The sequence below is a fragment of the Rhamphochromis longiceps genome, linkage group LG2 (assembly GCF_057381845.1).
Source record: "Rhamphochromis longiceps isolate RC_006_pf linkage group LG2, R_longiceps_female_GT1.1, whole genome shotgun sequence".
In the NCBI taxonomy this organism is placed as follows: Eukaryota; Metazoa; Chordata; class Actinopteri; order Cichliformes; family Cichlidae; genus Rhamphochromis; species Rhamphochromis longiceps.
Window position 1 is genome coordinate 26,131,485 of NC_140558.1, and position 141,569 is coordinate 26,273,053.

At 42.1% G+C, this 141,569-nt stretch overlaps 9 protein-coding genes and 2 long non-coding RNA genes across 14 annotated transcripts; 7 read left to right on the forward strand and 4 right to left on the reverse strand.

Annotated features, from left to right (window-relative positions):
* Window positions 1-8,484: 8,484 nt before the first annotated feature.
* On the forward strand, window positions 8,485-15,726 carry tbx22 (T-box transcription factor 22). The gene is made up of 8 exons (XM_085381634.1): window positions 8,485-8,892; window positions 9,328-9,586; window positions 10,738-10,839; window positions 10,915-11,089; window positions 13,141-13,305; window positions 14,105-14,169; window positions 14,481-14,566; window positions 14,660-15,726. The coding sequence occupies exons 1-8, from the start codon at window positions 8,757-8,759 to the stop codon at window positions 15,184-15,186; spliced, it is 1,515 nt and encodes a 504-aa protein (XP_085237760.1). The 5' UTR covers window positions 8,485-8,756; the 3' UTR covers window positions 15,187-15,726.
* A 10,814-nt stretch (window positions 15,727-26,540) lies between these two features.
* Window positions 26,541-32,559, reverse strand: LOC146677300 (charged multivesicular body protein 1B1-like). The gene is made up of 8 exons (XM_085420386.1): window positions 32,235-32,559; window positions 31,828-31,925; window positions 31,588-31,734; window positions 30,508-30,576; window positions 30,308-30,415; window positions 30,116-30,159; window positions 29,851-29,923; window positions 26,541-26,726 (listed from the first exon to the last, which is right to left on the reverse strand). The coding sequence occupies exons 1-8, from the start codon at window positions 32,248-32,250 to the stop codon at window positions 26,679-26,681; spliced, it is 603 nt and encodes a 200-aa protein (XP_085276512.1). The 5' UTR covers window positions 32,251-32,559; the 3' UTR covers window positions 26,541-26,678.
* Window positions 32,560-33,766: 1,207 nt separating this feature from the next.
* On the forward strand, window positions 33,767-41,855 carry LOC146677301 (uncharacterized). Its single transcript, XM_085420399.1, has 3 exons — window positions 33,767-34,301; window positions 36,633-36,947; window positions 37,207-41,855. The coding sequence occupies exons 1-3, from the start codon at window positions 34,287-34,289 to the stop codon at window positions 40,495-40,497; spliced, it is 3,621 nt and encodes a 1,206-aa protein (XP_085276525.1). The 5' UTR covers window positions 33,767-34,286; the 3' UTR covers window positions 40,498-41,855.
* A 7,138-nt stretch (window positions 41,856-48,993) lies between these two features.
* LOC146677302 (uncharacterized) lies at window positions 48,994-52,483 on the reverse strand. Its single transcript, XR_014913536.1, has 6 exons — window positions 52,331-52,483; window positions 51,342-51,374; window positions 51,135-51,164; window positions 50,435-50,482; window positions 50,224-50,343; window positions 48,994-50,107 (listed from the first exon to the last, which is right to left on the reverse strand). It is a non-coding gene; the product is annotated as an uncharacterized LOC146677302 (long non-coding RNA).
* A 965-nt stretch (window positions 52,484-53,448) lies between these two features.
* On the forward strand, window positions 53,449-66,282 carry sh3bgrl (SH3 domain binding glutamate-rich protein like). The gene is made up of 4 exons (XM_085420421.1): window positions 53,449-53,729; window positions 61,936-62,121; window positions 64,918-64,998; window positions 65,379-66,282. Exons 1-4 carry the CDS (start codon window positions 53,685-53,687, stop codon window positions 65,415-65,417), a joined length of 351 nt encoding a protein of 116 aa, XP_085276547.1. The 5' UTR covers window positions 53,449-53,684; the 3' UTR covers window positions 65,418-66,282.
* Window positions 66,283-67,507: 1,225 nt separating this feature from the next.
* LOC146677304 (uncharacterized) lies at window positions 67,508-69,648 on the forward strand. Its single transcript, XM_085381645.1, has 2 exons — window positions 67,508-67,755; window positions 68,707-69,648. The coding sequence occupies exons 1-2, from the start codon at window positions 67,587-67,589 to the stop codon at window positions 69,375-69,377; spliced, it is 840 nt and encodes a 279-aa protein (XP_085237771.1). The 5' UTR covers window positions 67,508-67,586; the 3' UTR covers window positions 69,378-69,648.
* A 5,728-nt stretch (window positions 69,649-75,376) lies between these two features.
* On the forward strand, window positions 75,377-82,332 carry LOC146677305 (sodium/hydrogen exchanger 2-like). Of its 3 annotated transcripts, none has more exons than XM_085420434.1 (13): window positions 75,377-75,676; window positions 75,966-76,188; window positions 77,787-78,027; window positions 78,103-78,353; window positions 78,453-78,670; window positions 78,756-78,952; window positions 79,038-79,127; window positions 79,441-79,511; window positions 79,686-79,823; window positions 79,926-80,022; window positions 80,142-80,267; window positions 80,702-80,765; window positions 81,891-82,332. In XM_085420434.1, exons 1-13 carry the CDS (start codon window positions 75,430-75,432, stop codon window positions 82,073-82,075), a joined length of 2,148 nt encoding a protein of 715 aa, XP_085276560.1. In that variant the 5' UTR covers window positions 75,377-75,429; the 3' UTR covers window positions 82,076-82,332. The 3 variants fall into 3 exon arrangements, with proteins under 3 accessions (XP_085276560.1, XP_085276568.1, XP_085276576.1); XM_085420442.1 differs by having other exon boundaries at window positions 80,145-80,267; XM_085420450.1 differs by lacking the exon at window positions 80,702-80,765 and having other exon boundaries at window positions 81,891-82,033.
* A 192-nt stretch (window positions 82,333-82,524) lies between these two features.
* LOC146677306 (transmembrane protein 182-like) lies at window positions 82,525-95,053 on the forward strand. 2 transcript variants are annotated; one of them, XM_085420463.1, is made up of 5 exons: window positions 82,533-82,945; window positions 89,433-89,556; window positions 90,080-90,178; window positions 92,386-92,523; window positions 92,840-95,053. In XM_085420463.1, exons 1-5 carry the CDS (start codon window positions 82,772-82,774, stop codon window positions 93,058-93,060), a joined length of 756 nt encoding a protein of 251 aa, XP_085276589.1. In that variant the 5' UTR covers window positions 82,533-82,771; the 3' UTR covers window positions 93,061-95,053. The 2 variants fall into 2 exon arrangements, with proteins under 2 accessions (XP_085276598.1, XP_085276589.1); XM_085420472.1 differs by lacking the exon at window positions 92,386-92,523 and having other exon boundaries at window positions 82,525-82,945.
* Window positions 95,054-106,685: 11,632 nt separating this feature from the next.
* LOC146677307 (uncharacterized) lies at window positions 106,686-109,690 on the forward strand. The gene is made up of 5 exons (XM_085379520.1): window positions 106,686-106,813; window positions 108,210-108,284; window positions 108,544-108,699; window positions 108,963-109,278; window positions 109,464-109,690. Exons 1-5 carry the CDS (start codon window positions 106,781-106,783, stop codon window positions 109,688-109,690), a joined length of 807 nt encoding a protein of 268 aa, XP_085235646.1. The 5' UTR covers window positions 106,686-106,780.
* A 4-nt stretch (window positions 109,691-109,694) lies between these two features.
* On the reverse strand, window positions 109,695-113,095 carry LOC146677308 (uncharacterized). The gene is made up of 10 exons (XM_085379530.1): window positions 112,978-113,095; window positions 112,158-112,214; window positions 111,908-111,981; window positions 111,489-111,589; window positions 111,141-111,344; window positions 110,891-110,977; window positions 110,441-110,694; window positions 110,156-110,284; window positions 109,933-110,073; window positions 109,695-109,709 (listed from the first exon to the last, which is right to left on the reverse strand). Exons 1-10 carry the CDS (start codon window positions 113,056-113,058, stop codon window positions 109,695-109,697), a joined length of 1,143 nt encoding a protein of 380 aa, XP_085235656.1. The 5' UTR covers window positions 113,059-113,095.
* Window positions 113,096-113,976: 881 nt separating this feature from the next.
* LOC146677309 (uncharacterized) lies at window positions 113,977-115,726 on the reverse strand. Its single transcript, XR_014907547.1, has 3 exons — window positions 115,624-115,726; window positions 114,736-114,890; window positions 113,977-114,182 (listed from the first exon to the last, which is right to left on the reverse strand). It is a non-coding gene; the product is annotated as an uncharacterized LOC146677309 (long non-coding RNA).
* Between the last annotated feature and the right edge of the window lie 25,843 nt (window positions 115,727-141,569).

Consider the following 141,569-nt stretch of genomic DNA (forward strand, 5'->3'; position numbering starts at 1 on the left):
ACAGTTGGCCTCATGAAAGCATTGTGGACAGATGAAGATCTATATGTTTTTAATGGGAAGAGGGTGAGTAGTAAGGGATAAGTAAAAGCTTAGGGAGAGAAAAGAGGGAGGGAGAGGGAGGACATAATTCACAACACACTTGTGGTGAGAGGAGGAGGAGGCCTGCATCTTGGCAGAGGCGCTCCTCTCCTCTCCTGCTTTCCTCTTGCCCTCGCTCCTTTGTTACCGGGCTGAGACAGAAGGAGCCAGTGAAGGCTGGATGCCGTGACACATGAGCCATTAAATCTTCCTGCACTGCGGGCAAAGGGGGAGGCGGGGGCAGCAGTACCAGGCCCTGTGCCCAAGATCCCCACATGCTGCCAGGCTAGAGACCCAGAGAGCAGACAGCAAGAGGGGATCCACAGAGGGAGACAGAGTTTCACCACGTCTATAACTATTGTAATAACTCATAACAACCCCCCCAAGACTAAATGATCTGTAGTTGATTTAGAAATGTGCTGCTGAGGAGCAGAGACAGGCTGAGCTTTCTATCTAAACTAATCTCAAACTAATTTTTTCTGTCATATGCATTTTGGTACAAATTTAACACCAACCGGATACCTTTTTCTTTTTTTTAAACAACACAATGTTTATAATACAGTGTTCCCAATTTCCACTATGGGAACTGTTATGACTAACATTATTAATGGGTGTGTTTAGCCGCTCACGGCACATAGTTGACATTGTGGTCTTGATTAAATATTGGAAAAGTCAACATAGCTTGAAGCACAAGACACAGCGCCATTACTACAAGTTAACTTCATATCAACATAACTTCCAGGAGACGGTTTGTTTATTGTTCATTCCCTTAAATGTGTCAAGCTGAAAAGCCTCAGATCCTCCGCTTCTCATAATGCAACCAGGTCCTTTTCAGGCGTCTCTCTTGGCTCAGAAACGGCCTTTCTTGGGTGATTTCATATGTGAGTGTACGGTAATTTCTCCATGTCAAGTAAAGGCTAATGAGTCTGTGCTGTTTGTTTGTGGGTCGTTCTGCAGAGCAGCTTCAGTTTTGTATTTAATAACTGAAGCTGCTCTGTTGAGTTGAGATCAGATGACTGGCCATTGGCCATCGAAGATGATCCATTTCTTGGAAACTCTTGTGGTTCTTTTGCAGTGTGTTTTGGGCCATTATCCATTTGCACTGCTAAAGGCTGTCTAATCTGTTTTACACCATCTGAGCAAAGAGTACAGGCGTGTACACTTTATAGTTCATCTGCTTCTATCAGCAGTCACATCATCAATAAACACTAGTGCAGGAGTGGGCACCTCCAGGCCTCGAGGGCCGTATCCTGCAGGTTTGAGATCTCACCCTGGGTCAACACACCTGAATCACATGATTAGTTCATTACCAGGCTTCTGGGGAATGACACGACTTATTGAGGAGGTTATTTAGCCATTTAAATCAGCTGTGATGGATCAAGGACACATCTAAAACCTGCAGGACACTGGCCGACACAGGCCTGGAGTTGCCCCCCCCCCCCCCCCCTGCATTTGAGTCCCACTTCTACTGCAAGCCACACATGCCCATGCAATAACACTACCTGCACCATGTTAGGCAGGTAATGTGGTATGTTTCAGTTACTTTTCTCTTCCCAAAAAGTTCATTTTGGGTTCATCTTAGAACTGTTCAGGCTCTTTAAGATATTTTCTGACAAAGTCTCATGTGGCCTTCCTGTTCTTACAGTTTTTCCTCAGTTGCTTTGGTGCATTTCTCACAACAGAATTGATCTCTGCACCACTACTAAGGCTCTTCTCAAAACAATTAGTGCAAACTGCAAAACATGGTGGATAACTTGCAAGAGTGAGTCACTTCATCAAAAAGAAAAGTCAGTTGCTCAAAATAAGTAGTCAATGCTTCAAAAGCAAGTCCCTTAATCAAAACAGATTATTTTCATCAAAAGCAAGTACTTATATCAAAGTGTCAGGGCTGTCACAATTACAAGTCATTACACCAGCACCTTTGGTCACAAAATCAAATGGTTTGAACATGTTCTCATTGTGACGGATTTCTTTGTAGGTGCTTCCCAATGACATGTCAAGTCTGGACAGCATGCATGGCATGTTGAAAACCATAACTTGTAAAGGAAAATCAAGACACTTCATATGCACTCTTGATAATATTTAATTGAAACTGTTCACAGCATTGTGCAACTGGGGAAATACAGTAAATCAAACATTTTACAGCAAACAAACCCACTTAGACAGTAAACCTTACTGCAGTAGTTATGAAACAAAAAAAAAAGAAGAAAAGAAAGAAAAACACCAAAAAACTGAAAAACAGACACTGTTGCATATCAATCAATGATATCTAGATGCTCCCGTCTGTCTGCCCACATATTTGCATCAACATCACAGCAAATGTCAGCTCTATCGATGCATCGGGGAAAGCATCTTCTGGAGTATCGAATCCACCCTCTGCAAGACTCTGCTGTGATGTCATCACAAGCTGCATCCATAGCTGCTAGCAGGGTCATTTGGGTATGTGGATGCCTGTCATATACCTTCCACCTCCAGGAAGAGAAAAACTCCTCAATTGGATTTAGGAATGGAGTGTAAGGAGGAAGAAATTCCATAAGTATCCTGTCGTGTGCTGCAAACTACTGCCTGACTACAGCAGAGTGATGGAAGCCAACATTATCCCAAACCACTACATGCATTGTCCGATTGTCACCAGGATCATCCCTTTCATTTTGTGGGATTAGGTCCCTATAAAGAGCGTCCAGAAAAGCCAACAGGTGTTGTGTATTGTATGCACCAACACGAGGAATATGGGTGTGAACGCCATTTTCTGAGATTGCTGCACACATTGTAATATTTCCTCCTCGTTGGCCTGGGACATCAACGGTGGCTCTTTCTCCAATGTGATTACGTCCACGCCGTCTGCCTTTTGCGAGATTGAATCCCGCTTCGTCAAGATATACAAACGTGTGCAGGTGTTCCCTGGCTTCCAATTCCAGGATACGCTATACAAAGGATGAGAATGAAAAATTCTGTAATGGTGCATTTGGCACAACAGATTGTACAGTTTGAATTGTAAATAGGATTACAGTAACATGCATAAATGTAAGTGCAGTGCATGGCCTAAACTTTTACAGTAAACAGAGGTACATATGCAAACATGTTTTACCTGTACATACTGGTGACGGCGCTCCTTCACTCGATCACTGTTCCGTTCAAATGGTACTTTGGTACTTATGAGAGCATGAGGGTGGGAATGGATGTTTGTGTCTGTGTGTGCCTGCATGTCTGTGTCTATATGTCAGGTTGGGTATCAGACGCCACCTCTCTGGGGACATCTCGGGCCCTCCAAGGTTTGGAGGCCTATCTCCACCCACCACCACTTCCCCTGCCGGTGGCGGACTCCCTCAGGTATCGGTGCGTTGGTGGTTCTTTGTATCTGGGGGTGGGCGTCCGGGTACACACCGGCTCACTCCTTGGCGGCCGCTTATTGGGGCTCGCTCGGGCCACTTTGGAGGTGGGGTGCCCCCGGCCTCTCGGCCTGGGGCTCGGTCACTCAGGCACAGCTGGCTGCCGGCGGAGCTCACGGGCGCGTCACTGCAACTCCCCCTGGCTTCTGCTCCGCGGCTGCTGAATGAGCTCTCATCTGGGACTCTCCTCAGCTCTTACTGGGACAGTGGCGCGGCTGCCCCTCTGTGGGTCTTCCTTGGTCTCTTGTGTTCTGGGGGCCTCTGGATGTCTGGAGTTTTGATCTCCTCCATACCTGCTTGATACCATAGAGGACAGGGCTGTGGCTCCCCACACTCTCTAGCAGATCATTACATGGAGAAACCTTTGGAATGCAAGCATGCTGATCCACACAGGTATGCACACATGGGTATTCACAGATGCGGACTACAGCTTTCTTGGCTGCTGCCTCAAAGCACACTGTGCGCTGTCTATCTTGCGTGCTGCACAATATCGTTTACTATTTAGTAACTATTGATATCTATGACTAGCTAGTTTATTGTGATGGTGCTTTTTTTTTTTTTTTTTATTATTATGTTGCTCTTTGTTGTTTGCTGTCTCCCCTGTTTTTTTTGTTTTTCTTTCTCTCCATACAGGTGACCCAGGAGTTTTTTTTTTTTGTTTTTTTTTTCTCTCTTCCCCCCCTTCTCACCGTCTCTTCTCCCCTTTGGTTTTTTTTCTTCCTCTCCCCCTCTTTCTTTCATTCTTTCCCCCTGTCCTATTAAAAAAAAAAAAAAGGATGACAAAGGATGAACTGAAGCTCCGCCATCACGTGATGTCACATGCTGCTGTTTCTGATGTCACTTCCAAAAAAAAAACAAAAAAAACAAAAAAAAAAAACAAATGGTACTTTGTACAATCGCTTCATGGACATTTCATTCCGTCTGAGGACTCTGTCTATGGTGCAAATTGATATTGACTGAATATTTCCGAAGATGGTGTCATCTTCTACGACAGTTCTTTGTATTTCTCTCAGTCTCAAAGCGTTGTTTGCAGCCACCATTGCACAAATTCTTTCCTCTTGCTGCGGAGTCAAAAGTGGACCTCTTCCACCTCTTCCAGGTTGTCTGGCAGTCCTTTTTGAGATGCAGATGAAAAAAACAAACAAAAAAAACACAAACATAAATAAGCGCAAACATGCTTACAGTAATTGTTACAGGACTATCATTCAAAACTCCTTTCTTTACAGCATTACTGTATTGTACCACAGCACACTATGCCACACCTGGGCCTAGTCTGCGCTTCAGTTACAGTACGTCTATATGTAAAGATAAGGTCATGTCCTAATGCAAGTCTCCTGTAGGACTATGAAAGTGCAGAGCAAATTAGTTTGTGCTGAATAACTACATTACAGTATGCTCACCCGTTTTCCCGACGAAATGTCTGAATAATAGAACTTACAGTAGTTCTCCCAACATTTGGCTGCGCCCTTCGACCAGCCTCGGCCATTGTGAGGCCATGGTTTATCACATGATCCACAAGTGTTGCCCTGATTTCGTCAGGAACGTGTCTATGTGGTTGGCCTCTTCTTACCCGGTTTTGTCCTCGTCCTCCACCGATTCTCACCCCTCTTCCACAAGGCTGACGTTCCATGTTCTGCAGTTTTGTAGATTCAGTATGCACCTCATGCCTGTCTGTTGGTTTACACATTATATATATACTTGTAGAGTAGGGGATACTATAACGCGATTCACCTGTGACTGGGTAGAAGAGGCTTTTCATTGGTTGCAAGTAAGAGTAACACACACCAATTTTCATTAGTGTGAGATAAGGTTCACCTGAGAAAAGTAATTTATGGAGATTTTCATGGAAACTCCTTAAAAATAGGGTTTTCAAAATGGGTGTACAAATTGTTTGACAAGATGTTCAAAAATTTTGAGTGCACTGACACAAGCAATGAAATGAAGACTATTAGTTGTAAGGACAATGACTATTCAGCCGGTACAAGTATAAATAATTGTGACATTCATGATAAAAGCAAGGAGATAGTGATGAATAGCAAGTCAAAAGTGACCATTCTTTAGATATTTGTACTTACTCAACTGCTTCATGTCCAAAGGCATTTGGACCTGTTCATTACCTGCACCATGTTAGGCAGGTAATGTGGTATGTTTCAGTTACTTTTCTCTTCCCAAAAAGTTCATTTTGGTTTCATCTATCTTAGAACTGTTCAGGCTCTTTAAGATATTTTCTGACAAAGTCTCATGTGGCCAGCAAATCAAGAACCACGATGTGCTGGCACACAGAGTTAATTAATTACAAGTAGAAGAGGATGTGATCAGTCCCAGTGACTCTCACATGAGTGCTGCTGCAGATGCAGAGGCAGTGAATGTGAATGAAGGCTTCATTCCTGCAGGGATATGAAAGTCTGAGAGACACTGCTGTACCTCCAAGAAGAGGGACAAGGCAGAGGTTATGAGTAGCAGATGTGACATTACACAGATGCACATCCCTGGACATGATGACATGAGGATGAATAGCTTCTGTTTGGGCTTCCTTATGCGTCCTTTTCCACATCTGCTTCGAATGGAAAACAGGAGCAGACGATGACGATAACAGCAAACAACACAAAAATGAGCACATCATTGTCATAGCAGTCATAGTACTCCAGGTGAGCTGTCATCCATGTACCAGCACAGAGCAGAGAGGTCACATCCCATTAGAGCCACCGTCCTACATTTAATCACTCTGCAAACGTCACAGGAGACAGGCAGTGGAAGTTTGACGTTTGGCAAGAGAGCTGGCATCCCGTGCCCAGAATAAGCCTCTCACACACACACACACACACACACACACACACACACACACACACACACACACACACACACACACACACACACACACACACACACACACACACACACACACACACATGACCCAACTTAAAACAAACCATAAGGGAGCCCCGTCACATCCATTCAGCAGTGAGCCACAGACAGCCAGGCCTGTTTATAAACACACACGTTGCGAGCTGTGAGCCTGTGCGCACATACAGCACATGGGTGTGTGGCTGGTGGTGATTATTCTTTGGGCCCTGGCCTTCAGCTCCAAATAGGCACAAACTTGGAAAAAACAAATAGCTGTGAATAAACAACGCGAAAACTGAAGTGCAGATAATAGAAAAACACTTCTTATGGACAAATAAAGGTCCTTTAGTTTAAGGCCAATTATTTGCTATTAATTAAGGCCCTGTATACAAATCAACAGCATGGCAGCGAGAAGCCGGAAGGCGAAAAAAAATGAATGGGAAACCTAATTGCAGCTGGTCATCGAACTTCCGCTTTAATGGAAACCCGAGGCCTCCCTCTTAATTGGATTTGAATCCCTTGTTTCCGCCAAGCGCGTGCACGCATATTGTGTTTAATAAGAGGAAACATGTGTGCCAGCCATCCCTGAACGGCCGCAGGTTTGCGCCAAATCAGAAAGCAACAAGAAGGTGCCGGGCCGTTTAGCAGAAAGCCAGGCGAGGCGATCGCTCGTCATCACTCTCCTGACATCCCATAATCCCATGAGAAAGATTTATGAGCTGACTGGCGAAGACAGCACGGAAAGCAATCTCTCAAACATGCGAGGAAAGAGACTGCGCAGGCTATTTCTATCAGTTTTGAGCGTCTTTTTCCAATAAAAGCCAGCAGGAACAGCAGCAGCAGGCCGCAGCCAGATCCGATCTGCTACACCCTCCTCCCCCCCAGCCTGAAACCACGGCGGGTGTTTGAGATGCTTTGCAAGAAAACGACAAGTTAGGAAAGAATAAACACGAAGGCCGGGGTCCGACAGCAGGTTATATGATGACAGGGAACATGTGATTCCGGTTGGTCATAGTTCTCCATTTCCCGGCTGTTGTCAGAGATTTCCATCAGCAACCAAACCAACCGTGCTGTAAACACAGCCCTCATTTGTTTTCTCCTCAGAGCAATTACACCATGTGATTAAAAAACATTTTAAATAGAGCCTTTGCTGACTTTTATTTGTGTAAAGCGGATCTATTTCATGTCGAGCAGTAATGTAATAATCCCGAGCTGTCATTACAGACCCTTTTTCTTCCCCCTGTGCGCCAAACTCCATCTGATCCACGCATTTATGAGAACCAGACTATTGCGCACAACCTCACCGGGTACCACGAATAAGAACCCCACTTCTGTACCAAGGAAACGGGAGACGTGAGCGCGCTTTACGGAAAGCCTTCAAATTAATATAGGAAATGTTAGCTTCAGCAGACATGCAGAGTTTCACGGTGATATTTTACCTTCCAGATGGTCCGAGTTAACAGATCTAAATATTTGTGCCTTTCGCCTCCTTACAATATTTGACAGAATAAGTGTATTAACCTATGGGCCGTCTAAATAGGAGAGCATCTTAGAATGCAAATGAACGGCTTATTTGTTTTAAAAAAAATGTCCTTTACATTACAACATTTACATTTGACGAAGATACAGGATAAATTCAAGCCATCAAATTTATTTTTGTCTTAAACGTTTAATTTTATTATTTAATATGAGTCGAAGATTACTGCCCAAATTTATGAACTGACCTAAGAATTTTGAATTTCTGAGGACAGTGAGGCGCGCAAACATGCTCCTACAGGCTGTTCCGAGACCAAAGTAACACACAGCAAAAAATATCCAACATCTATCGAGTCCTTTTACTTTTCTCTCAACGTTAAGAAACAAAAAGATATTTCAGATAAGCTTAATTCAGGTGCGTATTGAGCCAAATGGCTGCTTGTTTTGGTTCCAAAGTTCCAACGTCGAGCGCAAAAATACTGATTATGAAATGAATGTCATTATTTCACTCTTTATTATTTCACTTTATTCTCATTCGTTTCAGTTAATATGAATTTCAGGTTACATTAGAGTTTAGGTGGATGTCTACTACGGCGCGGGGCCGCACGTGAAGGAATGCGCGCTCTCCCCTCCTTCTCTATGACGCGCAGAGCGGAACCGGAGGAACGAGCTCTCTGTGAGAGAGGGAAGGCGAGAAGTTGATCCGGTTAAAGGGGGGAAATGTTGTAGTGAGAAGAGGCGTGCCAATAATCAGGGAGGTGTTTTTGATGCGGGCGCGCGTCTCGGAGAACACATGGGAACGCAGCGGTTTAATTACGCAGCGTCACGCGGAGCTCCCTGAGGTGCTGCGGCTGCTGGTGTTTGCTCTGCCTGTCCTCTTCTGAGCGAGCTAGGAGGCTGAACTTTGTGCGGGACGAAGTTAAAGTTCGGGGGAATACAGGAGCCGTACAGACGGTGTTTCCCACCAGGATGCAGGGACTGAGCTCCCGGGCTCACGCCTTTTCGGTGGAGGCGCTGGTCGGGAAGCCCTGCAAGAGGATTAAAGTGTCGGAGGAGCACGAGCCGAGCAGCGCTGACACCAGCGGCGATAGGAGCATCTTTCCCGGTGAGGACACTTTTGCTTAACCGCCGAGAGCACCCTGCTGCTTTTTATTTGAAGGACTTTTACGCACAATTTTGGGGGAAAAAACAGAAAACGCACAACTTTCTAGTTGCAAGGTTCAGTTGATTTTTCATCTTTAGGCCACATTTAAAGTTCTCAAAAATTAAAATTCTCATGATTTAGAATATATTCAATCAGTTAAAACTCAAGAGTTATCACGTGAACTTGCTTTTGAGGAATAGGGCTAAAATTAGCTCGCTCTAGGAACTTTAACATTCATGAAGTAAAATAAGATTTATAATATTACCAATTTTTAAAATTTCCCCAAATTAAAAGAGCTTCCAAAGTTCTGGCTTTCCATTAAATATAAAAAAAAAATAGACACATTTCTGTGTTTTTTCTCATTTCTCTTTTTTCACTCCTTTCCCCACTTTTCAGACCAGAATAAATATCCCATCAACCAGCTACAGAAAGCATGTCCGACACCGAGGAGGGGAGAGGACCCCTCAGCCTGTGACCCGCAGGGACAGACTGACAGATCACAGACTGAAGACTCTGACCCGAGCAGCGAGGAGAAGAAGCCGAAGGAGAGCGACTGTCGGCCGGACAGAGAGGTCCGAGTAGAGCTGCAGGGCTCCGAGCTGTGGAGGAGATTCTACGAGATCGGCACCGAGATGATCATCACTAAAGCCGGAAGGTAAAACATCTGCGCAAGAAAGACTAAATTCAAAGAAGTTCGTGTGAAGTCTTAGCCCCGCACAAGCCGTCTTCCTGCTGATTTTACCAACTTTAACCAGCTTTTTTATTTAAAACGTTTAAACTCCAACTGTATTTGCCTCCACGTTAACAAGCAAAGAGCTACAGCCGTTTTTCTGTAGATCACCAGATACAGTGCAGTCTGGCCGTTATGTTTTTAGTGCCACAGTTTGAGATTTTAGTTAAAACGACAGTTTAATCAGATACTTTATCTTAGTGCAATTTAAACCCGTCGGTTTAGTTTTCAGTCCGGGCCTCTGAAGGGGATTACCCCCGCAAATAAATTTAAAAAAGACTTGTCTACATTTTAATGATAACTGAAGGTGTGCTTCCTCATTAAAGCGTCTGTTGCAAATAAAATCCAATGTGGAGCGGGCTTATCAGGCTATGATAATTACATTAACTGTTCTGCGGTCACAGGTGCGGCTTTATCGAGGATTTTAAAACGCTCTATCAAGATACAACCAATCGGAGGCGAGCAGAAGAACAACAGTGTACAATAAGATCACTCCCTAAACTAACGAAAACAAATTATGAGGTTCAGAACAAAAACTGAAAGTGGCTTTTCATCACGTGGAAATATGTCACTTACTTTTGCTTTTGTGAATTAACTCATATTCATGAACTAAACCGTTTTCTAAATCATTCTTAGCTTAGTATTTTACCCATATTTGCCGATCTGTAAGATCTCTTTTATGTGACGCATCGTTTGCACAGAGAAAACTTGTTGTTGGGAGTGTAATTAAGCTTCTATCTCAGGTTCGCAGAAATCGGGTTCTTGCTCAGATAAATGAGTTATTCAGATAAATGACTGCGCGCGGAAATCTAAGTTCCGTTTACTCAATCACCGACAACACGCGCTGTAAATCTCGGACAGTGACGACGCCCTCAGGGCCCCTGGAGGTCCCTGAACTTTCCTGTGAACCTGGCCGGCAGAAGCAGAAGCGTCTCGGCCTCTTCTTGTCTTTAAGACGTCGCTATAAACTGAAATCCGTGATGGCCAAATACGCATTTAACAGTTTTATTAAGCAGCTTTCATTAAAGAGATCAAACACGACTTCTCTCTTGTTATTTTTCCTCTCCTCTCATCAGGAGAATGTTTCCTTCTGTGCGCGTCAAGGTGCGCAATCTGGACCCTTGCCAGCAGTATTATATCGCGATGGACGTCATGCCCGTGGACTCCAAACGTTACAGGTGAGCGCCGATTTTTTTTTTATTCTTGTTGTTGTTGTTTTTTCCTTTTACTTACACGCGCTTTCCTCCACGCAGGTATGTGTACCACAGCTCGCAGTGGATGGTGGCTGGAAACACGGATCACTCCTGCATCTCGCCGCGGATCTACGTGCACCCGGACTCCCCGTGCGCAGGAGAGACGTGGATGCGTCAGGTCATCAGCTTTGACCGAGTCAAGCTCACCAACAACGAGATGGACGATAAGGGACATGTAGGTAACCCACACGCTGCCTCCTGTTGCTCTTCTTGCTTTGGATAAGGATCAGATGCACTAAGATTAAAAGGGAGTTCGTTTTTAAAGCGTATGTGCTGAAGATCATTCTTTAATTTTTGTGTATTAGATCATGATATTAACAAATCTTTTTAATCATTTTTATGTGTTTCTGCGTGTTGCTTTTGCTTTTCTGACTGCGTTGAGAGTTTCAGTCCTTAAACTGCTCTCCTACACATTTGTAACATCGAGGGGAAACCTGGATATCTTAGAGGGAGGAAGGAAGCGGAAATACTTCTCAGCTCCAAAGTTTACCGCGAAAGATTTAGCAATCTGCAAATGTTGTGACCAGGGAGGCATCTGGAGGCTTTTCGACTCGATCCTGCTGTTTATACGTCCACGCTGGAACTTGTGTGTTTATGAAATTAATTTCATGTTTAAAAAAAAAGAAAGAAAAGAAAAAAGACAAGAATAACTTTCTCGAAATCCACATCTCTCGTGGTCAGTGTAAAATCTCAAATGGACATTTTACGCATTTTTAATTAACTTTATTGTCTTCACTTTTTTTTTCTTAACATATTGCTGTTTGTCAGTAAGTGCTGAGTTTATTTTAGAAAGCGTTTCCCTCCACTGTGAAACCTCATATATCACATTACCGTTTTTTTATTGGGCTTTTCTCCTGTGAAAAGAAATAGTCTAGATCAGAGGTGTCAAACATAAGGCCTGGGGGGCAGAATCAGCCCGCTGAAGACTCTAAGCCGGCCCATTGGGCAGCTATAGAAAATGGGAAGGAGTGGATAGAGTTTAAATTTCTATCTTTAATTTCATAAATTTTACAGCTTTTCCTATTAATAAAACCTCTCCACCTCCATCGCCTTTCATCATACAACATCACAGTAATTTACTAACAGATAAAGAGCTAAATTTACAGGAAAGTTACTGTTTCAAATATTAAATATCAAATAATATGAAAATTTTAATGAGTCCACAATAATTTAAAAAACAAAAACGTTTGTAATTACAGGATAGTCTGTTTATATTAAACTGTATTAAGAAGAGATTTAGGCTTTATAATTACAGAACAGTGAACTATTATAGCCTTTTCTATGATTTTACACATTTATCATGTTGTTTCACCGACCCGGCCCATTTCAGATCACTTAACATCAAAGTGGACTGTATGTGGCCCACGACGCAAAATGAGTTTAACACAGCTGCTCGAGATGTTAGGACCACAAATTTTTACAGTTGTGCTGTTACATTTACATGTTTATTTGTTTTGACTCTTTTCAGTGTTTTTAATCTACTTTCCCAAATATATATTAAAAAAATGATCATATTAATATTCCACCTCAAAAAATTGTGCTATAAAACCCCCAAACAACCTTCTAGGAGACCAGTTTTACTCCATAACAATATATGAGGAACAAAATAATTGTTTCATATATTTTGTTTTGTTCGCAAAGAGGTCACATGTAACCCATAGTGTATTACTAATAATTTGTCAGACCTTTGTTAGTAATATGACATATTTAACCATATTTGATGTTTTATTAGGTTTATTTGATGAAAGGCACATTTGTGCTAAATACTTTTATAAAACGTAGAGCTCTTCATAATTGTATTTTAAAGACTTGGATATTTCCTTTCATTATCCTGTTAATCATGTAACCTACTGTCGTGCACCAGAAGAAGATTTATATCTAAAACAGCCTGAAATCCACTTTTTTAATTTCCTTTTTTTAAGAATGAAATTTATTTTAAAATCTGTTTTACATTTTAAAAAAAACTACAAAGTACAGCAAAATTTAGTTTTTGCCAGAACTTTCTTTATTTTTTTGGATTGTTAGCACAAAAAATGGAAATGACAGATTTACAAAATTGCATTTTTTTTTATTTTAAAGGGGTTTTTTTTATATAAAAAACAAAAAAGAACATGCAGCTGTAATACTTGACATGTCCGTTTCTGATCTGAAAGATGATTCCAAATTGATGTCCACCTTAAAAAATAAATAAATAAAAAGCCTTTCATTCTTCGTCTCATGATGCAGATCATTCTTCAGTCGATGCATAAATACAAGCCACGTGTGCACATCATCAAACACAACCCTCGCATGGACTTGTCTCAGATCCAGTCGCTGCCTGCTGACGGAGTGCACAGCTTCTCCTTCCCAGAAACAGAGTTCACCACAGTCACAGCCTACCAGAACCAGCAGGTAACACTCAGCAGCAGTGCTGAAATACTTCTCAATACTTCTCACAAACAGAAGGTTTGAGCTCAGAAACTAAGCGCACTAATGTTGGATTGTTTCTTTAATAAACATCTGACTTTTTCATGAATTGGAACATTAACAAAATGAAGTGATGTTTAATAAAGAAAAATCAGTCAGTGACTCTGTGTTACTACTGTTTGCCAGATTTGATCAAAAAACAGATGTTTAGCCTTTTCTTCCTTGGCACGGTTGTTATGATGATGTTCCAGTGAACAGCTCAGGCTGCTTGACCTCATAAAATGTCCACATTGTGAAGCCAGTGAGGCCCGGTTCCATGTGCTCGCAGCCAAATCATAAATTTGCAGTGTTCTGATTTTCTGCTGGTCCAATTGCTCAGAGAGGGTGTGTGTGTGTTCCCGTCGAGGGGACCTGACCCTGCTGTTGGCTACCATTCCTCCAGTAACAGAGCCCTCCGCAGGGACTGCCAGCTCTTTTCATCAGGGCTCATTTTACTATCAGTGAACGTGTTATTACAGAAACGCAGTAACGAGCTGTGACTGCGCCGACTGCAGCCGTCCACGGCCTATTAAAGCACAGGATAAAACTGAACGACCCTGAACCCCTTCTGCAAGAACCCCTGTTTGACATGGCTGATCGCCTTGGGTGCTGCTGGGAGATGCAGTCCCGCGGGGGTGCTCTGCCACTCTACTCTATTGTAAAAGCTGAGCTCATTGTTAGCTTAAGCACGTCAACCGTTGACAAATCCACTCTAACCCGTGTCTGTTCCTCTCCTCTGGGCCAGATTACAAAACTGAAGATCGACAGGAACCCCTTCGCCAAAGGCTTCCGAGATCCAGGAAGGAATAGGTATAGCAAACTCTCACTGAACGCTGAACATAAACACTTTTTATTTAGCTGAAAGTGCTCCACTAAAGGACCCAAGAGGGATTTAAAGTTCAACCACTGAAATCTGAAGCCACATAAAACCTACAAATAAAGCTGAGCTGAGTAGTGCAGAATTTCACACCTCTCAGTACCAAAATTTAAATACCTGGAATAACGTTTTTCATTGCTTTTACAGTATGTATAAATAAGTGTGTGTGTGTGTGTGTGTGTGTGTGTGTGTGTGTGTGTGTGTGTGTGTGTGTGTGTGTGTGTGTGTGTGTGTGTGTGTGCAGGGGAGTGTTGGATGGCCTGCTCGAGTCATATCCCTGGAGAGGCCCTTTCAGCCTGGACTTCAAGCCTTTCACCATACAGCTCCAAGGTAAAGTGCTCCAGCTCTATTTACTTCTGAGATTTGACTTTTTTACCGTGTTGATTCAGTGTCTTATTTTTTTCCTGTCCTGTCCGCTGACAGGGAGCTCAGGGTCGCCCACCAGCAGTGTGAAGAGCCTCCTTCCCATCTCTTCATCTTCATCCCTTCACCCGCTGTCCTGCCAGGACGCCGCTGTCCACGCTTTCACTCTCCCCCTCTACAGCAAGACCTCCACCACCTCACCCAGCATTTCCCCTCTGCCCAGCAGAGCCTTCTCCTCCCTGGGAGCAGACAGACTGAGAGGCTTCTCCCCTCTGCCTCCTCTCACAGACCTCCCGCTGTTCTCTGCGCTGCAGGGGAAGAAACCGCCCCACTGCAGGGACCCGTGTCCTCACGAGTCCCCGGGGTCTCCTTGCCTACTCCCCTTACACTGCCCTCTCAGCCCTCAGAGCTCTCCTCTCCCCCCACATCTCTCAGACACTGTAAGCCCGTATTGCCTCTACCGCTACAGCTTCCCTCTGAACCCCCAGCTTGCAGCCATTTCCCGGCACCCCAAACTAGCCGAAGACACTACAGACTGTCTGCTGCGCCAGCCTCCCTGGCTCCCGACCACCAACCACTGCCTCTGACGGCTGGACGGCACTTGCGGGCTCCGGCCCATTGAGCATAACAATCCCAAAACTGAACACACAAAACAGAAAGGGCTGATCCTCCTTGATCCGACTGAGAGGAGAAATGTGGCTGTGGGGACTTCTTTGTATTTATAAACTCTTTTACACAAACGTGTTGGAGTTACCAGCACAAACAAGCGATCCCGAGGCAGATTGCGAGCAGCTCCTTTTCATTCTGCAATCTCGTCTAGAGCCAGAGAAGCCAAAAACGGAGTAAACAGAAACATTCCTGTTCAGGCAGGATGCAGATTTTTATTCGGGACAGATTGCTTTTGACAGTTCAGTCCACAGTTTTACTGCATCAAGGGCTGTAACAGTGTTACCAAAGAGCATCAGCAATGAGGTATGTAACAGAACTATTATAATGAACGTGTTTGTTAAACTGACCATAAGTGCCCATTAAAGTTTTTTCGTGCTTTTTGTTGAGCTCCACAACTTCCAAATGGTCTTTTTATACACTTTCAAACACGGCAGTGCACACATAGCACACGCATAATGACAGTTCTGCTTGAACATAAATGCCAAATGTATTTCAGAGTAAAGCACACATGCAGTATTGAGCAACAGGAAGCGAGTTTGAAGGAGACATGATGAAAGGGTGCACATTATGTTCCAATTATCTGCCGCTGTCCATTTAAAGTGAACAAAAGCATGTTTTGTGTTTTTGAATCTCTGCGTCAGGCCTGGCCACCCCTGACTAATAACATGAGCTCATCAGGTTTCTGTGTGATTTTTAGGGGAAGAACCACAGCTGCCAGAATCCAGGCAGCCAGTTTCCATTCCTGCATTTTATTACCAATAATAAGGCTAATCAGAGATGCATGGAGGTGAAATGGTTATTCAGTAGAGCCCTTTATTCGGAACAAGAGCTTTGCTCCCTGAAACAGTTTAAATCAGCTCTTTTCTTGATTGTTGTGTTGTTCAGAGTCAAATGAAAAGCTATCACTACCGTTGGCCAACACAACACAGTTGTTTTGGTTTTTTTTTTTGCGTTCATACCAAATGGGGCACACCCGTTCAGCCACTGATGTGATAATTCCTGCCTTCAGCTCAGTCAGAAACCAGCACCCGTTCATCCCTGTCTCTCTCCTCCCTCTCAGCAGAGCTAGGAACAGCAGTTTAGGAAAAGTGGGGAGGGAGGGAGAGGGAAATGGCCTGTTTCCCGACAAACGGTCATAACCAAACAGCAATTTACTTGTCACAGCCGAGCATGGCGGTGAGCTAATGTGAGCTGGACGTGGAAATAGCAGGAAGAAGTTAATTGAGGATCTCGGTAAGGGGATGGCCCGTGTTTTGGTGAATGGTCAGGTGCGCCGCTATCAAACAGCCTGCTCTTTGTCTGCAGACCAACATAATCTGGACAGGTTATTTGATACTGTCTGTCATTTCCATTTGGCCTGCATAGGACAATCATTTTAAACTCCCTTCTAATTCCTGATCTTTCAATTAGACAAATTGCTTTCATACCAGGAGGGCTGAACATTGCACCTGTCACTCTTCAGTGAAGCAGGCACACGCTTGTGGTAGATATTAGAAGGAAAAAGATAACATGAGCATGTGGGCCTAAATATGAGTGTGCTAAATTGAAAAAGATAAACAAGAGGTTTGACGCACATTCATAGAGTCTGAAATAGCTAAAACTGTGTTTGATAAAATTCGGTTAAATTCAGTGTTGCTTACATAGCACCAAATCATAACAACAGTCGCCTCAATGGGCTTTATATTGTAAGGTAAAGACCCTACAATAATAGAGAGAAACCCCAACAATTAAACAACCCCCTTTGCTGTGAGCACTTGGTGACAGTGGGAAGAAAAAACTCCCTTTTAACAGGAAGAAACCTCTGGCAAAACCAGGCCCAAGCTGGGGGCAGCCATCTACCATGACTGCACATTGTGAATTAATACATGAAGGAGCACACTTACACTGTAGGCTTATACTTGTTGGTTTCAGCATATAGCAGTGTTCATAGTATCATGTCTTACTACGTAAAGTCCACGATGAATGGTGTACCTGTAATGGTCAAAAAGCTGAACAGCTGTACCTCATCAATGTCCATCAAACAATTTTTCTGCCAATAGAAGGAGAAATATGCCGCTAGTCTATGTTCCACCTAGAAAAGGTGGATTTCAGAACTCGTTACAGCAGTAAAGTCAGAAAAGCAAGAAAAAACAGGATTTGTTTCGCTTCTCAGGAGGTAGAGCCAGTCATATGTCACTAGCAAAGCAGTGCAATACTTGTTTTCTTATGGTTAAAAACACCCCTGCAGCACGCTTATGGATAGATCCTGATCAGTACTCCGTGAATGGCTTATTTAGCAAGTCACAAATACGTGATAGTGGCAGTAAAGATTCAATTTAATTGTTTTTAAAGGTTTTACACTTTTACTGCCATTCGCTCATGCCATCTTGGATTGTTAATTTGGGGTTTGCGGGACTGCTCCGATTTTCCAAATTGGAATTTTTTTGTTTTATTGTTTTTAATTTCGTTTGATTTAAATTGTTCAAGATGAAAATTCTAACTGGGAATTGTAAATTCTGTCTTCCAATTTCATCTGGAAAGCAGAATTCATATAACAAATAAAAAAAATAAAAAATAAAAAAAAAGCTACCTGGCTAACTGCAAAAGTATCCGGTCTTTAAGTCTGACGTTATCAACTGTTTCCGGGTCCAAACTCCACTTCAGGTCCCAAAGTCAAACTAACACTGCAGCATCACTGAGAGCTAAAAACTGTTTAAATTCTTTCATCTTTAATAAAATGATCAGTGTGGCTGCTCTACCAGGTGTAACAATTAAGTTTAACATCCAGGCATCCATGAAAACAGAATTTATTAAATTTAATGGCGTTAGAAGTTAACAGGAAGTTAGCTCGCTAGTTTCCACTTAACATAATATACCATGTTCTGACTGAGAGACTTCTGAAAAAATTAAGACATACAGCTCTGCTTCCGACATAAATAAGGACAGGAAACTAAACAGCAGTGACGTTTGCTGGGATACTGAATTTGGGCTAGCTGTCTACACAGCTATGGTTAGCATAATATAAACACATTAGCACAGTGAAGCTGGAGGATGAACGTTAACTTTTTTCCACTCGATAAGTTAACGCGGGTGTTCCCGATGGTTAGGGACAAATGCGATCGCATGGCAGGATGCTGTAAACGGACCAAACTTCAGTCAGAAGAACAACAGAGATAATCCATTCACAATAAGGGGTTAGTCATTAATATACTGCCGTGTGAGCTGGGCTGTAGTTACATTGTAAGGTTTTTAAAACGAAGCTTTAAAATAAACAGTGGTAATAAAAACCGAGATAGGCCGACAGTTATCAATACCTTTTTTAGGGGCTTGTTCAGATTAAATAGAACCTTAATAAACATAGAGTAGTTTGGACCCGGAAGCAGGGTTCTTACATGATTAGCTTAGGTTATCTTAGCTTCGTTTAGCTTAGCATAAAATTGGAAACTTGGAAGAATATAAAAGCAACAATAGTTCCTTCGACTCTCAGTAATGAGAGTTACATGTATTTACAGATTATAATTTAGCAGGATATTACTTGGCTAGTTAAAGAAACCGTGTTTTAAAACCACTTAAAAGATGGATGTGTATTGTATGTAGGCTAAGTCTATAAGAAAATGGCCCTTAGCTCCCTCGTTAAACACTTTCCTGGTGACTTCATGGGCTGAGTCGCTAGTTTTATATACAGAAAAAATATGAAATTCACTTTGTGAAATCTGATTATAATTTAAGACAGAAAGGACAAATTAGTTTGCTCATTGACTTGTAAATCTTAAGTCGTTGACAATTTGTTAGCTCTTAGGCTAAGAACTTGTCAACAAGTTCTAACAACTTGTCAATCACAAGTCATTAGCCAAAGACTGTGTGGTGTCCCGTGCTCTCCCGTTATATCCGCTTTCAATATGGCGATGTGAAAAAGTTGAGCTCAAGGCTTTATAAATTTACTAACCAGTGGGTGACATCACAGGATCTACTATCCATCTTTTTGCTGTGTTGGTTAGACCCCATAGCGTGTTGAAGGTAACAGCTGGGTTAACCTTTCATCAACTTGTGGAAGAATATCCATATCTGCCCATTCATCCGCTCTATGAATTTGCCTTATACTGAGTCAGCATAATCCTCTGGTTGAAATAACATGGAGGCTGCGCTTATGAAACAACAGAAAGGGTGGCTTGTGTTTTTTTTGTGTGTTGATTTTTTCTGGACTGTTCCACTGTGATTGACAGGCAGTAAAGGGAAAGAAATGTGACCCCGAAGTCATTTGTTTCCAATCATGTGAAATGGCATCCTGAAACAGGAGAGAGGCTCAGCAGAGAGTCGGAACGTGTAAGTATACTCTGCCTTCATTAGATTAAAAAACATGAAACACACACACCACTAACACGTGTATGCCAGTTAATAATAGTTGCCATACACCCACTTACACACACACATATGCTCATTCAGCTTAAACGCCCTGCAGCCAAACTCGTGTTCACCTCTGCGTGTCTCTCGTGAAGGTTTATACTGGACCCTATTTTCTCTGCAAATTCAATAAAAGCTGGTTATTTATCAGGTCAGATTATGGGACATGACTGAGCTCAGCTGTAAAGTTAAAAGTGAAACCAGCTGTGGCTGAAATTGAATTACACTCTGTGAGTAATGTGAAAAGCAAGAGCAGTTTAACAGTTATTAAGCACTCCTCTACCGCCCCATCGACCGGGCGTACGCTGCACAGTTACAGTGAAAGTGCTCCTCTCCTCCTCTCTGTGATCGTTATCTCCCTCCTAGTTACAGATATAGTCCAAAACCTCTTCTCTGACGCAGCGCAAGAAGTCTCAATGAGTTAGATTTCTATTTATATGCACGTGTATACCTTTCAGTACGGCCACACGTGTGCGTAGACGGGGGTCATGGGGGCTTCACTTTGGCATGTGCTCCCTGACAAGCCTCTGTCTTACAGGAGCAGAGGTTAGATGAGTGGAGGACAAACTATTTTAACATGTGGTCTGGCAGCTGGCCTCCATGTTTGTGTGTGTGAGTTTTGGGGTTTCCTCTGCATGTTCCATCTGGGCCTCAGACTCATGCCATTCTTCAGAAAAAGTGTTAATCACCCAACCAGTTCTTGCATTCTCCCTCATTTCCCAAATTTATACTTAAGATCATTTCTCCCAGTCCATGTATCATGCTTTATCTTTGGATCTCCTAATTTAAGAAGCCCCCCAAAAAAGGGATTCAACATAATTAACACACTTGCAGCTATGTGACAGTGCATTCATTTAGCTAAAGCACTTTCTGCACAAAGATTGTCCAAAAAACACGTTCTACCCTTTATTATATGCAGCTCCACTCCTCCTGGGAGAAAGTGTGTGTGTTTGCTAATTCCTCCCCTTGTCTGTTAGGCTAAAGTGTGATTCTACAGGTGTGTGTGTGTGAGAGAGAAAGAGTCTCTGGCATTGGTTTTATTTAATACAAGCCATCAACCCCTTTGGAACAAGAGATGTGAGATATTCTTTTTCTCTTTGCCCCTATCTCTGGCAGAGGGATAGATCGTTCTTACCTCTTTTTGCTTCCTGTGTATGACAGGTTATCACTCCTGGGACAGATACAGAGGGGGGAGAGGGGGAAATAGGAATAGAGGCAGAGAGTGATTGAGTGAGAATGATGCTCCGTGGCTGATGTATCGGATGGCAGATGAGAGGATGAGGCGAGGGTGTGGGGTGGAGAGAAAAAAGTGATTTAGCACCAGGCTGTACTCTCCTCTCCTCTTATCCAAGCCTCTGCTTCTTTCATGTCTCAACCAAGGGTTGACCCGCCTGCTGCCCCAGATGGTGCTGTCTGTCTGGGCTGCCTTCTACAGGATGTGCCCCTCTCACCCCCACATCCACAGACCTATACTTGTATAATTGATTTCAGGGGGGAAAGGCCGTCTTTCTCTTGTGTTTCACACACACACACACACACACACACACACGTGGACAGCTTGCCAACAGCTAGTGCCCCCGGTGCACACACACACATACACGCGGCCGGCGCTGTGCGCTGTCAACGCTAATTCAATTTGAGACGCGGAAGTGTGACTAACAGCAGACCTGCAGAGTATTTTACCATATGCACCACACACACACACACACACACACACACACACACACACACACACACACACACACACACACACACACACACACACACACACACATACACACACGCAATCCTCACACACAAAGCTCTGCCACATCCACTGCTATAACAACGTTATTCCAGAAGCAGAAATCCTCGGTAGATCTCTCTTCCTGTTTCCCTCGTTGTCAAGAATACAACCTTCTTGTCAACAACTATCGACAAACACCTTATTAACCGATTCATCCTCACTGCCTACGCCAGAATCACCTTACCAGCAAAGCGATACGTGGCTAATACACAAGAGACGACAAATAACGAGTGAGGAACAAATCAGGAGCAACCCGAGAGTCAGGGAGTCATTCATCAGTGCTTCCCTAATAATTATTAAATGTACTTAGTGACCCGTGCAGTTCATAATAATCAATAAAAAGCATGTTTTAAGACTCAACTTGAAGGCAACGACTGACTTCACTGACCCAGTTTCCTTGGGCAGGTTGTTGCAGAGCCCCCAGGCCCTGACTTCAAATGCTCTCTTTTCATTTTCAGCCAGGCCCCTAAAAACTCTGCCCATGGCTCTCAGGATACATACTGGTTCATATGGTAGTAAGAGGTGAGACGTGTAGGCGGGAGGAAGACCATGAAGGTCCTTGATACTATAAGCTCTTACAATCAGTTCTAAAACAAACAGGGAGGCAGCGTAAAAATGCCAGTGATGTCATCCTGTTTCTTTGTTCTAGTTAAAAGTTAAAAATCTAGCAGATAAATTCTGTATAATCTGCAGTTTTCCGTAGGATGGTTGGGGGTGGAGTTATGGCTTGACCACTGACTAATCAACAGTTATTAGATAATTTATTAATCACTATCTAGGATAACATTATGGAGTTTTTTTCAGTGTCCTTTTTGTAAAGTGTTAGCAAAGGATGCTTTAGATGCCAAATGCAATAAAGATTTCTCATATTTGATTGTATTTCAGTGTGCCCAACCCTTTACAGGAAAATAAAGCATTTAGTTCAGTTTTAAGGCTTTAATATGGTAAGGCATTACAGAGAAAACGCAAACAATCAGATGATCCCTGCAAGTAATCACGTGGTGACAGCGGGAAGGAAAAACTCTTTAACATGAAGACACCTCTGGCACAGCTGGACTCAGCTGGGGTGGGATTAGGCTAGCATGATGTAAGCACTCGATACATTAAGAAGCTATAAAGTAACAATAGTAGCACAGCAGATAAATTAAATAGTGCACAAGTATCAGGACTCAACATAAAGCACATAAAGTGAATTTGATGTGACTGACAGGAGTTTAGCGGGTATGTGGTGCAAAATGAAATTGTTGGGGTGACCTAACTTCTATAGAGGTGCAGTGGTGTAGTGGTTAGTAGTGTCACCGCACAGCCCGGGGCCTTTTTGCATGGAGTTTGTATTTAGTATTTAGTATTTATTTATTTATTGTCATTGTCAGAGAACAATGAAATTGCATTTGGGGCTTCCGTACAACCCGTAAATAAAATAATGAAGAAAATAATAAATACCCCTTAAAACCCAAGTGTAAATATTTAACCCAGTGTGACTCCAGTGCAATAAGACAATCCTTAGCAACAACATGAGAACATGACAAGTAAACATGAGAACCTGACAAGTAAGTTCAGTGCTATTAAGAAGTTGGATATGGTTATTGTCCGTGAGAGGGGGTCAGAGAGTTCAGGAGCCTCACAGCCTGTGGATACAGGCTGTTGGCCAGTCTGGATGTTCTGGCCTGTATAGACCTGTACCTTCTCCCTGAGGGCAGCAGGTGGAAAAGGTGGCGCGCAGGGTGATGTTGGTCCCGCAGAATACTGTGCACCCGTCTCAGACATTGTATGCTAACCCTGTGTCTGTGGGGGTTCTTTGCAACTTCCTCCCACAGTCCAAAGACATGTACGGAGTCAGGCTAACTGATGATTCTAAATTGGCTGTAGGTGTAAATGTGAGTTTGAATGGTTTTCTGTCTCTCGCTGTGTTAGCCCTGTGACAGATCAGCGAGCTGTCCAGGTTCCACCAAGCTTCTCTTGCTCTGTGACAGCTCTGCTAGGCTCAAACAACCTTGGATAAGTGAAAGAAGATGAATGGACCAGATTCTGGTCCACCAGATTCTCCACTAAGGAAAATCGCATCCATATTTCTAACATATTCTTCCCAAAAGTGTCGAGTTTATTACTTTAATGTGTTAAATTCTGCAGTTTGGCTAACAGAGCAAATCAGAAAAAGAAAAAAAGTATGATGAATTATGGTTATTATTTTTTAACACATGGTCTTCCAATTTGTTTGATTTTTATCAATTATAACGTCAAACGCAGATTTGGAAGCTTAGCACATACAGTCAAGGATGCATGTCTGAGCTGAAGAGCTGTTTCAGTGTAAGAGATATCAGGGTGGATGATGGGGTGAGGTGAGGGTTAAGTTGGGGGGGTTAACAGCGCTGGTAGGATCAGGTGTGTGCCTGACAGAGGTTGTGAGAGGGGTGTGTGAGCAGGAGATCAGTTAAATCTTAATGAAGCGTGCTTTACAGAGCAGGGATGGACAGGGTCAGCTGCATTGGGTGTATGTGTGTGTGTGAGACGGTAAAACTGATTAAAAGCAGCGTTTACACGTCTGACAGGATACAGTGGTCAAGAGGTGAGTGGAAACCCAGGGAAACCGTGGTCTGGAACGATTAGACACACACACACACACACACACACACACAGAGCAGCAGCTGGGCAAAGCCCTGAGCAGCAGCGATTGGTCACACACGACCATCGATATCTGAGTAGAACCAATCAGCTCGGCTTCCTGTGTTTGACCTGACCCTTCACGCGTGGTAATTGAATATTTAAAATGGGAAGCTGAGAGGTGGAAGGAAGACAAGCAGAGGAGAGGAGGAAAAGGAGGCCGCGCTGCACTTTTCCATGTACTGTGCCACCTTAAATATCGGTCTTCTTACCATCCACACTCAAAAAAGATGAGCGTAAGACACACGTGATGGGCAAATGTGGTCTTCACTGAAAAAGTATGTGTTATATTTAAAACTGCAGATGTTACGTTTATTTACATTTCTCAGCATTTAATCACAGTACACTCTAAAAGTACAACATCAGGATTTTATAATGGTTTAAATAATAAAAACTGATCAAACAATTAAATTATTTTTTTGCATTCATGTTGCAAATCAGAGATTTCTTAAAAACAGCTTAACATTAAGTTTCCTGTAAGAAACTAGATTAATTTAATTTAATTTAAATTAAACGATAAATGATTGCTAATTATTTCATTAGGTATTAGTTCATTTTTGTTTCTTTGCGTTCGTCACCACTGTATGGTTTTTGAACAATAACAAAACTGCATTATTAAAACAATTTGTACTGAAACTTATCCTGGAACAATTAAATGATTATTAAAACATCTTTGTTTATATAAACCTGTGTTATCCAAGTACAACAAGTTTTTTTTATAATAAGTACCATATTTTTTAGCACTTTCAAGGGAACTATCAGGAAGTTATCAACTCTTTAGGGATCCATTAATTCGTTTTTTCCTTCTATTTAATTCTCCAGAAAATAATTTGGGACTTTTTGGTATTCATCTCTTCCTGCTGAATCCAGTTTATGACTCTTTAAACTCGCTGTTTCATATCCTGCACATGAATCATATGGAAGTCTAACCAATCCTCCCTGTTGCAATTAGTTTTTTTCGCTGAGCCAGCATTTGTGGCTTTGAGCAGCTTTTCATCCACCAACACAGACATGCAGACACACACCCTGTGCACAAGCAGAAGGGTCAGCCACAGGGACACAACCCACAGCCCACCAGATCCCTTCCTGTCAGCAAGTGGCACTCCTGTAGGAACCTGGACAGGGAGGTGTTGACTGGAGGGGAGAGCTGCTAGGTATCAACACCTGACACACACACATACAAACACAGGCTTCTCCCTGCGGTGTTGCTCACACAGGAGTTGTCTCCTGCACATCTGGTGAAAACATCCCTTGCACATATGTTGAGATGCACACAGTGGAGGGGGCAGGCGGTGAAAGACTCTCCCAGCTTTAATCATGTTGAAAGAAAAGAGACGGCCATTGAGGGTTAAAATTAGAATTGAAACACACACACAAAAGTATCAAATACATTTTGTGGTTCTTACCACAAAAGGAACACGGAATTTGAATTTTAGACCCCCAAAAAAACGGTGGAGAAAAAAAATGACTGACAGCTGTTGGATCACAGAGGTCAGTGGAAAATAAGAAGAACTGAGGACTTAAAGGAGCGGGTGCGTGCTCAAACGTACTGCAGACCTCAAACTCATCAAAGTGTCTGGAAGCAAGCGCAAACAAGAGACTCGTATCAGTCTGCGAGCACTGATGATGATGATTGTGGATGTAGTTAAGTTTGTGCTGATGATGATTAGGAGGGACACAAAAGAGGTCAGAGGTGACCGAGTGTCACTCCGGAGAGCTCCCCTCGCTACAGGGTTGCGAACGTGTTCATATGAAGATATATGTGTGTGTGTGTGTTAGGACGGCACCTGTAATGGCTCCCAGCTGGGATGTGCCTCCCTCCCAGAGATACACTGTGTGTGTGTGTGTGTGTGTGTGTGTGTGTGTGTGTGTGTAATGAGGTACTGGCATGCGAGTGGCAGAAGGCTGCTTCCTCTACAGGTGACACCTTTGACCTCTCATCTGTTCCCTGTTGAAGAAGAGAAAGAGGGAGGGGCACGCAGAAAAATGGAGAGACCGAGAGGAATGTGTGCTGCATACTTCATCCAAAACACAAAATGACAAGGACAACAACAACAACAAAAAAGTGACAAGGATGAGATTTTGCAATACTTTTAATGACTTTGCGTTTGTGAATAGCAGTGCGGTGTGAGCCTTTGGAGTGGTTACTGCTACATGAAGAAAATTCTATTAAATACTCAAGGAAACTATTTCACCTGGAGAATTTTGTATTACGACAGCAAAGCTGACACTGGAAGCAAAAAACAAAAGTGTCAACACCGTCAGCAGTAGCAGTAAAAGTACACCCTTACAATATCCATTCAGTTAGGAAATAAATTAGTACATAAATAAATATATTACTTTGCTTTGCATTATATACACATGCAACATAACCAGCTTAGACTGAGGTAATAGCTGTACGCACTTGCAGGACTGAAAGCCTGCTTTCTTATAAAAACATCATTTTCTGCTTTCAGGCTTTTCTCAAAAGAAAAAAAAAAAGAATATAAAGGAGGGCATGAAGCCTGCAGGCACATTGCACTTTTTGTTTTTATTGGCCCTTCCGTGTTTTTGCTCCTTCTTGTTGTTTTCCTCGCCGTGTCACTATGACACCTGGTCTCGCAGCCTGGACAGCCTCTGGGAGAGCTCATCCTGATGACGGCACGAAAGACGAGAGAGAAATCAGCAGATGGAGACAGCTAGGTCAAAGGAAACATTTATTACAGGAGCTTTGGTTTTCAATCATTCATAGTCCAGTTCGATATATTGATTTTGTGTGTTCTTAGGGCTGAAGAAAAGAACAGAGTTATTAAAACTGTAAATCTTTTATGTTCCGGCTCCTTTAAATATTTATACTTGTAGGTAGATTTAGTTTGCAGCCAGCATCATGTACACATTTTCAAAACAACAGACAGCAGGTCATCCTAGTGAGGGCTGCAGGTACTAAGATATTGTTAGCTATCTTCCCAGTCGTGCATGCCCGGAAACCAGTCAGTGACCACCTGGCGATCCAAAATCCTTGCAACTTCCAGAAACCTGCTAAATGATTGAAATTCAAATTTTCATTCGCTATCTTTTGCTATCTGGGAATACACATTTTTTCCTAGCACTTGTTCCCAGGGGGGCGCTAACCAATCTCTTGGTTTTCAAGCAATTTTCATCCAAATGTAATACAGTGAAACAGAGGGTGAGCCATTAAGTAAAATCCAACCAGCTCACTGCTGTAACTGTGTGAGGGATATAGGGTTAAGCCTGACAGACAGCAATATTCTTTAACCTCCAAGGACCTGGCGTCCACATATGTGGACATCACATTTTAGGTTATTTAGACCAAAATACTTAATTACTCTACAAGGGCCTGATATCCACTTACGAGGACATTTTACTGCTACTGTTCTATCAAAATTTTAAACAAATATCTTCACATGTGGCTCTTATTTTTCTTAAAAACAGGAAAAGGTAAGAAAAAAAATGTGGTAATTCTTTGTTTTTACATTCATCAGGCCCCAATATGCCCAAATATCAAAGAGAAATTAAAAATGCATGCAATGGAAGAGTTCGGGTCTTAGGAGGTTAAAGATGAGTAACAAAGTAATCACACTAACAAAAAGGACAAAACAAACCGAAGAAAACCTCAATAAAAGACAAGTTTCCTTAAACAGGAAAGAAAATGATGATCCTTTTTGTGGCTTCACACGTTCCACAGATCCCACTGACTGACCCTTAATGGCATGTGAAGAACGTGTATCACTCAAATAAATTAAAGGAACACTTTGAAAACACATCAGATCTCACTGGGAAAGTAAATCACATCGATATCTACACTGATTGGACGAGGTAATGCGTTAGGAGTGAAGGGATGTCACATCGTTTGATGAAAAAGAAAATGATCAACCTGCAGAATCAATGTTCGATGTCACAGGCAGCATAACATTCTCCACAGCTTCTCATGACCCTTTCACGTCTGTCACATGTGCTCACGGTGAACCTGCTCTCATCTGTGAAAAGCACAGAGCACCAGTGGTGGACCTGCCAATCCTGGTGTTCTATGGAAAATGCAAATCGGGCTCCACATGCTGGGCGGTGAGCACAGAGCTCACTAGAGGACATCGGGCCCTCAGCACACCCTCATGAAGTCTGTTTCTGATGGTTTAGTCAGGCTAAAGCGTAATTTAAGGTCCCGTAAACGTGTCCTCCAGCGTACACACTACCATTCAGACAACGAGTGTATCACGGTTTTCACCCAACACAGACTTGCTCCTCTGCAGTTTTCCAAAATTCCAACTGCATGTCACTGAAAGCGGAAGTCATATGCGTTCGCTAAATGCTGACTGGTTGACAAGTGGGCTGGAATAGAGAAAGGAGCAACAGTGGAGTTTACTGGGAACTGGAGAACCGCAAAAAAAAACCTTTAGTGACTTCAAAAATACAGCATGAAAAGCACAGACAGCGGGTCAGTGGACACTTTTCATTGATCTTTACACTCAGTTTCACACTTACACTGTTCTCCACAGCACAAGCAAGAGTAGCCCACACACTGGTCTGCAGGTAGATGGGCTATCCCCGGCTGCGCTGCCCTCACTGAACCATAAATTCGGCTTAACAATAACAGAGTGACCTGCATACTTATGGGTTTGAAGTAGGTACATTCACTTGCCCCGTGGGATCGGCACAGCGGATGGATCAGCATGCTTGATTTGGCACAGATTTTTTTTTTGTCCACCAGAGGGTCGTGCTGATGACTCGCTTCAATAAAACCCTGTCAGATATCACACATAAACGACTCACGGACTGGTAGCGGTCCGAGGCCCGGGGATTGGGGACCGCTGCTCTAAAGGATGGATGTTTAACAGCTGGTATATAGGGCTGGGCCATATCATACTGTTCACGGTAATACCGGTATAATGTTGGGCAACGATAAGAAATGAAATATCGCGATAGAATACGGGTAAAACGCGCATGCGCAGTGCCTTTGTTTTCATACACACAATGCAGAAAAAGCATGACGGCGATGGAGAATGAGAAGGGCGAAAGCGGATCGTTGAATGAAACAAATGAACCAGAATTGGTTTGTAAAAATGCTGCAACTTCAGTGGTGTGGAACTGGTTTAGCTTTCATCCATCAGATACACAACAAAGCACTATTTTTGGTAGAGCATGCTACCTGAAAATCTACAGTGCCCCTTATAATCCTGTGTGTCTTATGTATGAATTGTGGTTGTGTTTACTGACCTCTAAACGATTTTATTTGGTACACGTCGCTCAAAAATCTGTCAAACACACAATACGGTAATATTATGTTGAAGCACAGTACGTATCACTCTGCGAAGCTCCTGCCTACGAACCCGCACCACTTGATGGATTTTCGGAGCATTACGGCTATCGTAGGCAGGAGCCTCGCAGAGTGATACGTACTGTGCTTCAACATAATATTATCGTATTGTGTGTGTATAACCTCTTTTTTTTAAGTTTTGTGGATATTATACATGGTTATGCTGAGGATATGTCGGCCAATTTCCACTGGAAATGCCTTTTGGTTAAACTGTCAGCAAGGAATTTGCATTTGCACAGTTAAATTTTTTATATAACTTTAATGCACATAAAAAACAGCTGCTTGTTTAAGTGAAAATACATTGCACTAATAAAGTTGTGGAGTTGTAAAGTATTTTGTCTAGTGTCAATTATATCGTCAGTTATATCGTTATCTCAAATTTTCAAATGTATATTGTGATAAATATTTTTGCTCATATCGCCCTGCTCTACTGGGATATCTTACCTGCTCTGCTGATGCCACAGATGAAGCCAGTGAAGAGGTCTGGCCTGCAGGAAGCTCCAGATTAAGATCCAAACTGAAAAATAAAAATCTAATTAATTAATATTAATGAGCCTTTTGTGTTTCAAAGCAGCCTTGTAAACAGTGAAAGAGGTGCATCCTCGATCTTAATGAAAGTCATTTGAATAAAGCTTTTAGTACAGTTCATTTTATACACTGCAGTTGCCAATTTCTTTCCTAATGCTTTTAGACAGCGTAGAGATCTTACCCGGCTTCATCAGCCATCTCGTGCAACAGCATATCCACTTCATTCTAGGGACCCAACAAGCAAATAGTAATTTAAAAAAAAAAAGGCCTTTAGAAATGAAACAACTGAATAAGTATGCAGTGATCCTGCATGCATAAGCAGCAACAAGGGCTCAGGAATGTTTCCTTCTTGGGAGATAACAGGAAGTGTTACCTGAGGCGTCGTTAGAGTGGTGGTGCTGCTCATGGTATCCTCCATCTGAGCTGTCTGCACGTCAAGAGTTTCAAACTGCTTTTCAAACTTGTCCATCAGTGCAGAGATCTGTGCAGAAACACAGTGAGCCCAAAAAACGAATTAACGAATAGAAATTTCCTGAATAGTTTTTGTGCCATATGCTGCAAACAGCCTCTAACCTTCTCCAGGTTCATGCTTTTCAGTGTAGCATCCATAGACTTCACCACTCCAGACATGGATTTTGACACCTGGGAAAACAAAACATGAAATAAACCACTGAAGCTTGGGTGCTGTTTTCCAACGTGTCCACTAGGTGTCACTTTAACCCTTTTGACTAGACACTCTATCATGACTCTCTCACACTAGAAGCACCTCTAATAGTTCTAGGATGATGCTGATTAAAGATTAATCTAGTCAAAAACAAACCTACCATTAGGTAAACAAGCTGCGGTAAATGGGTTTATAATAAATGCGATGGCATTAGCTTTAATGAGAGGCAGCGGTATTATAGCAACACACAAGGGTGCTCAGAGGTGTTGCTCGGCTGTAACATCTCACGCACTCCTTCCATTTCTGCAGACATTATTACGCTTTACTCTGTGAAAAGGTGCCTTTCCTGTAGTGATGCTGAATTAAAGCAATTTAAAAGAGGCCGTCACTCTCACAAGAGCGAGGAGCTAATAGCACAAGGTCTAAAGCGCCTCTAATGACATTATGTTATTGGTGTCTTTTTGTTTGCATGTCTGCGAGCCCTTTTGCCTGACTCTGAAGTGGCTGCGCTTTTCACCTCTTCTGAAATAAGATGTCATTTTCAGAACATGCACAGTGAAAAAAATACATGCATAACATTTGATGTGGTGAACGAGCACACTCCTTGTAAATGTAGGACAAGAGGTTTTGATGTCATAGCACATGCAAGGCTACGATGAAATCTGGTTTACATATATAACCTTTTAAAAATGAAAAAAAAAAAAACCCCCACTATATTTACACATCTGAATGTGTGACAAATATCTGGAATAGTTGCAGTACACAACTATAATTACTTATATCATTCTTTAGAATCACTGCAATCCAAGAGAAGCAAAACTGATTTTGACTTTGAATGGAACGTAAAAAGCAAAGTACAACCAACTCAAGCCAGGGAACATTCTCTGTCTTAATGTATGCCATTAAAAGAGTTTTTCGGTGGTCATCGTTTACATTACAGTGGAAAAGCAAGAGAAGTGGCCTGCAAACCCATGACCCACAGTCCTGACCTGGTTCATAGTGACAGCTGTCTGGACCCTAGAGGCTACAGCGTCCACCCGGGCACTCATCCTCAAGAAGTTGATGGACTGGTGCTTCTGCCGGATGGCGTTCTCTGCATGGATCCTGGCTGCCTCCATATTACCCTTCTGGATAGCCTGAGAAACACAGCATACACACACAGTGTAACACGCGGTGCAGTTATACTGTGGGCCAGCTTTTCAAGACTCTAATAAGTGTAATAAACCAACCTGCTTCACTTTAGTTTTTTCTGACTTTTCCTCTTTATCACATTTCCTGGAGTTACGCTGTAGCTCCTTGGCAGCAAACTTCAGGTTGAACAAGTGTTCTTGAGCAGCTGGTCAAGGGGTTGTTTCATGTTAGCAGAGCACTGGTAATAAATCCAAATTACAATTTAATGCTATGAGGACGAGTCTGAATACATCTAGCTTATTTAACCCAAGTCAGTGGTTCTCATGATGCTAGCGAAAATTTAGCCAAATATAAAAAGAAAAACGTGAAAACAAGGTCAGGTTTTTGCTCATAACGACACAACAGAGCAGAACTTCCATGTATGAAAGAGTTAGCTTAAGCCCAGCTTATGACTAGCTACGGTTTTGCTAGGCAAATGTACGTAAGAGTACAAATGAAAGGATACTTTCCATATTCGACATGATAAAAGTCTTTTTCTGAGACAACTACTGAGTTTCGTAATGTACAAAGTAGCATCCAGACACTCGCTTTTTTTCAACCGGAGATGCTTGTTTTGATTTTTGAGGGTTGTACCATACAGCAGTGTAGCGAGGCAAGATGCATCGGTTGCAGATACTTCCGCTTTTGTTTTAATTCGGTTAAAAAAGAGTGGTAGATTTTTTTATTTGTCTTTCTGTCCCCCAAAATGCTCTTATAATCGTGAAATACTAATCCGTTGGTTAGGCAGTTACAAAAATAAATTCCATCGCTCGCAAAAAATGCTACTAAGTGTGAAAGATTAGGAATTCTCTTATCACGCATGCGCCAAAGAGCGTCTATTAGACACGACGACTATTCCCGAATGTTCCTTCTTGTTTTTGGTGGTATTTATGACCTTTTTTCTCAACATTTGCATCTATATTTTATTAATAGCCCACTATTCGGCCCATATTTACACGTACAAAATAAGCTTTGTCACTAATTAATAAATTATCTGCATTAACAATGTCGATCTATGACTAAAACCTTTATATCGGGGCAGAAGAGAGATGTGTGAACCATCTTAGTTAATCTTTATCTTTGAATACAATCGCTGATACTTCTGGCCACCTTTCACCGTCGTCACACTTGATCACGATTCTGCGTGACGTGCTCGCGCCTTCTACGTCACGACCGTTGGAAAAGTGGACTGGGTGCGCGTGTCCAAAGCAAAGCAGACAAGTTCCATCCAGGCTAAAAATAGTTTACCCGGTATCGGTAGGTTGTGGTACACGTCTAGTGACGTCATTTGTGTGTGTGTGTGTGTGTGTGTGTGTGTGTGTGTGTGTGTGTGTGTGTGTGTGTGTGTGTGTGTGTGTGTGTGTGTGTGTGTGAGAAAGAGAGAGAGCGAGAGAGAGAAGGAGTAAATTTACCTTTTCCACAGAGCCAGCCGTGTTTGACTTAACGCTTTCACGCATATCCTTCCACTTTATTGCGGATGCATTAACACGTAACTAGGTAACATCTGGAACTGCTTGTTTATAGAGTTCCGCGGAAAGAATGGCTGTGTGAGCTAACACGGCAAGGGAACACGCGCGGGGATTTGTGCAAGTAGGTTTTTAAGGGATGGAGCACGAATTTGCAGTATGAAGGGGGGAGAAGGATTATTGGCTGTAATTGTCCAGATAGAGAAAGTGTTCCAGTGTGTGCGTGCATCGGCCAGCCAAAGAAGGCTCGGGTTTGGGGAGGGGGGGGTTAAGGCTGGGTTAGGGGGAGGGAGCTGCATGGATGACTCATACTGTATCTGCTGACACTTTGTGTGGACACAGCATTAGATATAATGATGTTTTCGTGATGAGAAGCGGTTGAGAAAATGTCCCCCCAAAACCATATGTCCCGACATTTATGGCCTCAACCTCAGCCACGGTGTAATACTGAGGTGATGTGGTAGCAGTTGAGTTCAGCGCTGACACGTCAAACACACAGAAAGGCCACATAATAAAGTGAGGATTTGTTGGTACACGCACAGGTTGCACGGCTGTGATTAGTTCGTCCTGTAAACTTTTATTCTTCTTAATGCAGGCCTGGCACGAACACTCGAATTATCCCTGACACTTGTTAACGCCCTCTTTACCACCACAACTCCACCATTGTTGTGAGAAGACTGCTGCACGCGCACTCATCCGCGCGCGCGTGCACGCGCACTCCCCAGTCATAACTGAATGACGGCAGGTCGCTATGGAAACTGCGTTACGCTCCAGGCTGCCGAAGGAGAAACAAGAGCGCGAGGACTCGTTTCATTCTTCATTTCAGCACCACGCGCCTCCCGGACAGCGCCCGAATGAACTCGCGCGCAGATTCTGGCAACGCATGCCTTATAAGGGACCCAGCCGCGTCAGCATCGAGTCTAAACGGAGCGGGCAGGGACTTCAAAAGAAAAAACAAAGCCAGTAGAAAACACGAACTCTCCGGACCTGTAGCTCGGTGGATACCCGCTGTTTCATCCCGCTGACAAGTCAGGAGCCGCTCGCTCCCTCAGATGCCTCAGCAACAGGTAAGAACACTCATCTCTGTGAAGTTTTTTTTTTTTCTTTTAATCCCGTTTTTAAGTTTTTAATTCTCACGAGTGCTGCCCTTTACCCTGGCAGGCACTTCATTGCGCTTAATTGCCTCCACTTGCCACAGGACTGTGAAACTGTACAAGTGGTGAACTATAACACCCAACAGGTGTTAACTTTTATGGGAAAAATTAATAGCTGTATTTTTATTTCTTATTTATTTCTTTATTTTAGCAATGTACTGGTGAACTCAAGCACTGCATTTAAAAATACAGGCTTTCTTCTCAGTAAATATTGTGTTATAAGCTCAGTAAGTAGCCTACTGAGTTGTCTTCCACTTCAGTATTCATATGTTTATAATATTTCAAGGGGATAAAAGTAAAAATCAAGGACTTGCATGCAAATAACATATATGCATGTATGTATGTGTGTGTGTGTGTGTGTGTCTGTCTGTCTATATATAGGTATATATAAAGGACATATATTTAGAGTATTCTAACCACAGGACTAACTCTCCCTCCTGTGTGCTACTTGACAGATTTTATACACAAGACATTCACCTGAGTTTACAGAGCCTTATTGTTTGTTTGTACATGTAGCCCAGTGTGTATGAGCTTCTCAGATTTGTTGGGTTTTCAGTGGCTATAGATTATGTGTGAGCTGAGCCGATACGCCTGGATGAGTCACTCAGGCTGCAAGTTTGCAGGAGAGTGAGAAAGGGGGAGGGGGGTTGTGGGGGAAATACAAGGGGCCAGTTGGAAAAACGCTCCTGCAGTGCCTCGTCAACATATTGTGTCGCTGTGCGTGTGATAAGTGTAAACATCTGGAGGTGTTTGTATCAGCTCTGGATGTATGATCATTTTGCGATGTGAAGTTTGCCTGGTTAAAGTGGGACACGTGAGCCGATGTCTCATCCACAAAAGCTATTTAGGAGCTCTGTGCTCTAAGACTCAACTTCTTTTCATCCTGGTAAGCAGTTCTTCAAAAAACAGCAACTTCTGTACTTCTGTAGCTTTATGTACGATCTGCACTTATGCTGATTTAGTGTTTGTTGAAATGCATGCAAAGCTTTCTAAGACGCCCCCATTATAGATTTTGTTTGTGGTTGTTACAGACTATAACCCTCTGGTGTCTGACTAAATGATACCAGAAAGCATCCGATTACTGCTCATTATTATCCCACTGTTTAGCCTGCTAGTATTGACAAATCATAGCAATCAGCTGCATTCAGCTGTAGCACTGAGTGACAACTATTGATTAAAGCAAACAATAGATCATAATGGGCTGCTATGAACCACAGTTGCAAACACGAACACGAGCACTCACTCGCCGAAACACTTTGACAGGCGCTCACAATCGCACACTCAGTCACTTAACAGAGACTCTTCAGACTGACTTGGTTAGGCAAATAAAGATATTGTGCAGCTTATTGAAAATATTTTGACTCTTTAGAGATTTATTAATGGAGTCTGGATGCAGAGGCTGAGTGTGTAAGTGCCAGGAGGACTCCACATGTTAAATGCCAAACAGCATAATTAGCTCTTATTTAATTTCTCTTTGTTTCAATTTGGGTTGGAATTTTTTTTTTATACATTTAACATGCAGTCCCACAAATGGATGGAGTTATTGATTGTAATATGCACGCATCATGTGCTGCACACACGGCCACAAAAACAGATGTGTGTCTTTAATTAGTGACGTTGGTGTGATTAATGCAGTCTGCTGGTGATGACTCATTCAACTTAACCCTTTCTTGTCCGGTGAAAATAATAAACAAAGGTTGCATTTTATTATCTTTTATTATTATCTTATACAAAGGCTAAGTAAATGTTATATTTTGAGTTAAAGGAATTACATTAAATCCTGAGCCAGCAATTAATAGATGGAGTGTAAATAAAGTGACTAATTAACACGTTGTAAGTCATGAGCAGTAAATACTGTAAAGCATTTCAGACTCTTTTTGTAACTCGACCACTTCCCCATAATTTGCTGTGACCTGGGTGAACAGTTGAAGAGTATTTATGCAAAGCACATCTGCGTGGTTTGCTCCATGTGTCAGCTTGTCAACACAGCAGTTACATTAGCATTGTGGAAAAGCTGTCAGCCAAGCTGTGACTTGCAGACAGCAGACTGGCAGAGAGTGTGCATATGAGTGATACTGAGTGTGTGTGTGTGTGTGTGTGTGTGTGTGTGTGTGTGTGTGTGTGTGTGTGTGTGTGTGTGTGTGTGTGTGTGAGAGAGAGAGAGAGAGAGAGAGAGAGAGAGAAACACACAGCATATTTCATTGAGGAGCTGTAATAAACTCTCATTGTCATCCCTCCCTTCAGGGCAGCAGCATGTCTGAAAAGAAATCCAGTCAGCGATTTCACAGCCTGAACGCTGAGCAGGTGGAGGTTCTCCATCAGGTTCTTTCAGAGGTGGTTCCAATCCACGGCCGTGGGAATTTTCCCACGCTGGAGCTGCGTCCTCGTGACATCATCATTGCCGTGCGGGCCAGGCTGCAGAAGCAGGGAATCACAGTTAGAGATGTTCGTCTGAACGGCTCCACGGCCAGCCACGTCCTTGTCCGAGACAACGGAACAAGCTACAAGGACTTGGACATCATCTTTGGAGTGGAGTTGCCCACTCAAGAGGAGTTCCAGGTGAGATTACTGTAGCGTTTAGACACCAGTTACCTGCGCTGACAGCATTGAATAAGCCATGTAGGGGTTGCAAATGATTTTTACTGGGGTTCTGTTAAACATGATATTGTAATCCTAACCATAATTAATTTGTAGCTGAATCGATCATGCTTGTTTTAACTAGATTATACCAAAACCTAAACCACAGCAATGATTTTTATTTCAGTAGATCGTTGTGATTAGTTGTAGCTGTCATGCTGTTAACTTTTTGCCCTCCCAGGTGATCAAAGAGTCAGTGCTGGGCTGCTTGCTGGACTTTCTGCCTGCTGCAGTCAACAGGGAACGGATCAGCAACGCCACAATGAAAGAGGCCTATGTCCAGAAAATGGTAAAAGTCTTCAACGAACATGACCGCTGGAGCCTCATCTCCCTCTCAAACAACAGTGGCAAAAACCTGGAGCTCAAATTTGTGAGTGCGCTCAGGCGCCAATTTGAGTTCAGCGTAGACTCCTTCCAGATCATTCTGGATCGTCTTCTAGAGTCTTACATGCAGAAGGACTCGCAGCGCAAAATGAATAAGGTTGAAGTTAAGGACCAGCCCGCAGAGAATCAGAATAAATACTCTCCTTCCCTGCTGAATCAAACAGCTGCGCCAGAAACAGAAAAGCCCACAGACAGAGACATTTTCGGTGAAGAAGGTGCTCAAAACAGCCAGATAAAACAGAGAGATGAGGTGCAGGAAAACAATTCTCAGACCGAATTCTCGCAACAAACTGTACATTCAAACCAGACAAAACACACAGCACTGGAGAAAGACAGCAAAGAGAAAATACCTGAAGGGTTGAAGGAAGTGTCAGAGCACGGAGAAAACTTAAACCAGACAGGCCAGACATCTTTGTCAGAAAAGAAACAAGCCCCTGAGGAAGCTGAACCACCAGCTCAGATTGAACATGAGCCAGAGCTCTTGGAAAAGACTGAAGGCTCAACAAAGGTAGAACAGTTAAAGCAAGCGAAGCCCTGTGACGACTTACCACCAGCACATTCAAACCACGGAGAACTCTCTGTCCAGAAAGAACTTGCTAACCACACAAAACCCCCTGATGAACAGAAAGAACTAGCAGAGCAGATGGGACAGTCTGAGATGCCAAAAACCTCAAACGAAACCCAGGGAGAGTGTCTGAACCTTAGAGAAAGCCCTCGCAGTACAGAGCAATCTGATAAAACAAACGTATCTAAGTCTTTCGGAGAGTATGAAAGCAGCAGTGAGGAAGATAAAACACAACATGTGCCAGCTCTACACACTAGTACATCCTCACACAAGTTAGCAGATGAACAAAATGCAGAAACAGAGGAAGAAATAGAAGAAGAGAGGAAAACTGACACAGAAATATGTGAAATCACAGAGAACACACAGGGTATTGATTGTTCCTGCTCCTCCTCTTCCGCTCTCACACTTTGCAGCACACAGCTTCCTGACGCACAGGATTTGCTGGAGATTGACAACACACAACAAACAGAAAACTCAGAAAAAACACCTAACACACTTGATGCCGCTAACCCTCCAGATACTCAGGATATTTTACTTCCACCACCTAGCCTTTCTTCTGACAAAAAGACCTCCTCTGCTCCCCCTTGTAAGGCCTCAGAGAGACTATCTCACATGGTGGTGCTCAAACACTCATCCCCCAAACCCCCTCGGAGGATGTGCAGAAAGGTCACCCCCAGTCCTAACCCCAGCTCACTCCCCGAAAACGAGTTACTCGTTTCTGTGCCCTGCCTGGAGTCAAACCCTCACGCGAGCCCCGAGATAGCCTTTAACACAGAGCCAACTGCTTCCAGTTCAAACTCTACAGCTACCCCAACAAGCACCATTCCTTTTAAGACTAATTCTGAACCTAGTCCTTCCAGTAACCTAGCTTCAGATCTTAACTTTAGCCCAGCTCCGGATCCAGCCCTTGATATAATCTCCACCTCTACTCTGAATTCCATGTCTGCTTTACCTCAAGACCCACCGGTTTCTCAGTTAGCCACAGAAGACCCAGGTGAAACGGCTACTCAGAGCCCTACTGAAACACCAACTACACATGTGGATTTCAGTGAGCCCAGTCAGTCCTCCCCTACAGAAACTGCCAAACAAGTAGAGCCCCTTGACTCAGCAGACATGTTAGTTTCACAGTCAGATCCTTCTAGTTCCAGAACAGAACAAGAGACCAAAAAGATGGCTGTGAATCAACCAAGTGACAGCCCGCAAGGGTCCGCCTTCAGTCCAGCTTCTCCTGTCCACTGTGTTACACCTCCTGTGTCCTGTCTCACCCCTCCAGTAGTTAGTCTGTCCCCTCCTTGCCTAACTCCCCCGCCCCCCATCCTCAGCCCTCCCCCATGCCTGACCCCTCCATCTCACTGCCTCTCGTCTCCGATGCTAAGCACTGTCAGCCCTGCTACTAGCTTTAGCTCTCCAACCCTAAGCTTCAGCCCTACCTCATCCTGCCTCAGCTCGCCTCCTTACCTCACCCCTCCAATGCTCAGCTTGAGCCCTACACCGCTCTGTCTCACACCCCCTTCCCCCTGCCTGAGCCCTCCCCTCCTCTGCCTCACTCCACCGGTGGAGTCGGAGGACCTTGTACCTCAGGTATCTTCAGACATGGAGCCTTTGATACTAAACACGGACAGTGATGAACAGATTAAAGAGTCTTCCCCTCAGCCGGGAGTTCCTCTCTTACAGTTGGAGGTTAAAAAAGAACATGAATATATCTCATCTTTGCCTCAGGTTACCGAGCCTGTCTCTTTTCCAATCACTATCCCAAGTTCCACCTCACATGTTCTGCCTCACTCTCAGTCTGAATGCCCCAGGGAATCTGCCTCTCCAGAAGCCACTGAGGCAGCCAACTCTGTGCCTGAGAACAAAGAGGCCCCTGAGGTAACCACAGACACTTCTGAACAGTGTGACTCTCCTCAGGCATCTGACTCAGTCCCTGCTGTCGAGGTCCTGGCAGAGAGCATGTATGGTGACTTTGAGGCAGCCATGGACCACCTGCGCTACCGCCTGATTGCTACCAGGAACCCCGAAGAGATTCGAGGTGGTGGCTTGTTGAAATACAGCAACCTGTTGGTGCGAGACTACCGACCAGCCAGCGAGACTCAGATAAAGACACTGGAGCGCTACATGTGCTCACGCTTTTTTATTGATTTCCCTGACGTGCAGGAACAACAGCGAAAGATCCTGTCCTACTTGAAGAACCATTTTATCGGCGAGGAGAGAAGCAAGTACCAGTACTTGATGACGTTGCGTCGTGTGGTAGATGACAGCACAGTGTGTCTGATGGGACACGAAAGGCGTCAAACACTGAATATGATCACAGTGCTGGCACTGAAGGTTCTGGGAGAGCAGAACATAATACCCAACACAGACCATGTGACGTGCTTCTACCAGCCTGCCCCGTACCTTGCTGAGCACACTGCCCCCTATCTAGCAGAACCCAGCTACTGCAGCTACTACATACCCCAAGGGGGATCAGCTCTGCTGTACCAACCTTACCCTTTACACCTGCACCCGCAAACTGGACTTGTGTAAAACATGCATGGATACACATGTCATTACACAAAATACACAACTGAGCTAGGGGATGGTGCATGCTCCAAAGAAAAAGCTTGAGAATGGAAATATAATCCAGGGATAAACTGTTTGGTCTATAATAGACCTATGGGGGTGGGATTGAGTGGGTTTTTACACTAAACTCCCCAAGTACTCTGTAAGGTTCTAACATGATTATATGTAATTATTTGGGCTTTGTGGAAAATACTAATTCTTCCGATATTGTTAAAAATTCCAGAAAATGCTGTATGCACTACATGAGTCATAGGCCTTTGGTCTCCCTGGGAAACCAAATGTGCTGTGGACATTCTCTCTCTCTCTCACACACACACACACACACACACACACACACACACACACACACACACACACACACACTTCCAGGGTCTTAAATTCTTGTAAACTCTTTCCATGTTCTTACTGTGTTGTTCTTAATGGGTTTGTTCAGAATGTGGACCTTGCCTGTGGTTGATATTGTGCATGGATAAATTAGGACTGTTCACTGCCAAATACTGTGTGACTACTATGCTTCTTAAACAGTTTAATGTAACTTTGTTATTCCTTTACCGAAAGAGGTGTATTCCAAAAAAAGGAGAGAGGGATAAGTCTACTAGTGTGTACAGTATTTTTATCAAATCACTCTCATACATATAGACACACATACATGCATACATACATAAAGAGATACAAGGTAACGCATATTACTGTATACACACAAAGTTAGACAATGCATGAGTAGCTTAAAAGGTCACATCCTACAATCAAAACAAGGCTTTTAATTTATTAAAAATTGATCTATTTTTGCAAGACTTTCCAAGATTATACTCAGTGGTAAAAAGACTGATTAGTTCTTACAAAAAAGTCTAACAACATTGCCTTTGGAATAGACTGTACAGCGTATTGATTACAGTATATCGTGTGAAAATACACTGCGTTGTTTTCAGGTAAACTGTGTTAAGATGTGCTGCTTGATTCCTTTCTGTTGTGGAGTCTTTTCTGTAATCATGTGAAGTATTGTATCATCTAGTGTTAATTTAATTAATACTGCGGTTTACTCTATGGAGGCGGTCAGGTTAAAACCATCTTTGGGTCATCTCTAAACCTGGCAGATGCAGCTCTGTCTAAACCGATTTGCTTTAAAACTCATGCGACTCCTCTCAGCGTACATCGGCTTCAGCCGATTCGCAGCAGAACCCACGTGAATCGAGTTCGGATCCACCTCAAACCTGTTTGAATCTCAGTTTGAAACCGTGCAACAGCAACTATGACCAAAGATGGTTCGGTAGGGAAATCAAGTGCCTAAATGTGAGACATCATTGGCATGTCTTTATCTCACTGCACTGGGGATGTTAATGGGGTGGGCCTGGGGCTGGGTTGGGTGTTTGTTCAGTTGTTGACCCCTGTTATTGCTGCCCATTTTGATGTCTTCTTTAATGTAGTCCTGTTGTAGTTTCTGTATGTACATTTTGATAAAATAAAGGGGAGACTCGACAAACCTTCACATGTGAGTGAAACTGATTCTTTTTTCCCCTTTTTTCAAATCGGTTAATGCTTCGACTGCAAAGAGAAAAAGAATTCCACTATCGTATTTTCCTGCCTTTTTGCACGCACGTTCATAACCTCATGGCACTCCCGAAATGACATGCTGTGCAGCTTACGTATCCTTCCCCGTGATTAAGCTCTGTAATGATCCACTTAAGCGTGACCGACAAATAACGATGGTGCCCAGGAGAGCGACCCAGAGCTGTAAAATTCTGTCTGTGCGAGGCCTCTTATCACAAATCACCTGTCCTTCTGATGTGTTTGGACACAGATGACGCACGAGCTACGCAACACAGCAGGCTCAACAATGTGTAAATGTGAGGAGAGTACGGTTCATGAGGTGTGAGAGTGATCGGGGAGAAAGGAGAGGAGGGGGACGGTGTGTGTGTATGTTTGTATGGGTTGGAATTTATGATACTACGGGGTCCTAAATCTGTTTACATAGTCATATTTATGGGGACTTGTCATCTTTATGAGGACATAAAGCAATTTAAATCACTACAGAATAAGATGGGGACATATTTTAAGGTAAGGCGATAAGGTTAAGGTATGTCTCTAAGAAATGACTGTAAGTCAAGAGTCCTCTGAAGCCATGGTAACACAGCCTTGTGTGTGTTCTTCTGATGGAAATATTTGTGCAGAGGCGGCATCAGGTGGTCCCTTTCCCCAGCTAGTAATTGAAGAGACTTACAGTATAATGAAACAATAGGACTCCCTCCTTACTCCCTTATTCCATCCTTTCCTCCCACTTCACACCACTGATAGGTCATTGGCACAGGGGGAGACGAGGTGTATCTTGCGAGGAGGCTGTATTGCCATGGTCACGCAGCATCTATTCCCACACAGTAGGGCTTGCACACGCACGCGGCTTTCTGAGAGGAAACGGGAGCATGTGATCTAATAGTGTCTGTATCAGTGTTTCACAGACCTCTGAGCTACTCATGTCCACTCAGGGTTTCCATAGAGACACAGACAGGGAGCACTGTGGGTGCAGAGAGCATGACGGAAGACAGGGAAGACCCACACACCAAATGAGGGGGAGAAAGAGATGGGAAAAAAACAGGAAGAATGAAAAGAAGGTGGGTGAGGTGAAAAGCTAGTGGACGGCGATGATGTATGGATATAGAAACGGAGCTGAGGAGGAGATGGAAAGCAGGGGATGAGGAGTGAGTGAGGTGGGAGGGGGGTGGGTTTATAGATGAAGCCAGGCAAGAGAGGAGCAGGAGCATGGGAGTTTGATGGGGAGAGCGTGGGAGGTTGTCAGGCCTTCAGTCACAAGGGAGTCACCGTGAGGTGGCTGCAGTGACGGCAGCAGTGATGTCAGAGCAGGAACACACACACACATGTCCACACACATCTGCATGCACATCAATTTTCCTAATGGTCTGCCCACCCGTCCACCCTCAATAAACATTTTCAAACTCAGTGAGACAAAAAGAGAACATCACCCACACATCTGCCTTTGTCTCTTTCTGTCCCTCACACACTCAGGCCAATACATTTGGTTAGATGATGTTCTCAGCACCATTTTATGAACACAATATGGGTTCTAGTTTGATATGCTCACATTGCCTAATCTTTTTATACCTCAGAGTTAAATCTGGAATCGCTTGTGGGCACATTTAGCCTCTGCAGGGGAAAAAATGTAAAAAAAGAAAAGAAAAGAAAAGCATCAAGTTGGGGTTAGCGGAGGCTTAAGGGATGAAACATGTAGCTCTGCCTGAAGTGTGTATTAAGATAATTAAGGCTGCCGACAAATGTATTCCCCCTGCTCCCACTCCCCCGATCATATTCCCATGAATTAATTTTTCTGCTCCTTTCTCTCGATTACCCTTTAAAGTCTCCTGCGAGCGACTGTAAGAGTCCAAAACCAGTTGGGACGGCTTTATTTGCCTTTGCAGACAGAATTTGTCTTTTAGTGATTGAGCAGTGCAGAGCAATAAAATGGACACACAGTATTCACCATTCATATATTCTCTCTTTCATTCACTACAACCTCCCTCTTCATCATCCCCACTACCCCACATCCCACATCCCACACCCATGTCCTCGCCCTCCCATCCACTGTGTTCCTACCCACCCACCTGCTTCCATGGCTGCAGTGACTCAGTCCTCTTCCAGCTGAGGATACATGAGAACATTATGGGGGGGGGGGGGGGGGGGGGGGGGAGAGATAAATACTCAAAGAAGTAAAGCAGCCAGAAAGACAAGTGTCTGCTGCATCATTAATGCTACCCACCACACCCACACACCCAAATCCCCCCCCCCACACACAGACACGCGCCGCCCCCGCTCTGAAACGGATGCGCTCTTACTTTATCCGGTAATTCATCCTTAAAAGCAAAAATTGGGCAGGCAGCGTGGAGTGTTTCAAAAATAGTTTTTTCATTTCTCTAGATAGAAGTCTGTGTCGTCACGACTCTGTGACATGGATGGATGATTTCTTAAAGGCGAACTTGCCAAATGCACGCCTTACATGGGCCCTGAATCAGAAAACCTTGAGGAATCAAAGCTGTCGATCATATCACTTTCTTTCTCTCCGAGCGGCGCCAACCCATCTGTGATGTTTTTCACGCTCAGCTCGCACCACGATGGCTTTAACTTCCTCTTAAAGTAGTGGAAAATTGTGCACCGATGTGGAATATAGTGGCAGACAATTATGTTTACTGAGCGGCTGTCTGTGCCTCCCGCCTGCCTACTTCACTCTTAGTTATCAGATTTATTCAGGAACCCGCGGGTCAACGAGACCTTACTTCTTTTTTTAATTATGCAAACTAAATTCAGCATAATGGATCTTAATGGTGGCTGTGTGGCAAAGACACTGGCTTACATAAGAGGTGATCAATCAGGCGGACGGAAAGGGAGGTTTACGACAGTGGGAGGGGCCCATTTTACTGAGAAAAACATGCAGGTGGCTGCTGTGAGTTTACTAAGTGTTTTGCTTCATACAGCAGCACAAGTGCTGCTATGTAGCTGATGATGTATTGTGACATTCACTGACGAATTTCAGTTTCTGTGCTCAAATCCTTCAAAAAATGTCAGCTTTTAGAAAGTAGTTCTTTTCATGTTCAAGACAAGATGCGGTGGATTCCTTTTAGACTCTTCACACCCTCTCATTTAAATGAACAGTGGGGTACAGTTACCCAGCATTCAACAAGATAACCCATCTATGTGCGTCAATAGCATGCCTTAATTGTAGTCATCTTCTTTTCATTCTTCCAACAACCCCCTAATGCTGTCTTGTGTGATATTGTGTACATTCTTGGTTATACATGAAGAATTTATATTTTCTTGTTTCGATTCCCTCAGTCAGCGATAAGATGGCACGAGAAGTCTACGGAGGCCGGGACTGAATTCAGCGGAACCTTCATCCATTAAAAGGAAGATAATTCCACATTACATACGCACAGCAACTTTCCATTAGGTCTGCACAAAAACAAGAGTGGCTGTAAGCGTGCGCTGGAGTCGGCTTATATGCCAGTTTTTTGTTTCTTATTGAAATTTTAAAATTAGAATTTTTTTATGTTTTATACTTTGGTAAAGATCTGAGTGTCTTTAAATGCCATCTGTGGCGCCAAACAAGATTTTCTCTCTGTGTAAACAACAGAGCAGAGATCCTGCGCTCCGCGAGCCGCTCAGAGATGAAACTCAGTTCTGCATATCTGAATGTGCCTGTGTGTGTGTGTGTGTGTGTGTGTGTGTGTGTGTGTGTGTGTGTGTGTGTGTGTGTGTGTGTGTGTGTGTGTGTGTGTGTGTGTGTGTGTGTGGAGATGGTGTTTGTGTGTGCTGATGTTTATGCCTGTGATCCGTAGGACTGCTGCTGTTTGCAGTGAAGCATGTATTAGCATGGGACTGGAACAGTCACACACACACACACACACACACACACACACACACACACACACACACACACACACACACACACACACACACACACACACAGGAGGGGAAGAGGAGGGGAGTGTGTGTGTGTTCACTGATTGACGTCACAGACGCCCACTCATTTCCATCTTGTCTGTGTGCACGGAGAGAATAGATCCCCATCTGCATCCAGCTCTTCTCCCCTGCACACTTCCTCTCCTCTCTTCTCCCCTTCCCCTCTTCTTCCTCACCTCCCGTTAGTTTCCTCTTCCTCTCTTTCTCCTCCTGCGTCTTCCCATTCACTCCTGAACATCCCACCCCCATCGAGTACAGATAAACAAGACAGTCGAACACAAACAGTTGTTTAAGACAGCCAGACATTTTCCATTGAAAATGTGAACCTGAACCTGTGTGTGTGTGTGTGTGTGTGTGTGTGTGTGTGTGTGTGTGTGTGTGTGTGTGTGTGTGTCCCCCAGCTTTACGCGTGTGCAAAAAGTGTGACGTCCTTTCCACAACAATTGCTCATCCACATTCACACAGTGCTCTTCCTGCTGACGACAGGGCATCATTTAAATCACTTCCTCGCAAAAGGTCATCCTCATTCTTTTTTACTCAGAGAGCACCCCACCCTCCATCTCCTTCCATGTAACACACACCGAACTACGCGGGGAAGATGTGTGCAAACATGCACCGTCCCTGACCAGAGGGATGCGGACAGGGGGGAGGTAAACGACGGGAGCTGAAAACGCGTGGGATGACAGAATAGGCTGTGCAAATGTTTAAAAATAAATAAATAAAAGGGGGAAAATGGGGGTGGGGGCTATTTTAGTCAACAAGCCTGCCAGGAGTAAGGACAAAGTGAGAGTAAACACTGGCGGTGGAGGGGGGTTCATGCACGGCGGGGGCAAAGCAGCCTTGTGATTACTCAGACCAGACAGTGAAAAGACAGAAGAGGATGAGCAGGCAGACCGGCAGATGGGCCGAGAGACAGATAAAGCAGGCAGACAAACATTCAATTTCAGCCAGAGCACTCAGCACGCACACACAGGCAGAAGATAAAACAATATCGGTAGGGGCTCATTAGAACTTTGATGCCCGATTGCCTTAAGAGAGGGCTGCATGTTTGGTTTGTTTGCGCGTGTTTGTGTGTGTCTCGGTATCAAAGCCGTTAACGAGTCAGAGGGCTGAATGGACGGATCAATGAGAGTGTAAGAGCTGAGGAATATCACAAGGAGTGCACAGATGAAAGAAGGTGGTGAGCAATAAAAAAGAGACCACCCTGGCTGAGATCTGAAACTTTCTGTCTGATCAATAATGTATTTCCTTTAGTTTCCCTCACTTATCGACGGATCTCACACACAGAGGCTGCGAATTAATCGCCTGGGCCCGACCGTGTGCTTTTATCCGGCCCGGCTCAAGTCACACTAGATTGAAAAGTAAATGCATTAAACAACAGCTGATGACAAGAGGATTAAAAGCCATAACGAAGCGAGATGTGAATAAGAAGGGGAAGGGAGGTAAGGAGGCCTTTGAAATGCTTTTTTTTTTTTTTTTTGCTCTATTAAGAAATGTGTGAGTCATCTCTCATAGTAAATTAATAATAAAAAACAGAATAACGCCTTTTAATGCATGAGTTAATCAAATGTAAGGTTAATCAAAGCTCCACATGAGGCCGTGGGCAAAGAGCGTTTTTTGTTTTGGTTTCTTTTAAGGTATGAAATATGAGACAAGACTGACATCTAGTGGCGGCGAGGCGCAACGACGCTTAACGCACAGCAAGACATCGACAAAATGGAGCCCAGTGCTCGGCCATGACAATGCAGGTCAGAGGGACTGAGACTGCTGCACAGCATAGCGGAAGAGATGGGGGGAAATAACCCAAAACTAAACAAAATAAATAAATACAAATTAAAATCGAGCGTCATATTGTGCAGTGATTCACAGATAAGTGAAGCACATGAAGACACAAAGCTGAAGCTTAAACCAGAGGAGCTGCTGCAGGCTGTTGCACCCAGTCCAAGCCTGGAAAACAATGCTGTTACAAACACACACACACATGCATGTGTCTTCATATACTTGAACTCACAGCAGCGGTTGACTTTGAGGCTCAACAGAACGCAGCAAGCGTGCACGCTCACACACCCAGTGCTGCAGGCAAGTGCACATCAGAGTCGCCCACTCACACCGTGTTTGCTCAGCAGACTACAAGCATCTTCTTCACCATTCTCCTGCCAGGCCTTTGCCATGAACCGATGCATGAAAGCTTTGTACGTGCAACCTAAATGCGGGGCTCTCTTTAAAGCAGGTTACGAAATAAAGCAGCAACTTCTTCTTTCTTTCAGGGTCGAGGTGAATGTGGGTCACAGCACTCGCGCCAGGGTTTAACGTGAGCGTGTTAAGCCCTAAAGGGGAAGGAAGAAGCGGGCAGTTAGGAACTGTCTGCATCTAGGCCCTTTTTCTCTGGGTTTGTAAAGGCTGCGAGCCAGAGAGGATGTAGAAGCATGACTTTATTAAAGGCTTTGCTCAGTTACTGGGTATGATGTCCTCTCACTGGTGCATTTTAGAAGGATCGATCAGTGGGATGAACAATGAAGGTCTGGCTGACCTTTCGCTGACCTGACCTCCCTTAAAGAGTCTTTTGCAACAGATATTTGCAGTCTGGGCTGTAACAAACATGCCTCGAGTAAGTTTGGAGGATGAAGTGGACTTGAGTGTGTAATCAGAGAAAGGAGGACGGATGAAATGTGGAATCTATAACCTGCAGCAGCTTCTCTTGAAGGAAATACTGGATTTTGCTAAGTGGCAAGGATGTTCTTGTTTAAAAAAGAAAAATGAATGCAGTCATTTTTGATTATGCGTACAGATAGATCCCGGGAGGCTCTTAAGCACAGTTAGTAGTGGAAATCGCATGCTTTAAAGACGCAAGCAGGCTTTATATTTCAATTCAAAGACAACACATGGTTGCTTTTACCTACGAAACGCTTGAGTTTTGACTCACAACCCATTTTCCCCCATTCATTTCCCTTTATTTATCCCACTCTGTCGTCAAAGAAAGCAAACTGGACACTCCGATTCGAGGAAAATTCCCAGGACTTCTTTTTATTAAGAGAATTTCAGAACATAAGAGAGGGACCGGACACCTGCATATATGTTTTTTTTCTTTTTTTTTTTTCCTTTTTTTTTGTCACAGAAGGATTCCAAATTCAATCGCTGTTAAAAAACCAAAAAAACCGAACCAAACCAGAAAAAACTAAAACAAAAAACAGTGTTTAGAAAAGCTGGCGTGACAGCGTGGATGGAGCGGGAGCTGTTTTGTTTTGTTGTTTTTTTTAGAATTTTTTTCCTCTTTTCTTTTATACACGCAGGGTCGTCTAAGGAGACGGATCGGAGGCAGTCGCCGTTCTCCGGAATGTTTCACATGTTCGTCTTCCTCTTTCTTATGGACAACACGCTAGTAGTTTTTCGTTTTGTATCTTTTTTTTCTTCTTCTTCGTCAAAACACAATTTCAATGAAAGAAAAAAAAAAAAAAACACCATGAGACAGAAGCAGAGAAACAAAAATGGAAAAAAAAAAAAAAAAAATGAGGAGGGGACTCACTGCACGTTTATAGAGGTCTAAAAGGAATCGCCCACACCGACATGTCTGAACCGTTGTAGTAAAAACGTGGATAAAAGGGGGGGAGAAAGGGGAGGAGGTGAGGAAGAAAAGGTCTGATTTTTGTGGAGTTAGAAGTGAAACAAACAAACAAAAAAAACCCCACAGTAATACACAACTCACAACATGGCCAATCCGGCAGGGACACGCTTTCTACACCAAAAACAAGCCTTCAACAATCATGAAATGCCATTTAAAAAAGATTTTAGTGTGTTCATTTCGCTTGCAGACACTTTGATATGACCACTGCAAATCTGCAAGGCGCTCCATAATCAGCTTTGCTTTTTTGTGCTAAAAATCTGTACGGATACTTATAAAATCATTGATAAAAATATTCCTCTGTTAACAATACGCCTTGGAGGGAAACCATGTGAGAGAGACTTAGAGGGGGGGTGGGGTGGGACTGGCTGGGGTAGTTTTTTGGGTGGAGTGGGGGGGAAGGGGCTGTGGAAGATGGAGGAGGAGAGAGTTTGGGCAGTGGTGCTACTCGGACTTGGCCTCCTCCTTGGCCTCCTCGGGAGCTGCCTCCACCTAAGGGATGAAGCAGAAAGGCTGAAGTTAAAACTTTGTTCGTTTTTGGTGAAATCGTGAAATTACCAGGGTTGTCCAAAAAGGCCAAGGGGAGGGGCGTCCCCCTGCGCACACACCTCGTTGGTCTTGGCCTCGCCGTTCTCAGAGTGGTTTTCCTCGTTCGCCTCTGCCTCGGCGTTCTCCTTCGCCTTCTTGGTCTTCTTGTCCTCCTTCTTGTCGTTCACAGCCTTTTCTTTCTGTTCAGGTTTAGACACAAGCAGTGAGCATGCTGAGCATCTACAAACGCCCTCCCTCCACCCTCGAATACTACTTCATTTAGCCTCTCACCTTCGCCGCCTTCTTCACCTTTGGTTCCGGCTTGGGCGGGGCCGGTTTCTGGGGAAAGAAGAGGAAAGCGATGTGGAAACTGCTACGCTTGAATACAGCAGCACTACAGGAGTATCTATGATAGTTTAGAGCCTGTTTTTTCCCAGTACTTCTGAATGTTCATGAGGACTTTGGTGCATGAAAGACATCTTTAAACCCCTAAAATGTTCCTGAAAAGAAACTTCTTTCAATAAAGACACAGCGTGCCAATAATTTGCTTCATTAAGAAAAAAAAAACCCCACAGTCAATACTGGGGGTCGATTATGCCAGCTATTGGCTTTTAGTTAGTATTACATGTAGATACATGTGAACACATCTTTGAGGTTGATTTTGGCTGTTTTAACTCACTGTAATGTTCATTAATCTTGCTTTAATTGTGAATTTAGGCAAATTAAAGTATATCTGAGACATTTGTAGTAATTTTAATGCACTATATAACTGTTCTCAAGTCACTGCTATGTTTTGTTATGCAAAAACAACTTGTTGAAAAGTTTTGCTTTGCTGGAAAACGCAGTTCTTGCTCCTATGCGCCCCTATGCACACTCAATTTAAATATCTGCATGTGCTACACTTTTAGCCGCTCTGCTTTGTTTGGGTTTTTTACGTGTCCATTCTCATCAGGTGATGTCGGTGAGCGTGGAAAAGTGTGTGCCATCTTACCGCCGATAACCGAGCTGATCTCCTCTGGGGCTGAAACATGACAAGAGGTTGTTGTTAATGCGAGGCTTTTATTTTGACAAGCAGGAAGCACAGACACACAGGTATTTAATCTAAAATTTTTATTTTCCCTTTTAATCTTTCACGTGCTGATTAAAATCTGAATTTAAATGGCGTGCGAGAGGTGCAGCTCGCCGTTTCCTTGCTTACCTCCTCCTTTTCTCCTGCCTCTGCTCCGTGTGCCTGAAAAACACAACACAACAGCTTTAAATGAGTGACTGGAAAAAATAAGAGCTTAGCTGCTGTTTATATCAACAGCGAACAGATGCTGTGCGACCTGGACACATATTAGGATTGGTCATAGAGGTGCTGAAAAAACTTTTCAGTTTCAGGTGAAAAGCAAAGTTCATTTCAAATACAGGTGGGTTTAAGCGATTTACAGGCCAGAAATGCCGGCTCCACGCCTGGATTCCGACGGAGACTGTGAGAGCAGAGTCATGCGGGTCTCTGAGGCCATATTTCGAGGGTCCAGGCCTTGCTTTCCCCTTCCACGCCCCCCCATCTCTTTCTCTCATTCAGTGCATGGAGCTGAGATTTGAAAGCTGGCGCGGGAGTCTCTGAGAAGGGGGAGGGACCATGTTTAGCGGGCTCACAGGCGCCACCGGGCGGCAGGGAAACGCCATCGCAGCCATTTGGGACCGCGAACAAAGAGAGAAAATATATAATTTTATCGAAACGCGACGGCGAATGTTTGTTTTCGCGGTCAAAATGCAAAGTAAAGCCACTAAGGCATTTTCTGGCGCCACTTCGGGCCGGTTTGGAGCCCGAACGGCGATAAGCGAAGCGTTTGTTCTCGGTAGGTCGGGCGACGAAGGTGGACAAGAGCTGCAAAGCATGGCTGCTGCTTGTGCTTTAACTGCATGGAGACCGAGAGAGACTTCTGACTCCCCAAAGGACAGCGGCTCGCACACGAAAAAGGCGTTTTAAAGGCCGTGTCCGAGCAGGAAAATATTCGCTCTAACACAAAAAAAATGCAGATTATATCTAGAAAACAGGCAAAAAATTACCAGCGAAAAATAACCGCTATCCGTTGCGTTATAATTAAGTAATGTCTCAGAGGGATGTCTTCACAATCGTTTTCATTGCATTAATGGCTGCTATCCGCCTCAAAGTATTTTTGCTATTTTCGTAATACGTACCTTTCTCTTGGGCATGTTGATCTCTTGGAGGGTTTCCTTACAAATACAACTAAAAACTGTTTTTTTTTTCTCTGTGGGATCAGTGCATGTGAAGACGAGTGTCTCCCTTATGCTCGGCAGTGTAGTAAACACACTGGAACAGAGAGGCGAGTGGTTGAATGGGGGGAGGGGTGCGGCTAAAGGCATGATTGATAGGCCCTCGGCCAATCGGGTGACGCCATTGGGGGCTGCAGAACACTTGGAATTTTGGAGCCGGTGATGTTGAGGGGTCTGCCGCGAATGGCTTGTTCTTGCAGAGGGAGATGGGAGGAAGCCTGCAAAGAAGGGGGAAAAGGCTCGCGTTCGAGGACATGTTTGCCTTCACACGAGTGAGCCGTGTTAGTGTGTGTGTGTGTGTGTGTGTGTGTGAGAGAGGGAGCCGCATGCATGGTTCATACAGGCCCCGGCGGTAGGCAACATGCCCCCAGTGCGAGCCAGGCATCCTCGCTGGCTCTTATTAAAGCACAGGCTCGCCTCTGCAGAAGTCAGCGGGGGAGATTTAACCATAGATTCACTTCGAGTTTCAGTCCAATATGGCGCCCACTCCTCCCCCTCCTCCTCTCCGACACTTTTTTTGTCAGTCGGCTTTCCTTAAATTCGTTTCAGGGGGGAAAAAGGCCTCGCGTCGACTTCTCCAGACGCCTGCAGGGGGCCCACGAAGCCCGGCTAATAATAAAGCGCCTGCTCTGAAGACGGCGCTTCCACAGGCTGTGCTGTCACACACACACTCTCCAAAAAAAAAAAAAAATCAAATCAGATTTTTATTTTCTATCACATTAACCTGCCTCCTCGTTCACACGTAGTGCCGGGACACCTGTAACCGTGCACACGTGCATTGTGCGCCGAACAATAGCCAGTGTCTGGCTTACAGACAAAGGGGTGAGGAGGGGTGGTGGTGATGCTGTGGAGGGGGAGGTCGATGCTGAAATATTCAGGCAGTATAACCCCGTTGCCATCTTGACAGGCCACCTCTCTGTGCGTGTACCAGTCTGAGAGTGTGTGCTTTTCAGCTCCACACACACACACAAACGGAGAGAGAGAGAGAGGCTAGAAGGGGCGGGGAGGCAGAGTGGAGGCGGGGGAGGAATGCAAAGCTCCATCCAGTGCTGAGGACCGGAGCATTTGCGCAGATCGTCTGCGCTGTCTACCAGAGACTGGTACGTTATTTCAGCCTCGGAAGTTTGTTGCTGTAGTTTTTTCTCCTTTGTGTCTCGCTGCTCAGCCGCCTACCTGCACAGTGTCTGCGAGCAGCAGAGCAAGCAGCCGACCAGCTCAGCCCGCCGGACTTTTGTGACAACAGCATCAGGGAGATAAGATGGTGATCAAAGTGTACATAGCATCGTCCTCTGGATCCACTTCGGTAAGATTCGGGGTGATTGCGTGTGGCTTGTGTGCGTACGAGGTGATTGGGGGGTGTATATGCAGCAGCCAGGCCGAACTTTTTTATTCTACTTAACTGATGTCCACCGGGCTGTCATCCTCTCACTGCGCGGGGTGGCCTGACTCATCAGTAAGCATGCAGCTCTGCCGTCCACCACACTTTGAACGCAGCTCGAGTCTCTCCTTGATTTTCTTTTAACTTCGTGCACAGAGAAAGGGGCAGGGAGGAAGTTTGAGGAGCGAGCGGGCGTCTGTCTCTCTCAGCTGCGGTTTGTCACAGTGCTTCCTGGAGTGGCAGTTTATTGGGTTTTTCAGCTGAAACTAGACTGTGAACAGGAAAGACATGCAGAAAATAAAAAAATCAATAGATGAACTTAAAACGATGTGCAGTGTCACCTGATGCCAGAGCAGGACTCTTGTTTTCCTTCAGTAGAGAGGACATTCTTTTAGCTCCAGACTTGCCAGTTTCTTCCAGAGTGCAGAGGAATGATGGTGATGCAATTCTCCAGGGCCCCCCTTTTAGACAAGCAGCTGCAGCCCTGAAGTAGGGTTTAAGACTTCTGGATCAACATAAACACGAGCATGCAGAAGCGCATTAAACATTGAGTTCTTGCACACTGTATCCTACAACTAGTCAACATCAGATGCGATGAAAACATTGCATTTAGCATCGCGCCTGGTGTCTGCAAAGTCTCAAAACTGTAAACGTGCAAATTTTATCAGGAGAAATGCTCCCAAAAAAAGAACCTTTAAAGATTCCTTTGATAAAAGTGTCCAACTTTATAGTCACTTGTTGTACCCTTGTGCTTTAGATCACCTGTAGGGCGATTTTCCTTCCGCCAGCCGTTTGTTTTCACAGCTCACATACAGGAAATAATCAAACAGAGCCTCCTTTCAGTTGGACTGCTCTGAGTGACTTTATTGCCCTGACAGTAAATGACATTTGCACAGGCTCAGCAGCAGGCTTTAGAGCACAGGAGCTTCCTGTAGAGTCAGAGTGGAGTGAGTTTAGAGCCAGCGATGCCATCAGCGTCCTGGAGTCTGTCTGGGAAAGTGCATTACCTCTCATTGATTTGTTTTTGGTTAAGTCCTCTAGAAGAGGCGTACGAGCTTTTGCACTGTTTTCATAGTCAGCAGAGCAGCAGCGTTAGAGTTCATTTTGTTTGTTCTTACCATGTTTAACTCATTCCCTTTGATTTTTATTTTAGCAGATGCACTATTGTAGATTATTAAAGCATTTACTGAATGTCTGAATTACACAATATTTAAAATCTCTCTTCGCACATTAGCATGAGCAGGCTGCTGAGCGGGAAATCGTGGCGAAAAGCCTCTGTCGCAACTAAGCTTGCTTTTTTGCGTCCGTGTCTACAAAACAGTGTCATCACATTCCTCTACCCAGCCCCATCTGATACTACATTAAGCACTCGAGTATAAATAAGAATGTGCAGAGAGGAACATCCAAAAACAGGGAGATAAGTAGGAGTATTTAAAAAAAATAATATTTCAAGTGTTTTTTGTTCCACAGAGGAAACTGAATGCAGGTCAGAGCAGCAGACTGTGTGAAGTTAGCCAGAGGGCTATATGAGGTTCAGCACTTGACAAACTACAACAGTCAGCATCATCCAGATAGATGGTTTTGTTTTCCAAGACATTAAGTTCTTCTTTGTGTTCGAGCATTGTGTTAGCTTTTGGGGCTGATTGATTTCATGTGAAAGCTGATCCGTACAAGAGTCAAAGGTCAAAAACAAAGTACTGTTATTTGATTGAGCTTCAGTATTAGTTTGTCATAGAAGAGCACAACATCAGATTTACAGTATGTGTCAATAGACAGATTCCAGTTAGAAAAGGCTACAGTATGGTAATGAAAAAAAGAACTGAGGTGAGTTATGTCAACAGTACTGTTCCTCAAAATATGATTTAGCAAAATGCCACAAACTCCAGTTGCATACGTTGCTGCCACTTGGAAAAAACAGGTTTTTTTCTGACAGAAAAAAATGGAAAAAAGGGAACAACAATAAAATTCCAGAAGAATATGATGAGGAAATACTTTATCCCCAAAATTGGGAAATTACCATGTCCCCAAAACATTAAAAAACATAGCTCTATAAAAATAAAACTATCAGAAAAGAAATAGATCTAAAAAATAGATCACTTTACACTAAAGAAATACATATAAGAAATAAATACACAATGTGAGTATTCTGGTAGGAGATGGTAAATGTATACAGTTGTAATTAGAAGTTCAGATACATCCACCATGGTCATGCATGACATCTTATTTTTTTCAGATTTCCTATATCCAAAAACATAAACTTGGTACAAAAGTTTGAAATCGTTTCAGGTTTTCTCTGATATACACAACTTGCCAAGTTTACATACAGGCGCAAGTATATACATATACACTCACCTTGATCAGGCACTTTTGGTATCAACAAGCGTCGGGCATAATTCTGGATCGATATCTGACCATTCTTCTTGGCAGAATTGGTAGAGTTCATTTAATCTAGTTGGTTTGTTTGCACAGGCCTGGCTTTTAATCATAGTCCCAAAATATTAAATAGGGTTGAGGTCGGGGCTTTGGGAAGGCCATTACAGAAGCTAATTGCTAGCATGTGTTATCCATTCCAAAACCAGTGTTTGGATCATTGTCCTGTTGGAACGCAACTCTCTGAGTAACTTTCAACACTTTATCAGTTGATTTAAAATGAAGTTAAAGAATTTGGAGGTAGTCCTCCTTCTTCATTAACAAGAGCATAATGCTAGCCTTTCAAACCTAACAATAGTGTACCAACTGTCGAGCATAATGCTACCACCACCATGCTTGACAGTTGGTACACCTTTACTCCTGCAACACACCTCTTGTCATTGTAGCCAAACAGCTCAATATTTATCCCATCTGAACATAAAACCTTTCCCCAGGAGACATTTGCATTGTGATGTTGAGTTCGTGAAGTCCCATTTTGAAGCTTTAAGATGGCATTATAGCCAAAAAGCATCTTGGTTTTTTGAAGCCACAAGTGGCCATGTTTTGGTTTTGAGTGCTAAAAGAGAAAGACACAGCTATAGACAGTATGGATGTGTCTCACAGGGAGAGACACCCATGTTTAGTGGCTACAATCGTAGACTAACTCAAGGTACAATACTACGAGGACTCAGTATTATCAGCACTACCTCCAGGAGCGACTAGTGAGTAACATTAACAGTGGAATCTGTTAACAGTGCCTGCACGCTTTTATAAAAACAGCCATATTTTGTGCCAGTGCAAGAAGCTGTGTGCAATATATTGCCAAGTGGCCGTTTGATGAACTGGTGTTTTTGGCACTTTCCCACATCGGTTTCAGTTTTTATCCCTGGAGGTTGCTGCTTGACTTTGGTCTGAGCTAGTTATACAGTATGAAGGAGGGTATCACAATGTGAGCTGACATTATTGTATTTCCACCTAGTAATGTGAAGCAGAGCATTTCAATCACTTAGATATATAATATTGTGCTTTCGTGTAAGTTCTCTAGGGATGTTTTCAATCCTGTTGCTAATGGCTCTTTAAAACATAACCCAAATTTCTGATGTTGTATTTGTATGTAAAATATCTTTTATAGAATGCCACCGGGTATCTCAACTGCGCCTGGTTTTGAGCGAGGCCAAGTTTGCCTAACAAACTAGAATCTTTTTTTCCTTAAATACACATATGCCAATGCACATATGCACCTACAACAGTATATCTAGACCATAGACCACAAGGTCGACTTAAACTGCAAATGTCTAACGAGCCAAAGGCACTGGCCAGCACCACGGCACATTTCCTCCCTCATTTCCATGCCTGAACTGCAGCCACACTGTTTTACAATTTCCTTATTGTCACAATAAATGCTCTGTGAATCTGTAATAACCTGAGATGCTGTGGACATGCAGTGTAACTCTCTATGCCCAGGACTTTCGCCCTCAGAATGTCAGCCTTATCATGCTTTTCCCTATTGTGGATTTGATGTTAAGGTTTATAGGTCAGACGTGATTTGGGCTGGTGCTACAGTTCGTTTCTATATCAGCTAATTTTGTTGCTGTTTCACCTCCAGGCAGCAGTATGGGAATTCAGCCAGAGCAACAGTGTAAGGCTCTTTTGTAACTATATTGTAATGCTGACTGAGTACAGGACTGGGTGGAGGCTACTGCTTTTGGTACTTTTCCAGTAAGCAACTGTTTTCAGCTGAAATCAGACGTGATCTAATCAAGACAAACGTTTATCCCTTATGAGCATACAGGGCAGGGGTTGATTCATGTTTCCTCTTGGCGCAAAGAGTGGTTTCTTTCCCATATTCAAATGTTGGGCTTCCGGGGAATATGAAAGGCTATTTGCCTTATCTGTGAAGAGCAACTGACGTTTTAAACATGTTTTCTTTCCTGTCTTATTGAAATTAACATGAGCTGAACCCAGCCCTTAATCAGATGGGGTATTCAATTAGTGTCCACCATATTGATCTAAGCCAGTGTTGTGGATACGGTCCATCCAATCAATTCTTGTCATTGTCTGGCAGCTGTTAATGCCAGAGTTCTGACCTTTTCTGGGATTGATCATGTCTGGATGTGGATTGTCCTGCCATAACTCTCTCACATGATGATAAGGCATGTAAACCAAAGTTCACGTGGTGCAGATTCCACCTCCTTCAACTGTATTCAACTCAGATTCTAGTCAGTCAACAATAATCATTCATGTAACGATATACAGTAAGTTCCGCTGAACTTACTACCAAAAACTAGTTGTTCTTTTAATTAATAATAAACTTAATCTGTACTTCAATCTGTAACTTTAGTACAGGCAAAAGAAAGTTTCAAAAGACTATGAAGTACTTGGAAAAAGTCAGTACACCCTTACTGGTTCCAAAGAAAATAAGATGGCAAGTAGCAGCCAGGCGATGATAACCAAATGCACTTGATTAAAGTGTGAGCACCTATAGGAAAGCAGATGTTGTGGCAGTTTTTGTGGTTTGGAAGAGTGCCACAATCTTCCCAGGAATGGACGTCCCAGTAAATTCACCCTAAGGTCAGAGTTTGCGATGCTCAAAGAAACTGCAAAAACCCAAGAGCTCTCAGTCTGCAGGCCTCAGATAGCATGTTAAACGTTAAAGTTCATTGAGTACAATTAGAAAAAGACTCAACAAGTATGGCCTGTTTGGAAGGTGTTGGCAGCAGAAAAGAACATGGGAGCATGCCTCGGGTTTGCAAAGATGCATCTGAACAAACTGCAAGACTTCTGGAACAATGTCCTTTGGACAGAGAAATCAAAGTTTAGATGTTGGCGTAAAACAAACACAGCATATCAGCACAAACACCTTGTAGCAACCGTCAACAACGGTGGTAGAAGGTTGATGATTTGGACCGGGTACCTTGCGGTCACTGAGTTCACCTTGAGCTCACAGGACTGCATAGACTATTGTGAAAACTTTCTTTTTTACATGACTGTATGTATCTTTTTAGACATACTGGTTTGTGCTTAGCATGGCAACTTTTAAGAGCAGATAGTCGGTGGGTAACAATGGTCTCGTTTAATTTTAACCAAGTAATAATTAAGAAATTTAAACTATATTAAACAAGTGTTCCTGACTTTAAAGCTCAGGCAAGCTATCCGGCAATGTCTGCTATGACTTCAAAAGCATAGTTTGATATATTTTCATATTCTAATAAATCCCTGGAGTTGTCCTACTGGAGTTGTTTATCAAGGTTTCGGACATCCTAGTATAGTAAGCTAATGTGGAATTGCCTGAGTCATTCCATGGGTGTGTCCGTCAGCGTGGGTGTGATCAAATTTAATTACTGTGCCAAGTAAGTGCTATGATGGTAGTTATCAGTGATTTGAAGTGTTTGTTTCAGGCTCCTCTCTCCTAACCCAGATGAAATCAGTGTAGGTAGTCAGCAGTAAGTAATTGTGTGCGAGTGACTCGACACAGGAGACACGGCGCTAAGTGAGTGCTGCACAGCACCTTGAGCTAAACACTGACATCAGGGTGCTATCTTTCTCACAGTGACACCGCTAACATGTTGATGTTCAGCTGGCTTAATTTGATTGTAAGCCAGACTACTTAAGTAAGTTAAGCTTACTTTGATGGTGAAGATATTTAAACAGTCTGGCCTGAAGGAAAACTGCTTACCAATTGTGCAAGACATTCAATAACTGAATGTTATTCTATGACTGAACATCCAACTGCTGGAAATGTTAAAAGGACCGCTTGATTGATTAGGAATCATTGGGTTAGTACCACGAACGCCTGGATTAGATAGAGTAACACAGCTAATGCTGATCAGCATCTATGCAAAAGAAGCAACTCTGACATTAGCGCACCCTTTTTGGTTTTTGCATTATGTTCAGCTAAATACCAGTATTAATTTGCATGCTTGGACTCGATGCAAGAGAAGCATAGTTTATGGAAATGAAACCTCACACTTGCAGGTCTCTGCTGTAAGGCACATACTGGCCTGCCTCACACTTCTTTTTGTGTTCTTCTTCTTAAGAAGAAGAAGATGATTAGATGATTATCTTCTTCTTGAGAAGAAGGAATGATATAAAAGCATTCTGAAGAAATGGATAAGAAGTAAGTGTTTGTTTATTACCACACCCAAATCCAAGGACAGCCAGTTTTCTTTCACCAGGCGCTCAATTCGGGACTCAAGACATGAGGGAGCATTTCAGAGGCCCGGAGCTGGGAGCTCCCACTGCTCAATTAGAGTTACGGTGCAGATGGCATGTGGCCAGTTTGTCCTACAAATTAATTTTGCTTGGCAGCGGTACAATGTAGCCCTGTTGGACCAATGGCCTGAGTGCACCAAAGTGAAGCAGAAAACAGACCAAAGTATGAGAAACCTTATGCTTAACTTGTCGTTGTAGCATTTTGAGATTCAAATAATCTCCTGTGATTGTGCAAAACATGCACGTTAGGAGACACAGAGTCTATTAAAAAGCCTTTGAGGTTTCTGCTCGGTTGCTTTATGTTGCATTGCTTTTCGGGGCAGGTGGATAGACATTGAGAGCTGGTTTTAGGACTTTGCCCTTTGGAGTGAAACTGCCATGATTCAGATTGCAGCCTGGCTGATCACAGAGCACTGTCCTCCATGCCTTAGTGAAGTTTCAACAGCTATTAAATAATCCACCTGTCTCATCTGCATGCCATAAAGCTGGGAGGAACCCTCGCACAGGGGCGTCAGGTCTGGCACAAAGATGATACATCGATCCTTATTATGTGTTTTCGTGGTGAAGTTGGTTTACTTTTGGTGTGTGTGTGCCGCTAAGACTGAATGTGTGTCTCTGTGTGTGTGTGTGTCTCCATTCAGCAGGCCTTATTTGGCTCGTGTTTGACCAGTTACCTCCTCTCAAGTCCCAGAGGAGCTAATGTTTCCGTCTGGCCTTGTAGGGCCATCCTCCCTCTTAAACACACCCACTGAGAGCTCATTGGACCACAACTTCTCACACACGCACACACACACACAGAAAGACACAGAAGGAGGAAGAAAACAAAGTTAAACACTCACTTTTATGCAGACTGTAGCTTCTTCTTCATCTGTCAGCAGGATGCATTTAGGCTTCTTTGTAAAGAGATGAAACCTTGCAAGATATCACCGTGGCAACCTTGATAGACCTTTATTTCCTTGTTAGTTGTAGAGCTGCATCCCCTTAGATAAAAATGTTGCTTTGCAACAAGCCGGATAGACTATTTTAGAAGTGTGACAAATGACAAATGTGTTAATGTTTAATTTAGTGCTTTTTCCAGTGCAGCAGGATATCCTCCTGTCGAAATCAATCGCATTTGCATAAAATCCCAGACAGTGAGAAAAACAGTGCAGCCTTTGACTAATTTTGAGATGCTTTTATTTTAAACATTTCCTCTGATAATGTGGGGAATTACTGGTGTCTGCAGGCTTCTTCACTGTATGGTGTGTTTTTTGATACAGATGAAGTATAATCTGTGCCTGCTTAGCCTTTCCCATGTTCCCACTTCCTTTACTTACTAGCAGAGTGGTAACTTAGTAACAGAGAGTCAGTGATCTCTGTAGTTCTCACAGGAGAGAAAAAGTCTCCTTATTTCTAAAACAGACTCATGACAGCATGATGAACTGAGGCTCTTGTGTTTCCTCATACGGCTGAGTCATGTTTAACCGACAACTTCCCCCTCTACCATCTTTTCTCATCCACCCGCACACAGATTAAAAAGCAGCAGCAGGATGTGATGGGCTTCCTGGCGGCCAATAAGATCGAGTTCGAGGAGTGTGACATCGCAGCCAACGAGGCTAACAGGAAGTGGATGAGGGAGAATGTCCCAGAGGAATCCAGGCCTGCCACGGGGAACCCGCTCCCCCCACAGATATTTAATGAAACCAAATATTGCGGGGTAAGACACGCACGTGCACACACATGAAATTATTTGCATGCGATCATCTAAGCAGCTACTGTTGTGATAATAAAGCTCATGTCTTCAAGACCACCTGACCTCAAGTATACAGAGTGTACAGGCGTCATTTATCCCTTTGTTTTGGGTTTATAGACTGCAGCTTCACTGTTCTTTCAGTAGCTGCTGTGCTCAGTGAAAAGGCTTTAATAAAAATACACTCCGTACACTCCCTTCCCAGCACCGCAGAGCTGCCAAACATAGTCAGCAAATAGCTGGTGAACACAGTGGGGAATCTAGCAACTTACAAGACAGCTAGTTTTTTTAAAAGTGGAAACAGAGTTTTTGGAGACTAAAGCTGATACAAAACACGTAAGGTCTCAATATGTCACTGTTCTGCTGCCCCTACGGACGGTAAATAAACAATGGACATAACCCCTGGGTCTGAAAGAATAAACTAATGCAAACTACCTTTAATTTACTTTCTAATGGGCAATAGGGGGAGCTTGTTTACCGTACTTGTCATTTGATCTATAGCCTAATAAATGCTCTCCTGCTGAGTTTATGTTCAGTTTTAAACCTGACTGCTTGCAACATCGTGGCCATTTTTGTAAATGATTTATAGTAAAACTGGTGACAAATCAGGGTGTCTTTTAAGGTATGGTTTCATTTTTAACGTAGTAAATGTGTGTATGCATGTATCAGGCAAAACTCAAGGCTGCTAACATGTTAAGTGAATCACACTGATTATCTCTTCATCATGACACCTGTTAGTGGTTGGGATGTATGAGGGAACAAGAGAACATTTTGTCCTCAAAGTTCATGTTAGAAGTAGGAAAAATGGACAAGTGAAAGGATTTGAGAGAGTTTGACAAGAACCAAATGTTGATGGTTAGACGACTGGGACAGAGCATCTCTTAAACTGCAGCTCTTGTGGGATGTTCCAGGCCAGTGATGAACCACTGACAGAGTCATGAGCGGCCAAGGATCACTGATGCATGTGGGAAGTGAAGACTGGCTTGTGTAGTCCAATCCAATCTGGCTGCCCATGCTGACTGCTGTCCACCAACAATGGGGACGTGAGCATCAGAACTGGACCATGGAGCAATGGAAGAAGGTGGCCTGGTCACATTGAAGGCCAGTTGTCTGTGTGCATCGCTTACCAGGGAAATACCTGACACTAGGATGCCCTATGGGAAGAAGGCAAGCTAGAGGAAGCAGTGCAATGCTTTAGATATTGTTCTGCAGGGTTCAGTCCTGCCATTAATTTAGATGCTACTTTGACCCGTACCACCTACCACTGTTGCAGACCATTAACGTGTTCTGCCACAAAGCAGAAATAGTTCAGGAATGGTTTGAGAAGCACAACAATGAGTTTGAGGTGTTGACTTGGCCTCCAAAGTCGAGCATCTGTGGAACGTGCTGGACAAACAATGATACATGGAGATCCCACCTCTCAACTACAGGAGTGAAAGTATCTGTTGCTAATTTGGTGCCAGATACCACAGCACACCTTCAGGGGTCTAGTGGAGTCCATGCCTCCGCGGGTCAGAGCTGTATTGGGAGCGAAAGGGGGACCAACCCAATAATAGACAGGCGGTCAGAATGTTATGCTTGATCAGGGTATATATATGTACGTATATCCTCCTTAACAAACAGGCCAATCTGAACAAAACTTTGTTGAACATCATCACTCAGACACTGATTATTAGCATCTGTATGTGTTAAAAAAAACAAACATTTATTATAGATCCAAATTCTTTTCATATTCCTCATGACCCTGCAGATGTAAGGCTATGTTCTGTTTGCGTTTATTTTTATGTTCAGTCATAATACAGAGTCCATACGTAACTTAACAGTCACCAAAATTTGTATCCTCTACAAAAATGTAATTGAGTCACCAGGTCACAGGCCTGCGATTTGCTTCACTTCTAGTGAAAAAGCATATATAGTGATTTCTTAGTCATCCACCTCTTATTTGAGAAGTCCACAAACCAATGCATGACATCAACCAGTCTATAGGAGGAGCTATATCCAGACTGACTTTAAGACTTTAAGAAGTTTTCTTGCAATGGCTGTATAAATACACTAATCGCACAATTTAAAAAAACAAAACAATTGTAGGCATTAAGTCTTAAAATGTGACACATGAATTCTGCTTTCCTCTGTTTACCTCCCCATTCATTTTTTTCTATTCAGGAATCAGTTTGGCAGCTGTGCTGATCAGACATACTCTACCAAACACTACACAAACCTGATGCACTGTGTTAGCAGATGTTCGTTTACTCCCTTTGTAAACACTTGGGTCCTTTAGCATGCGTGCACTGTGGCATCATCCTGTGCTGCTAATGGGTGGCTCAAAGTGAAGGTGCACTTGCAGCATGGGCTGTATTGAATGTCACAGACAAAGACGACAGGGATGCTCGCAGCTGTAGAGCTCTTTTGAAAAATCAGTTTTGTGCCCTGGTGGAGAAAGAGGAAGAAGACAAAGGGTCAGAGAAGGAGCGAGGGATCAGGAATGTGCGAGACGGCTAAACCCTAGACGGGCTGAACGTGTTAGCTTGTTTACCCTGCGCTGCATTCTCAAAAGACAATGCCCTCCTATCACACTGACTGCCGAGGTCTGTCCTTGGACAGATAACACAACCTCAACTGTTTCTCACAGCCGCCCAGATTGTTGCCTCAGGCCGCACACGCTCAGAGGCTGTTTCAAATTATCAGCGTTCAGCTTCAGGAGAGCCGGATCTTCTGATTGATCGGCCTTAAACCTCTCTGTTTGTGTTTCTTCCTGCTTCGCAGAACTACGAGGCCTTCTTTGACGCCAGGGAGGAAAACGCCGTGTACGCATTTCTGGGTCTGACCGCTCCTCCGGGCTCTAAGGTAAGCTCACGGACACAGTAACACATGCTGGGTGACTGTCCCTCCTGAGAAGTGCATTCCTACACCCTCAGCCACATTTCCTGTAAAACAATCCTAAATATACACTCGTCTTCGCACTTTAATTTCCATAAAGAAAACACACATTACATAATACATCTGTTCATGATATCCACCACAGCAGGCCTCCTATCGGTTTTGCAGGCTCTCTCGCTCGCTGGCGCCTCCTCTCGGCCACAAAGGGGACTGCAGGGAGGTGTGCCAGTTACCATGGAGACAGAGGGGGTTTTCCTCTGAGCTGTGGCAAGGGATATATTAACCAGTATCCTCCATTTTAATATAACACACTCTGTCCCTTCCCTCTCTGTTTTTTTTCTCTCCAGGAGGCCGAGGCTCAAGCGAAGAAAGGAGCACAGCAGTAGCAGCTTCCCATCGTTCCCGTCCTGACACCTCAGGCCTAACCTACATCTGGACCCAGCCTTGCCTAGACCCGGGGGGGGAATAGAAGCAACACCTTGCTCAGCTTATAAATATAATGAAGGTTTCGATGTACTTTTTCTCATGACGTTTCTGTTTCATAAATCTGCGTTCAGCCGTGCCTTGCTAGCTGTAGTTGAAAGGAGGTGCTAAAGCAGACTATTAAGGGCATCTAAAACAGCTCAGCTTCCTCCCGTTAATCTCAGCCTGATAGTCCTATTGGCCCAATGACATGTCAATCAGAGCATTACCGTGAATGTGTGACTACCCGATTGGGACGACATCATCAGACCCAGTGAAATATACAAAGACAGATTCACTGTTGGCCACAAACAACATCATCCAACCTTTGACTGTAAACATGAATATTATTGTTTTTTAGAGGTTTAATCAGTAGAAGTCTTAAATTTTTCAGCCAAATTGTGTGATCCAGTAACGGTTTTCTCTTACAGTCCCACCCGCTGAGTTTATAGTTACTTTCTGTCGTCTTAAAACTGTTTTATTAGCAAACCCTTTTTCTACAAGATGATATTTGCTTAACAGAAATGACAATACATGCAATTTTGGTGCTTTTTTTGTTTTGTTTTGGGGGAAGTTCTTGTTCCTATTAGAATAAATTTTTTTAACATGGTGTTGGTAAATCCCTGACTTACGTAAACTGGTACAATCGCTCCTCGGAATAAAACGGCAATGACACACAGACAAAAAGAATGACTCTTAAAACAGTCAGCCGATTTTGAAACGAGCTCTGCCTCCTCGCCCCGTGCTGTTCATTTTTTATGTACAATAAATAATTGTAAGTTGACTTGACTTGACTTGACGTGTCTGTTTTTGTTTTACTTTAGCGTGTGTCAGTCATCTCAGAAAGTATTCAGAACACGTAACTGTTTCGTAAATGTAGTTTTAAACAAATGCACTGTTTTAATCCATCTACATCCAGGAGACTGATATGTGTCGCTTCTCTAAAATTCTATTCAAAATCTCAATCTGAAGTAACTAAATAATAACAAGTATTCAGACACTTTACTGTGGCCCTCCAAACTGTGTCAGACTGGCAAACTCACGCTGGTCAAACACTTTACACCACATGTCAGGACCAAAGAGTCCCAGGAGTTGTCAGTGGACCTTCAAAATAAAACTCTCCCAATCAGGAAAAGCGCATGTAACCTATTCTAAAGCTCTGCGCGTTACCACCAGCCTCAACAGCTGTGAAATGTAAGAATAGACATTGATTAAATTTGACTGTAATAGCACAAATAGGTCCTATCTCAGATAGGTGTTCACTTTAACAGAACCTACCCAGAAGACTTGAAGCCACTAAAAGTACTAATGAAATTCAGAATGTGAAACCTCTGGAGCTGATTATCATTTGAATAACACATAAAGACAAAAACTGCATTTCAAAAGTGCTTTAAGTTCTGTAAGGCACCGTGTATTCTCTCACCAACTTAGTGGTAAGGACAGGAGTCCTAAGGTGAGATGCGTAAACCTTCCTTTCGAGGTTTCTTAAGGTTTGTGGATGGTTATATGATCAATAGAACCAAAAGAAAAGATTTCCCATATAAACATCTCATATGATGTCAGTTACATAACTGTTTCAAGGAAAACGAAACGAAATTGTATCAGACTGCTGTTTTTCAAACTAAAACAGCCTACCTCGTTTATCACAGCAGAGTTATTTTGATTGTTACTCTTTGAATTGGGTCTGATTCTGAGGTTATTAGCCACTAAACTCCACGTTATATAAACTTTTCCACAGACTTTAAATATAATTATTCTCTGACTTTGAATGAATGACTGTTACTTGAACTGAACTTTTCCTTTGCTTAAGTAACGGAGCAGGATACCACCTGCTCCTCAACCTGACGATGTTAACTTATCCTGTTATGTAAAAATGAGCTGTTCTCATTTTTTTAACTCAGATTTTTGGTTATAGATTAAATAAAGGAAGTGCCGGGGCGGGAAGGTGGAGGGGGCAGTTCTTATATGCAGAAGTGAAACCAGACTGGAGATCTTTATAACCGCACTTACAGTCACGCAGTGCCATTAGTGCATGCAAGTGACCGAAGAAGCAAAAGAGGCAGAGGAAAAAGAAGGCCAGTTACTAGGCGGGCATGTTGGCTGAAGGTTTTCTCAGACTGCTGGTGTACAGGGAGGAGAGAAAGTTTGCCTCCAATTCCAAGCAAAGGAGATTGCAGACAAGTGGTCATTGTGCTGATCCATCCAACTGTGCTCGCTCTGACTCGAGCTCTGCAGTCCCAGGGGTGCATTCAGCAGAAGCAGGTAAAAAAAAAGAAGCCTTTTTTGCGATTACAAACAACAAAACATGTTGGAACAACTGTCCCATATTAGTGTGACAGACAGTTATTCTGCAGTGGGGTTTATGCAGTAACTTTGTATCCTGCTGCAGTCTAGTTCCCTCTAACTAACAAGCTTCCTCTTTTTGTTAAATGCAAACTTACCAACACACACACATCAACAGTCACTGGTTTAAAATGGTTGGTGGTGCAGTTGATAGAACTAACGCCTCACAACAAAAAGCTTTTTCTCTTAATTCAGTTAAGTTTTGGTTCATTTCCAGGCAGAGTTTGCTCATTCTGGTTATTTATTTATAGTTTGAACATGTTTAGTTTTAGGTTAGTTTGTGTTAGTTTTAGTCTTCGTGAATTCTTATTGTATGGAGGGCAGATGTCAGAGGTTAGATTTAGGAAAAGCAGTACAGAAACTACACGAAAAACACAGAACCTTCTGAAAGCAGTGAACTCACAGTCTTGTAAAAACCCAAAATGTTTCCGTCAAAGAATCGTCAGGCAAGTTTTGATCAAATTTTAGCAAACTAACAAACTATGAATATATTCTCTATACTTTTTGTTTTATTTTATTTTAGTTATTTTTCTTCACAAAATCACTTCATTTCGAGTTTTTTTTTGTTCAAAGGTGTGATTTTTATTCTCTTTTTATTTAACTATTATAACCTTTTTTTGAACGTAATAGAATAAAGTGTGGTACAGGTGACAGTGGATTTATGATATTTTAAAGGTAAAAACTTGTTGAATCTAAAACTAATAATACCCATATTGTAGTTTGGTTAAATAATTTAACAGCTGTATTAAATAATTAAATATAGCTAATAAGAAGCAATCCATTTGTAAATAATCATTTGTCCTTTATCTGGTTTCATATTGGGGAAAAAATTGTAAGCAAGCATGTAACCAGTTTCTCTTCTGTAATCAGGGATCATAGAGGAAGATCTAAACTCCAGCCAACCCCAGATTCTCAAAGTGGTGCCTCAGAGACCTGTAGCCCTCTCAATCCCTACTGACCTGTACCCCCTTTACATAGAAGACTGTAGCTTGCTGGAACAGTATCCAGACCTGCAGGTGGCTGACTCAGGCCGCATCACACACAATCTACTGAGAACTGCTGTCAGCCAGCATGATTTCTGCATCCAGTCTCCCATCTCTCAAGTTTGTCCAAGCACAGCCCAGCAAGAGCCACAGAATTCAGTACCATCCATACCAGACCAGGGTTATCTAGCAATGGGGGACAGTGTGAACATCAGCCTTGATCTGCCTGGATCGGGGCTAGAGCCCATGTCTAACTCGGTGCTGAACGGGCTGCTGGAGAAACAGCTGGAGGAGGTGTACATGCAGCATCTAACTGAGAACTTAGCTCGGTGCAACTCCCACCTGGGGAACAGCCTCCTGCACGGCCTGGTGCCCCCGCCGCAGCCTAGCAGCCAGTCAGAGGGGCCAGACTCATTACTGGGATGCATGGAAGAAAGCACAGAAGACAGCAGCAGTAAAATTAGTTATCTGAACACCCATAACTTAGTGCCCTGCTCCTCCAACTTCAGCTCCCCAGTGTTGAGGATTTCAGAGGCGGAAAATCCTCATCCGCAATGATCCTGCAAAAGCTTTAAATATTGTGACCTAGACGACTTTGCTTCAGTGCTTCACACCCAAGTTTACACACACACAATTGTATCCACTATATCAGTGCTATTTTTATACAAAGCCTTGCTCTCTTGCTTAAGATGCCTGAAACTTAGTTGCTTTCATATGCCATCTTCTGTTAGATTTGAGTATTACACCACCGGGGAGCTACTTGTTATACATTCAAATGTATTTTACTGACTTATAGTTGGGAATGTGTTAAGTGTTTGATTTATAATAAAGCAAGATATAACAAAGTATCAGCTTGTGGTTGTTTACAACTGCGTTTTATTAATCTGTTGCTTTTTACCAACACCTGTAAAGCCATCTTGTACCCATCTACTTACTTAGACAGCAGAAGGCTGGATATTGACATTTATGTGCGCTATGAAAAAATATGGTGTGCAAAGGTTTTTGCTACCAAATAACTGATTCAAGTGTGATTACAAAAAGCCTTCGGACTGCCTGATATCTAATAGAGGTCAGGAGAAAAAGGTGATAATGCTGGCATGTTAGCAACAGAGATTAAACACAACCCCACCGACAAGGCCCCCCTTTAACACAAGCACAAACTTTACATGTTATCGACCAGTTCTATGCAAACGTGTCTGATTAGGTTTCCATGATGATTTCCACGGGTGTATACACATCACCTAGTTTGATCTCCGCTGGCAGATAAAGGAATAGGAGAAAGCAGGTTCTTCCTGTAGTCCTGAGAAAGATGTTACCTTGTTAAGTTTAGAGAATAGGCTTTAGTACAGCTGTTTCCACCATGATTATTATTAGTAGTGGTTAGGTTTTTGTTTAAAGGGACCCGAAGATCACTCTAGCTTTGGCATCAACTGTCAGAGCAGCAGTCTCAAGAAATATGATTGATCTGGCTGCTAAGAGAAAACACAAATCGTCCTCACAAGTAGGCATCCTGCAGTGAGGTTAATGGTAATTCATTAACATGCACCAACATAATCTTTGGAAGCCTAAGGCATGCTATTCATCTGTGAAAAGAGATGGAAAACAGAGATTTAACTGAGGTTATCCTGTAATTAATAGATTAGAATTGGCAGTGTGATCAGGCTTTGTTATATGTAGCCTCTGTGTGGAGATTATGGCAGGTAAATCCAAGGTAATTTAGAGGAGCTAATCTAAAAATTGAATACAAAGACAAAGAACAGGGGTAAATTAGATTTAACTTGTGGGAGATGTATTAGTCCCAAACCGAGTGAACAGAGGAAATTAAGTTATTATGTTTCATCTGATATAAGCTTGAAGTCTATTGAGATGGATTCAAATACCTCATGTTTGTTGTTAAATGTGTTCATCTGAACCCAGTCTAACTTAACACTTGTTTCAACCAAGTCAAACTATCAGTCCGTGGGTTTTTTTGGTCAGTTTGCTCTGAGCTACAGTCTTTGTATTTTACTATCTGTCCATTACCAGCAAATTTATAATCATTTTCATCAATTCATTTTTAAGAGTTTTACTTCATCATGAATTCGTTTTTATTTAAACCACTTCTCAATGACTTTCAGATTATGCTTAGCATTACATTTAGCTAAGCGTAGCTAAAGGTAATGCTATGTCAATGATGGTTAAATGTTTTGGATATTCTTGTAGCTAACTTGTTATTATCATCATTATTTTTTAGCTAACTATGAAACAATTCTACCACTACTTTTTTCTGCTATGCTATTTAACGTCAGTTTAGTGTTTCACAATATGTTAATCCAGCCCGTTAGCTAACAGTTTCAGCTGTTTTTAGCTATACGTTTAGCTAGCTATTTCAAGTATTTATTATTCACTCTGGCCCAGTATTCATGCTATTCTAATCATTTTTGCCCTCTCTTTGTCTATTTGAAGTCCTTATTCATAACTCACGCCTGTTCAGGATCACACAATTTATTTACTAAAATATTTTTTAATTTTTCTGATTAGCAAAGCTAATATTGCCACATACCAACTACTACAGAGGTATCCCTGAGCAGTGTAGGCTACCTCATGTTTTGAATCACTTCCCCACTTCACATTGATAACATTATACCTTATTAGGGGCCCTATCCAGTGTAATTACACAAGTGTTTTCAGCTGGTTGATTAGACCTCAGTAAAGGCAGAAGCAAGCAGGAGTTATATAAGGTCCTGTGGTAGAAAGTGGAAGCTATTCAACTTTAACAGGTTCCGGCATCATCAAAAGGATGTGGTGTACTGGTATCCATGATGCATGCTGTTTACAGGGATTACAGGACATTAATTCATGCTTTAGCAAAATCAAGTGATATGAAAACCCATGACTGAAAATAGATTTTTTTTAAAACATAAAACTAAATTATCTGCAACTTAATAACTGAATTAAAATGGCATACCTGATTTAGGCTCGCACACAGGCAACATTAGAAATTTAGATTCAAGTCAGTTCAGAGCAGTTGTCTGACCTGAAACAGGACGGACGGCAGGCAGGAGGCTCTCAGTCAAGTCTGATACACAAGACAGTTTCCACCGTTTATAGGTGTGTACACCTACATTACACAACATTCATGGCTTTACATGTCCTATAATTAAATTGAGTTCTAAGCAAATAAAATTAATGAAGTGATTAAATTAATTAAGAATTGGTAGCTTTATTCTTATGAATTTGCAATACAAAACTACATAGTGAAAACACTCAGATGAGAGGGCATCTCTACTTATAGCACAGGTGTATGTGTAAGGTGTGATGAACAGTGACTCTGTGTCATTAAATGTTCTTGTGAACAAGTAACTTGGTATTTAAGTTACTACTGTTAAAGTAAAAGATGAATGAAAAGGGATTTAGGAAAAAAAAAGTAAACCTTGTTAGAAAGATCCGAATTTATAATGTTTGTTTGTGCTGATATTCCCAATCATGTATTATAGAATTTACACTGAACAAAAATATAAACGCAACACTTTTGTTTTTGCTCCCATTCCCCATGGGATGGACGTAGAGACCTAAAATTCATTCCAGATACACAATATAACCATCCCTCCCAAACAGTGGTCACAAATCAGTCCAAATGTGTGGTAGTGGGCACATCTGCTATATTGAGATAATCCATCCCACCTCACAGGTGTGCCACATCAGGATGCTGATCTGACATCATGAGTAGTGCACAGGTGTACCTCAGACTGCCCACAACAAAAGGCCACCCTGGAATGTGCAGTTTTTTGCGCTATTGGGGGTCTGGGGACCCAGAACCGGTCAGTATCTGGTGTGACCACCATTTGCCTCATGCAGTGCAACACATCGTCGCATGGAGTCTATCAGATTGTCAATTGTGGCCTGTGGAATGTTGGTCCACTCCACTTCAATGGCTGTGCGAGGTTGTTGGATATTCGTGGGAACTGGTACACGCTGTCGTATACGCCGGTCAAGCACATCCCGAACATGCTCAATGGGTGACATGTCCGGTGAGTATGCTGGCCATGCAAGAACTGGGACATTCTCAGCTGCCATCTGCCCTGAACAATGTGAACCATGATTCATCCGTGAAGCGCACACCTCTCCAATGTGCCAGATGCCATCGAATGTGAGCATTTGCCCACACAAGTCTGTTACGGCGACGAGCTGGAGTCAGGTCAAGACCCCGATGAGGACGACGGGCATGCAGTTGAGCGTCCCTGAGACGGTTTCTGACAGTTTGTGCAGAAATTGTTTGGTTGTGCAAACCAATTGTTCCAGCAGCTGTCTGGGTGGCTGGTCTCAGACGATCTTGGAGGTGAACCTGCTGGATGTGGAGGTCCTGGGCTGGTGTGGTTACACGAGGTCTGCGGTTGTGAGGCCGGTTGGATGTGCTGCCATATTCTCTGAAATGCCTGTGGAGACGGCTTATGGTTGAGAAATGAACATTCAATGCACGGGCGACAGATCTGGTTGACATTCCTGCTGTCAGCATGCCAATTGCACGCTCCCTCATTGCTTGTGGCATCTGTGGCATTTTGCTGTGAGACAAAACTGCACATTCCAGGGTGGCCTTTTGTTGTGGGCAGTCTGAGGTACACCTGTGCACTACTCATGATGTCAGATCAGCATCCTGATGTGGCACACCTGTGAGGTGGGATGGATTATCTCAATATAGCAGATGTGCCCACTACCACACATTTGGACTGATTTGTGACCACTGTTTGGGAGGGATGGTTATATTGTGTATCTGGAATGAATTTTAGGTCTCTACGTCCATCCCATGGGGAATGGGAGCAAAAACAAAAGTGTTGCGTTTATATTTTTGTTCAGTGTACATTCATTTTTATACATTAATGGCAAGTTAGTTGATTATATATTACTTACATCCAACCACTCCAGGATCAAAGAATATTTCTGAGGGTGGCGTGAGTTGGAGTTGTACTGAAAGTCTAAGGTGAACAAGGGGAACAGGAATAACTGCACAGTCCACGGATGTGAGATTGGGCGGAGCAACGCCTGTCTGTCAGCAATCCATGCGATGGAGGGTGTGTTTACTGATATTACCTCCTCTGTCTGTATCAGTGGCTGAATCGTGTAAAATGATTAAACGCTGTGCAGCATGTAGATGATGGACTGTGTGTAAACTGCAGAGGGTCAAGATGTTTCATCTCTGGTCTGACGTGGACTGACATGTCTTCCCATCACCTTCCTCACACGCGATTTGAAGTCCGCCAGGTTGATAGTCAGTAAGTTTGGACTTTGTCAACTTCTCCAGTAGAGGAATCAAACAGGATGTTTTTTCCATTTCAATGGTATCTTCTCCTGCTTCAGACTCGGGTTGTAAATATGACTTAGAGTCACAAACGGACTTGCTGCTTCTTAGTTTCTCCAGCTGTTTTCTAACATGGCCAGAAGTTGCAGTCAGGCATTGTGTGTTAATCAGAGGTGGAGAGGTCTGATCCTCAGTGAGTTCACTTGTAGGGAAGAAGGGACGAAGGGCAAAATCACTGAGGTAGTGAGGGTGTGTAAAAAAACCAAAACAACTCTTAGCTTTTAAATGTTCTCTTGGACTGGAGAAGAACAACTAACAACTTTCCAGAAGCACAAACAGATTTTAAAGCAACAGAAAAAAAAAAAAATCACATGCCATCTGCCTAACATTTTGGAAAAGGGAACAAGTCACACAAGCAACATATTTTTAACTTTTTGTTTGTTTTCTGTGTAAATGACCCGTACAACTAAACTCACTAAACCAATTATTTTTGTGCACTTATACAGTGGAAGGCTTATTCTGACACAGATCCTTGTGTTTGCAGTGGAACTGACGGACTGCACGCATATTGGCATAAAATATGTAAAGACGATAAACCGAATTTAATAAGAAGCCAGTGGGAGGAAGAGATACTGTCTTGGCTGATAATTAAAGCCTTTTTCTCACCACTAGGCAACATATTTGTAACTGTAATTCAAACTATTTCAATAATCACAACATGCCGCATCAACAATAAGTTGCTTGTTTGAAATGAAAGATTGCAAATCAAATAAGCCACAGCAGAACACAAATTCCACCAAATGAAGCACTGCTACCACAGCATGAGAACAAACACTGAAAATGAGTCCATTATCGGAGAAGCCCTTTCTCTGCTAGGTAAACAAAATATATTAACAATTATTGCAATCTATCTAAGCTTTGTGCACAAAAAACCATCAGTGCTAATACCCTGGCTGAATCTTGTGCATGTGTACTTGCATTACTTATGCCGTGGGGACACAAATGTGTGTACACAGGCACATATTGTGGACTTAAAGCAATTCCCTGTAATGGAAATAATCATATTTTGGGTTTTGTTTTGGCTTCCAGTTAGGGTTCATTTTCAGGAAATGGATGTAATGTTCTTTGAGTTGCTGATGAGACCGTCTGTGTGTGTGACACACCCCTTGAGCTCTGTGCTGCTGGTATCATTGCTAGCTCAGGGATTCCTGTGCACATTAGTGGCTGCATGAGTCCCAGTCAGGTTGTTTTGTGTGTCTCGCCCCCACCCCCCATCTCCATAGTCCCACTCCTATTCTCTGCCTCTCTCTGCTGTTGTCCCAGCATGGCTGCAGGATGACTGCTCTGTGGACTCTCTCTCTGCTGCTCTCTGCCAGTCTGCTGGGCTGTCTGGCTGTGACCTCTCCCGATGGGAGCCCTCTGCCCCACAATCTGCCTCCCTCGCTGGGCACCAACAGTAGCGATGGCAGCCTGTCTGTGGATCTACCCATGGCTCTGAGGGTGTTCAGCATGGACTATCACCACGTACAGGCTCCCTTTGAGATCGTGCTGTGGATCATGCTGGCCTCACTGGCCAAGCTGGGTAAGCCTCAGTTGTGCTCACACTCATCCACGAGAAGCCAGATTCTTTCATATATAATATAATGTATATAATATCTATTATTTTTCTACATTTCTAGTTATTTCCAGGATTTTTTAAAACTCACACCAAACCTCAAGTTAACAATCTGTTCTATCAATGAAAGAGTTTATCTGAGTACAATGGTAGTAGTCCTCCCTCGGTATAGCTACAGAGCGATTTAGTCAGAACTCCACAAAGTTCGGATCCTGCTGATTTCCTTTTACTCCCTCTCCGTTTCTCATTCCCTCAGGTTTTCACTGGTCAGGTCGAGTCCCTGCAGTTGTCCCCGAAAGCTGCGTCCTCATCATGGTGGGCCTCCTGGTTGGAGGTGTGATCTATGGGGTGCGCCACTCTGCTCCACCGACTCTCAGCGCCGATGCTTTCTTCCTCTTTCTGCTGCCACCCATCGTGTTAGATGCGGGATACTTCCTGCCAGGCAGGCTGTTCTTTGAAAACCTTGGTACAATCCTCTGGTTGGTAGCTTTAAAATGTTTGATTTTTGTGTGTGTGCGTGTGTGTGGAGGCATTCGTATGCAGATTGCGTTGAACAGAATGAAAGTACGCCATTTCCACATAAAATATGAGTAGAAAGAGTTTGATTTAAAAGTCAGAATTAGACTCTTTATTTTGGTTTTACCCTTTAAAGCCTTCTTCTACCTCTACGTCTGAATCATCAGTGTAAATTACACAATATAAAATAAAAATTCAAAAGAATAAATTGCAAAAAAAAAAGAAGTCATGATGCACCAAATATGATACAAATTGAAATTCACAAACAGAAATCTATATTTTATTTATTTATTGTTTAAATTTCTTCAAATGATTTAATGAATGCTCTACTTTCAAAAACAATTGAATTTTGTGGCAATTATTTCATGGTTCAGGCTCAGGGTTGAAATTTGAAACATCCAAGTGATAATTATTTGATCTCCTGCTTAATTCATCATTTTGATCGTGTACCAAGAATTGGACAGTCTCTAATTTTTATGACGGTTTTATTTTAATGGAGAGAACCAAGATATAAACATCCCTGCATGTCACTGAGTGAAATGAGTATTTGGTTTCCTACAGCCCAGCCAGATTTCTGCCTCCCACAGAGTCACAGGATTGTTTGACTGGAATGGGTTAAAGCCGCGGTCCCCAACCCCCGGGGCATGGACCGGTATCGGTCCATGAGCCGTTTGGTACCGGGCTGCAAGAGTTGAAGCTTGGGTGTGAAATTTATGGTTTTCAGGGTTTTTATTGGTTTTTATTGTTATTTTTGTTAAATCGTTTTTATTGTTAACTTGGTTTCCCTGGTTCTTTTCCCGTGGTTATGGATAGATCTTCTTTTTTTTTGGGTACCGGTACTGGTTTTATTTGGTTGTATTTATCTGCAACAAAAATAGAGACTCTTCAATTCTTTGTAAGTGAGTGAACTTACAAATTCAGCAGGAGACCTAATAATCATTTTACCCCTCTGTGTCATGTATGGCTGTGTGGCAGACAGATGAAACAAAGGGAGTGAACTAAAGGAGGCAGTTTCATGTGCTGTAACACGGTGCTTGAAATAAAATACAAAAACAATAACAAATAGAAACTAATAAAAGATAAACTAGAAACTAACGAGAGGATGGGCAACAATTGTAAACACAGCTGGAACCTATACAGACTAATAGGACAGGGGAAGTAAAACTGAACATACTGTACAAGGATGAGAGACTGTCAAAATAAAACAGGAAGTACAATAAAAACAGAGAAGAAGACTAACACACACTGGAGACATGACCGACAGGGGAACACAAAACACAGAGACAAGACATGAAGACAACGTGAAGACAAGGCTGAATGAACACAGAAGAAGACGAGACACTGAGGGAGGAAGAACTCTAAGATTACTAAGAACTGACCATGAACTTAGGAATCACATTGAATATTCAAAATAAACATGACGCACTGCATATGTTACCACATTTGTCATATTTTGAGCTTATTTTTGTGGACCTGAGTGGCTAAACTCAGATATTCATCGAGCATTTGTTAAAGGTACCTGGAGCAGGTGTCTTAAAGCTGGTTTCTTGTGCATGTGCAGGTATGCAGTGCTGGGGACCTTGTGGAACGTCCTGGGCATCGGCCTGTCTCTGTACGGTGTTTGCCTGCTGGCTCAGAGCTCACTAGGAGATGTCTCTCTGCTCCACTGCCTGCTGTTTGGCTCCCTGATCGCTGCTGTAGACCCAGTGGCGGTGCTTTCTGTTTTCCAAGAGATGCAAGTTAACGAACAGCTGCATATCCTGGTGTTCGGAGAGTCACTGCTCAATGACGCTGTCACTGTGGTGAGGAGAGAAGCGGTGCGTGTTTCAGGTACCTAAATGAAACACTTGATACTCATAGACGTTTCTTCCTCTCAGGTGCTCTACAAGCTTTTTGAGTCCTTCCTCCGTCTGCCATCAGTGTCAGGGCTGGATGTTTTGCTGGGGGGCTGCAGGGTGGTGGTGGTCGGAATCGGGGGCTTGTGTGTAGGTCTCTTCTTCGGCCTGCTGGCAGCCCTCACCTCACGTTTTACCTCCAGGGCCCAAGTCATCGCCCCGCTCTTTGTCTTCCTCTATTCCTATTTGTCTTACCTTACCTCAGAGATGCTTCACCTCTCTGGGATCATGGCGTGAGTGCTGCTCAGAATCATCTGAATCCCAAAGACCACAAATTGTACACATTAGTATAAACATTAGTTAACTTTGCTTCCCCTTTCCCTGCCCTGCAGCATAGTGACCTGTGCTGCTACAATGAAACAGTACGTGGAAGCAAATGTGTCGGAGCGCAGCAACACCAGCATCCAGTACTTTCTGAAGATGTGGAGTAGCGTGAGCGAGACCTTAATCTTCACCTTTCTGGGAGTGTCCACCATACAGGACATCCACATGTGGAGCTGGCCGTTTGTGTGCTCTACACTGCTGCTCTGTCTCATCTGGAGGGCCACGGGTATAAGTCTTCCCCGCACTTTAAAACAAGTTATATCACAAGATCAGCAAAGTGGATATCTAAACTCTTTCTCACTTCTTAAAAGGCGTGCTTTTGCTGACCGCGTTTGTGAACAAGCTCCGGAGGAACGCCGTGACCTTCCGAGACCAGTTCATCATCGCCTACGGTGGCCTGAGAGGGGCAATCTGTTTTTCCCTGGTCTTCCTGATTGATGACTTCCCAAAGAAACGACTCTTCATCACCACTACCATCGTGGTCATTCTCTTTACTGTCTTTGTACAGGTGGGGCAAACATGTTCGTGAATTGTAAGGAAAAAAGTTTGTCATAGTTTGAAGGTGGATTTTATTTTCTGAGTCTGGTTTGCAGGGGATGACCATCAAGCCTCTGGTGGAGCTACTGTATGTGAAGAGGAAGAAGAGAGCTCTGCCTACTCTCAGCGAGGAGATCCACAGCAGGGTGAGAGATCACAGGAATCACAGCTAAGTGTGGATTTGTGATAGGGCTGTAGATAACTCTGGACACTACTGATTTTTAGATATCAGTAAATTAGCAAAGACTGTCAAGGATTATGATCTCAGAAGAGCAAGGCTTACTAACCAAAAGGAAACAAGGTGAGTTCGGTTTTTTCCTATGCAAAGCATACAATGTTTGAAGGATGCACTGAAGTGGATGGTGCACAGAGAGCAGCCTGTTTCATGAATTTCTTTCAATACTTCCAAAGGATATCATTTTTTGGAAGTTATCTGCAAATAATCCTGTTTGTTGTTAGCTCATAGATCACCTGGTGGCAGGTATAGAGGATGTGGTTGGCTACTGGGGGCAGCACTACTGGAAAGACAAGTTAGTTTTCCGTGTTTAACTGTTACTTTGCCTTCTGCTTGTGTTTTATCATAAAGCGTTTGTTGTGCATATAAAAAGATAAAATATGAAATGACCAGCAGGTGGCAGCAAACACTATGCACATTTTCTACAAGTCACAGTATTGCCATCTGTGTGCTTGTGTGTGTGTGTGAGGTTTGAGCAGTTCAACAAGAAGTACCTTCGCCGTTTCCTCATCCGTAACGACCGCCAGGCTAGCTCCAGCATCCTCAGAGTTTACCAGGAGCTGGAGAGACGGGAGCAGAGGGGAGTCGAGGAGGAGGCCCCGCCGATGTAAGAAAATGGTTTTTGGACTGTGTCAGTGTTTGTCCTTAAAGTTCCCAGAATAACGGAAGAAAGGTTCATGACCATAATCAGGGTTTTCTAAAAACCTAGAGTGGATCCTCGCTCCCAAGGGCGACCTCTGCTACCGGAGGAGATGGAAAGCATCAGGCGCATCCTCTCAAGAAACCTCCAAAACTTCAACAACAAGGTAAAGTTTCTATGCCACTGTTAGCTATTTCCTAGTTCCAGCTACTATAACTTAGAAATTGCACAATGTGTATAATTCAGCTCCACACTTCTGGGCTCATGCATGTGTCCTCACTCCAGCAGACACCAGCCTACAGCAGACACACCCTGCACCAGGACACATCGGTGGACAGAACAAGGAAGCCCCTTTACAGACACCAAAGTCTGGGAGAAAGATACTCATACAACACAATCACACACTTTCAGGTGCATGCAAACTACCTGCATTTCCTCATGTTCGAGTTTTATTGAACAGAATTAAAAAGACTGAATGGTTAGGAGAGTAAGTTCACAGGGTTGCAGGGGTGTCGAACTCCAGGCCTCAAGGGCCGGTGTCCTGCAGGTTTTAGATCTCACCCTGGATCAACACACCTGAATTAAATGATTAGCTCCTTACCAGGTTTCTGGAAAACTTCAAGACTTATTGAGGAGGTACTTTAGCCATTTGAATGAGCTGTGTTGGATCAAGGACACATCGCCCTCGAGGCCTGGAGTTCGACACCTGTGGCTTGGTGGATTCATGTTGAAATACTGCATCCAAGTTTAGGAATCTGTTTAAACTCTACGTGAATGATGGAGTGTCGGTATCAGAGTAGAGAACATCCTCCATGGTGCTGTACTGTGTATTTCTACTTTTGCAGGGGGAGGATGGTGGGCTAAGTGAGCCACAGAGAGTGAGAACTGGACTTAGCAGATCTCACACAGGTAAAGACGCAGCCAGGTGCACAGCCATGTGAAACAGAAAGTCTTGACAGGACTCTATGCAGTCCTATAAAAAAAACAGCCAAGTCCTCTGCATGATTCAGCAGCTTGTAGGACCAACTTACGTAACAATAACTTGAATCATTAATTCTCTGTATGACCTTATCAGTCTCTCACATCATTGTCAATACATTTTTCCTGCTCTTCTTTACATCATTGCTTCAGTTCATTGCGGTTTTGCAGGTTCTCTGAATGTCCCACCACAGTTTTTAATGAAGCTGATGTCTGGACTTTGGCTCAGCCATGGTAACACCTCGATGTTTGGGATCATTACCATGCCAAATAACCTACTCTCAGCCAAACTTTAGCTCTCAGATAGCATTATATTTGACTCTAGATGACTTTGGTGCACTGAGTTAAACTCAATAACTGCAAGATGGTGAGACAGCTCAAATTCGGTCTTGTTGGTCTGTCCAAATGACATTGTTTCAGAAGTTGTTTGTTCAGATGCAGCTTTTCAAAACTAAACCATGCTGCCATGGTCGTTTTTTTCTCCTGGCACTTTAAAACAAGCCATAACTTATCTCGCCAACCATTCTGTCATGAAGTTTAACATTTAACATGCTAACTGAGGCCTGTGGAGTCGGACATGCAGCTCTTTGGTTTTTTGCAGTTTCTCCAGGCTGCTACTTTCCAGGCTACATGACCAAAATTATGAATTAAGGCTGCTACTTTCCCCTCATATGGAACCAATAAGGGTGCACTTTGTTTTTTTTATGTGATCGCATAGAGTCCGACAACCACTTTCTTTTTCAAATGTCTGTTTATCAAACTTATGTTGAACAAATGGAAAGCTTTACTTTTAAAGGCTTTTTGCTTTTCTTGCTAGTTAGTACGTAAGATTAAAACTCAGTCATCCTGTCTACTTCTGCAAAATTGTGTTTTAATTCATGCAGTTTTTTAACTGTGTGTTTGCTGTCTCTCAAACTTTCTGCTCTAACTTAAAGAAAAGAAAGGGGAAAAAAAAACAAACAGCTTATTAGTATTTCTCTCCCTCCTGATCTTTGACCAGAAGCTTTTTTGACTTTGTGACTCTTGAGCTCACTTCACCCTCTTCCCTCTTGGCAGTGTGCTCCATAAGCCCACGATCCACTCTCCTGGACTCCTCAGACTCAGCTGGCCCGGCTCAGACTAGATCAATGGATCCAAAAGCTGCTAGAGAAGACCTAGTCTCTCCAAAACATCAAGAAACCGTGGAGAGAGCCGCCAGGAAACACCTCAGCTTTGTTTTGGAGAATGAGAAGCAGCAATGAATGCAGACTGTGAGACACGGGGAGGGAGGGAGAAAAACATATGAAAGCAAAGAACTCAGCGTGTTCCATCATTTGAAGTGATAAGTACCTCGTATTCCTTTAAGCACAGAGTTGTGAGGTGCAAAGCAGAACTAGTAGAAGTCTTCAGCAATTTCATGGATGCATCCCAAGTAAATTCCTCATAAAATGAATTTAATGGTTTTATTTATTTATTTGCCGGCTACAATAAAGCTTTTCTCAGCTCTATGTTTCACCTCTTGAACAACTCTTGCATCTCCAGCCTAATTCATTTTCAAAGCACCATTCCCAGAGTAACACCAACATTACAAATACCTCGCAGTCATAAATGCTGATACCTGCTGCCCACACCGTCCTCACGCCAATCTTTCCTCTCCTTGTTTCCTTTACAAATGCACAGCAAAATACATACACTGGTAATCTGACGAGGACAGGCTTACTGCGTCCTAAAATAACTCCTGTCCCCCCACCTCCCTCTGTTTGACCTGCTCGGTTACTGTAGCATTTTTTTCCTCACAGCTCCCAGCATGCCAGGGAGTGGCTGAGAGAGGCTGGTCATGTTCTTTAGGATTGGGACTGGGCAGACAGCCTTCAGAGTGGACACAAGTAAGGAGTCACTGACCTGAAGACTAAAAGCTAAGAGGAATCATACTTTAAAGCGGGGTAAAGGCCGGAGTTATGAGGGTGGGAGCTGCAGCCCTGTCTGGGGGGATTTTTGGGGTAATAGGGACTCTGTGTTTCTTCCTGGCATTTGGTACTGACTACTGGCTGGTCGCAAGCGACAACTGCGGACCATATAGATGGCAAACACAAACGACACCGATGGGGGACAAAGATGCCAACAGGACTGAGGTAGGACAGATAGAAGTGCGATTCCTAACATACTGTAAGCAATCACTGATCACTTCCATCAAAACACATCAATTCAATAACAGCAACCGAAAATATTATTTTTAACTGGTCACACGTGAAAACCACAAAAAGAATAAACGGGGAAACCCGATCAGGTGCTGTGGACTCGCTGCTGTGCCACTATAAGATATTTAAAGATGTCCTGAAGCAATTTACAACCTTGTTTCCAAAGAAGCTGGGAGGCTGTGCAAAACACATTTATAATCACAGAACATATGAGTTTTAATTAAAACTAGAACAAGGAAAACAGCAAATGTTGAAGCAGAGGGATTTTGTTTTTAAAAGAAAAAAATATAAGTTTAGATTTTGATGCTACCGGCATGTTTCATAAAAGCTGGGTCAGATGCTTTGCTGCAATATCGAATTCTTGAAACGTGGCAGTAGCGTTATTCTTTCTTGTAAGGATTCCAGCTGCCCAGCAGTTTGAACCTATCTTGCTCCAAATGTTTTGACTGGGCAACAGCTCCACCCATACTGGAATACATGCAGAACGTTGTTTGCTGATATCTTGTTGAAATAAGCAAGACCTTCCCTGAAACAAGACACTGCAATGCAGCATATTTTGCTCCAGAACCTGAATCCACTGGTCAGCATTACCGGTTACCTGAGTAATGCTCACTAATGGCTCAGGGGGTTGGGAAGCGCATCTGTAACTGAAAGGTTGCCGGTTCGATCTCCGGGCTCTCTGTCCTGCTCGTTATGTCCTTGGGCAAGACACTTTACCGTACTGGTGTTGGCCAGAGGGGCCGATGGCGCGATATGGCAGCCTCGCTTCTGTCAGTCTGTCCCAGGGCAGCTGTGGCTACAACTGTAGCTGCCTCCACCAGTGTGTGAATGAATAGTGGAATTGTAAAGCGCTTTGGGTGCCTTGAAAAGTGCTATATAAATTAGAGATGGACCGATCCGATATTACGTATCGGTATCGGTCCGATACTGACCTAAATTACTGGATCGGATATCGGAGAAAAATAAAAAATGTAATCCGATCCATTAAATATCACGAAAGCACCTCACAAAACTTGCAACACGCCGTAACTCACCTCAGAATGTATGCATCACGTGATAGAGCAGCTGTGGCATGCAGGACCTGTCGGTGGTCTGGATAGCATGTGGAGCTTCGCTAGCAACCTGGCATTTCATCTCCGACAAAGTTATCCCCGAGAGAAGTAAAGCAAGTGTGTAAGTCCATCTCTGAATGTTTGTAAAGCATTCCCACGTTAAGCTTAACAAGCGACTGCCTCTCGCTCTCCGGCTGCTACTTCAATCGTGAAACTGCTTAAATCAGCTGATCGGCTTTTCTGTCACGAGTCTGTCTCTCGTTTGTTTTTGGTCCACTTTGCGCCAGAAAGAGCAAACCAGCGGCTGAACAACAGCAGCACGTTTAAGCTTGATAAGCTGTTGTTAGAATTTATTTAATATTAATTTCTACACCAGGATCTTTTTCTACGTAGCTGACGGCTGGTAACTGTGCAGGGGCGGATCTAGCAAAGTTTAGCCAGGGGGGCCGATAGGGCATTAACTGGGAAAAGGGGGCACAAAGACATACTTTTCTTTCTTATTCTCATTTAAAATGTCTAGCTTTTAATAAATAATTATCTGACACCCAAAGTTTTAATTTGATGTAAAATGAATAGAAGTCAATTACTGTATATAGTGACTATTAAGTCTAATATATATACCCTAGTAAGCTATAGTACTCTTTACTTTGGGAAGGTACCATCTGTGCAGTCTGCAATTTTGTTGAAGAAAGATGTTGAATCTATTTAATATTTCTTGAAAAATAATTGATTTCTGTGCATTTTTTTTCACACTGCATCAAATTAAGGTTGATTACGTCGATTAAGCATCATGAGGTGGAGCGTGAGGGGTGGTTCCCTATTTTTTATTTATTTAATTTTGTTGTTGCTGGGAGTTGGAACCCTATTAGTTAGGTTGCTTAATATTTACGCTAAGTACTCTTTAAAATACCAGAATAGGGAGGATGGTGTAGGTCTAAGTTTATTAGATTGATCAGTATTGCTGAACTATGAAATATTTTTTTTGTATACAGGTATAACAGAATAGCTTTAGTGTAGTTGTTGTTTTAAACTTGAGTATGAACTTGCAGACTTGCAAAATGCAGCAAGATATTTTAAAAAACAGTTTTGTTGATTAAAAAACACTATATCGGATTCATATCGGTATCGGCAGATATCCAAATTTATGATATCGGTATCGGTATCGGACATAAAAAAGTGGTATCGTGCCATCTCTAATATAAATACAATCCATTATTAATCTACTTCCATACCAACACAGGTACTGACTTTTAACCGTGTCAGGGCAGAGGACTCTTAACCTCTTTGGCCTGCAAGAGAAAGCAGTCAGGCTACAGTTCTCCACTTTGCCTCTTAGATAAGTTCAACTGGAGTGTTTTTAAAAAATATGTTTTTGTCTCTTTAATGGCATAGCAAAGGTCTTGCATTTGTGAATCCAGTAAAAGTTGCTGACTGACAATCATTATCAGAAGTCTTCCTGATTTGGAAACCACTGCATTTTTTTTTTTTTTTTTGACCGATTACACTCTGACCAAACGTGTGGGAGGCCAGGGATGTCTAAACTCATTTTACATAGTGGTTAGTACAGCCCAGTTTGATCTTAAATAGACTGGACCAGTAAAACTCCCCTTTCTGTCAGTGTAAAGACTTTGATCCAAACATTAAATCCATGAGAAGAACAAGAAGTGCAGTTTAAACAGCACGCCTCAGTCTTTCCACATGATAAATTCGCAAAAGTACAGAAAAAGTTCAGCTTGCTCATTCCCTGCACTGTCCTCACTGGTACTTTACGAGTTGTTGGAGGTCTTCATCAGAAAAGCTGTAAAACGTATGAAAATACAGTTAAAGGTTCAAAATCAGTGGGCCTGATTGGAGCTGTTGCCGGGTTGATTCTGGCCCCCGGACCTTATGTTTGGCCTTCCTGTTGTAGGTGACTGCACTTCTGTAAAGTGTGCAGGAGAGGAGTTAGAAGAGACATGTGGACTTGTAGTTTGTATTTAGTGGCCTTTATGATCTTTTTTTTTTTTTTTTTTTTTGGCCTGTCCCGTTTGGCTCTTTTGCCATCAGAATTGTTGTCTAAAGGCAAAGAAAGATGCCCAACGGATTTACTTTACCAAACTGACCATCCCAGCCTTGCCGTAATGGTCCATTTGATTCACCTTTTATTGTTTATTTTATTTTCACTTACTGAATACGGGACAGACTTGACTGGGGGAAAGAAGGGGAGAAAGAAAGAGGGAAAGAGAAACAGCTGAGAAGAGGGACGGGGGAGAAGGGCAAAAGACAAAAACCAACAGAATGGGCAGAGAAAAAAAATGCATATATCAATCACCTGGATCACCTGCTGAGAAAGAAAAAAGAAAGCAAGCAGAAGAGAACAAGAGTAATAGAATAAACAGCATCACAATGATATATGGGAATATGACAGTAAATACTAAATGTTAAACATTATTGTGCAGCACATAAGATCAACAGAACACAGTGTGCTTTGAGGTAGGAGCCAAAAAGGGTGTAGTTTGTGGGTGTGATCACCCGTGTGTACACCTGTGAGCATGGACGCGCTTGTTTTTTGTTTTTTTAAAAGGTTCCTTCATGTAATAATCTGCTAGAGGGTGTGGGGGGGCCACAGCCCCGTCCTCCAGGGCGTGAAGCAGGTGTGGAGGAGATCAAAACTCCAGACATCCAGAGGCCCCCAGAACACAAGAGACCAAGGAAGACCAACAGAGGGGCAGCTGCGCCACTGTCCCGGAAAGAGCTGAGGAGAGTCCCAGATGAGGGCTCACTCAGCAGCCGCGGAGCAGAAGCCAGGGGGAGTTGCAGTGACGCGCCCGTGAGCTCCGCCGGCAGCCAGCTGCGCCTGAGTGACCGAGCCCCAGGCCGAGAGGCCGGGGGCACCCCACCTCCGAAGTGGCCCGAGCGAGCCCCAGGCTCCAGGCCCCGATAAGCGGCCGCCAAGGAGTGAGCCGGTGTGTACCTGGACGCCCATCCCCGGACACAAAGAACCACCAACGCACCGATGTCTGAGGGGGTCCGCCACTGGCAGGGGAAGTGGTGGTAGGGGGAGATAGGCCTCCAAACCTTGGAGGGCCTGAGATTTCCCCAGAGAGGTGGCGTCTGATACCCAACCTGACATATAGACACAGACATACAGGCACACACAGATACAAACATCCATTCCCACCCTCATGCTCTCATATGCACTTACTCCACACTCAACCAACGTGGAGACAGACATAAAGAGACGTTGTACACACGATCACACTCCCCAAGCGTACTCTACAAACCGGGTCTAGGTGCCCCCGCCCCTGGAGGGGGGAACTGCACCCAGACCCAGGTGGTGTTTCCCTTTTCCCTGCGGTGGGGGGAGGCAGACCGCCCCGACTCCGCAGCAGCAGGAAGGCTCCACACTCCAGACCGCAGTCGGACGGCCAACTCCTCCTCCTAGCCCCCCTGCTCCAGCAGGTCGCAGAGAACGGGGGTGAGAGAAGACTCCAAACCTCCCTCCACCCGCTCATTGTAATGTTGATGCATGTGTGTTCTAAGGTGCATTTAAAACCCAGGAGGGCATGGAGCTACCTGCCAGAGAGCAGCAGGTAAGCGCATAGTCCCTCCTGCTAGCCCTCAATGTCTACGTGTATTTAAAATTGAGAGGTGGGCAACGATGCCAGGGGTGGGGTGTACACCCTGATGGTACTTTGGACTCCGTGTATCGTGCCCACCCCCAAGATCCTATATGTATGTGTAATGAGAGTGTGAGTAATGTGAATGTCTAAGTTGTGGGATAAAATTGAGGCAGAGGCATCCAGAAGGGGACAGAGGGGGGGTAGCCTCCTCTGCACCCTGGTGACATACCCCTACTCCAAGGCCCTGCATGTGTGGGTGGTTGTGGTGGAGCGGGAAGAGGGAGGCAGCTGGAGATGGGGAGGGAAGGAAGGGAGGGGCAAGTGACCCCTCCCTGGGGCCAGCTCCCCCGCTGACCCCAGTAGGCACCCCCATACTCCGCGACCCGCCAGGGAAAGGGGGCCCAGGCCCATCCAGACCGGGCCCAGTGCAGCAGCGCCGCCCGGCCCCACAGAGCCCGGGACAGTCCACCCAACCCCACCACAGAGAAAACTGCACCCACCCCACCATCCACTCATCTTCCAGACTACATAAGACAATAAACACCCAGGCTGAGATCTTCCTCCACCTCTCCTGTATCTCCCCCTCCTGCAGAGGGAGCTCCTGAGGAGAGGAAAGCTCCTGCAAGATGTGACAATCTCCCCCACCAGTTGAAGAGCCCCCCAGGTGGCTCGACGCACCGGCGGCACCCTGCTCCAGGGCTGGGCCCCCATGCACCCACCCGCCCACAACCCCGGCAACACACCAACCAGGACCCAAGCCCCCGAGGCCCAGTCCGGGTCCCAGCCCAGAGACGGAGCGTTTATGATCTTACCACAATACCTCCAAATGCACCTTTCATCAAACCCTCCCTGCTCATTACACACCTACATTCTGACTTCACATCCAGAGTTTGTGACACAGCATCCCATCATACACACTACAGTAGCATCTTTGTGAAGACGAGCATGGCTCTGGTTAAAATATGAACATGCTGATATTAAGCAAATAAGCAGCCGAGGTATTATTTCATGAATAGGAGACAAAAACAGGGATTATATAGAGTATGTCAGAGTAATCCACCCAGATGTTGAGATCTTTCAGTCTGGACCACAGCTGTGGACCACCCAGTCATCACACACTGACATCCTTGATAACCTTTTGCTGCTATCAGCATGCTGCTGAAAATTTGAGTGTATTTCATAAATTTTATATTTTTGGTCCATCACTTCGACTGCCAGCTGTAAAATAAAAGCGGTTCGGGGTAAGGTTTGACAAAACTGTGGCACCTTGATATGACTGTTTTTACACGGCGAGTAGGACTCTCACTGACGAGCCGGCTGAGCTTCATGTATAAAATCAGTGGAGTGGCCCTTTAATTTTCCAGTTTATTCTCCCATGAAGCACTTGTGTGAAAGTTCAAAGAGTGCAACGTAAGGGATATATTTATAAAAGCTAATCCCCCAGTGAATTCCTCCGTAACATCACAGAAACAAAGTCTTTCATTTTCAATAAAACAGGATGATTAAAGTTGTTGTGTTATTCGGCGCCATCAATCATATTTCTGACAAGCGAGCAGAGAATATAAGTTCCCCCTCGAAAACCTCACAGACCAGCAGGCCATAATCAGAACCACGTTTGATGCCGTGGCTCCAGTGAAGTAGGGAATCACACAGAGCCGCGAGCGCAGACGTGTTGACAGCGCTGACAGAAAATGGGATTCATCCATCTTTAGGTATTCGAGCATCTATCTGTGTGATGTCAGTCTGTCTTCCATTTCTTTTTCTTAGACGCTGTTGGTGGAAGAAGCGAGTACCTCCCCTCCTTCCCTCACGCTGCACCACGAGGGCTTTTTCTGGCGCTGTGCGTTTCAGGTGGAGCCCACGACGCACGCAGTGCTGGCCACTCTCTTCAGTACGTAGGCGAAACTTTCCTCTAGTTAAGCTGAGCAAAGGTTTTCTTGGGAGTTGTCCAATGTGGTTGCGTGTCCCTTGCTCAACACTGCGGTCTCCTTGACATGCTACAAGTGCAGAAAAGAAAAATGCCCATATATGACAGTAAATGTAAAGGATTGCTAAAATATGTTGTTTATGGGGTGTTTTGGGGCTTTTTGTTTTCCCCCGACTGCATTTTGCATTTGTGTCTTTTTTATTTTCTGCTGCACTTAATGTTTCATCACTGAATTGAAAAAGAAATCCAGAACAACCATTGAGCATATTGTTATTCAAGTGGCCCGATAGCTGAGTGTGCTTCTGCCACTCATTCAGACACTGCTTTTAGAAAATCTAGTCAATGATGGGAAATAAAAGGCAACAATAAAGTCAGTACTGAATTATGTGTAAGCCTTAATATGTCTGCTGTTTATTGTGGTTATAGACCTTTGCCCATTATTTTGAGTGATTATTTTTGTAAACCTTTCTCATTTTTTTAACTATAGCAAACCAGCCAGAGTCTAAGGTTTGCATCCATGGTTACCTCTTCCCGCTACCGGTTGCAGTTGGACAAGTCCCTCATCCAAATTATGACCCCACAGCAGGTAATTCACAGTCTCAAATATATGCTGCATGGACACACGTCTTTCTGTTTCCTGTTGTTCAGTAGTGAGGTCAAATCTATGCAAGACATTTTATGAACAACAAAATATGTACAAATAATCGTGGATAGATTATTTGACGCCAGCTGGGTGAGAGGCAGAGGTTTGGAGAAGACTGATATGAGGATGCCGGATACACCAAGTGCCTATCTGGGAAACGGAGAGAAAGACGGGGAGGGTGGGACCTAAAATTGAGAACAGACAGGTGTTTGGAGCAGGTACAGGTTTTTAGAAGAGGAGTGCTTAAGGTGTAGTCTCACTCCTAAACTTCAGGTAAAATTATCTTTGATACAAATCTTTGATACATGATTGAGAAATATTTTTTACTCTTGAATAAAAATATGGGTATTTCCCAAATGCTGTTTAACAGAGCGATAACTTGTTTTTAGCACAGCTTGTCCGAACATCCTTGTTTTATTTTGGATGCTTACATTATTTTTGCTTTGCACATAGAAACAAAATTATTTCACAAAAACTACCAGGTTCCAAATAATTACCTCCTCGATGCTAACAGTCAGTCGTTTACTCTTTTTGCTGGATAACAGCCTGCAGTCGTTTGTTGTAGTTTTCAACATGTCTCACATGCTCTCCAGATTTGATGGTCTTCCAGCAGGGACCCTGGTTTTCAGTTCATCCCACAGTGATTTTCAAGTCAGGGCTTTGCATTTTTTTGAACTGGCCAGTCAGTAACATTTACTTTGGTGTTCTGGAGGTAGTTGTTCCCCAGGAGCGACATATTTTGGGTTGTTGTTGTGTTTAAAGATAAAGAGACGACCCAGACTCAGGTTTGTTTTTGAATGCTTTTAAAATCTTCACATAAACTTCATGATTCCTTCCACCTTGATGAGATTCCCAGTTCCAGACCCACTGAAGCATCCACCCATCATGATCCTCCCACCACCGTGTTTCACTGTGGGGACGCTGTCCTTTGAGATGTAGAACTCTCACTACTTTCTCCAAACATCAGCAAAGTGTCTGTGGACAAAGAGCTCTAGTTTTATCTCCTCTTCTCGCTCTTCTAGTGTGCATTATCTGTCTCTAGGGTGTCCTTAGCACACCGCAGTCTGGCTTGAAGGCGTGTCTTCTGCAGAAGTGAAGTTTTTCCTGGTCTCCAATCTCGCATCATTCCTGTGCAGGGCTCTAGTGATTGTCTCATTTGAGACTACAATTCCCAACTTGGCTAAATCATTCATGGGTGTCTTCGCAGTTATTCTGGGCTCTCTAGAAACATCTCTCACTAGTTTTCTTTCCAGAATCTTTGAAATCTTTCACTTCCTACCACTGCCAGGCGTGTTCTGTACTCTGTGGGTTTCTTGGAATTTATTGAGGATACTCCTCACTCCTGTTCTTGACACTTGTATAACAAATTCCTTCGATCCGTTAAAAGAAGCAACGCTTAATAATTTTGGCCTCATCTGTAGGTCCCCACATATATATCAGTAGTAAATCCCATCTTTGCTACAGCAGTAAAGATTTAGCAGAGAAATACTTAATCTGGTATTTATTATTCAGTCAAAAAGTGCTCATATTACAGCCTAAACGTATCAGGACCATATCGAAGTTATTAAAGGACCAGCCTGAAGGAACAGTCTATTTTGGGAAATACTTTTTTGTGCTTTCTTGCTAAGCGTTTTATGGGAAGATGGGAAACACTCTTCTATTTGTGTGTTAAATAGGACAGCATTTAACCACATCTACAGATGGCTGGTTGTTTCCAATCTTCTTGCAAAAGATCAGAACCAGCGTTGCCTTCCTGTGACTGAAACCAAACAAAATGAACATGTAATGACTGATGTGGAAGAGCAGTTTTCTTGCTTTCTTTTTCTCAGAGCCAGAGTAACTGGATGCTGACTTTAGCTTCTTACATGTAAATGATCCGTTCTTATATGACATCCTTTTAACCTTGGCAGCTCTACAAAGCACTTTGCAATGTGTTTCCTATTCTTCCATTCACACACATACACAAAATTCCTGGGTAGGAATGCAAGACTCGCCAGCCGACAGGAGCAACCTGGGCTTCAGCATCTTGTTTGCGGACCGGTCAGCAAATAAATCCAAGGGGCTGGGATTAAACTGAAAACCTGAGCAAAAACACCCTTTCTTTGCAGAACACTTATGGGATTCCACTGCTGTGCTTGTGTTTCTTGCAGTGTTTCGGGGCTTCTGGACCGTGCTGATAATCCTCGGACTCGTCTTAGCTCTGGCTGGAGGCTTCCTCTTGGTCTGTGGTGTTCCTTTCATCAGCTACAAACTCTACAAGTTGGGCGGGGCCTTCCTCTTAGCTGCTGGTAAAATATAGACTGCTGCCTGTGCATCTATGTGTGTGTAAGTCCTAACTGTAGCGTGAAATAAGAGACGAATGCACAGACGCACATTCATTCTGCAGCCTTTGCTGCTGTCAGCTGTTCATACCTGTCACATGATAAACACACACCCGGCACGCGGAGCAGCAGATGTCACTCTGCAGTGTTGTCACTATAACGACAGCAGTAAACACTGCCGCCGTGGTAACAGTAGAGATGAAGAGGAGCTGCGTTCCTCTGCAGCCACTCACAGCACTGACGGCCTCTGTGTCTGTCTCTCTAATACTGTCTCTCTCCGCAGCCTGCCTGTTCCTGTTCACGCTTCTGCTCTACGTCCTGTGGATGGAGGTGGTGGATGTGAAGAGCTACATCCTTCAGGAGAGAGGGGAAACATGTCCGAACGCTGAGGTTTCAGTCCTCTACGGCCTGTCATTCATGGTGGCGGCTGCCGGAGTGCCCCTGGAGCTCATCTCTGGTTTGGTCTTCTTGCTGGTAGGCCGTGCAATTCATGCCAGCAAGTGACCTGCCCGCCTGGATCACAGGGTGGAGAGGAGGGGAGCGGGTGGTGGTGGAGAGGCCTGACTTTTTTATGTCCTGCACTTGACTGGATTAGCGTGTTTTTGGGATGTAAATACAGGAAAGACTGCCGCTGCTTTGGGTCTCCTGGAAGTTTTCTGTCTGTCTCCCACTTTGCTTAATTTCTCCTCAAATGTCACTATTTACTTAAACATGTTATCGCTGCCATGTTTTACTATCGCCACAAATGATAAGCAGACGGTGAGAAGTGCACGGGTGAACCAGCTGTGTCCTGATTCTGGCGCGTGATCAAAGTGTGTTTAGCTGCAGCAGAGTGAGGTGGGAGGCAGGAATGGCTGGGTGGACTGGAGGCTTGGGGAGAGGGTGGGGGTGGAGCGGGAAAGAGGAAGATATTGGGGGGGAGAGACAGAAAGAGAGAGGGAGAATTGATGCATGGAGGGGGGCACAAGGGTGCTTTGAGAAATGAACAGCTGTTTGTGGGTTTGGTTGGTGTACAGCAGGCCAGCCACCTGCCTCCTTCACCCCAATCACATTTTACTCCTCATTCAATCCCCCCATGCTTTATTGTTTCTTTCTGGTTTTTTGTTCTTTTTTCCACCTTTTACAGAAACTTTAGATTTAGATTTCAAACCCAGAGTGCAGCTAAATCCAAAAATAATTCCCAAAATGAGCCGTGCCCTATAGGAATCTTTTCTTGTGTTATTCAAAAGGAGAAACGCTGACGTGTGATTGTATCACAAGTGCTACAATATTAGCTCGTCTTTCCTTTTCACTGCTCTGAATGGAAACAAGCGGCCGGACTCTCGATCACATATCAGCTTTCATCTGAGGAGCAAGAACGGCAGTGATAGTGGTGGGGTGTATGTCTGCTTCAAAGGACTCGACACACGTGTGTTCATGCACACGCAAACACACACACATACACGCTGTGATCAAACTGTCCACTGATTTCTGAAATACATGTGCACATAATATCTAAATATCGTTACTAGAGCTGCTTTATGCAAGACCGACTGTAACATCTTTGCAATGAAATTCTGTGTGTGGAATTATTTCTGCGCAGAAAATACAACAACATATATCAATAAAACTGACTCGACTTTGTGACATAACAAATGAACACTGGGTCCTTTGAGCAGGAAGTCTGAACAGCTGAGCACAGCTGGTTTCTGACAGGATTTCAACCACAGGGGGAAAAAAAGCACCACTTCTGATCTGAGGAAGCGTGATGACAGTCTGACAGATGAAAAACAAACAGAAGAAGTCAAAGCCTGTGGCATGCAGTCAGTGATTTGCTAGTGGCGCTACATGCGAGGCCGATGATGTGGTTGTCGCTACCATTGCTGGCCACTCAGACAGACTTGGACCAGCGGATGTCTCCAGTGACAGTTGAGCTTTAATGGCATGTTTTACATTAGCTTTGTTTTCTGTTAAGTGTACTATCACTGAAAATAATTTAATAGCAAGTAATAAGTGTCCTGTTTTCATTCCATTTAAGGAGCACTTAGCATTCCCTCTGAAAAGAAGGTCTTTGATTAGGCGATGGCTGTCAGGCTCGAGGACGTGAGGGTCCTGAAAGAGATGAGGCAACACTGGAAGTCTTTCAGGCAAAGGGACCGAATGGCACTGGGGAGGAAGTTAGGAACAGAGAGTGGGTAGTGCGGCTTGTCCTAGCATAATCCCTTTAAGTATTTGGGCCCTGTCCTTAGAACTCTTTGAACAGGTCAAAATATTCTTCTGGTTCACTGAAATTTGAGAAGAAAAAAAGAAGAAGAAGAGGAAATAAACATTGCAGCCATTGTATTGTCTTTTGACTGCCCATTAGAAGACCCTTGCAGTTTACTCAGGCCTGAAAATGTTTTTAAAAAGTCTTTCGAATCTGCAAACCTCCCATTTTAGCTGCTCGTCGGGTACTAAAAACGTTTTTATGAACCGCTTTTATGTGACAATTACGTGAATAATAAAAATAAGAAGAAATTCCTGACTGAACTTCTTTACTTTGTTGTGTGTAACCTAAAGGCCATGACTCAGGCCTGTGGTCTATATTGAGAACCAAACTCTTTCAGACTCTCGGGGCTTATGATGAACCACTGAGGGGCTTGAACAGTACGACAGCAGTTTGTGTAACTAAAAGAGAAGTACATCTCCTGATTCTTTAAACACATACTCACTGTAATAGTAACTTTGATTTGCATTTTCTGTTAACAACACGAGGAGCCATGAGCATAAATATCCTCTCCTGCCAAGACCTCTGCTGAGACCCCACCTGCTGTCTTCCCCTCTCCATACCTGTTTTATAAAAGAGCTAATCATCATTCCTTGTGGTAGCTCTAACTCTTTCTGTTCAAGCTCGGTGAGTTAAATTAAGAGAAAGGGTACCTACTTAAAAAACTGACTAATAAGGTTTAAATATACATGATTATGAGAGTTGTCTGGTCCTCATCTTGAAACTGAACCCATCACAAATAATGCTAGCGCATACGCTGTTAGCCCTGAAGCTAGGCTAGCCTCAATTATTTCAGTTTACGTCCTGTAAGTCATGAGCAGAAGAAAACTAAAACTTCTAATGATTGTGTAGGAAGACTTTAATACTGTATCAACTCGCTGACTTATTCTGCTCATAATATCTGTTGAATATGTCAAAGTATAAGTGCAGCTTAGCATAAGTTGACTGTGTTACAAAGTAGGCACTGCAGTTCGTAGACATTTTTTCTGTAAAAATAAGCACATAATGACATATTCTCATAAATATTAAACAACTGACCTTCGATTAAGCTGATTCTTTGACTACTTAATTAATATGTGTAATTAATGGATGTTTATTAATACATCCTTCATAAATATCAGTGTTAGCTAGCTAATGCTAGCAATCTTCCAATGTCATTTTAAAAAAATGACATTGAAATACAAAGATCGATGTATATCAGTAGGGTTACTGCTTATCCAATTTGAATTCAGGATATCAGCCATGTTATTGCTATTGCCATGCTAATCAGCTTTCTTTTAAAGTTAATGCTTTGGTTAAATGTACTTTGGTACAGTTTTTTCTTTTTCACAAAAACATAATATATGTAATATGATTCAGAGTGCTACCTACTGACCTTTAGGGATAGAAACAAAGTATTGATCCTATTGTTGTAGCTTTAATCAAATGGCAGGAAATTTCACTGAAACTTGGCTTGCTGCTGCTGGGACCACAAAAGCTGTATGAATTCAGAATCGGGGTTACTAAAACCCCATGACTCTTGACTGTTAGAGTCATTTTACTCTTTGTCTATTTAGGATTTAAAAAAGCTGATGTCAGTGTCTTAAAACGTCTCTCTTGTAAAACTAAATTTGATTCGTGCAGATCAAATGACCATACACAGATGTTTGCATTTTTATCTGTCTTGCATTCTCATCAGGGAGTCCTATTATTGGTTCCAAATTCCTGCTGCAGCATGACAACAAACCCAAATATAAGATCAGAGTCATAAACAGCTATCTGCAGCATGAGGAAGAGTAAGAGCTCCTGCAACAGATGGCACGGCCCTCGCAGAGCCTGATCTCAGTGTGCGATTAAAAGACATGAAAAACAATCAGCTAAAGACTTTTACATGAAGCTGACTGAAAAACTGAACTCTGTATGGAAAAAAGTACTTTGTACATCTTTATTTATTTTTATTGAACAAACCAATGCTTTGCAGCCCAGATGAATAGTTGGCCTATCTTCACTTGACAGACGTGCATGATGAGCCAGCAGAGGGCTCTCCAGCTCTCCTCTATGAAAGACGAGCTTCCCATGCGTGGATGGACACAAGGAAGACATATAAGGGAAAGTAAAAGGAAAGAAGAGAAAAAGGAAAGGAAGCAATTACTGAGTGGAGTATCGAGCTAGAACCCTGGCTTGTTCAGTGACTGTGGCTCATCCTAATCAGAGTTAATTAACTCTTATGTCTCCTCCCCTGTCAACCACTACAATGGAAACACAGTATCACTTCATTTAAAACAGAAATAATCTTGCACTTCAAGTGTCGGCAATTATGGTGTTATTATATAGTTATAGTTAATGTATATCACAAGAATAAAGACATGACATGGTAATAAGATCTTAAACGCTCTGAAAATGAACCCTGAAACATCAGAGGAGCATATCGATCAGCAGAAATGATTCCATGTATGTCTATGCGTTGATGTACTTCCCAGTTTGTGCTGAGGGCCACGTGCATACGATGTGTCAGGTGGCGAACAGCAGGAAGTGATCTCGCACCGTAGGGAGAGTTAACCCCACGTGGACCCCCTCGGCCCTCTGTCCTCCAGAGCACCTGGACTGAATACTGGTGGGCTTTAATCCAGTCAAAGAGCGGGATACACTCTGGCAAGAGCTTTTTCCTTCTTTTCTCTAACCCCCTAACTCTACTAGTGAGCCGATTACCTGCTCTGTGTGTGTGTGAGCCCCAGTCCGATAGGCCCTGAGCGTGGCTCTTTGTGTGTGTGTGTGTCTGTGCTCACACGCAGGGCCAGACGGACACAGCTTCTTCCAGATAAAGGCTTTTTCTCCTGTCAAAAATGACTGCCCTGATAAGAGCTGATATGAGAGAAAAGCAAAGCCTTATGGCATCACTCTTGGCTTTTTTTTTTCTTTTTTTTTGTTTCTTTTGTAAACCCCAAATCCCCAGGAACAGACCCACTAACCCCTCACCCAGCACACACACACACACACACACACACACACACACACACACACACACACACACACACACACACACACACACAGAGCTAATCTGTATTGGGGGTTTTAGTCGAGGTAGAGAGGGAGCAGGTGGAGGGATAAAGAAGAGTTGCTGCATGTTTCTTTTTCTGTTTTTGTATTTTTTTAAAAAGTAGTGTCGCCATATTAAAGACATCCCTCCCCTCAAACACCCAATCCTTAAACACACACACATACACACACACACACACAATACAGGCACACTTACTTTTCACACAGACAGATTATGTCTCAGACAGTCAGAGCTCCTGCCTTCAATTAACCTCACAAAGACAGGATCATTTACACACACATGATGATGATAGCAGGAGGGAGACAGTGAAGCCTGTGTGTGTGTGAGTGTGTGTGTGTGTAATGTATACAACAGACTGTACTTCACAGCAAGGCCTGATACAAGAATTGACTCTTAGTGAAGGACTTAATGTCGTGGTTTCAGTCTTCAGAGAGGTTCTTCTGTGTCGCCCGAGATGTTCTCTCAAACGTTTGCAACATATGCTGCAGGAAAGAGAAAAAAAGAGCAAATAGGTGAAATGCACTGCTGAGTGTGGTCAAAACTGGATGTAAGGCAAAGGAAAACAGATTGTCTACGTTTAGTGGAGAAGTTGAATAGAGCGACACGAGGTTTGTGTTTGTTTGTCTGGCACTCGTTGCTGGTTCAGAATAATCACAAAATACGTTACTGTCATTACATTACTGTCCTGTATATGTGAGCGCTGTGCTCATAGGTGCTTCTCATTCAATAACTGAAGTGGAAGATTGCAGATGCTTTGTGGAAAAAGCTTGTCAGATAATCTAGTACCAACCTTCTAGGTGGATAACTGTTATAACTTCCCACTTAGCTCAGGGATTGGCCACACATGTGGAAGTGAGAAAACAGCCATGATTGGGCTCCTTCTCTTTGTTCCCACCAAAAGACCAGACAGGTTGTCCAATCAGGCTTTAGCGAGATAAAGTGAAGTTTTAAAAATACCATCGAGCTGCCATGTCTCGACCTGCACGTGGTATTATCACTTAAGTCATTACCTGCATATGAAGTGGCGCTAGGCAACCGGGAAACCTGAAAAACTGATCTCTCTAACACGTGTTCAATATTCTAAAAAAGTTATATTTTGACCCAAACCATGACCGGGAAGTTTCCGCCCCTGAAGCCTCAGTCATGTCAAAGCAAAGTGTATTTTTACGGCACGTTTTAAACAACATCAGTTGACCAAAGTGTTGCACAAGTTACACATAATATGTGCTACACATAAAAGTCACTAAATCAGTAATATACACATATTAAAAAAAAAAAACACAAGTAAATAAGCTTTTGTTTTGCATAATAAAACATTGTAACATACCTATAATAGATCTATATTCTGTAATATATCTATATTATTGCTAAAGCACTTTCTGGATGGAAGCAAACTGCACTTCATTGCCTTGTATTTGTGACATATGCAATGACAATAAAGTTGAATTCTATTCTATTCTAAAGGTCAGGACACTCTGCAGTCACACAGCAACTTCCCTAGGACTGAAAAATCAGTTGGAGAGTGATTACATTGCTATCACTGTCACCCTCAATCTCTGGACAGCCACGTCTGATCACAAGGCAGCTGCACAGGTCGTCTGGTGGGAGGCGACCTATCTCCAATAAATACCTTCGAGCATGTAGAGAGTGACAGATTCATGATTTGTGATTTTATCCCAGACAGATTGCCAAATGACCACATTCAGTTGCAAGCTGATAGCAGACTGACTCTGTCTTATTTTATCACCATCTCGACGCACCAGTTACTTTGAAGACGGCAGCTGACTGCAGGCAGCTGCAGACCTCGTCCCCGTTTTCAAGCAACCATTTCAGGCAAAGAGATCACAAGTTGATTGCACATAGTCATGGTCATGTTCACCCACCTTTCCCCTGTGTCTGTAGCATAAAAAAACTTAAAAATAGTCCCAGACAAGAGATGCACTCTCATGGTTTATACTCAGGTGTGTTTGATTTCTCTTCCCTGAATAAGCTGGTCTTGGATGTTTCATATGAGAGATACAATCATTTTTTTGTGTGTATGTGTCTAAAATAAATCCCTGGTTGGAAAATAAAGAGAAGAGGCTTACGAGCCTCATGCTAATGCTGAAAATGTTGCCCTAAAAGTTCCTCAGAAGAGCACTGGACACTTGTCCATCATCTCCCTCTCTTCCCTCATTACCCACAGTGGTGCTATATGCACAAAGAGCCCCATGGGAAACACTCTCAACCACTGAGTATCTTACAGAGACAGCGAGCTCACGTGGAAACACACCAGTATGACTGACAAAATACATTTCTGTTACCTTCTTCATTCACCTGCTGCAGGTTGCGTGGGGGTGGGGGCATGCAAAGCTGTTCTGTCCTAGTCTGTATGTTTTTTTTGGCACCACTGTAGCTATCTGGTAGGGCGCACACATACACCAGCCACTGTGTACACACGCTGTTCGCTCTTGGAGCTGTCAAGCAAACAAGTACAAATCCAGCACAGAGACAGTACAATCTATGTGAACAGTAAATAAATAAATAGCAGGATGTAAAATGGAAACAGAGAGCTTAGCATAGAGACAAGCATGAAGTGCTCTGTGGACAGACACAACAGAGGAGATCCTGCTTTGGGCTCGTGTCTCAGACATCATTTTTCTTCTCTACTGTATGTCTTTATTTTCCTGTAACACCCCCTACACACATACACACACACTCACACACAAACATCACTCTCCCAAGCTCCTTCATTTCTGCTGAAGGAGAGGGAGAGGAGACGCAGAAGAAAGGAGGAGGGGGTTGCGATTAGTTTCAGGGTTCTAGCTCGCTTGATTGGCAGCTGGCAGCATATGGAGCCGTGAAGAAGGTTTGCCCACGCTCACTTCAGAGGAAACAAATATTTGCCTGAAGGAGGGAGCGAGAGAGAGTGAGTGAGAGTAAAAAAAATATTAATTAGTTTTCAGACGCGCTGAGAGATAAAAGTCGGCAAGACGCACCCATCAAAAGGCTGCAGAGTTAGCTGCAAAATGGAAATTTTCCCCAAGTTGACAGATCCAGTAAGGCTGCAAGCAGAGCTGAGGGTAAGTACATATGTGGAAGCGCTGAGGTGCGCGAAGACAGGAGCCCAACGTAGATTCTGCATTAACATCTGTGCATACGTTAACATATTCTGAGCAGAATTACACAGACATTTAAGAATGCATCTTTCACACTTCTCTAGCGGCTTCAATTATTTCTTAATTATCATCTCCACATCAAAACGGAGATGCGTGGAGATCGGCACATATGCACCGCATTAAATGCACTTGAAGTAAGTATTGGTAGGCATGAATCCCAGCAATTCAAGAGAATTACAGTTTAATTAAATTCAATTTTATTTATATATTAAATATAAAAACATCACAAGAATGGTTTCTTTATATTATTATCAGGCAAAGACCCCAACAATCAGACCCCCTATGAGCAAGCACTTGGCAATAGTGGGAAGGAAAAACTACCTTTTAACAGGAAGAAGAGACAGTCAATGCATCATGGAAAGCCTCCAGCCAGCCTTGGCCTATTACAGTGTAATTAAGGGATGGTGCACAATTACCTGATCCAGCCCAAATAATAAGGGCTTTATGGGGAGATTGTTTTTCAGTATACATTTACAGTATACTGAGCTCTGTGGATCTCAACAAAGCACAGCAGTTCTGGAGTAATGTCCCTTTTTTTTACTGATGAGACCAAAGTGATGATGTCAGGGCATAATGCACAGTGCCACATTTAGTGAAAACCAAACACGCCATGTCAGCGTATCATAGCAACTGTCGAGCACGGTGGTGGAAGAGTCATGATTTGGGCGTACCACAGCCGCAGGATGTGGGCGGCTTGCAGTCACTGATTCCACAATGAACTCTTCTGTCAAAAAGCCAAAACTTGGCTGAAATTGGGTTATGCAAGAAGACAATGACCCCAAAATAGCAACAAATGTTGCAAGTCCAGAACTTGACCTGACTGAAATGCTGTGAGAGCTGTTCATAAATGAATGCCTGCAAACCTCAATGCACTGATGCCATGTTTCCTCCACAGCAATGTAAGAAACGGATAAATTCATACAGTCCTAATGCTGTGCTTAGAGCTTTTAAATGGCTGGATGAAGTCCTAAAAACCATACTTGTTGTTTTTTGAGAGAGTCCTGTTGTCTTGTGTGCTGCTTGATTTTTTTGAACCTGTATTATTATTATTATTGGATCGATGTGAGTTATGGCCATAGTGAACTAACCCTACCTTTACCCCATGAGTACACTAGATGCATAGAAATTAACATCTTTTGCCTACTTTAATACCAAAAAGTACCAAACAAACAAACTGTAGAGCACACCGGCTGTACTAATCTAGGCCAATCATCTCTTCAGTCAATCAACTCCCTCTCTACGAGAAAGCAAATATTTAAACATTTTTCCAGTGAGCTGATTTATTCTTTTAATGTTATATCTACAAAATCCAGCCTTGCACTGTTTTCATTAATCATATGACTAAGACGGATTCTCTGGGGCAACAATTAGAGTTACCATTAGAGCGCTACTACTAAATAAACAAAACAAAATAAACACACCTTTTTAAAAATCTTTTTTATTTTGGCCTCGAGACACTAATTGTTAGTAAAAAATAACCTCATCTGCAATCTCACAAACCACTAATCAGGGCCTCCGAAAAAAGAAACCGCCGCATGAAAGAGACGTTGCTTTGCTTTGATACGTGGCGTTCAGACACTGACCATGGGATTATGCACCACTGATAAGGTAATTAACAGACTATGATAGTGTAATTAAGCAACATCTGAGAAGAAAGGCTGTTGGAGTGGTGTGTTGGTGTGGGTGCACATCAAAGCCCGTGGCACTGCATTAAAGGCGGGCTTGCTGTGCAGAACATTTGGTTTAGCGTGGTTTCCTCTGCGAAGGTATCGATGTGTGCCCAAAGAAAGCTTGTCGTGCCATTGAGAATTAGCTGACAGCACCAAATAACTTCATAGTGATGGAAATAAAAATGCCTTTTCTGGAGCAATTGGGTAGTGCAAAATGGACAGAGATCATATCAGAGGCAGTAACCGATAGCTTCATTGTCTGAGTCAAAATGGTGTCTCTCGCCATCAGATTTCAGAGAATAAATGCAACTCGCATGAATTCACTTAGCTATTTACCTTGCTTTGCTTTACTGAGAATGCACCTTTGTGGGATTCGCCGTCAGGCCTCGCAGAGTGCACTCCCTCCTTTTCTCTCTCCCCCTCTTTTCCTCTGTGTGCACTGAACCAGCACAAATTCAGTTTTATTGTATTTATTTGTTTATTTACTCTTATCTCTTTTCCATTTCAGAGGCTTCCTATCAGAGACCTCCAAACCTCAGAAGCCGAGTGGCAGGGGAGCTGCCAGGTTTACATTTGAGTCCGTATGAGCGTGTGTGTGTGTGTGTGTGTTTCGGGATAAAATTAAAATACAAATGGAAAGGAAACATTGGAATCATCACTTTTCTTATCGCCAGCTACGCGGTTTACGGCTCCCACTGTTAACAAACTCCTCCAGGGTGATGAAACAGAAAGCGCTGAAATGTACTCACTTCATGACTCACAGAATATCTTTTAAGTAACATTATAAACCATTGGCAAGGGGTACTGCAAGGGGAGTGAAACTCATTTTAGGCATTACATCACTGCGAACAGCAGAGCCTGCACTTTACTGTTGGATGCAGTAAGAGCTGCTTAGCGTATTTTATCTCGAGAAATATCCCGGGACGGTTTTTGATATGACAGATCACCCACAGGTGTAGGCCTTACGTCCAAAATGAGCAACTCCGCTGAAGCTTAAAGTCTACTTTTTAACTGCAACTTATCTTGTCATTTCAAATCTAGTGTCTTGCGCTTTGCTGACACTGAGGAATATGTGTTGGTGTCCAAACATTTTCTGACCTAACCGTACTGTTTCCCACATTTCCTGTTTCCTCAGGCAAGAGTAAGAGTGCAAGCAGCTCGCCACAATGCCAGAAGTTTGGTAGATGATACATGACTCTATATGAAATGGACAAAGCCATCTTGGTGTTACCCATTAGTCCTGTTTTGACATCTTCAGCCTTTGTTTTACTCAACCAGACATTAGCCAGGAATAACCTCTGGTTAAGAAAGAACACGTCCAAAACGTCTCCAGCTTTATCACCTATTTCAATCTGAGTTGAATTATGATTTCAAATGAACATTGTGATTATATATTTTTTTTAAAAAGAAGCGAGCAACTGGTACCATATATTCATTAGGAAACAGTTTAGCATTAAATAAGTTAAAAAATAGCATATTACTGCCTCTGCAACCAAAGGAGCCTCCCCTTGGTGCTCATTGCAAAAAATACAGGTTTAAGACACTTCAGGGCTTCACTGTTCACATCTGGGCTTCCATACAGCACCTGCATGTGGGTCAATAGCTTCCTCTCGGGCCGTAGACAGAGAGTCAGAGTTGGCCATCACACATCCTCAGCCCTGAGTCTCAGCACTGGCTCACCCCAGGGCTGTGTGCTCAGTCCACTGCTCTACTCTCTCTACACACACGACTGCACTCCTCGCCACCACAGCAACATCTTTGTGAAATTTGCAGATGACACCACAGTGGTGGGGCTCATTTCCAAGGGAGACGAGTCTACGTACAGAGACGAGGTGGAGCAGCTGACGTCATGGTGTAAGGCCAATAACCTCCTCCTCAACACTTCAAAAACCAAAGAACTCATAATAGACTTCAGAAGGAAAAAGGCAGAGATCCAACCACTATTCATAAATGGGGACTGTGTAGAAAGGGTGGCAAGCTTCCGCTTCCTGGGAGTCAATATAGAGGAGAACCTTTCCTGGAGTGTGAACACCTCCGAGCTGCTGAAAAAGGCCCAACAGAGACTGTACTTCCTGAGAATTCTCAGGAGGAATAACATCACACAGAGACTGCTGGTGTCCTTCTACAGAGCCACCATTGAGAGTGTTCTAACTTACTGCATATGCATCTGGTACACTAGCTGCACAGGGGCTCAGAGGAAAGCACTCCAAGGGATCATTAACACCGCCCAAAAGATCACTGGCTGCCCTCTCCCCACACTGGAAGTTCTACACAACGCCCACTGTTTTAAAAAGGCCCAAAACATCATAAAAGACACCTCACATCCTGGCCACTCCCTGTTCGAACTGTTGCCCTCAGGCAGACGGTACAGGGCAATCAGAGCAAGGACTAATAGACTCAAACACAGCTGTTATCCAACTGCAATAACACATCTGAATACTACAAAAAAAATGTCCATCACGCCACTCTTGTGTTAATCTATGCACGGTCTGAAGCATGTGTGTGGGAATGTATGTGAATGTTTTACTGTTATATCTTATTAGTATTTTAAGTATTCTATCTATTTTATTTATTGAATTTTATTGTTTTATTTATATTTTGATATTGCTAGGGATGATGCAATGATCGGGGACCATTCTTAATTTCGTTGTTCTCATGACAATGACAATAAAGTTTCTGATTCTGATTCTGATCTGGAGGCTACATAAACTCACTGGCCACTTTATTAGATACACTTGTTTCTTAATCGGCCAATCACATGGCAACTATTGAAACTGTATCAAGATGACCTGTTAAAGTTCAATCTGAGCATCAGAATGAAGAAGAATGGTGATTTAAGTTACTCTGAATATGACATGGTTTCATGTCTCCAGGGTTTACAGAGAATAGGTGGAAAAGTGAAAATATCCAGTGAGCAGGAGGTGAGAAAGCCTTGTTGATGCCAAAGGTCAGAGAAAATGACCAGTCTTTACAACTAAGGTATCCAGAAGAGCATCTCTGAATGCGCCACACCGTTGTCTTGATTTCTGCTGTACCAGTGTCATGAAAGCATGGATCTGTCCTACATCGCATCAATTGTTCAGGTTGGTGACGGTCACGTAATTGTAATTCGGGTGATGTTTTCTTTTGCCCCCCTTGATGTCACAGAATAGTATTGCTGCTGACCATGTCCATGGTTAAACTGAGTGTATATATCCAAATCAAAGTAATCAAAGTATGGCTAATCCGGTCTTTAAGTCTGACGTCATTAGCCGTATCCGGGTCCAAAATCTGTTTCTGTCACGGTTCGCTTGAGGACTCACATGCAGGACTCAGAGGCACAGTCAGTATTTATTACAGTTCCACCAGGTGTATATACAAACAGTGCAGGGGATAGTGCTATATACAAAGCGGTGACAGGGAAAAGGCTCCGGGGAAATCCAGGTAGGGAAAAGACACTTGCTCCTCTTCTGACTCTCTCTCCAAACACTCACACAAAAAGGGAATCCGCTCGGGGAATGCAGGGTCGGGTCCAGGGGATCTATGTACAGAAGGAAACACACGTTAGAGGTTTTGCACAGGGAAGCAAAAGAGAACTTGCTCAGAGCCGGGCTGCACTGACGCGAGTCACACACAACGATCCAGCGATGAGTAGAAGCCACTCCCTGGCTTAAATATGGGCTCAAAATGTGGTCATAAATATTTTGTACTTGTAAAAAAGATTTGTACTTGTAAAAAAGATTTGTACGTGTAAAAAAGATTTGTGCGTGCGTAAAAAAGATTTGTATGTGTAAAAAAGATTTGTGCGTGCGTAAAAAAGATTTGTATGTGTGAAAAAGATTTGTGCGTGTGTGAAAAAGATTTGTATGTGTAAAAAAGATTTGTGCGTGCGTAAAAAAGATTTGTATGTGTGAAAAAGATTTGTGCGTGTGTGAAAAAGATTTGTGTGTGGACTTAGAAAAAAACCCCCTGCAAGTTACAAGTACGAATTTTGACCCTATTTTTCTTCCTTTAAGCTGATTGGTCAATGTCATGTCAATCACAAATTAAACAATCCAATCAGAGAACAGATGGGTTTGGCTGTCGGGGGGATGCTTTACGGACCTTCAGGTCCTGGAAGGGTTGCAGATTGAAGATGGAGGACAGCGGTGCCGCTTCTGCGGCGCAGGTAAGGTTTAGTTTATGGTTTACTGGAACAAGCTAATTGTCCAGACATATATTTTTGAATATCATGTTCGTTTACTACACTGTAATTTTTCACGGTGCCAAAAGATAGCTTAAAAAGGGCTCTCAACATTAGCCCTAGTGTTGCATGTGTTTAAATAGTCTCCTGTGTGGCACGGTCTGTCTGCTTAAACATCAGCATCGTGGAGAATTATGTGTTTGGATTTAAGTGTAATCCCGATGAGATGTCGTTTTGGTAATAATTGGAACTGAAATGCTCTGACTTGACCTTAGCACTGGTCCCAGGTCACCCCCGAGTTTGTGTTAGAGTAATACTACAGTAATTACAGTATACAACAACTTTCAGCAGCTACTGAAAGTTAGGGGACCTAGCTTAACTTTCAGTAGCTGCTAACGCATTAACGAGCAAACCGCGCTAACGTGTTATGCTGCGCTAACGGAAAATCGGTTAATGTCATTTTAAGGAGATTACTGCTGACAGCACAAATATATGTGTGTGTATAAAGTATCTGATTTCAGTTTTCTTCTACTACTGTAATTATGGCTTAACAAGCTTCCTGAGTGAGCGTTTTGGGATTTATGACAGCTTATAGGCAGTGACATTGAGAAGTACTCTGTTATACAGTACCAGATTGACCAAGAATGCTTCTGTAGTTAACTGTAGTGCAGTGTCTGTCTGGTGTCAGTAAGCTAATGTCTGTTGATATTTGCTTTGCTGGATGTGTCCTGTTCAAAAATTTAAGAAGGAATTCAGGAGAAAATGATTTAAAAAGATTGGATTTGCTTCAGCAGTTGAAATTACAAGTTTATAGTGCCAGCCTTTTGTGTGAACCAGCTTCCCAAAAAGGATAATGCTGAAACGGGCTTTACAGCTTATATACTGTGACAATAAAAACATATGCTGATTCTAAGGCCCAGTTCACGGCATGTTGTTCAGCCTCCCTAATCCAGAGACTAATCTAACCATTATCGTGTGTTTGTAAGCATACTGCAAAAAACCCCTCTGCACTCTATGTGTACCTGCAATATTTCGAATACAGCGCTGAATGACATTCTCAACCTTCAAACATGGAGTGCCAACATGCTTATGAGCACATTTGCGTTGTGTACATCTTTAAAAAAAAATGAAACAGCCTTACTTAATAATTTTGTAAAGTAAATTTTCAACCCTAACAGATGTCACATGTGTTTAGGGACTTTTAAAGTCTTTCTGCATCGGGTTATGTGTTTTGAAGTGTGCTATACTAAATTTGTGGGTCATCTGTGTCATCATGGGAACATCCACAGGGTACTTCAGAGAGAGAAATAGTAGAGTGTATGATACATCCATAGAGAAACGTGTAAATCTTTGAAAATTGCCTGATTGTTTTACTTAACAGGTGACTGTAAATCAAGTGGACCTTGGTCGATCTCCCTCCAGAACAGAGAACCTGGGATGTTCCTGTGACTCTTTGGTGGGTTCATTTTTTTCATTATTAAAGTAAAGTTGTTTGAATTTTTTGAATACAGCAAGGTGGCACAGGATAAAACATATTTAAAAATAATTTTTAATGCAATTCAGTTTCTTTACTGTATTACAAAGTTAATCAAAATAAAAAGATTTCATGAGAATATTATTTGGTTTTATTGAGTTTTACGCAGTTTGACATTTCATTGTTCCTTCAATGCACTTCATATGATATTAGTAATTGAATAATTTTTTTCTTCTTTCAGGTGGCTTTAGGAAGACATGTTTTCCAAAACCTTCAAAATAGGCTGGTGCAGTCCTACCAACAGCAGCCCTTGGACCTTGATCATATTGAGTTCCTCTGCGTGAACGCATCAACTCTAGTCTGTTCTCTTTCTGCTCATATTAATGTTCCATCAGTGGTAGGTTTATTTGATTTAGTTTTGGTTATCTTTAAAAATCGTTTCAATATATGCCATTCTTATGTATCTTATAATGTTAATTTTACAGTGTAGTAATTATGCTATACAAATGCACCTGTCATCCATTGCCTTGTTAAATCCAAGATGAAATTTTGTTCTGTGTTTCAATATAAAGATTGGGTATAAGAATAATGATAGTAAGATGGTAAAACTGAATTCCAGGATTTCATCCAACTAAATATTTTAATGCAACCATTTTTTAGGTGGTTGAAGCTCTTCACCACCTCATCTGCCTCATCCATTCCGATATGGATACAAGAAGGTCTGCCATTGTTGTTGACAGCTCAGCTGGTGAACGGGGGAGGCCAAAGCTCTATGTTTCCAAAGACCACCTCAAAGATCTAATAAAGATGGACCTCTCCGTTCCTTGTATCTCCAAGCTTTTGGGCATATCGCAGAAAACAGTCCGACGAAGAATGGAAGAGTGGGGCCTCTCAATAACGGCAACCTACAGCTCACTATCAGATGATGAAATTGACAACTTAATTGCAGCCATAAAACAGGAATCAAAAAATCTGGGTTAGTTATTCATGTGAAAAATAATGCTTGTAATAAGGCTATTTTATTTTTCTTGCTAGCAACCGTTCATATTTACATGAATAACACTAGCTGAATGTCATGATTAGTTAGTAGTTTGATTTACTGTACTATAAGTGCCTTCCAATGTGCAGTTGTGATTCTTTCACTATGGAATGTCTTTTTAGGCTACAGAATGGTTAAAGGATGCCTCAGGGCACTGGGCCACAGGGTGCAGTGGAACAGAGTATGGGATTCCATGCGTCGTGTTGACAGCGCTGGAATCCTTGAAAGGATGGCAAATCTTGGATGTGTTGTCAGAAGGACATACAGTGTTCCTGGTCCTCTGTCACTGTATTATCAATCAATCATTTTGTCTCACTTAAAGTATAATGGTAAAAGGACTGATTCTTAATTTTCTACTCTCCCAGACCCTTCAAAATTTTTTCTACAACAATTATCATTGTCACAATCACATTGTTATTTTCTGTACTTCCTACCAAAAATTCATACAGAGCGGGGAGCCAGGGTCAAACTGCTGATCAGTAGATGACCTGCTCTACCTCCTGAGCTACAGCCTCCCCTAAAAGCAGCATTAACTGTCATGCCATCTAGCCTTGTCACTGTAGTCGGCATATTAGAAATGCATTGAAATACCTGTGCAGTAAGAATGCTGTCTTCATGCTGGGGAAAGACCACTGAGGCTGTGTCAGGTCTTTGTTGAAGCATAGTCAACAATCCGGTGTCCTTCAGACCTTTTCTGATGTGTTTTGTCTGCCTTTTAGTTCGGCCTATCACCTAAAACAATAATTAAAAATAACCACATGACATTTGCTTAGGTGATGACAATCTAAAAAAATTTTTTAAAGGGCAATCTTACTGCATGATGGAGAAGCTGTTGGAACAGCCATCTGCGGTTTTCTGCACTAACGGGTGGCAAGTCCCAGGAAATGGCCAAATTGTTAATGTCATCCTTCTGCTGCTCAGTGAGGTGTTTATTACCATCAAGCTTATAGAGGAAAAAAAATTCCATTTTAGTATGTTGCAAATATATTGCATAAAAAATCTGCATGTTCTTGGGGGGGGGGGTATTTACACGTATATAAAAATAATGAGTTAATTTAAATTATGATTTCACAAAGGCTTGAAGTAAATTAGTATTCACCATGCAAATTGTAGAACGAATATCTAGGTCTGGCACATCATCGAGCTGTACAGTGACAGTGTCTCTATCAGCATGGACCAACATGTGAATAATAGCCTTGCTGAGGCCATGCAATCGTGGCCCATCGTTCAAAAATGAATGCCCAATCATTCTGCCTGCTACCACAAATAAGTCACTGTCTGCCAAAATCTGAGAAGTAGAAGGCACTAGATGGTTCTCTTGTCCCTCAAAGAGAAGGGTCATGTTGGCTGCACCTGGAGAAGAACAGTACAAGAAAAATAAAAAAGGTATAGCGTTATCTATTGACGTAAGTAGTTGATTAATGAAGTGGTCAAACATGATGCAAATACTTCAATCTTTTTTCTTTTTTAAATTTCTGGAGTAAATTTCTCGATGGATTATTTTAAAAACTCATCTCACATTAATTAAGAAAAGGATATAGAAACATACCGCTATGGATGTTAAAGCCATGTTGCAACTTTAGCATTGCCATGCTGAAAAAATGTCTCTGGACCCCAGTGCCAACAGCTGTGTCACCTATTTTAAAATTGGGAAAAAGAAAAAGACAACAACAACAACACAAGTAAAGTTACAAACTGCTTTACAGCACCCTTTAATGGAAAATTCTCATTTACCAAGTTGGAATGTTAAACAGCCTTTAAAGAAAGTAACTGAATCTATGCTTCACCATAAGCATTACCTTGTAAAGAACAACGAAAAGGTCCTGCCCAATCAATCTGTGGTCTTTTGTAGAAAGCAATGATCTCTCGGCTCTGGGATGTTTGATCTTGTCGAATGTCAATGATAGCTGTGATTTTGGGGTTCTCCTCCTTTTCCTTTAAGAGATGCCTCTTAAACAAAACTGCAGCATCTTGGGGATCACTGGCCTTTTTCCACTGTTCTACTAAAAGATAAAGTACATTGTATGCAAAAATAACATTTTGTACTGTAAACCCAGTAAGCCAAAAAATTAAGGCCCAGCACACTTTCTGGTAAGCACGTCAATTTGGAATTTTAAATATACTCTGACATTTGGTATGAAAAGTACCTTCCTTATTGTTGGCTGGGATGTCAGTGTTCATCTCAGCAGCAAAATTGAGAAGTGTGTCTCTGACTTCATGTGCTGCGTGATGCAGGTCATCCACTTCACTTTACCCAAAGTGTTGCAAAAGAAAAAAAAAACATCAGTGTTTAAACCGATCGATCGATAGATGGATGCAGGAATACTGTCAATAAAAGATAAGGTCACCTAAACAATGCACTCTAAAGAAGCAAAAGTATATTGTTAAAATGCCAGGATGAACACTGATAAAAGCTCATCCATGTGGTCAACATGATCATAGAAGATGAACAGGTTAGATAAGGATGAGCCCCTGCTATGACATGATGCAAAGACAGAAGCAAGAGCAACTATAAATGTGCTACACATAGCATTTGTTTAGTGTTGTCCAACTAAAATGAACTTACCGATCACCACATGTACTGGCATGCAAGACCAAGTCATCTGGAGGATAATGATTTCCACAAACAGGACAAGAAGGCTGAAGAGGATATTGCAATTAAAAAGTGTATTTATTTTAGTCCTAGCAAAGATGAACAGTCCAAATCTAGCACAGAATGCCACAGGTAATTAGCAAATAATGAAACAGTTGAACAAAGATCTGCTTGGAATTTTGTATTGTCCATATTACAATGTTAAATATATCTGGGAACTCACCTCCAATTGGACTTCATTCTGATGTGCCTGGTCAGTTATGCTTTCACACGCGGCTTCCTGGTAAAGGAATCTAATGTTACATTACACATTTATGGTAGCTACATGCTGCTCACGATTTGTCATTTAGAGCAAACTAGGGGATCAACGCCCCTCATGGGGACACTCCAATAGGGCATAAAGTTTTGGACTCTCCACCAATTGCTCTAAAGCAGGGGTGTCAAACTCAAATACACAGTGGGCCAAAATTCAAAACTGGAACAAAGTCGCGGGCTAACATTAATATTTATTGAAATATATTTGTTCCTCCAGATATAAGAATGAATCTTTTCTTATGGACTCAAACACGTTTTGCTAAAAAACGGAATATGAAACAAGCAAAGCTTAATACTAAACAATATATATATTAGCTGTATAATACCAGTAGGCCAACTCTAATAGTAATTTGGTATGGCTTCGCAGGGCAAATGTAATTAGGCTGCGGGACAGGTTTTGACACCTATGCTCTAAAGAAACGAAGAAGCTTCTCAGATGAGAGGTGGCACATCTTCAAGAAAACTTATAGAAGTCCAGATGTTTTCTTTGCAAACTCTTTAGACTACAATGACTGGGATAACTGAGAAACTTCACAGACATTTAGAGCAAAACTTACGACTGATTTCAGCACATACATTGACTCTGGAAATTCACCCAAAGTAGTCTTGGGTAAAGCATAATATTCTGTCCTTCCATTTTGAAAGTAGTAAAAAGAATACAACTTAAAAAGTTTTAGTTTTTAGCAAAGGTGGTAGCAATGTTTGTTTTACTGTTGAATTTGGCTTACTTGTACACAGTTTTCTACGTGACAAACAAGTAGCTGAAGAGGCATAGTCACACCACAGGTCTTGCACTGAGACTTCGGCATTTTGCTGAATTCTGCAGCATCATGTGGAAGAGGTGTAGTATCAATTTTTTCTTGGAGAGGGACAATATAAAGAGTATTTTTTCCATTGTTGGTGGCCATCTTGAGTGTCTTGGCTGTGTAGCCTTGTGTTCCCTGAGATACTAGAGAGAGATTTCTCTGTCCGCTACCACCTAGAATATGGAACAAAAACCAAATAATGCATTCGCAATACAGCAATGTTCTAAAAGTTGAGATCATAAAGTACAAATAAATCCATAACATTATGGAACACTACTCTTGTATAGCAATGTCTTTAAAAACTACCTTGTAGCAAACTATGCTTTTCATTTTTAAACAATGCTTAAAATGTTGAATGAATCACTAGACCAAAACAATATTTCATCCATAAACATATTCCGAATATTCAAGTTTTTAATTAAGTGGTGCTGTACTGTTGATCTTATACCTGTAAACAATGGAAGTGTATTGATGTGCATCTTATGCCTTTATAGCTTTTCAATCACAATGCACAAAAAAAGTGAGTTAATCGAAAAAAAAGACCATGCCTACAAATTTGAAAAATAAATAATAAAAGCCATATCAGTGTTCCATAAGTTATTCTCGGAAGAAGTGTTAGAAATGTTTTAATTAGACAAAAAAGCTTCTTGTAAAACTTATCCGGATGCTTTTGGCTCTAAGTAAATGTCTTCTATTAACTCAGACACAAAGTCGGGGAGTTAAAATGACTTACCTCCTGCTTTATACAAGAGCCATCCACCAGTTAGGGTCTTCATCTTCGGATACTCTTCATGCAGAGCTACAGTAATCTAAATTAGGGTTAAAAGAAATCAAACATTTCCTCATCATTAGTTTGTCAAATCAAATTGTAACATTTTTCAATTTTAATTTTAAAGTTTAAAATTAGAAGTACTTCTTCATGATCAGCATTGTCAGCTATGCTGAGAGTTCGCCTTCCAAGTCCAGCTTGAAGAAGCCGTATTTCATTCTTTGGGGTTTTTGTCGTGGAGTCAGGCAAAAGACAGAATTGCAACTGAAGGTTGCGAACTGCATGTATGACATTACTAGGAGCTGGGAAAGGCCTCTTTCCTTTGGATTGCCTTCTTTGAAACATTGCTGGAAATGACCTGTAAATAAGATTATACATTTGAGGCATTAAACACTGCGCCAAATTCTTCCAAATTAAAGCAAGACTACTCATCTGATTGGAAAAGTACTGCATTACTGTTAAGGTGAAATGTCATAATGATGTTTAAGGAGGATCCAAGAGCATAGGTAATTTGCAGAGCAGGTTGTTTAAATAAAAAGATGACTTCCATAAAAGAGAGTAAGAGTAAAAGCTGAACACACAATAGAGACAAATCCTGGATGCAGCATTTTACTTTTGTGCATGCCAGGTTAAAGCCTATGAATTATATTTTTAAACCAAAACCAAAGAGTAACTCAAAACCAAAAGGGTTCCTTGAATCCAGTATTCATTATATCCTTGTCAGTACAGATTTTATGTCTTCTCCAGAATACAGGGAAAAGAATATTAAAAATATGAACAACTGAAATACAAACCTAATTATCTGGGCTTCTACTTTACTGAATATCTTTGATTACTGTTCCATAACACTCCTCCCCCCCGAAAAAAAAAGAAAGGAGTAGCATTACTGGCAATTTTCTTTTTCTTTTTACCTTTGCATTTCTATTTGGGTGCTCACTCTTGGGGTTTGCTGAGGCACTGTCGCAGTAACAGATGTGGTTGCAGTTCTACTCCTAATATCAGACTGGGAAGTTGACAGAATTCCCACAAGATTCAGTATAGCCTTCTCTATTGCAGTCTTTGGCTCCTGTTGAAAATATATTTATATGTTATTGAACATCTGCATCTTCATTTAAACAATACCATATGGTTTCCCGATATATCCCTTTTTCCCTTATTAACCTAATATTAAAATAGTTAACAGTATAACTAATAGTCATGAGTGAGAGTTTAAAAGAACACTGAGGAAGCTTGTTAAGCCATAATTACAGTAGTAGAAGAAAACTGAAATCAGATACTTTATACACACACATATATTTGTGCTGTCAGCAGTAATCTCCTTAAAATGACATTAACCGATTTTCCGTTAGCGCAGCATAACACGTTAGCGCGGTTTGCTCGTTAATGCGTTAGCAGCTACTGAAAGTTAAGCTAGGTCCCCTAACTTTCAGTAGCTGCTGAAAGTTGTTGTATACTGTAATTACTGTAGTATTACTCTAACACAAACTCGGGGGTGACCTGGGACCAGTGCTAAGGTCAAGTCAGAGCATTTCAGTTCCAATTATTACCAAAACGACATCTCATCGGGATTACACTTAAATCCAAACACATAATTCTCCACGATGCTGATGTTTAAGCAGACAGACCGTGCCACACAGGAGACTATTTAAACACATGCAACACTAGGGCTAATGTTGAGAGCCCTTTTTAAGCTATCTTTTGGCACCGTGAAAAATTACAGTGTAGTAAACGAACATGATATTCAAAAATATATGTCTGGACAATTAGCTTGTTCCAGTAAACCATAAACTAAACCTTACCTGCGCCGCAGAAGCGGCACCGCTGTCCTCCATCTTCAATCTGCAACCCTTCCAGGACCTGAAGGTCCGTAAAGCATCCCCCCGACAGCCAAACCCATCTGTTCTCTGATTGGATTGTTTAATTTGTGATTGACATGACATTGACCAATCAGCTTAAAGGAAGAAAAATGGGGTCAAAATTCGTACTTGTAACTTGCAGGGGTTTTTTTTCCAAGTCCACACACAAATCTTTTTCACACACGCACAAATCTTTTTCACACATACAAATCTTTTTTACGCACGCACAAATCTTTTTTACACATACAAATCTTTTTTACGCACGCACAAATCTTTTTTACACATACAAATCTTTTTTACGCACGCACAAATCTTTTTTACACATACAAATCTTTTTTACGCACGCACAAATTTTTTTTACACATACAAATCTTTTTTACAAGTACAAATCTTTTTTACAAGTACAAAATATTTATGACCACATTTTGAGCCCATACTTAAATGCTGGCTGCACTGATGAGGCCCAGGTGTTTCCTCTTCAGAGGGGCGTGGGCCGAGGGCGCGAACCCACCATGAGTTCCGCCCTGGCGGGAGAGCGAGAGAGAGAGCAAGAGAGAGAGAGAGAGAGCAAGAGAGAGAACACTACTAGTCAGCGGCCTACTGATCTGGCCGTGACAGTTTCAGGTCCCAAAGTCAAAGGAACACTGCAGCATCACTGAGAGTTAAATACTGTCTAAATTCTTTCATCTTCAATAAAATGATCAGTGTTGCTACTTTACCAAGTGTAAGAATTAAGTTTAACATCCAGGCATCCATGAAAACAAAATCTATGTCATTTAACGGAGTCAGAAGTTAGCAGGAAGTTAGCTTGCTAGCTTTTATCTAAAGATGGTATAGCATGTTCTGACTGAGAGATTTCTGAAAAAATTAAAACGTACAGCTCTGCTATCACTTCCGACATAAATGAAGACAGGGTTACGAAGTTGGACTAGCTGGTATATAATGATATGCTACGTGGTGGCTAGCTACACAGCTATGGTTAGCACAATATAAACACATTAGCACAGTGAAGCAGGAGGATGAATGCAATTTTTTTTTTCCACTCGATAAAAGTTAACGTGAGGGTTCCTGATGGTTAGGGACAAATGCAATCGCATGGCAGGATGCTGTAAACGGACCAAACTTCAGTCAGGAGAACAACTGAGATAATCCATCCACAATACGAGGTTAGTCATTAATATACTGCTGTGTGTGCTGGGCTGTAGTGACATCGTAAGGATTTAAAAACTGAGCTTTAAAATAAACAGTGGTAATAAAACTGAGAGAGGCCGACAGTGATCACTGCCTTTTTTCACGGGCTTGTTCAGTTTAAATAGAACAAGATAAAAAGCATTAAAACATGTTAAAAACACAACAGCCTTAATAAACGCAGAGTAGTTTGGAAAGAAGCAGGTTTCATACGTCATCACTTAAAGACCAGAACAGCACCACAGAATTACAACTGGTATTAATAAAATAAAAATATTAAGTTAATGTTTTTAACATACATTGAAACAAAAACAAAACCACAAACAATCTGCAGCATTGATGGTATTTTCTGGGAAATCTAACATTAATGAGTGTAGCCTACAGACTGTATGAGCACATTATGAGTTATTGCTTAGCCTGAACAAAACGACACAAATCTTTGTGACTCTTATGTGACCCACACTGCTCCTGATCATCCCAATCAAATGCAAAATATGCCCAGTGTACAGGACTCTTAGAGTCACTGCTTTTGTTGTTCAGTGCCCAGTATCTGTACCTACTGCATCTACACTCCCATCAAAATCAAATCTTTATACAAAATGTAACTCTGGACTCTCTGGACGCTCTGGATTTTTCATCCAATTTCTAGCAAAAGTGTCCCTTATACTTATGGTAATAATTCTGATTACAAACCACTAAGATTAAAATGTTTTTGATTAATTAGAACAAATAAATGAAAGCTGAAAAAAATCTGTCCTGATGAAAAATATTATTAAAAGGATTCCAAGTTTGCAAATGGATGGATGGATGGATTCTAAGTTTGATTGTTGTTTAGTATTCCACCTACCTTTGCAGAGAAGACTGAAAGGACCATTTGTGAGGATAACAATTAAAGCGATGCCAGCTTAATCATACTTTTTCATGCATTCGTTAAACCAGAGAAACAATGGAAAAGTACTTATGAGTTTTATCAAGTTTGCAGATAATCAACTTTATGCAATGTATTTATTTTCCGTGGCTATTTTGCTTTAATTTGACAGCACAAGAAATTGATGAGCGCTGAAATTAAATTGGTGATGCCATTTTGCATGCTCATCTTACACTGGAATGGAAGATTTGTTAAAAATTGATCACTCTAAGATATTGAGACAGAGAGTTCAGAAATCTTCTTTTTTTAGAGCATTGTTCCAATTCCTGATAGCTGAATTATCAACTTTGTCCTGGTAAATGTCCAAAGCAGTGGGAAAATGTTTTTTTTAAATGCACTCAGATTAGCATTAGGGCCACGGCCCACAGCCAGCTGCATTTGGTGTGTTCTCCTACTGCAGATGAGTGCAAATACCACCACACTGACCCGACTCCAGGTGTGTTTGTTTTGCTGGGCCGATGCCAGATGAAGAAACACAGTGGGAGCACGTGGGAGGACAAAGATTCCCAAAGCAAGAAATTAATTCTGTGATTATAACTGAGAAACAAAACAAGCAAAAGAAACATTTTATGATACTGCTAATAGAAGCTAATTGTGTTTTTCTTTTTCCTGTCTTAACTAACTGATTTCTTTCTGCAGACAGATTTGATTTCATTTGGAGTCTGCTCAAACACTGGTGGTTTAAGACTGTGAAGCAAAGAAGCATAAAGTCTCATCAATCACTGCCTCATTACCACCACAGTGTCCTCACAGCTCACCCCAAGTATGTGAGTGTATGTGCAAGTGTGTGCAGCGTCTGTCGGCTCAATGGGAGAAAGAGCGAACCATCTCGCTCCGAATCTGAACGGCCTCTTTGATCTCCCAAAACCAAACAGGGAGAGAAACTCTTGCCCCTCACAGAGAGGATTAAATATCCCTGAGTCGGGACATCGCAACTCTCTCTCACCACCCTCCTTCCCCTCCTTCCACCGCTCCTTCCTCTGCTCCCTTCCTCCTCACGTCTACCCTGGTTATCACTGAGTCTCCAGAGGGGCTGGAGGGAAAGGAGTGCGAATGAAGAAGAGAAGAGGAGGGGGGGGAAAATTAGAGGAGAGACTGTGCTGCTTTAAGAGCCAAGAGGACATCTGGGTCCACGAGGACTTTGATTGCTTCACCCACACAGGTCAAAGTCTGGATAGGTCACAGCTCTGCCCTGAGGTTCTTTGTGTTTGTGTGTGTATTTGGAGGGGTATTGTCTGGGTCAGAAGGGAACAGCCAGGATCTCACATCAACCAGGATTTATTTAAGAGTTAGTCGGCTGTCAGAAAGAAAAGGATTTGTTTAAGAGAGGAATGGGAGGGGTGGAGGGGAACAGCCAAATAAAAGAGTGTAGGAGGTCTTCGCTGGTGTACTAACCCTGATACATTTTAAGGTGACCCTTTGAATTCCAGTCCACACACATCGCTTTCCTCTGTGCCCAAACTGTCAAGACGGTTTGTTGTAGGTGAAAAGGTATACATGTGATTTCTCTCAGATCATTCTTGTCCTCTCAGTCTTCTGACCGTAGAAGGCCGATAGATCTGAGCGTGAATGCGTCGGGGTTAATGTCGGTGATGTCTGACAAGAACAGGGAGTTAAGGGTGATGATAGATCTCTTAGCCTGGCAATGAAAATAGGCCCTTTGAGAATGTAAATATGAGCACTGAATCTTTCAGACAGCAACCAGTGGTATTGATTCCTGCCCATTTAAACCACATGGGCCGTCTGCTGTTTTAGTGGAGACAGGTACGCTGTATGACCCCTAAAACTCGAGCAAGTGCGCTGTTTTAAACATAAGCACACCACCTGAACTGAGACATGTGGTGTTGCAAAATGATGCTGGATGTGTGAATCGCTTTGCAAATTTGACTTTGTTTTGGCCAAAGATTTGCAGCCACAGATTGGCAGCTTATAATTAAAACAACAGCATCACTGTTCATATGTGTTTACATGAGTAAATGACCACATTGTGGTTTTTACTGTGCTGATTGTGCTGACTTCAGAGCTTAAACACCATCTATTGCCTGTTAATGTTTAGTTAAATATGTTCAGTAGAGGTAATAGCTCACAAGTGAACAATTCATTTGTAGCTTTTTCTGTGCAACTGTAAAGTTTTACGCAGGTTGCTGTTTGCAATGCTGTGCAGAGCGGGCATGCTTTGCTCCCCCTCCCCTCCCTTGTGTTTTGTTTTATAGTTTCTCAACAGTACTTGTTTTAATTTGTTTACTGGTTTGCGAGCGCTTTTTATTTAAGAAAAAAAATAACTGTAAACTGTAAACCACCACAGCAGACCCGATGGCGTTTTCATGCTTCGCAGCATCATTTATTCTCACAATAATCATGCGGTTGCTGTAACAGTACATTCAACGGCTGCAGCTCTCCCGCTGCCATCACCACCACCACCAACAACACAAGCAGAGCACAGGTTTTAAGCCGGCGAGGCGTGATTGCATATGCGGCATCGCAGGCCACACCCCGCCAAAATAATAAAGCATTTTCTATTTAATTATAAACTTTGTCCTAATTATGTCCTGAGTTTTAACTATTTAATAATAAAAAAGGAAACATCACAAAAAACACTTAACGTCATGAAAATTGAGATTTAGCAATTCAAGGACGCATCCACCTTATTTATTGAAAGTATCGGTATCGGCGATACTGGCCCGTATTTACTTGGTATCAGATCGATACCAAAATATGAAGTATTGCACACCACTACCAGTGACAGAAACTCACAGAATCGATTAAGCCTGCACGGTTCCATGTCTACTATAAAACATTGTAAGTTTAACCGATTAAATAAATTAAGGGATCTCAATTTCAGAAGGACAAGTTATGCTAACTCTAATGAAGTCGAGTTAAATACGTTTAGAACGACACCAAAGTCGAACAGCTCTAGTTTTAGGTTTAATGGAACAGACTGAATGAAATGGCAACATTGTTATAGACTTACTGACAACTCAAAGTTGTTAGTAATGCGTCTAATAAAACCTAGCAATTTTTATGGTAAATTCAGAAAATGGTTGGCAGATATTTACGTTTTTGCCTTTTTCCTGTGCCCCATACACCGCACAGGTACAGGAACTCTGCTTTTATTGCCATTTAAGCAACAATCCGGAGCAAGAGTGCAGAAAGGTAGTCATTAACTGCTACCGGAGTCTCAGTCATGGTGGCCTGTTAATAGCTAAACCTTTAAACTGTTCTTCGTCACCTAAATAGCCGAAATCACATCACACATCCAAGTCGACACAACTGAAATAAAAATCGCAACACGACTAAATGAAGGGTTTTAAGATAGACCGTAAAAGTCCCGTTAACATGTACTTGCCATTGCAGAAGTGTTTATAAAAACTGAGTATAAATAAATAGTCAAAACTGCTGAAACTCCCCAGCAAGCAGGACGAAAGGACAGGTAAGGGAACTGGTTCTCAACTGGAGCTGGAGCTTAATTCCCATCCTTGCTATCATACGTTTTTATGTTTTAATGCATGGAATACAACAAATACCCCAAATTTGCATATAAAATATAACATCTCTCTTTCTTCTTTATGCTTTTGCTTAATGCTTTAGTGTGTAAGTGTACACTTTTAATCTCTGAGTTTGTCCCCCCCTCACTACTATCTTCAGCAAAGGTCAACGCTTTCTGCGAGGGGTTAATACAATCACCATTACTGCTTCCTGCTGCTGTGCCGGGGCAGAGGAGGCAGGGCATGGAGGAGAGGTGGGGGTAGGCAGGAGGATGAGAGAGACAGCCAGTGCAGACAGAGGAAGGGGCAACTCTGACATGACAATGACAAATTGCCTTGTATTTATTCAAACTGTGTAATGTGATCTTTTGGCTGTGTTGTAATGTGTGTTTTCAGAGAGTTTGACCCTGCTGATGACTTAACACTAACAAGCTCGTAACAAGGGGAGGGCAAGGTGAGCTGAAGACAATGAAGTTAGTGGACTAACAGGAACGATATTCACCGACGTTCACATAGAAACACGTCTAACAAGCAAATCTGATCTCACAGTATATGTATACAAGTTACTAAGACCTGAGAACTTACTGTTTGATTACATGATCCTTGTTAGATGTCATTTTATTTCAATGCATGAGCCCACAGAATATGAAAAAAATGAACATGTTTAGTATTGGAAAACATATTTTTTCCCAGTAACAATTATTGAAAGGAAACAATCTGAAAGGAATATATTTAAAATTTTAAAATATATTATCAGGTGCAGAAATTATGTTCAGTTCAGTTCAGTTCAGTTCATTTTTATTTCAAACATTTCAAACATGTGCCTTCACAATCATTACAAAATATCATTCCATTATTTGTTTGAAAAGGAGTAGGCTGAAGTATTTACTTATTTGTCCCTACCCCCTCAAGTTTTACCTCTCATTCATTTAATTTTTTTTTTGTCTTAAATTAAACAAACAACATATGAAACATATAAACATATGAAGTAAAACAAAACATAACATACATAAATCAAAAACAAGAAATTAGCAAGCCCCACCACAGTATAGTTTCTTTCATATGAAAAATACAGAATGTGTATATTTGCAGATACACAAGTTATGGAAAAACAACAAACCAAAACAAAACAAAAAAACAACCAAAAAAGAACCGCAACACCATTACCAGCAACATTACCATCCTGGGTTAACCCCGTTTTCTTCATTCTTATACTTATTTAAAATTAGGTTTTTATATTTTACTTTAAACTGTTTTATGTTTTGACTGTCTTTTATTTCTTCTGTTAGACTGTTCCATAATTTAACTCCTGCAATTGAGATTGACATAGTTCTTAAAGTTGTTCTAGCACTTTGTATTTTTAAATTCCATTTCCCTCTTAAGTTATACCCACCTTCTCTTTCTATGAACAATTTACAGATTTCTTTGGGAAGCAATTTATTTCTTACTTTATACATTATTTGCGCTGTTTTAAGCTTCACCAAGTCTTGGAATTTAATAGCTTGCATTTTGACAAAGAGTGCATTTGTATGGTCCCTGTACCCTACATTATTTATTAATCTAATGGCCCTTTTCTGTATTATAGTTATTGTTTGTGTGTTACTTTTGTATGTGTTTCCCCAGACCTCTACACAGTAGCTCATATATGGCAGTAGTAAAGCACAGTATAAAATGTGCAGTGCTTTCTGATCCAACATATGCTTTGCTTTTCCCAGGACGGCAATGCCCCGTGCCAATTTCCCCCGAACATAAGTAATGTGTGGCTTCCAACAGAGCTTGTGGTCAATGATCACCCCAAGAAATTTTATTTCATTTACTCTTTCTAAATATACATTGTCAACACATATTTCTACTTCGATGTTTTTCTTTTGGTTTCCAAACAACATAAATTTGGTTTTATCTAGATTCAATGATAATTTATTTATATCAAACCACTTCTTTAATATCGTTAATTCCTGTGTGATCATTTCCAAAACCTGTGGCAATTCCCCACCTGCACACAGTATATTTGTGTCATCTGCAAATATTACAAACTTTAAAATCTCCGATACTCTGCAGATATCATTTAAGTACATAATAAACATTTTTGGACCCAGTACTGAACCTTGAGGTACTCCACAAGCTATATCCATCAAATTAGATTTATATTCATTTATTTGTACATATTGTTGCCTATTCCCTACATAGCTTTTTAACCATTCCAAAACCACTCCCCTAAACCCGTACTTTTCCAGTTTTTTTAATAGAATTTCATGATTAACAGTATCAAACGCCTTCTTTAGATCTAAGAAAACTCCGAGCGCACACCTCTTATTATCCATACATTCCGTTATCTTTTCCATTAAATCTATCAGTGCCAAAGCTGTTGATCTGTTGTTTCTGAACCCATACTGACTATCTGTCATTAATTCATATTTTTCCACAAAACTGTCAAATCTTTTTATGAAGAGTTTTTCCAGTATCTTAGAGAACTGGGAGAGTATTGACACTGGTCTATAGTTTGTAAAATGATGTCTTTCACCGGTTTTGTAAATGGGAATAACTTTAGCAACTTTCATTTTTTGTGGAAAAACTCCTTTTTGAAACGACAAGTTGAATATATATTTTAATGGTTTTACGATACCATCAATAACTGTCTTTACCGTTACCATATCAATATCATTCCAGTCTGTACTGGTTTTGTTCTTAAGTCCTCTAACCATGTCATAAATCTCTTTCTCTTCCACTGCTCTTAAAAACATTGAGCTACTATTCCTTTCAATATTTTCACCAGTGTCCCTTTCTATTCCATCAACCTTTATTTCTTCTGCCAGTTTTGGCCCTATGTTTACGAAGAATTCATTAAAGCCATTTACTATCTCCTCCATGTTATTAATACTTCTTGTCCCTTCTATAAAGTACCCAGGGTAATCATTATTCCTTGATTCATTTTTGATTATTCTGTTTAATACATTCCATATATCTCTTGTGTTATCTTTATTGTGTTCTAATCTTTTAATGTAATACTCTCTTTTACAGGATCTCATTATATTAGTTAATTTATTTTTGTAAGTTTTATACTTCATTTCAGTTTCTATTGTTCTCTTTTTTATGAATTCTCGATATAGGGTATTCTTTTTTTTGCTGGCATTTTGTAGTCCTTTTGTCATCCATGGTCTTCCTGCATAGTTGTGTTTCCTATTGATTTCAATTACTGGGCAGTTTTTATCAAGTAATGTGTTAAATGTTCTTAAAAATCCTTCGTAAGCTTTATTAACTTCTGTTTGTTCATATACAATATTCCAATCTTGCTTTAAAAGTTCATTTCTAAGACAATTTAAGGTCTTCTCTGTTCTTATTCTTTTGTAAATAATCTTATGTCCATCGTTGTTCACTTTATAATGGCAATTACACGATGCAAAGACTGGTAAATGGTCACTTATATCATTGATTAACAGCCCACTTTTTATCTTTCCTTCTATTATATTTGTAAATATATTATCTAATAGAGTTGCACAATGAGATGTTATTCTGGTCGGTCTTGTTATCAGTGGAAATAAACCGATGCTGTACATGGAATCAATAAATTCTTCTGTACTCTTATTATGATTTGGATTCAATAAGTCAATATTAAAGTCCCCACAAATAAACATTCTTTTCTGATTTATATTTGTAAATAAGTCCTCCATATTATCCTTAAATATCTCAATCTTAGATCCTGGTGTTCTATATATACAACTGACAATTAGGTTTTTCCTTTTTTCTATACTTATTTCCACTGATAAACATTCCATCACTCCATCAATAACAGTTGTCATTCTTCCCATTCTTTTGTACTTTAGGTTTTTATCAATGTAAAGTGCCACCCCACCTCCTTTCTTGTTGATCCTGTCTACATGAAGGAATTCATATCCATTTATTTTAAAGTCTTCTTCTTTTCCAGGAGTTATCCAGGTCTCCGATATGGCTATCACATTGAATGGCTGTTCAAACTGTGTTATGTAGTCTTTGATGGATTGAAAGTTTGCATATAAGCTTCGACTATTAAAGTGAACCATTGTTATACCCTGTTCTACCTTGAATTCCTTTTTAAGTTGCTCATTTGTATAATAATTGCATTCATTTGTCTTATTGTTAAAGAAATTACAATCAGGATCTATGTTGCTGTCATACATCAATGTCTTATTTTCAATATCTATATGAGTTGTTAGTTGAAAATTGTCAGACATCTGCGTTGGTTGTGCACTTGGACGGTCACATCATATTTAGCACTGCTTTGCATTTATCAGTTATATTTTTCTAGTTCAGTCATCTCTTTGATGACTAGAACCTTAGCCTGCTCTGGTGTTCCATTTAACTTAATTAATATTTTACAGTCTGACGTCCAAGTTGACTGTATTTTCTTCTGTTTTCTTAATATTCTTGCTTGTCTTGCAATGTCTGCATTTTTCTTGATTAGGTGTTCATTTAAATAAACATTTGTACCTTTTAGCTTTCTTCCTTGCTTGAGCAGTTCTTTTTTCTGTTTTCTATTAACAAAACGAATGATAATGGCAGGTATTTGATTTTTTCTCGGAAGAGGATGGCATCCCTCAATATTTTTACTGTCCATTTCTATACCTTTGCTTTTAAAGAAGGCCATTACCTGCTCTTCCAAAGAGCGTAGCTCTTGCTCGGGTGGCTCCCCTCTCTCTGCTGCTGCTACCCGTGCGTATGTCTGATGCTTGGTTTCCAGTCCTGTCACTATCACATCATTTACTCTTGAATATTGTTCCAGATCTGACACCCGTCCTTCCAGCATAGCAATCTTCTTGTCCTTTTCCTCGCTCTGCCTTCTTAGTTCTTTAATATCATCCATTAAATTGAGTATCAGTTTTTGTTGTTTTGAAATTGTTGTTATTTCTTCAGACATAAAGTTTAGGGATTTCTTTATGTCCTCCAGTTCTTCCTCATTAACGTTGCTCCTCTTAGGCGGCATCTTAACGCTCCTGGGCCTGGTGGAGCAGGAGGATCCTGGGCCTAGTGGCTGCTGGAAGAGCCTGGGCCTGGTGGCTGCTGGAGGATCCTGGGCCTAGTGGCTGCTGGAAGAGCCTGGGCCTGGTGGCTGCTGGAGGATCCTGGGCCTGGTGGAGCAGGAGGATCCTGGGCCTGGTGGAGCAGGAGGATCCTGGGCCTAGTGGCTGCTGGAAGAGCCTGGGCCTGCACCAGATGGTGCAGTGGACACATGTGTGACTGCTGTGATTGAAGCATCTTTCTTTCAGCTTAACGAGTGAACCGTCAGCTCGTTCAAACACACGTTAAAGTCCGTTTCGCTCGACACCACCGAAAGCGTGCTGCTGCAGTCTGAGGGCTCTTATTCAGCGTGCATGCCGAGCGCTGAGAGACGGAGGTTGTGCTGCAGGCAGACGTTTGGACGGCGACTCAGACTTCTCTTCTAGACGTCGTCAAATATTTGTCTACGAGATGACGACGAGACGTCTTTTGGTAACTTAGCGTTCATATGTATCCATAGCTTGTATATTAAGGGTGGATAATATCTGATTTTGGCTGTTGTCACTGTGACAACAGCCACAATCAGACTCATAAAGACATTCGTATGGACGCCCGTTTCCACCCCTAACCAAAAAAAGACGTTTCCATAACTCTAAATTTCGAGTTGTTTTCACAAAATTTTGACTTATTAACTCGAAATTTACAGTTAGCTCTGCCAATCAGAAATCTACATGAATTACGTCATTTCCTTGTTACCCGGAAGCTGAAGCCCTCAGCTACAAATGCTACAGCTAAGCTACCAGTATTACAGCTAGTCATGAATGCACAAATTGCTGAGTATTTTCAGCGTGGCTTCACAAATGATGAAATTCTTGTGTTATTAGCGGAATCACATGGCGTTACTATCAGCAAATGTACTCTCAAAAGCACCAATTTGTTGCTATACATTGGTAGCTCACAATCCGGTTTTGAGTCCGCATTCCTTTGCGCCATATCCTTCCAGGTAACAAGAAAATGACGTAATTCACTTAGATTACTGATTGTTAGCGCTACCTTTCTCAAAATTTCGAATTAAGAAGTTACAGATACTTTTTTAGTGGCGGAAACGGGCTTCCATATATTCGGACAAGTGAACCAATGATTTAACAGTCATGATAACAACAAAAGTATACCTTCTTTCAGTTCTCAGGGAGTTCTCATGTCAGAAAACAACATGAATTATCTCAAATTAGAAAAGATATGAGCAATGATCTCAGAGAAGTTGTTGCCCAGTCTGGGAAAGGTCATATGGAAATGTCCAAGTTTAAGTCCATCATTCCAATGAGAAAGATTCACAAGTGGAAAAATCATTCAAGCAGTCTTTACAGGAGTGGCTGTCCCAGCAAAGACCATGTAGAGAAGCTAAAAAAATAGGACCTACATTGCACTGGACACCTTGCCAACAGTGACACACTCGTCAGTAAACCAAAGTATTTTAGAGGAAAATGTGCAGCCAACTGTCCGACAGCTAAAGCTTCACCCACATTAGGTCATTTAACAGGACAATGATCCCAACACAGCAGCAAATCCTCGACAGAATGGCTGGAACAAAGAAAAGAACACAATGATCCAAAGTCCAGACCTTAGCATGAATGAAATGCTGGGGTAAGACCTCAAGAAAATCACGTTTAAACGAATCCCCATAAACCTCAATGTTCTAAAGACGTGGGGGCCAAAATTCCTTCATAAGGATGTGAGAGACTGATAAAGTCATACAGAAAACAATTACTTCAGGTTATTGCTGCTGAAGGTGGTTCTAGTAGCTATTTAATCGTGGGGTGCTCTTAGTCTTTCACACACTGCTTCTGCATATTTGCTTCGTTTTTGTTAAATAAATAATGACACGGTGTAATATCTCATGTATCATTGTTCAGCTGAGGTTGTATTCACTCAGTTTTAACACCTGGTGAGGACTATATAACTTTTACTATCTTAATAAGTAAACTCTTTGAATAAAAAGGTTTATATTTTATTATAGTACCAGCAAGAGAGCTTCCAGGAGTGGTGGGTTTGGAAATGTTTTTGAAGAAACTGTAAATGCAGAGAAAAGCTGAATAGCTCACTCGTTAAGGTCTGTTTCAATACAACTGAATTTTAAATAAGTGAGTGCGTAACTGAGAGACCGACCTTAAGGGGCCAACTTCACGTGTCGTCAGTCATATGGGAGCCACACACTAAAGCATACTTCTGAATGGGTACCGTACATTACAACATTAACATCCTGGTGTATTACATAAAGATAAACTAGCAATTGAGACCCTGAACTTTATTTTGGTAATGAGAAAAGCAGGTTTCATGTTTCAGACCTGGAGTTTGTGATCATTCTTTATATGGAGTCATTGAATCACATGCAAAGCAGAGTTGAGCTCTTTTTAGCTGCTGAAGAGCTCAAAGATTTGTTGACTTTTTCTGTTTTCTTGTGTTAAAAACTAAAGACACGCAAGCAGGTGTTGAGGCTTTACAGATGTTGGAAGGTAACTTTAAAGCCAATTAGAGAAATTGAGAAAAATGTCAAATATGCTAATAAAATTATTAAAATGCAATGATATTAGGTGCAGAGGAAACTCATAGCTACTCTTTTTCCTTCCATAATAGGCCACACAGCCAAACTTAGTGACATAACAGTCAGACAGACTGTGCGTCAGTGCACAGGTAATACAACCTCCGCTGGTTCTCTTCGCACTGCCCTCTGGATTATTGACACAGACACCTGCAGGGATCCGGGAAGTCAACACAGGCCGATGAACACGGCCAACACACACATACGCCGATACGCAGAGCCAGCGCGCTACAGGATGAGTCATGTAGAGCTGAGGTCAGTGCAGAGATCTTTAGACATTAGGGAGTAAAGAAGGGAAGCACCTGCCTGAGCAGACTTTAGGGAGAGAAGGCAAGACTGGGGTGAAAATGGCATTGACGTGAGCGTACTGGAGAAAACCGTGAGAGTGTTTTTGAGGCTGTGACACCTCATGTATCAAAAGGCCTTTTTACAGTTTTTCTCGATTGCTTAAACACTATAACCAGGCTTTTAAACTAAAATTTCAAAACCGTAACGCTATTTTTCAAAAAGCTCACCCATTTCCCTGAACTATAAACACTATTCCCTGCTTTGACACATGAGTCAAATTTGGTGAACTGTTACTGCAAAACTCTACACACAAATCCCTACATTTTTCAGTGCTTACACCATGTAGTCATTTAGAAAGCACTAGCATTCAATAATGTTAACTTAAGTCAGCATAGCTTGAGCTCAATTAGCACACAATTAACCAGGTGGAAACACTAGGAGTCAAAATTTATCACACACCAATCAGAACCTTCGAATGTGTGACAGTTACAGTAATGAGTGCTTCTATTTTTGTAGGACACAGAGACGACCACCTGGTGGAGGCAGGTTAAGGCTTTTGTCGGAGGGGCAAGAGAGGGAACTTGTAAACATGGTAATTGCAAATAATGTAATCCACCTGCAAGAGATTCAAAGGAGAGTGATTGAGGATGATCATCTTTTTCGAGGCATAAATGCCATCAGCCTCTCCACAATTGACCGCATCCTCCGAAAGAATCAATTCCGGATGAAACAGGCATACCGAGTCCCTTTCGAACGAAACTCTGACAGAGTGAAAAACCAACGTGTGGAATATGTTCAGGTATGAGTTTTGATACTGTATAAAGTATTGTGTACCATCACAGCATGGCAGTTTATGCTGCCATTTCAGCACTCTTGAACTGTGGTTCAGGGTACCGATTGACTCTACTGTGTTATGTGTTTTGCAGAGAATCTTTGAGATTGAAGGACGGCCTGTTCCCCATGAAATAATCTTTGTGGATGAGGCAGGTTTTAACCTGACCAAAAGAAGGAAAAGGGGGAGGAACATAATTGGCCATCGGGCTATTGTAAATGTCCCTGGTCAGCGTGGGGGGAATGTCACTATGTGCACAGCCATCAGCCAACGAGGGGTACTCCACCGCCATGCCGTACTAGGACCCTATAACACTATGCTTCTCCTTGCTTTTCTTGATGGTTTAAGACAACATATGTTCCAGCTGGACTACAGGGAACCAGCACAGCCAGAGCAGCCTCACTACGTTGTTGTGTGGGATAACGTCAGCTTCCATCGCGCTGCTCTGGTTCGTGACTGGTTTACCAATAACCCAAGGTTTTCTAATATCTTTCTGCCTGCATACTCTCCCTTTCTAAACCCGATAGAGGAGTTATTTTCGGCATGGCGGTGGAAAGTGTATGACCGAGAACCTTATGTCCGTGTTCACCTCCTTCAGGCCATGGAAGAAGCCTGCCTAGACATATCAGTAGATGCATGCCAGGGGTGGATCAGGCATGCAAGAGGATTTTACCCCCGCTGCCTGGCTAGGGCCAATATAGCCTGTGATGTGGATGAGATTCTCTGGCCTGACCCAGACCAAAGACAAGATGCTGAGGTGGAATAATGTTTTTTGGTGTGTGTTGTACTGTATAGTACATGAATGACAATGTGCCACTGTACATACATTGGTTGCGTCTTTTGTGTTTATCATGTGAAAAGGTTTTTGAAGGGGAGAACCATAAGCAACCTAATTGTTTTGGAACTATTGTTTTGAATTAATTGTACCAGTGTGCAAAACTCTGTTGTAGTGTGTGTGTTTTTGAGGGCTTGTGTTTGATGTCTGAGGGCAAAGTTTGATTTTTCAGCAAGAGTGAATAGTTTTGAGTGTAGAGCTTCATTTTGACCTGGAAATAGGATGTTTGGGAAATTGAGTGAGATGTTATGGATTTGTGTTTACTGTTGTGAGAATATGAGGCATAGTTTCAAGAAATGTGTTTTAGCAATCGAGAAAAACTGTAATTAGGCGCCTTTTCTGCTGTTGATTCCCCAATTAATGTTGCAAACATTCAACAATAAATGCAGTACTTGTTTCTCACATTATTGCCACATCATAGCTCAAGTGTGTAAAGCAGCTTAATTAGTCATTAATACCAAAGCTGCTAAACATAAACATTAACTTAGGGGAAGCAGCGCTCTCTTTGCTGTGGCTCCACAAAACAGGAAGCAGGAAGCTCGGATTAAACAACACTACGCTGATATTTCTGATAAAACTAGATGAAACAAAGATAGCAAGTAATGAGTTTTGCTTTTGGATATCTGCAAATCTGCAGTCTTCTTAGTGTTGCTTTCTTTCCTCTTGTCTTAAGCCATTTTCACAAATGAATTCCTGGCAATGTCGCCTAGCTAGCTGTAATTTTTCCAGGAAATTCCTTTGATTTGTATCACTTTGATATCACAAACACTTTCTGATATAGAAGCTTGTTGATGGTAACCGAAAGCATCCGGCTGAGGTGCAACTTGCTGAGGGTCTTTTGACTTAAGAATGGAGATGTATGTTTAAATAAATAAAATAAATTGAAACTTATGCACCCAGTTCTGTTTTTTAAGTCCTTAGAGACATTTGCTGTACAAGCACTACAAGCACAGTTTAAAGAAATCATCAAATGCCTAAAATTACATTCATGCCCATGATGAGTGGTTAACTGTAAATAGTTCTTAGAAAAGGTGTTTCCAGAGTGAAAAATTGCCAACTGAGTAGTTAACATTGCTTTAGCTAGCTTTAATGTTGGACGTGTGTGTGTGTGTGTGTGTGTGTGTGTGTGTGTGTGTGTGTGTGTGTGTGTGTGTGTGTGTGTGTGTGTGTGTGTGTGTGTGTATAGGGACTGATTTGATTTTGGACCAGCATCAAGTGGACACTGGAGAATCTGCAGCTTCTGCACATCTGGGTTGGTTCAGTCCCAGATTGTCTTTGAGCAAATCTGTGTTGTTTTGTTATAAAGTATCTAGAGGTTTGTTCTCAGTACTATTTATTCATTTCTTGATTCAGAATTAAAGCCAACATCACAGCAGATGGTCGAATATGACAACACACAACAGGTTTTGACACCTTCCCTTAGTCCATGTTTGTGTAGTACACTACATATAATATGTAAAAACTTTTGTAGTGCGTACACTTTAATGAATTAGAGTTTTCTCAGATATGGATCCAATTACGTGCACAACATTTGACCATGACTGCATTTTGCAGCTTGAGGACCGCACATATCAGACCATAAATATCTGCAGGTGTTAGCAAGCTATTTAGCATTGGTACCATTATTGAAAACTCGTTAGTGGTCCCTTCTTTCTATTATGGAGCCAATGTCAACACACTTTACTACTTAAAATAAGAAGTTTAAGTAAAGAAGGGACACGACGCCTGTTCAGTGCTTAGTGTTAAACAGATTCTTACTGATTCTCTGGAGGAGTCTCAGGAATTTCTGGACATCACGTAGCGTGTTTTGTCCCTCTTAGTTTATCAAAATGTTCCTTTCTTTTTTCCCCCCTCATGCCTAATTTTTTCCCCGACACGCTCTTCTCAGTGAAGCTTTATCAGAGCTCCAGGGACTAACTGACATTCACACGGATGCTAATGACACCGCAGGATTCGAGGCGCTTCACTCTCTGCTTGCTCTCCTCTTTCCTCTCTCTCCCGGTTTCTCTGCTTCTCGTTTGCACTACTTTTTCTCTTATTCTCTCTTCCTGGGCAATTAGACAGAGGGAGAAGTCCCAGTTGGCTCGTGGTGGTAATCAAACATCTTTTTCTTGTCCATTTAACACTGGGATTAATTTCCTACAAGGTTAATTAAAAAGGCCCATCAGACAGAACTGATTATTGCAAAGGTTACAGTAGCAGTGCTGTGTCTATGCCTGTACATGCATAAGTGTGTGTATGTGCACTTACATGCACATGCAAGTTTACATAATCTCTGAAATGGATATTTAATTTTTTTTTATTGTTTTATTTTTTATGGCTAATCTTAACAAAGTGGTGTTTGTGAGGTCTAACAAATACGCTGAAGGACCTAAAACCTTTTTTAGTTGAAGAAGCTGCTTTCTGAGTACATCCAAAGAATTCTGGGGAAATAAAGACGTATCTATTTTTTGAGCTGAAGAAATGTGCGGTTGCTACCTTTGGCATTTGGGATGTTGGACTGTAAAATTATGGTTTTGGTTCAGCACCACAAACAAATGCACTAGGAAGTCTCATCATGGTTGTCTCTGTCCTACACACATAATTACATATTCCATAAATCACTTTTAAAAAATACTGCTGGATGCCTCCAAATTCCAAAATTGAGCATTTTTATTTTGTCTTACCACTTTGGTAACACTTTGACAGTTTTTCTTCCACATGTTTTTCATGTAGAGTAACAGCTGCCTTTTTTCAAATTCATGCTTAAAAAGACAAAAGAGACCATTAATGGTCACTAAGATACAACTTATGTATTTTGGGTCTTGTGCAATTACAATACTCAAAAGTCTCGAGTCACTTCTCATCTCTATATATTTTGCTTCCAAGGAGACAGATTTAATGTTAATTTTTAAAGGGATCTCAAGCAATCTACCACAAGGTGATCAAGTGTGAGATATAATGTGGAGTCTCAGTATGTTGTGTAGTAAGTGAAAACTGAGCAAGTGAAGGACAAAAAACATTTATGTTGCTGAGAAATCGGAAAACAAATCGAGCAAAGACCTGACACAGGACCTGAGAGATCCACCTGGCCCTTCAGTGGGTACTACAACTTTACTCTACTTTTCACTGAAGCCTCATCAAAAATGGCCTCAGTTGAAGGGAGGGAGGAAAGGCTGAATTTTGCAAAATTACACAAGAACTGGACTGAAAATCAATGACAAGACGTCTGATGGAGTAATAAATCCAAATTTTTCATTTTTCATTCAAACCATCATCAAAATATATGAAGGAGGTCATGAGAGAAGTACAAGGATTGTCTACAGACATGTGGGGCTGCATTTCAGCCAGTCGTGATGGGAATCTTGTCAAAAGACCTAACGTTTAATATATGGAGCTATCCTGCTGTGATCTATGACCTTCAGCAGCTAAAGACATTTTTATTTCAAAAAGCTTTTAATTAGGGGGCGATCGTGGCTCAAGAGTTGGGAGTTCGCCTTGTAATCGGAAGGTTGCTGGTTTGAGCCCAACTTGGACAGTCTCGCTCGTTGTGTCCTTGGGCAAGACACTTCACCCGTTACCTACTGGTGGTGGTCAGAGGGCCCGGTGGCGCCAGTGTCCGGCAGCCTCGCCTCTGTCAGTGCGCCCCAGGGCAGTTGTGGCTACAATGTAGCTGCCATCACCAGTGTGTGAATGGGTGGTTGTTTATAGCGCTTTGGGGTCCTTAGGGACTAATAAAGCGCTATACAAATACAGGCCATTTACCAAGCTTTTAATTAGATGCAGTTTTTATGATGTATTTATGACTGTATTGTGGTTTCTTACCTTCTTGTAAAGCACTTTGTGTCACATGTCTGTGGAGGGTGCTATATAAATAAACTTTACTTACTTACTTAAAAGTGTCCAGCTAATAACCATTCAAACACCTAAAGTTTGATGCAAACAAGTTTCAAATTAATTAGAGTATCTGCATATAATTCTTGTACCTGTTTCTGTCCACATACATGAGTAACTTGGAGAGCTCTGCACACCCAACCCCATATCGCGGCAAAGTGTGCAGCAGCCACACCGGTCCAGTGCATCCATTTCTTGCTTTGCTTCTCTATAACTTAATATGTGCACGCATGTAGAAGTTGCAGTAAGTTGCAGTAACAGCAGACGGAGATAATACTAATAATTACGTGAAAATGTTTAAACAGGCATTATTAACACATTTACATGTATATTAATGTACAGCTTAGCCGCCTAGCTTAGAGACCCTGGAATGTACTTCTTATGTTTTTTGCTTGTTGTTGCGTGTCTATTGCACATTTTGCTGTGATCCTGGGTTGGCACACTTGAATCAATGACAGGTGCTAAGGAGGAAAGAATTTTTAAAATGTGTCTACCATTATTTTTTTTTAATAGGTTTCATAAAAGTGACGTTTATCAGGTACAATGAAACAATGTTCACACAGTCACTTATATACAATAGTATCTACTCCATCACTCCCATCCACCAAAGCAGAATGCAATCAACCAATCAGGAAATACTAACTATTAGGGACATCACAGGTTTGCTGTCGGTCAGATATCTGGAACCAAAAAAATAATTTTTAACATTTATTTCATCAATAACAATTAAATCCAAGGAAGGACCAAAAATATCCATTAAACATTCTAAAAACATTAAAATTTAATTTCTATCAATGCTAAATATTTTCCTGCATTCAATAATGTGCAATACTATCAGAATGGAAACAACATCACAATTTATGCAAATAGTCTAACAAAGTCTAACAAAATGAACTCTACAAATTAGGATCTTATAGGAAACTACAATATTACATTAAGTTGAAGTTTGATGTGGATGAGTCTACAATTAGAAATTGGTTGTATAAATCCAACCTGCAAAGTAGACGCGCCAAACAAAGCTTTGCCAGTGACCATATGAGCAAAGAACTGGACTTTTAATGTGCTCTGGACACATGAATTAAATGTGTGAATTAAAGCAGACATGTTTGGAAAAGACAATAGATGGCTTTTGAAAAGAACCCTTATAACAACTCTGAAGCATGTGGATGCAATAGTTTGAGTATCGCTGCTTTCAGCTCAAATTCACTGATTCGATTTTAAAGCCATATAAATCATATAATATCATATAAACAGATATTATGTCAGACCAATGACTTATAACAACATGATTAACATAATAATGCTGTACGCACTGACATTGCACTCGGGAATGGTTTAAAGTCCAGATTGGTGTTCTACCAAAAAGCTAAACTCAGTACATGCATGACTGAGTTTTTTTAATGAGGTTTTGAATTCTTAGTTAATGTTAATGAAGGTTTAGATGGCAGGTGAGGTTCTGGATTCCTGTTTCATTGTATTATTCCTGTTCTGGCTCCAGGTTAAGTAACATCACTTAGTCCCGAGTGTAGGGATGGGTATCAAAAACCGGTTCTTGTTGAGAACCGGTTCCCACTGTTTCAATTCCTTGGAATTGTTTGCCATTTTTGCAAACGATTCCCTTATCGATTCCAGTCGCCCCGAATGACGTCACCACGTTGCGCAGCGTCATTTACCTGGCAGGAAACACGGCGCGTAAGCGGCTCAAACGCTCAAAAGTTTGATTATACTTTACGAGAACGGATGACAACAGGGCAACTTGCAAAGTAGATATTTCATTTAAGGGAGGAAACACTACGAATATGCAAAAGCATTTGCTCACAAAACACACGATGACCTTAAATGAATGTCGTGTTTTTAATTCCGCTCCGGGATCGTGAATCTCAACCCAGCAGCAGCGGTAACGTTTGCATGTCCTCTCCCGTTAACGCGGCAGGTAAATAATCAACTAACAGTGCATATTATGTTAGCAGAGTCTGGCTGGCTCAGATGCTGGCAGTTCTCGCTGCAGTCTACCGGTAGCGTCTCCTTTCAGGCCAGGATAGACGAATGTCACCGAGCAGTGACTAAGTTTGTGGTAAAAGGTTTGCACCCATTTGCCACAGCAGATGCCCAAGATTTTCGGAATGTGTTTAATTGTAGGCAGGGACATTACTGGATATTCTTGTGTAATTGCTACAGAATAATTTATGTTATACTTTGTTATTGCTACAGAAGAATATTTATTTTATTATTTTACATTTACAATTTTTTTTCCTAGGGGCCCTGTGACACCCCATTGAAGAGCCGTAGGCTGGATCTCTTAAGATTTCACTGTTGGGTTTGTAAGGCCATGTTACTCCTAAATTTCTACCTTGTTCAAAGAGAAGATATAAAACAAAGTTCTAAGCTAATCAACTTTAGTGTTCTCCTTTTCTAAAAAAAAGAATCGATAAAGAATCGAATTGTTAAACAGAATCGAAAATAGAATCGGAATCGTGAAAATCTTATCAATACCCATCCCTACCCGAGTGTATAAATAGTCCCGTCCTCCTCTTTGCCTAGGTTGTGTTGTCTGTTTTGTTTTCTGTGTGCAATCCCTCCGTGAGCTCTGCCTTGTGCCTTTTGGGCTTATTTACCTGTTAGTTTGGTTTTCAGCTAATGAAGCTTGCTTTTAGTCAGATATTTAATGACTCCCACATCCTGCATACTATACACCACTAAGATACAACCATGCTCAAAAAAACTGAGTGGAAGAGCAGCAAAAACGGACTGCACAGTGGCACAGGGGTTAGCACTGTTTTCTCAGGGAGAAGGCTCACGCTTTGAACTTGTCGAGGGACTTTCTGCTCGGCGTTTGCGTGTATGGGTTTCCTCTGCATGGGAAGGTTTCCTCCAATAAGCCAAAGCAATAACTGTGTTTCTGGCTTAATCTTGTTACAATTTATCATTGGTGTATTTTCTTTTGTATAAATTCTGCAGTGATAGACCCTCTATGCTTATTGTTGGATTATTGGTTAGGAAAATCAATGCCATGGCAAAAATTTCCAGCAAACTGGTATCAGTTACATCAATTTTACTTTATAGTTTGTACAGCACACAATAAGTAAAAACGGCACAACAGAAAAATAAACAAAATATTGTTAAGCTTTAAACGTTTTTTTTAAAATAAAAACATATATTGATTATTTGTTGAATGCGTTTTGTGTGTTTACAGCAATGTGGATATGTCCATCTGTCTCTTGTCTATGGCACACATATAAATCATCTTATCTATAGAGAACAAGCTGTGACTGGCCACCTCTACACAATCACTGAGAACAAAGGTCAGCAGGACAGGTCTAGACAGACAAAACATTCCTATTCAACCAGTTACTATAACAGCAGCGAGTATAACCAGGGTCAGAGTCCACACACACACACACACACACACACACACACACACACAGTCTCAATTAGCAGAGCAGCAGCCATTCCTCTGAATGCCAGCCTGTTTCTGTTTACACTGCACAGTGAGAAAGAGCCCTCAGGTGCCACACACACACACATGTGCAGGTTCATTAGCATGCTAATTGGAGGTGAGGACAGTGTGGTGTGGAGGTGGTACAGAGCAGCCCTAGTGTATTAATCACAGGCTCAGTGAGACCAGCTGACTCCCCAACCTGGTCTCTTGTGGGGTGCACAGAGACCCCCTTTCCAATGTCAGGATGCTGTGGGGGGTTGTGATGCTATTAGATCATCTGACGTGTAGCTCAGACAGACTATAAATCCTGCTTCAGTCTCCTCACGCAGCTCCCTTGCCCCTTCCCCTGCCTCCTTCCACCCACTCGGCCCACCTCCTCCTCTCAACTAAAGTCAGCCTCTTTGACTCCCTGGCCAGCTGGTAAAAGGAGCTTCAACACACAAGAAGCACTGTGTTCACACAGGTTCACTAAGGATACACAATGGGGTTTCTTTTTGGAAATCTTTACATTGGGTCCAAAGATGCTACAACATTATTAATATTTTTTGATATATTTGATTTTTGTCTTAGTCCACTAGTTGTTATTTTAGGATATTTTGTTGCTGCCATTTAAATATTTTGATTGTTTTTAAATCCTTGAAATTCTTCATAAGAAAACATTTATCACAATGCTACATGTTGTGTTGCTGTTAAAAAAGTAAAAATGTTAATTTTGTAATGGGGTTACAAAAATCATTTTATTGAAATATGTAAAGAAATGTCTGTTTTATAAGTCTAGAGTTTACAAAGAAAAAGTAAAGAGGTTATTGCTTAAGGCGACTTGCAGGCAGTGCGGCTAGTTAGAAAAACAACTTACGTATCCGTTAGAGCAGACCTTCCCAAAATGTGGGGCCCGCCCCCATTGCAGGGCGGGTGCGGCATGAAAAGCGAAAAAACAAAACAAGGCTTGGACACTGCTAGCACGGGGCCCCTATACAAACGCAAAGCAGAAGATGAAGCATCGCTGAATATGTTTCCAAACCAACTTCATTCTAAGCCAAAGATTTGAAAATATCTTGAAGCAAATCTTCCCTTTGGCTTCACCAGCACAAGTGCCGAGGTAGGTCTCCCCTGCAGAAGTGGTTTTCCCTGCGTCGACAGCAGCGCTGGGCTCTTCAAATCACGGACAAACAGGATCCCACATTCTTGATTTTTAGTTCACAAACACTTGTTGTAATAAATAACTACTCCTGACATTTTGGAGATGTTAGCTCTTTATAAAGTAAAGTTACAGTGGGATACAAATAATATCAGGCTGATCCTGCCAGGATTTGTTCCCCCTGTCTAAATCACGGACAAACAGGATCCCACAGCTGTTTATGTTTTTAAACCCATTTTGCACAGAAAAGCATTTTTTGAAAAATGTATTGACAGCAATGTTGAACATTATTACACAGGAAAAAACCAACTACATGTAAAATAATCACACCGTGACGCCTCTGCCTTTGTAAATAGAGGGACAGTAACTGCGTGTGTATGTAAGCCTGTAAAACCTGAAGATACTCAGATTAACAGTATCTTGTCTCTATCTGCCATTCTGCAATTCATCTCATGTAAACAATAACGTGGCACACAGCTGACGTGAAAAAAGGCAGATACCTTTGACGTTGCGTGACGAACTCTGTATTCCTCGTCCACACGTAAACCCAAAAAAGGAGCTTTAAAAAATCTCAGTTTTCGGTGATTCCAAACGCCGTTTACGTGTGGACGCAGCGTAAAAGAGTTAGTAGTTTATTTTCTTACTACCTGCAGATTACTTGTATTTGCTTAATTGTTTACTAAATGTTTGAGGTGTGAAATAAACCACAATGGAGCGAAATATGGGTGTGTGTGGTTGGAGGATGTGTTTTTGCAGGGCAAAGGTGGTTCCACTGTAATCATTAAAAAAAAAAATATATATATATATATATGTTTTTTTCCTTTGCTAAAACTAGCATCCTGCGCTAGTCTGTCTCACAGAGACTAGTGGGCAACCATTCGAAGGGCAAAAATCAAATAGTTGGTGAGTGGTTCCTGCAATTAACTCTCCAAGCTGTAGTGAAACTTGAAAAAGCACAACACTCTGTTTCTGTTTTTCATTCCACATTTCAGTTTCACTACTGCTTGACGGGAAATTTGCGAGTGTTTGCAGACAAGTCTTCCATGCAAAGTGCAGACAACCAAAGCATTTACAAAGAGGTCTTTGGCGCAGCAGAACGGTGATTAGTGACTGCCAGTAATCTCCTGCAACTAGCTCCAATATTCACACGTTTCCCCAGAGACTGATGGTTGCTAGGAGATTTTCTTCATGACCTGTGTGACCGGTCTAGTGACCGTGTGAACTTATCTGATCAACTTCACTCTCTACAAACTGCCCAGTGGACCTTTAGATTCCATCCACTTGTGATTTTGTGTCTAATGGGAACCTTTTTTTGTCATATAAATCATCATTGAGGTAGACAGCTTTTTCCTTTAGGGAAGTCAACTTTCTTACTTGCAAAACTCAAGCTGGATCCTGACTGGGATCATTTTGAATTTAAACTGATACTTTTCAGAGAGATCAGTCCCACAGTCATGAAAAGTCTTGACGTTTGGCACTTGTGCCTCGTATTGTGCTTTTTGTCTTTTTCTGTGTTGCTTCTTAAATAATATCTTCATTTTTTGACTGTTTCTTTCTTAGCCTTGTGCATTCAGTAGTTCTAGGGCATTTTTAAGACCCACAGAAACTGACAATGCAAATGATGACAGGCAGTAAATGCTGTGTGTGGTTCATATTTAATGCATGTCCAAATACAAATAAGCAATAAATAAATAAAAAAAGAGGGACATCAAGCTCTTTTATACATTCTGTGTTCCTGCTGTGTTAAGCTGAGAGTAGATGGCACAGCTAGTTGGCCAATCCCTGATGACCCTGTGAGCAACAGGCTTCTGCGTCTTTAACTTCATTTAGTGCCACCTCCCCTAAAAAGATCCAAAATGGAGCTCCGTGTTCACCAGTTAGTTGCTAACGTTATCTGTCTGCCCTTTGGCTCTGTGTGGGTAGTGTACTTTAGGTTTATAAGAGTGCTTTGGTGGAAAAGAGCCCCCTCTCCCAAACACTGATGGGACTGAATCACAGCAGTATCTGTGTGCCATGATACCACGAAAGGGAGCTGAAACCAAGACACTAAAACACTCGACACATCTCACAACATATACATTTTTCTATTGTCAAAACAAAATAGGGATCATCTTTTAATACACTGCACTCACAGACTGAGTTGAATAAACTTTATTTTCACATAAGCATTACAGCTACGAGCCTCACAATAGCTGTGAATATCAGGACGCTGTTAACCGTGCCAGGTCTTTAACAGATTAGGAGACGATTTATGAATATGTTCAAAAATGGAATATGTTAGGCAGACGGTGAAACAGAGAGAGAGAGAGAGAA

What these genes read in the sequence shown, in the direction of transcription:
- tbx22 (XM_085381634.1), top strand. Translation starts at nt 8,757, where the DNA reads ATGCAGGGACTGAGCTCCCGGGCTCACGCCTTTTCGGTGGAGGCGCTG. An exon ending in CGATAGGAGCATCTTTCCCG is followed by an intron (nt 8,893 to 9,327) that starts GTGAGGACACTT and finishes CCCACTTTTCAG; the next exon opens with ACCAGAATAAATATCCCATC. An exon ending in CGAGATCCAGGAAGGAATAG is followed by an intron (nt 14,170 to 14,480) that starts GTATAGCAAACT and finishes GTGTGTGTGCAG; the next exon opens with GGGAGTGTTGGATGGCCTGC.
- LOC146677300 (XM_085420386.1), bottom strand. An exon ending in CCACTCTAACGACGCCTCAG is followed by an intron (nt 30,160 to 30,307) that starts GTAACACTTCCT and finishes TTGGGTCCCTAG; the next exon opens with AATGAAGTGGATATGCTGTT. An exon ending in CTGTGGCATCAGCAGAGCAG is followed by an intron (nt 26,727 to 29,850) that starts GTAAGATATCCC and finishes TGCCGTCATCAG; the next exon opens with GATGAGCTCTCCCAGAGGCT.
- LOC146677301 (XM_085420399.1), top strand. An exon ending in CCACTCAAGAGGAGTTCCAG is followed by an intron (nt 36,948 to 37,206) that starts GTGAGATTACTG and finishes TTGCCCTCCCAG; the next exon opens with GTGATCAAAGAGTCAGTGCT.
- sh3bgrl (XM_085420421.1), top strand. Translation starts at nt 53,685, where the DNA reads ATGGTGATCAAAGTGTACATAGCATCGTCCTCTGGATCCACTTCG. An exon ending in CGTCCTCTGGATCCACTTCG is followed by an intron (nt 53,730 to 61,935) that starts GTAAGATTCGGG and finishes ACCCGCACACAG; the next exon opens with ATTAAAAAGCAGCAGCAGGA. An exon ending in ATGAAACCAAATATTGCGGG is followed by an intron (nt 62,122 to 64,917) that starts GTAAGACACGCA and finishes CCTGCTTCGCAG; the next exon opens with AACTACGAGGCCTTCTTTGA.
- LOC146677304 (XM_085381645.1), top strand. Translation starts at nt 67,587, where the DNA reads ATGTTGGCTGAAGGTTTTCTCAGACTGCTGGTGTACAGGGAGGAGAGA. An exon ending in GGTGCATTCAGCAGAAGCAG is followed by an intron (nt 67,756 to 68,706) that starts GTAAAAAAAAAG and finishes TTCTGTAATCAG; the next exon opens with GGATCATAGAGGAAGATCTA.
- LOC146677305 (XM_085420434.1), top strand. Translation starts at nt 75,430, where the DNA reads ATGACTGCTCTGTGGACTCTCTCTCTGCTGCTCTCTGCCAGTCTGCTG. An exon ending in CACCTCTCTGGGATCATGGC is followed by an intron (nt 78,354 to 78,452) that starts GTGAGTGCTGCT and finishes CCTGCCCTGCAG; the next exon opens with CATAGTGACCTGTGCTGCTA. An exon ending in TCCAAAACTTCAACAACAAG is followed by an intron (nt 80,023 to 80,141) that starts GTAAAGTTTCTA and finishes TCCTCACTCCAG; the next exon opens with CAGACACCAGCCTACAGCAG.
- LOC146677306 (XM_085420463.1), top strand. Translation starts at nt 82,772, where the DNA reads ATGAGGGTGGGAGCTGCAGCCCTGTCTGGGGGGATTTTTGGGGTAATA. An exon ending in AAGATGCCAACAGGACTGAG is followed by an intron (nt 82,946 to 89,432) that starts GTAGGACAGATA and finishes TCTTTTTCTTAG; the next exon opens with ACGCTGTTGGTGGAAGAAGC. An exon ending in GGCCTTCCTCTTAGCTGCTG is followed by an intron (nt 92,524 to 92,839) that starts GTAAAATATAGA and finishes CTCTCTCCGCAG; the next exon opens with CCTGCCTGTTCCTGTTCACG.
- LOC146677307 (XM_085379520.1), top strand. Translation starts at nt 106,781, where the DNA reads ATGGAGGACAGCGGTGCCGCTTCTGCGGCGCAG. An exon ending in GATGTTCCTGTGACTCTTTG is followed by an intron (nt 108,285 to 108,543) that starts GTGGGTTCATTT and finishes TTCTTCTTTCAG; the next exon opens with GTGGCTTTAGGAAGACATGT. An exon ending in ATATTAATGTTCCATCAGTG is followed by an intron (nt 108,700 to 108,962) that starts GTAGGTTTATTT and finishes ACCATTTTTTAG; the next exon opens with GTGGTTGAAGCTCTTCACCA.
- LOC146677308 (XM_085379530.1), bottom strand. Translation starts at nt 113,058, where the DNA reads ATGCCGAAGTCTCAGTGCAAGACCTGTGGTGTGACTATGCCTCTTCAG. An exon ending in TTTTCGTTGTTCTTTACAAG is followed by an intron (nt 110,978 to 111,140) that starts GTAATGCTTATG and finishes ATTTTAAAATAG; the next exon opens with GTGACACAGCTGTTGGCACT. An exon ending in AACAGCTTCTCCATCATGCA is followed by an intron (nt 110,074 to 110,155) that starts GTAAGATTGCCC and finishes TTATTGTTTTAG; the next exon opens with GTGATAGGCCGAACTAAAAG.